General features: G+C 44.4%; 3 protein-coding genes across 3 annotated transcripts; 2 read left to right on the top strand and 1 right to left on the bottom strand.

The window, feature by feature from the left end:
- Window positions 1-3444: 3444 nt before the first annotated feature.
- pcyt2 (phosphate cytidylyltransferase 2, ethanolamine) lies at window positions 3445-22243 on the top strand. Its single transcript, XM_084195370.1, has 13 exons — window positions 3445-3731; window positions 9250-9338; window positions 9525-9573; window positions 9777-9889; window positions 10178-10329; window positions 10667-10708; window positions 11079-11217; window positions 11508-11590; window positions 12728-12805; window positions 13424-13489; window positions 18691-18756; window positions 18868-18956; window positions 19606-22243. The coding sequence occupies exons 1-13, from the start codon at window positions 3610-3612 to the stop codon at window positions 19766-19768; spliced, it is 1251 nt and encodes a 416-aa protein (XP_084051496.1). The 5' UTR covers window positions 3445-3609; the 3' UTR covers window positions 19769-22243.
- A 5537-nt stretch (window positions 22244-27780) lies between these two features.
- gnav1 (guanine nucleotide binding protein (G protein) alpha v1) lies at window positions 27781-65872 on the top strand. The gene is made up of 9 exons (XM_084195375.1): window positions 27781-28499; window positions 31329-31420; window positions 42149-42241; window positions 43580-43740; window positions 46312-46440; window positions 58501-58630; window positions 58794-58865; window positions 63356-63443; window positions 63988-65872. The coding sequence occupies exons 1-9, from the start codon at window positions 28364-28366 to the stop codon at window positions 64176-64178; spliced, it is 1092 nt and encodes a 363-aa protein (XP_084051501.1). The 5' UTR covers window positions 27781-28363; the 3' UTR covers window positions 64179-65872.
- Window positions 65873-66498: 626 nt separating this feature from the next.
- Window positions 66499-68146, bottom strand: npb (neuropeptide B). Its single transcript, XM_084195367.1, has 2 exons — window positions 67729-68146; window positions 66499-66997 (listed from the first exon to the last, which is right to left on the bottom strand). Exons 1-2 carry the CDS (start codon window positions 67996-67998, stop codon window positions 66869-66871), a joined length of 399 nt encoding a protein of 132 aa, XP_084051493.1. The 5' UTR covers window positions 67999-68146; the 3' UTR covers window positions 66499-66868.
- Between the last annotated feature and the right edge of the window lie 55649 nt (window positions 68147-123795).

Below are 123795 nucleotides of genomic sequence, written 5' to 3'. Positions count from 1 at the left end.
ACCCTGTGTTCAAAAACACTAAGCAGCACCACCTTGTTAAAAACTCCTGGGGAGAACCCTGCACCATGTTTACATAATGTTGTTTACTAAATGTTACTGTAACTTTTCTTGTTCCTGTCTTTTTTAATAGAAAGACGCTCCGGGGGAAGTTTCCCCTAGGTACAGATGTACAGATCTGGGATCAGCCTCCCCTCCACAATCATAACCTTATAATTTAGTGGGGGGAATGCAAAACTGACCCGGGATCAGCATTTAGGATTAACTTCACTATACACCTAGAAAGGCAATGATGCGCACGGAGTGATCATGATTACTACCATTATTACAATGCTGCAGTTTTACAATGTGAAGCCTCGTGGCAAGTCTCTACTTTGCAATATTTATAACCCTTGTGTTTCAGAGTTACTGTGAAGTCAACCAAAAGTCTGGCAGATGGCGATATTGAGTCGTTTCATCTTGCCGTCCAAAGGAAATGTATGCAGCCGTGTCCCCTGTGGACCGGTTCGTACATAAAACATTCTCCATTCAGGCTGCAAAGGCGCCGAGTTCCTCCTCCACTGGATTTAATGTTGAGAGGGAGGGAAAACATTTGGAAAATATGCATACTTTATTTATAATAACATGACACACCATTTTCCACCACCACGGTAGAGTAGTTAATGCTAGTCCCGGATGTTGTGTATTGCTGTTAGCCAATCAGGTTGCAGCAGTCTGTTCTTTTTTTTATTGTATTGGCTGATCGCATCTAACTAAGAGGTGCATACACCACAACCTACTGTACTCCCTTAACACATTGATACAAAAAGGGGAGAGACAAAAGATGGGGAGGAAAAGGGAAAAAATGCCCTACCAACTAACCCTACACCCATTACAACCTCACCACTATACCAACTAACCCTACACCCATTACAAACCTCACCACTATACCAACTAACCCTACACCCATTACAAACCTCACCACTATACCAACTAACCCTACACCCATTAAAACCTCACCACTATACCAACTAACCCTACACCCATTACAACCTCACCACTATACCAACTAACCCTACACCCATTACAACCCTCACCACTATACCAACTAACCCTACACCCATTACAAACTCACCACTATACCAACTAACCCTACACCCATTACAACCTCACCACTATACCAACTAACCCTACACCCATTACAACCTCACCACTATACCAACTAACCCTACACCCATTAAAACCTCACCACTATACCAACTAACCCTACACCCATTACAACCTCACCACTATACCAACTAACCCTACACCCATTACAACCCTCACCACTATACCAACTAACCCTACACCCATTAAAACCTCACCACTATACCAACTAACCCTACACCCATTACAACCCTCACCACTATACCAACTAACCCTACACCCATTACAAACCTCACCACTATACCAACTAACCCTACACCCATTACAACCTCACCACTATACCAACTAACCCTACACCCATTACAACCTCACCACTATACCAACTAACCCTACACCCATTACAACCTCACCACTATACCAACTAACCCTACACCCATTACAACCTCACCACTATACCAACTAACCCTACACCCATTACAACCTCACCACTATACCAACTAACCCTACACCCATTACAACCTCACCACTATACCAACTAACCCTACACCCATTACAACCCTCACCACTATACCAACTAACCCTACACCCATTACAACCCTCACCACTATACCAACTAACCCTACACCCATTAAAACCTCACCACTATACCAACTAACCCTACACCCATTACAACCTCACCACTATACCAACTAACCCTACACCCATTAAAACCTCACCACTATACCAACTAACTCTACTCCCATTAAAACCTCACCACTTTACCACTACAGCAACAGTCTGTTTGTTTCACCCCTAGTCTGATAGTTTTCAAAATAAAAGACCAGATTGACTGAACGCGATACGCAACATCTGGGATTAGCATTGGCCACTCTAACATGGTGGTTGAAAATGGTGTTTCATAAAGAAAGTACACACAGTTTCCGGGTTATTGTTTTTTCTGCCTTCTTGCCATTAAATCGAGTTAAAGGGGAAGTTTACCTAAAATCCCAAATTTCCCAAGTGATTTCATACATTGAAACTAGTTAGGTGGAGTTTGCCTTCTCCCCCTCTCTCTCCCTACAGTGTAGAACTGGAGAGCTGCAAAAATTAGTCATGTGACGTGTCTTTGTGCGTTGCTCCATTGTCAGTCAAAGAGCAATTGAGAAATATGTGAATTGTGGACAAATTATTCGTTTTATTGAAAGGGTACGGCCAATTTAACTATTTTAACCAAAAGTACGATCGGCTTTAAGTCAGGAAATGTTTTTTTCCACCTAAAACAATTGTGATTATTTTATATTATTATTTAATGTGGCCGACTGCAACAACAGGGAGAGAGGGGGAGAAGGCAAACTCCACCTAACTAATTTCAATGTATGGAATCACTTGGGAAGTTTGGGATTTTAGGTAAACTTCCCCTTTAAGGAGGAAATCTACAACTTTGCGGCCTGAATGGTTTTATGTATGAACCGAACCGGTCCATGGGGATATGAGTGTATAGCGGGGATATAATCATTTCACTGTAAAGTCTACACCTGTTGTATTGGCGTATGTGCCCAATAACATTTGATTTGATATGATATGAGTGTATAGATGACTGCATGCATTACCTTTGGACAATAAGATGAAACGACTCAATATCACCATCTGCCTGCCTTTGGGCTACTGTGACGTATACGTTGTCCACCCCTTGACTGTTTTTGTACTGTTACTATAATTTCAAAAAGTCCCATAGAATCTATTCAAACTTTGCATGCTGTATTTTTTTCTCTTTCAAACACATTGGTTGACAGGAAAGTGTTTTTTTTGTACTTTGTTTACACACTAATCGCGTAGTTTTATCGGAAATGTATAGAGTGCGTTCGTAAATTCGCTCTGGCTATCTACTCCGATTTCAGATCACTCTTCTGAGTGTGCCAGAGCGCAGAATAACTGATGACTTTACGAAAGCAACACCCATTGAATATGTCTGGTGTCAGTAAACGTCGGCAAAAAGCCTAATTAAATTGTTGCCAGCAGCACAGTTACAATCACCAACGATCTGGATAACATGAAGACAGCCTATCCAGCTCTGCTAGGGCGAGTAAAATGGTCAGAGTGAGGTGTTCTCTCATTTGTCTCTGGATGTAGCTAGCCAGTTAGCTTGGGCGCTTGAATGCGTTGTGAGGTCAGAAGGCTCGGATCAAGCCTATTCCGCGAAACGCTCTGAATTTACGGACACACCCATAATCTACGTTGTGCTGGTTTCCCCAATCACGCGATATGAGTGTTTATGCTGTCCCTAATCACGTGATATGAGTGTTTACGCAACCAGCATGGCCGCTACCTAAGAGGATTCATGGTACGATCATGACGCCGTTTTCACGCGAAAGGAGGCGTTGTCCCACCAGCGGCATCATTCTTCATTAAAGCCGGTGAATGAGATCGCCCAACCCGTCCTTTTAACTTGACGACATTATTTTATTATTGTGGGGTTTTAGCTCAGAGTTTTAATATTATTTTAACAAAATGATCAAGAACGGTCACCACACATCGAATGAGCCGGGGATAGAGAGCGGTGCTAAGCCGGGAGACTTGGCTTGCAGCCCAGAGAAGAGGAAGCGCTCTGTCCGGGTGTGGTGTGATGGGTGGTAAGTCGTGTAGCTACGCCTACTATCCAGCTAGCTATATTAGCTACAGGTACAAGGTTGCCTAGCTGCTAAAATGGTTTATTTCATTTTTGGTAGTCTGTTTTGCATAGTGACTTGTCTGAGTAAGTTAAGTGGCTAGGTAACGTCAGCTACACTAGTAACCAACTGTTAGCTCTAGCAACAATGTAACATTTTGGTCGATCAACTGTTGACTATAACCACTAAGCTAGATAACGTTATAACCGCACATCGTTACATTCAGCTTCAGCACAAGCCGGCTAACTAGGTATTTTTGCTACTTTGTAAACATGAATTTGAGTGTTGCTGCCTGGCCAAACAAAAGTGGCTACAAGCGTGATTATTTTGTGATTTCAATCACAAATACCCCTAAAGTCAGAGAACTACAGTACCTACTAGCTAGCTAAACTGTTTCAGTTGCCACGTTTCTGAGAGAGGGGCTGTTTAATGTGATCACAGCCTGCCAGAGTCGACCAACAGCCAGTAGGAACGGAATAATCTCAGCTAGACTGAAGTTTATGTGCACATGGTTTAGGTAGGATGTTACGTAACCTTAGCCGTCACTATGATGTATGGATATTGGAAATAGATTGGTAAAAGTTGGTACAGTGCAGTTGCTGACTTGCTGCTAGCTAACTAGTAGCCTGGTCCCAAATCGGGTTGTGCTTTTTCCTACTCCATTGCATTGTTATTGTCAAGCTAAACATGACAATTCCATGAGGAATTGGCAATGGAGCAGAAACAGACTAGCACCAGGCTAGTTTACTACAGCCATAGACAATATATAAGTTCTAGCTATATCTATGGCTACAGCCTTTCTCATCTATAGCTGGCCTACTGTGGTTGGCTGGCAACGGTTGGTAGGCAGGAAGAACGGTCATTCGTTGATTGATCTGAAATTCACTTTTTTTTAGCTACCTAGATATCAATATTGAAAGGTATACAAACCCAGAACAGACTAGCCCAAACTAAGACCTCTTATTACTGTTATAATAGCTAACTGTAAACATGATGACGAGCTCTGTGGGGCAAAGGATATACATGGCAACCCTACTGTATGTTGCAACACTTGTTTTGTTGTCAGAGGACAATGTGCAGAGTGACATAGCTAGCTACCCAACCCAGTTGGCAAGGAAGTAAGGTTACAAAGTCCACCCTTATCAGTTGACCATAGTGTCACATCTCCTAGTGTGCAACATGCTGGTTTACATTTACATTTTGGTAATTTATCAGATGATCTTATCAGGTTGATGTTTGTTTCCCCAAACAAAAAGTTGTTTACATTATTATTAGTCATTTAGCAGACGCTCTTATCCAGAGCGACATACAGGAGATATTAGGGCTAAGTGCCTTGCTCAAGGGCACATCGACAGATTTTTCACCTAGTCGGCTCGGGGATTAGAACCAGCGACCTTTCGGATACTGGCACAACGCTCTTAACCACTAAGCTACCTGCCACCCGTTTACTTTCAGCAGTAGCTTGGTATTAGTTAAAGTCTACACCTGTTTTATTTGGCGCATGTGACAAATACAATTTTATTTGACTAGTAGCTAATAAGCCTTTATTCAAGTTTGTAGAATACATGAATGCCTGATAAGGCTCCTTCCTGGGTGATGTTTCCCCTAGGTACAGATCTAGGGTCAGTGTCCCCTCCCCCAATCCTAACCTTAACCATTAGTGGGGAAAATGCCAAAATGACCCAAGATCAGCGTCTACTCTAGGGGCAACTTCTTCCTTACTCCCCTGATAAGGATGATGTAGAAGCTCTGTGATCGATGCTGCTGTCTGCCAGGTGGAAAATGACCTGCAGTGACCTTTATCTCCCTGTGGATTAGAGAGGAGACAGGAGAGACACACCCAGTAACTCATTGGCCAAGGTCAATAACATGCTCTGATGCCCTTGCTCTGGCTTGGTTCAAATACTTTACCTGGGCCATATTCATTAACTGAACTTTTCCAAAAAGAAATGCGCTTGTTTTAGTTTTGTTGCAAACCGCTACGGTGTGCACTAAATCAATAGGAAATACGACCCTGGCTTACTATCACTGATCCAACACGGCTGGATAGGTGAAAGTAAAGGATTCTACTACTTAGCTTTCACCTATTAACAGAAACCAGATCAGTGATTAGGCTATTTCAAAGAAGGGGGGAGGAGGAAGGAAGGATGCATTTTGAGAGTACTCAAACAGGGCTAGTCTCTCATTCCCGCCCATCCACACCACCTAGTACCTACAGCCTGCTCATCATGGGATGTGGCCAAACAGGGCTAGTCTCTCACTCCCGCCCATCCACACCACCTAGTACCTACAGCCTGCTCATCATGGGATGTGGCCAAACAGGGCTAGTCTCTCACTCCCGGCCATCCACACCACCTAGTACCTACAGCCTGCTCATCATGGGATGTGGCCAAACAGGGCTAGTCTCTCACTCCCGGCCATCCACACCACCTAGTACCTACAGCCTGCTCATCATGGGATGTGGCCAAACAGGGCTAGTCTCTCACTCCCGGCCATCCACACCACCTAGTACCTACAGCCTGCTCATCATGGGATGTGGCCAAACAGGGCTAGTCTCTCACTCCTGGCCATCCACACCACCTAGTACCTACAGCCTGCTCATCATGGGATGTGGCCAAACAGGGCTAGTCTCTCACTCCCGCCCATCCACACCACCTAGTACCTACAGCCTGCTCATCATGGGATGTGGCCAAAATGGCAGCCTATATTGTGAACTTCTTTTGACCAAGGGCACCACTTTTGGTCAGAGCCCTATAGTGCACTTACTGTAATACTATATAGCCTATATGGGTAGTGTCCCAAAGTGAACCCTATTTCCTTTATAGTGCACTACTTTTGCCCAGGGCCCATAAGGCTCTGCTTAAATGTAGTACACCATGTAAGGAATAGAGTACCATTAGGGACGTAGACATGGTCTTGCTGAGTTTACTTGAGGCGAGAGCCAACTGACCCCCACCTCACCCGTTCTCACCGTGTGACTGGTGCTGGTGGTGGCATAGCTATAAACATTGCTCTCTCACACACACACACACAGCAGGCACACACACACAGGCACTCTGCCCCTCGTGGACCCAGGCAGAAAGCTAGTTTGTTTTGACATGGCAGTCCAGAATAGTAGATATAAATAACTAACCAACATAGTGAACATATCGTCCAGTGACAGATACAGCATGAGGGTAGCAGAGGGGTCTTGTTGGGGTCTTTTTAGAGGGTAGCAGAGGGGTCTTTTAGGGGGGCAGAGAGAGAGCGAGAGATTCTACTTCGAGATCGAGAAAGAGGAAGAGATGGGCCTAGAGAGAGGGTGAGAAAGAGGAGAGATAGGCCTAGAGAGAGGGTGGGAAGAGGGAGAGATAGGCCTAGAGAGAGGAAGCGAGAGGGAGAGATAGGCCTAGAGAGAGGGAGAGAAAGAGGGAGAGATAGGCCTAGAGAGAGGGAGAGAAAGAGGGAGAGATAGGCCTAGAGAGAGGGAGAGAAAGAGGGAGAGATAGGCCTAGAGAGAGGGAGAGAAAGAGGGAGAGATGGGCATAGAGAGGGAGAGATAGGCCTAGAGAGGGAGAGATAGGCCGAGAGAGGGAGAGAAAGAGGGAGAGATAGGCCTAGAGAGAGGGAGAGCAGAGGGAGAGATAGGCATAGAGAGGGAGAGAGAGGGAGAGATAGGCCTAGAGAGGGAGAGATAGGCCTAGAGAGAGGGAGAGATAGGCCTAGAGGGAGAGAAAGAGGGAGAGATAGGCCTAGAGAGAGGGAGAGAAAGAGGGAGAGATAGGCCTAGAGAGGGAGAGAAAGAGGGAGAGATATGCCTAGAGAGGGAGAGAAAGAGGGAGAGATATGCCTAGAGAGAGGGCGAGAAAGAGGAGAGATATGCCTAGAGAGAGGGAGAGATAGGCCTAGAGAGAGGGTGAGAAAGAGGAGAGATATGCCTAGAGAGAGGGAGTACATAAAAATAAAACAGAAGCACTTAGTCTAGTTTGTTACAGAGTACTACGTCCCAAATGGCACCCTATTTCCTACAAGGCCTACATAGTGCACTCAGAATGATTTCTTTACATAGCGGAATGAACTAGTGGCTGTTTGTTCAAAACCCAGCAAGGTATGTGGACAGGACAGATCTGTCAGAGGTAGGCTCTCTGTACTATACTGCCAGTATAAAGGACAGATCTATCAGAGGTAGGCTCTCTGTACTATACTGCCAGTATAAAGGACAGATCTATCAGAGGTAGGCTCTCTGTACTATACTGCCAGTATAAAGGACAGATCTATCAGAGGTAGGCTCTCTGTACTATACTGCCAGTATAAAGGACAGATCTATCAGATGTAGGCTCTCTGTACTATACTGCCAGTATAAAGGACAGATCTATCAGAGGTAGGCTCTCTGTACTATACTGCCAGTATAAAGTAGAGTTGTTGGGAGTCTCCAGTTGATCTGCCTGTCTCCTCCAGGTCTAGGGATAGTGTGTGTGTCGTCTTGGTTACACCTCAGGGATAATTCCCATGGTAATCCTGGGGTTAATTACAGAGAGGAATCGGTAATCTCACACACACACACACACACACACACATTACAGAGAGAGGATGACTCCCATACTGCTAGATCCACACATTGTACTTTCCTAGGGCTGAATCCTAACTTGAGAAACGTAACTTGTTGTGTAAGGTGTAAATCATACCATGGCTGGTAGTCATGTGAAGGGAGGACAGAAGGAGGACGGAGCAGGCTGTAAGGTTGTGTGGGGTGATGGGTCTGCTGTGTGTAAGTGGAGAGGTTCCTCCATATCTATTCCATTAGAGGTGTCTACAGGCAGGCCAGGCATCTACCAGTGGATACAGATGGCAACTATCAAGTATAGGGCAGGCTACTACTCATAACATACACTAGCCCCTCCTTTAGACCAGCTCAGTTAGAGAGAGACACACACAGTGTGCGTATGTGTGTGTGTGTGTAGTTAATGACATCATGCCCTCTCTCCCTGTCCTGTAGTTATGACATCATGCCCTCTCTCCCTGTCCTGTAGTTATGACATCATGCCCTCTCTCCCTGTCCTGTAGTTATGACATCATGCCCTCTCTCCCTGTCCTGTAGTTATGACATCATGCTCTCTCTCCCTGTCCTGTAGTTATGACATCATGCTCTCTCTCCCTGTCCTGTAGTTATGACATCATGCCCTCTCTCCCTGTCCTGTAGTTATGACATCATGCCCTCTCTCCCTGTCCTGTAGTTATGACATCATGCTCTCTCTCCCTGTCCTGTAGTTATGACATCATGCCCTCTCTCCCTGTACTGTAGTTATGACATCATGCCCTCTCTCCCTGTCCTGTAGTTATGACATCATGCCCTCTCTCCCTGTCCTGTAGTTATGACATCATGCCCTCTCTCCCCGTCCTGTAGTTATGACATCATGCCCTCTCTCCCTGTCCCGTAGTTATGACATGCGCTCTCTCCCTGTCCTGTAGTTATGACATCATGCCCTCTCTTCCTGTCCTGTAGTTATGACATGGTGCACTATGGCCACTCCAACCAGCTGAGACAGGCTAAGGCCATGGGAGATTACCTCATCGTTGGCGTACACACGGATGGTGAGCACACACACACACACACACACACACACACACACACACACACACACACACACACACACACACACACACAGGTATTAATCACAAGTATCTCATTCTCTGCTGTTTCTTCACTTCTCTCTCTGTTTCCCTCTGGACAACAGAACAGTAATATACACTAATTTCCCTCCTCCTTCCTTCCTTCAGGAGAGATCTCGAAGCACAAGGGTCCTCCTGTCTTCACCCAGGCAGAGAGGTAGAACTGTAACTTTTTTATTCTGATATCTTTTGTTTATTGTTTTAGTTAGCATTTCCAATTGTTAATATTTAAATGTAAGTTGTACTCGCAGTTCAGCTTGTTGCTGACACTTGTACAAAGTTCTGTTGAAAAACAGTAAGAAAATCACTACATTTAGTTTTCATGTAAATGGGCAATAAAGTTATGTAATGGTGTTGTAGGTATAAGATGGTGCAGGCTATCAAGTGGGTGGATGAGATCGTAGAGGGTGCTCCCTATGTCACCACACTGGACACACTGGACAAATACAACAGTGACTTCTGCGTCCACGGAGGTAAGAGGGAGGGGGGAGGGAGGGTGGCGGGAGGAGATGGGGAGGTAAAGGGGAGGGGGAGGACTGATAGTCCGGGGGGGGGGGGGGTTATATAATATATATATATTTATTTTAAAGGAGAACAGAGACTCCTCCTCCTTCTATATTTCTCTCTTTATTTAGACAGTTCAGAATGTAAATTCCAGGCTATAGATGTAGAGCGGCAGAACAGTGTCGGGGGGGGGGGGGGGGGGGGATCTCATGTTGATGTCAGAAAACTAACTACAACATTGTCCTTGTTTACCTTAGATGACATCACTCTGACGGTGGACGGTAAGGACACGTATGCGGAGGTGAAGAGAGAGGGCCGGTACCGGGAGTGCAGACGCACCCAGGGGGTCTCAACCACAGACCTGGTGGGGCGCATGCTGCTCATGACTAAAGCCCACCACAGCAACATCGTGAGTACTACACAGACATGCAGCACACACACACACACACACACAGAGCACTCTGACCCTACAGTCACCTTAGTGTGTGTGTGTGTGTGTGAACCAGTGGAGGCTGCTGAGGGGAGGACGGCTCATAATAATGGCTGGAACGGAGCAAATGGTATGAAACACATGGAAACCATGGAAACCAGGCGTTTGATGTATTTTATAACGTTCCATTGATTCCGCTCCAGCCTTTACCACCAGCCCGTCCTCCCCAGTTACGGTGACACCAACCTCCTGTGGCTTTACACTGTTGTAATGGCAGAATTCACACAAGCAAAACTCTCCCTCTGTCGGTTTACAGGACAACTCAGACTACCAACAGCACACAGACAACTTTGGGAAGGTAAATATTACTATTCAAATATATTCTGAAGCGGAACTGGAGATGAAAAAACTATTTTTTGTTGTGGATTATTCTGAACACAAGGGGGCGCAATTACACTGCTCAATACAACCATGGTGTGCTGTACATCACAATGAAAATAGTACTGTAGTATATTCAGATGAAACGTTCAGAAAGTTGCAAATATAAATGTAAGTACGTTTTTTTGGAAACAAAATGTATCTTTGGAACAACCACGTGAGACTGCTTTCTGAGGAGTTACTTCCCCAGGCTTTCCAACAACTGTGAGAAGCCTGGTTTTCTGAAGCTAGGGTTTGGAGTATAACTGACCCTTCCTCTCTATCTCTCCTGCCCTCCATGTTCTTCCCAGGGTCCTAAGGGCCACAGTCCATGGACGGGAGTGTCCCAGTTCCTCCAGACGTCCCAGAAGATCATCCAGTTTGCCTCAGGACAGGAGCCCCAACCTGGGGACACCATCATCTACGTAGCCGGGGCCTTCGACCTCTTCCGTATCCTTATGTACCGCTGTGTCTGTGAGAGAGACAGAATCAAAGGGTGGTTGTTTGTCTGTGAGAGAGACACAGACAAAGGGTGGTTGTTTGTGTGTGAGAGAGACACAGACAAAGGGTGGTTGTTTGTGTGTGAGAGAGACACAGACAAAGGGTGGTTGTTTGTGTGTGAGAGAGACACAGACAAAGGGTGGTTGTTTGTGTGTTTGTCTGTGAGAGAGACACAGTCAAAGGGTGGTTGTCTCTCTCTCTCTCTGTGTGTTATTACCTTGACCACTCCTCTCCGTCAGACATTGGTCATGTTGACTTCCTGGAGACGGTCTACAAACAGGCTGAGAGGCCTTACGTCATCGTGGGACTGCACTTTGACCAGGTATGTACACACACTTAAACACACACGTTCAGCAAACGCCATCAGATTCTCTATGGAGAATGTGGTTTTATAACCCTGTAGACACGATGGGGGGGTGGTATGCATGCAAACCTGACTTTCCTACTGTTTCACTGGCCAGCTCACACACACACAGGCCCATGGTACGCACAGACACACACACACTGTTAAAGAGAAACATGTGGATCCAATTGACTGTACATTTTATGAAGGATTGATGTACAGGTCTAATAAAGCTACAGAGGGCCTCGCTGCTCGTGTTCCCCAATCTGTTTCACATTCCAATAAAACATGCTGCCATTGGTTGAGAGCCAGTATAAATACTCTGTCATTGGTCCTCAACTGTGGGGGGGGGGGGTTATCCTATTCCTTTTAGATACTGTTCTAAGGTCAGTTGTGATGGAATGCTGAAGGATCAATCCTAGCACGAGGAGACTGTGCTCAACACAGTCTTCAAGTAAAAAAGTCTGCTTGGAACCAAAAATAGATTAATAAATATATATATAATGGAAAAAGGGCCAAATCTTAAGCTTCACCATTAGTGGGGAACACAAAACTGACCTAAGATCAGTGTCTAGAGGCAACGTTAACCTACTTCACTTTGTAACCTCCCATAGACTTAGATAGACACCACTATTGGCCAAAAACATGGGCATTGAGGACTTTCACCATTTTGAAGTAGTCAACTGGGCTCACATTGTTCTATCCAGGTCATCAGGAGGGATCAGCCAATTAATTATACTCGTGAGCAAACACTCCATAACATCAGGTGGCAGTAAATCGGCAACCTTGGCTTTCTACCTGTTCAAACAACACACTCCAGGTGGCAGTATGCACCCTTTCAGTTTGTTTACCAACTCATAGAAGTAGTAGAAGAAGAAAATGGACCACTTCAAAATGGAGATGGCCTCAATGGCGCTGCCCCTGCTCTCACAGACGCCATAATGGGACAGATACAATGATGCGATGTCTATCGAAGTCTATGTAACCTCCGTTACCCCTGTTTCACATTGCAATAAAGCCTCCTGTCATTGGTCGAGAGCTAGTAAAATATCCTGACATTGGTCGAAAGCCAGTAACTAGCCTGTCCATTGGTTGTTGTGTTTTTCTGTCAACCAGGAAGTTAATCGCTACAAAGGGAAGAACTACCCAATCATGAACATCCACGAGAGAACCCTGAGTGTCCTGGCCTGCAGGGTGAGAACAGACACACGCTTCTTTGTAACCCCTTGGGCTCAGTAGTCACAGACTGTTAAAGCTATGTCCATACACACTGAAGGACGGTAGGCTCTCTCCTCCATTCAGCTCTCATCAGACCAGCTACAGAACAATGAGCCTCTGTCCTCCCGGTGTCTGTGTGTGTTCATCTCAAACCATATGTTTGTGTGTGATTGCATGCATATTTTAATGTGTGTGTGTGTCGACGTGTCCTGAGAATGTGTTTTATGAAGTCGTTATCCGAATCCAAAACAGCACTCGATTGCTCAAACCACACAAAGGGTATTTATACACAAACACACACACACAGGATTACGCAATTCCATAACCATTCAGCGTTAACACAAAGCCTGAAACTGTCTCCCTGTCCTGTGCCAGAGCTATAACTCAATGTCTAAGACACAGTGTTGATAGTCAGCCCTCGACCTAAACACAACCATTACACAACACTCACAACAACACACTCCGACCCCTCAACTTGCTCTGTTATTTTGTTTGTTTATTTATTTTCTATCATGTAACTTGGTTCTCTCTCTCCCTCTCTCCCTCTCTCTCACTCTCACACACACACACACACACACACCCCTCCTCCTCCAGTATGTATCAGAGGTGGTGATCGGGGCTCCCTACGCTGTGGGTAAAGATCTGCTGGACCACTTCAAGGTGAGACACACACACACACAGAGAGACAAACAGGAAGACCCAGACACATTGAAACAATGGTATTGTTTGACTGGGAGAAGAGACAGACATCTTTCCTAACATGCCTAGCTTCTCTTAGGGGGAAACATGTACAATGACCTGTAGTGTGTTTAAACGGACCTTTGTCCTGTGTGTATGGGACTGGGCATGGTTCCAGACTGGGGTGCTGTAGTAGTGACCAGCTGGTAGTGGATAGCAGACAGTCTACAGACTGGGGTGCTGTAGTAGTGACCGGCTGGTAGTGTATAGCAGACAGTCTACAGACTGGGGTGCTGTAGTAGTGACCAGCTGGTAGTGTATAGCAGACAGTCTACAGACTGGGGTGCTGTAGTAGTGACCGGCTGGTAGTGGATAGCAGACAGTCTACAGACTGGGGTGCTGTAGTAGGGACCGGCTGGTAGTGGATAGCAGACAGTCTACAGACTGGGGTGCTGTAGTAGTGACCGGCTGGTAGTGTATAGCAGACAGTCTACAGACTGGGGTGCTGTAGTAGTGACCAGCTGGTAGTGTATAGCAGACAGTCTACAGACTGGGGTGCTGTAGTAGTGACCGGCTGGTAGTGTATAGCAGACAGTCTACAGACTGGGGTGCTGTAGTAGTGACCGGCTGGTAGTGGATAGCAGACAGTCTACAGACTGGGGTGCTGTAGTAGTGACCGGCTGGTAGTGTATAGCAGACAGTCTACAGACTGGGGTGCTGTAGTAGTGACCGGCTGGTAGTGTATAGCAGACAGTCTACAGACTGGGGTGCTGTAGTAGTGACCGGCTGGTAGTGTATAGCAGACAGTCTACCAGTGGCGGCTCCTGAAAAAATTCTCAGGGGGGGCAATTTTTCTGACGATTTAGGTGACCTACACACATTTTTAAAAAGATATGTCCAGCAACAACATGAAGACAGGGGCAGCATATAAGTCAATACCAGAAGCATTTATCGACTGATCTCAAAAGTGTTGGCTTACAAAATCAAAATAAGTTATCACAGTAAAATTAATCAAGGGTGTTCTTTCACATTCCTCAACACTGCATAAACAATATGCATTTCCATAAACAAATTAAATATCAGCTGAAAATACAGCATCTTGGTATTTGTTCAGATTGCAGGATCAACAAGAGCTTTTACCACATTTTTTGCCTCATGGTTGAATTGGAAATATGTGCACCTGAGCATAATTCACAACAAGCAAGCAGGAGCTTTTGATAGAGGCTACTGAAAACATTGATGCAAGTTATTGGTAATAAGAAATTTTTATAGACTTCCATATTCTGCCCTCTTGTATAGATTTGTGAAAATGAACAGTGATAGACATTTCGCCTGAAAACAGAATTTGAAAGTAATTTCTAGAAAAGGTAAACACAGCTATCTGTATGGCTTTGTAAAAATGAACAACCATATTCTGGCCAATTGTATAGATTTGTAAATATGAACAACCATATTCTGGCCAATTGTATAGATTTGTAAAAATGAACATGAACAGATTTTTTATTTTTTTGAATGGCAGTACCTTTCAAACATGTCTGCTTGCAGTAAGGTAGCACTCACAAGGTGGCCAGAGAAAGAGAACCTTTCTTTGGTGTGATCCAGGATGGTGTTGCAGACCTCTTCAGACAGCCTCTGCTTCTCCTCTTCTCTCAAAGCTGTTCTGGGTCTTTTGGCTCCTGTTGCTTCTTGCAGCTGCTGTTGAGAGGAGTCCCTGAAGGCAAACAGACCAATGTGTTTGTTGGCTTTGTACAGTATTGTTGTCTATGTGAATGAACCCGTGAATGAATGAACCCGTCCGGATGGCTTCAAAACATTCTATGAGGTCGTCTCGATTCTCGTAGACAGTGTTCACGACTCTGCTGTTGCTAACCTCATCGTTGTGGCGGCGGACAGCTAGTGTCGTAGTAAATATATTCACTCTCCCCAAAGCAGACAATCTCAAACAGCTATCCATGTGGGTCTTTGACAGCTCATTTTTCTTAATCTTTTCTGAAAGATGGTGCATGTCGGTTACACCAGTCGCTGTCCAAGCGGTGCTGTCTGCCGTGCCGCCTTCAGGGTGAAAGAGTAGTTTCTTAGTTACGTTCATGGTTACGTTACGTTACGTATGACGAAAGCGCGTAAGTGCAAGCCCTCAGAAACCCATAGAGATTGTATTGAAAGCTCTGATATTTGAAAAAAATATATTTTACATTAGAGGCTATGAGAGACTTCTGGGCGATTTTCAACCTGACTGAAATCGCCCCAAAACGGGCGGGGACATTTGAAGCACGACTTTAGCCTGATTGGACATTTAGTGGCAGTCAGATCAGACGTCTAGATTAGAACACTGAACTACTGTTGCCGTGATATAATTGATTAGAAAAAAAATCCCTTCCTTTTCCCGTTTGGCAGTGCGTCACCCATATCGCCCTAATGAACACACCGCCCCTGCAGTCTACAGACTGGGGTGCTGTAGTAGTGACCGGCTGGTAGTGTATAGCAGACAGTCTACAGACTGGGGTGCTGTAGTAGTGACCGGCTGGTAGTGTATAGCAGACAGTCTACAGACTGGGGTGCTGTAGTAGTGACCGGCTGGTAGTGTATAGCAGACAGTCTACAGACTGGGGTGCTGTAGTAGTGACCGGCTGGTAGTGGATAGCAGACAGTCTACAGACTGGGGTGCTGTAGTAGTGACCGGCTGGTAGTGTATAGCAGACAGTCTACAGACTGGGGTGCTGTAGTAGTGACCGGCTGGTAGTGGATAGCAGACAGTCTACAGACTGGGGTGCTGTAGTAGTGACCGGCTGGTAGTGTATAGCAGACAGTCTACAGACTGGGGTGCTGTAGTAGTGACCGGCTGGTAGTGTATAGCAGACAGTCTACAGACTGGGGTGCTGTAGTAGTGACCGGCTGGTAGTGTATAGCAGACAGTCTACAGATGTCCCTTTCTCGCTAGCTCTCTCTCTCTCTCTCTCTCGTTAGTTCTCTCTCCCTCTGTCTCTCGTTAGTTCTCTCTCTGTCTCTCGCTAGATCTCTCTCTCTCTCTCTCTCTCTCTCTCTCTCTCTCGTTAGTTCTCTCTCCCTCTGTCTCTCGCTAGTTCTCTCTCTCGCTAGTTCTCTCTCTCGCTAGATCTTTCTCTCTCGCTAGTTCTCTCTCACTCTTGCTAGTTCTCTCTCTCTCTCTCGTTAGTTCTCTCTCTCTCTCGCTAGTTCTCTCTCCCTCTGTCTCTCGCTAGCTCTCTCCCTCCCTCTCTCACTAGCTCTCGCTCTCCCTCCCTCTCTCGCTAGTTCTCTCTCGCTAGTTCTCTCCCTCGCTAGTTCTCTCCCTCTCTCCCTCGCTAGTTCTCTACTTCAAAGCAAGTAAAGTAGATAATAAACAAAAGTGAAATAAACAATCAAAATTAACAGTAAACATTACACACAAAAGTTCCAAAAGAATAAAGACATTTCAAATGTCATAATATGTGCAAATAGTTAATGTACAAAAGGGAAAATAAATAAACATAAATATGGGTTGTATTTACAATGGTGTTTGTTCTTCACTGGTTGCCCTTTTCTTGTGGCAAAAAGTCACAAATCCTGCTGCTGTGATTGCACACTGTGGTATTTCACCCAATAAATATGGGAGTTTATCAAAATTGGGTTAGTTTTTGAATTCTTTGTGGGTCTGTGTAATCTGAGGGAAATATGTGTCTCTAATATGGTCATACATTTGGAAGGAAGTTAGGAAGTGCAGCTCAGTTTCCATCTCATTTTGTGGGCAGTGTGCACATAGCCTGTCTTCTCTTGAGAGCCAGGTCTGCCTACAGTGGCCTTTCTCAATAGCAAGGCTATGATCACTGAGTCTGTACATAGTCAAAGCTTTCCTTAATTTTGGGTCAGTCACAGTGGTCAGGTATTCTGCCACTGTGTACTCTCTGTTTAGGGCCAAATAGCATTCTAGTTTGCTCTGTTTTTTTGTTAATTCTTTCAAATGTTTCAAGTAATTATCTTTTTGTTTTCTCATGATTTGGTTGGGTCTAATTGTGTTGCTGTCCTGGGGCTCTGTGGGGTCTGTTTGTGTATGTGAACAGAGCCCCAGGACCAGCTTGCTTAGGGGACTCTTCTCCAGGATCATCTCTCTGTAGGTGATGGCTTTGTTATGGAAGGTTTGGGAATCGCTTCCTTTTAGGTGGTTGTAGAATTTAACGGCTCTTTTCTGGATTTTGATAATTAACGGGTTTTGGCCTAATTCTGCTCTGCATGCATTATTTGGTGTTTTACGTTGTACACTGAGGATATTTTTTGCAGAATTCTGCATGCAGAGTCTCAATTTGGTGTTTGTCCCATTTTGTGAATTCTTGGTTGGTGAGCGGACCCCAGACCTCACAACCATAAAGGGCAATGGGTTCTATAACTGATTCAAGTATTTTTAGCCAGATCCTAATTGGTATGTTGAATTTTATGTTCCTTTTGATGGCATAGAAGGCCCTTCTTGCCTTGTCTCTCAGATCGTTCACAGCTTTGTGGAAGTTACCTGTGGCGCTGATGTTTAGGCCGAGGTATGTATAGTTTTTTGTGTGCTCTAGGACAACGGTGTCTAGATGGAATTTGTATTTGTGGTCCTGGCAACTGGACCTGTTTTGGAACACCATTATTTTTTTGTCTTACTGAGATTTACTGTCAGGGCCCAGGTCTGACAGAATCTGTGCAGAAGATCTAGGTGCTGCTGTAGGCCCTCCTTGGTTGGGGACAGAAGCAGCAGATCATCAGCAAACAGTAGACATTTGACTTCAGATTCTAGTAGCGCTCTCCCTCTAGCTCCCTCTCTCACTTTTCCACTGTTTCCCTCCGTCTATGGTAGTTAATGGGAGCCTTGCAGGCCAGGGTTGAAGTTCCTGGTGAATAAGCCAAGGTGAACCAAGACACCATAAGGTGTACCATAGATATCTCCTTTCTTCTACTACAAATGTGGATGATCGTATATGTTATACCATAGATATTATTGATCTGTTATACCGTAGGAATGTATGATTAGGTTATACTATGTATAAGTATGATCATAAAGGTTATACCATAGATATTATTGATCATATCTTAAAATGGTCCATGTCACTTCCTGTTATACCATAGATATGTATGATCAATCGTGTAGGTTATACTATAGATATTATTGATCCTATTGACTATACTCTTATGATCAATGATGTCACTTCTTGTAGGTGGACCTGGTGTGTCATGGGAAGACGGAGGTGTTTCCTGACAAGGACACTTCAGACCCTTACGCTGTGAGTACTGACTGTGTGTGTGTGTGTTTGTCTGTGTGTTTTGCAGTATTCGTGAGTGATTTTCTGTATTTTTGTGTGATTGCATGTTATTGTGTGTGTGTGTCCCCCCAGGAGCCTAAGAAGAGAGATATCTTCCGTACAGTAGACAGTGGTAACTGTCTGACCACCGATGACATCGTCCAGAGAATCATCAAGAACAGGTAAGGGCCTCTCTCACACAGTAGCCTTGAACTGTCTGTCTGTCTGTCTGTCTGTCTGTCTGTCTGTCTGTCTGACCCATCTATCACTGTCTACCTTCTGTCTCCCCTCTACCCCTCATCTGGTTCTCTCCCCCTCATCTGGTCCTCTCCCCCTCATCTGGTCCTCTCTCCCTCATCTGGTCCTCTCGCCCTCATCTGGTCCTCTCCCCCTCTCATCTGGTCCTCTCCCCCTCTCATCTGGTCCTCTCCCCCTCTCATATGGTCCTCTCCCCCTCTCATCTGGTCCTCTCCCCCTCTCATCTGGTCCTCTCTCCCTCTCATCTGGTCCTCTCTCCCTCATCTGGTCCTCTCCCCCTCATCTGGTCCTCTCCCCCTCTCATCTGGTCCTCTCCCCCTCTCATCTGGTCCTCTCCCCCTCTCATCTGGTCCTCTCCCCCTCTCCTCTCCCCCTCTCATCTGGTCCTCTCCCCCTCATCTGGTCCTCTCCCCCTCATCTGGTCCTCTCCCCCTCATCTGGTTCTTTTTCATCCATCTCTCCCTCCTTGTTTATTTGGTATTTCATGGTTTTAAATCCTGTGAAGCTTCTTGTATTGCTACCTTGCACAAAACGCGCTACACAAATAAAGTTTGTTTGGTTCTCTCGCTCCAGGCTGCAGTTTGAGGCGAGGAACCAGAAGAAGGAGGCGAAGGAGATTGCGGTGTTTGAGGCGATGAAGCGCCAGGCAGAGGGAGAGCAGGCTGGGGACAAGGCCCAGGCAGCACAGCAACCAGATCAAACTAGTTCAAACCAGATCCAGCTGTCCCAAAACTGATCCTAACCCAGCGTTTCCCAAACTGGAGAAACTCTGAAATAACTTATTTTTTAAAAATAGCGCTTGGTTCATAGAACTGGGGTTGTCAGTAACCTCCGGTAGCTGCTTGATCCGGTTGTAATAATTAGAACAGTTTTTGTTTTCTTCCTACAAATGTGGCTATCTTTTGAACGGTTTAATCTACGGTTTCCCTCTACAATGCCCAGAAGCCTCAGAACAGAGTGGACAAGACCAGGAACTAAATCAGACTGGAGGAAAAATAACAAATGATGTTATTTTCTACACAGATCATACAACATTATTGTCTGATCTTTTGAACTTCCCAATACCTTTGACGCATTTGGCACTTCAAATCATACTTCCTTCAGATTGAAATACTGTCAAATGTTCATGTTCTGTCAGACTGATTTGTAGTAGACTGTCATAGCCCCAATTAAGAAAGCAAACATTGGCTGTTGATTTCATCACTTTTTGTCACGAGTGTCTGCCAGTTTTCACTCCCTTGGACCTGATGACTTAAGGTCAGTAATTAATCAGGAGCTCCCCTCACCTGGTTGTCTAGGTCTAAAAACCTGCAGACACTAGGCCCTCCGTGGCATGAGTTTGACACCCCTGTCCCAGCCGAACCGGTTCCACCTGACCCAAACCGGATCAGATCAAACTGCAGAACCAGATTTTAACAAAAACTCAAACCAAGACCCACCCCCCCTCACCAGCTAACGAGAACACAAAAATAACCCTCTCCCCCTGTCAGTGGAGGCTGCTGAGGGGAGGACAGCTCATAATAATGGCTGGAATGGAGTGAATTAAATCTTATCAAACATGCGAAAACAATGTGTTTGATACCAATTCCATTCCGGCCATTATTATGAGCCGTCCTCCCCTCAGCAGCCTCCACTGTCCCCTATACACACCCCCTCTCTCTCCTTCGTGGTTACCAGCTCACCTGAGAATCCTAACTGTCCTAGCTACCCACGCTGCTTATCACACGTTCAGGCAGAAAGGAAGAGAGAGGGAAGACACCAAGACTGAGTGTGACTGTGATGGAAAATAGAACGTTGAGAGACTTGAGAAGAAGAAAGGAGAAAAGTCTATGTAGTTGTGTGTCCTGTATATTTAGCAGTGCCTTCTAGTCTGACCTGATCCTAAGGGCTATGAATTTATTGACCCATGTAATGCGTCCCAAATGGTCCACACTTCCCTATAGGCCCTGGTCAAAAGGACTGCACTCTGTAGGGAATAGGCAGCCATTTGGGACGTAGACATTGATGTTTCCTCTTACTCCTGTGAACTATTTTTAGATCTGTTTTATACAGTTTCATGTACATAGAATGTCTCGGTCCCAAATGGCACCCTATTCCTGATATAGCGCACTACTTTGGACCAGGACCTCCATAGGGCCTTGGTCAAAAGTAGTGTGCTATATGTGTGTCCTGCGGTTACAGCCGCTGAGCCCAGCACACATACATACATGCCAGAGTTGACGTAGCTGCTCAGCCTGAAGTGTCCCCTCTTGCGCCGTGGAATAGTTGGCTTTTCTGTGGCGTGATCTGTAAGACGCTTCAGGAGGGCGGTCACGTGTGTTTGAGGCAGAGGTCTTGGGTTCCAGCATCGGTAGGAGCCAACTCATTTACATTTTACTCATTTAGCAGACGCTCTTATCCAGAGAGACTTACAGTTAGTGAGTGCATACATTTATTTTTCATACCCCCCGTGGGAATCGAACCCACAACCCTGGCGTTGCAAACGCCATGCTCTACCAACTGAGCTACATCCCTGCCGGCCATTCCCTCCCCTACCCTGGACGACGCTGGGCCAATTATGCGCCGCCCCATGCGTCTCCCGATCGCGGCCGGCTACGACAGAGCCTGGATTCGAACCAGGATCTCTAGTGACACAGTTAGCACTGCGATGCAGTGCCTTAGACCACTGCGCCACTCGGTGCACAACTCGGGAGGAAGCGGTACCCTTTAAGCAAGCAGCATGACGTTCTTTACATAGCTATGGGTTTGAATCCAGCACACTACCCTCCCTGTCTTTCCAACACTGTACTATCTCTTCAATAAATAAATAAATAGTGCACTACATAGGGAATAGGGTGCGCTCTGGTCAATTGCAGTGCACTATATAGGGAATAGGGTGCCATTTCAGACGCACCCTCTGTCTTGTATGTAACAATGATTCAGGACTCTGAATGTTTTCTTTTCTTGTTTTTAATGTGTTGGTTTGTGGGTAATTAATTTAAAACATTTTTAGAGACGTACGGACAATGAACTTGATGTTGTAGCACTTGTTGAATGGGGGAGTCAAGTGTGTGTGTATATGTGAGAGAGGCTGTGTTTGAGAGTGTGTGAGACTGGAAAAAAAGGTGCATGTATATTGTATGGCTCTACCCCTCTATAAGTTGCTCTGTAAATCTGTCAATTAATTATCCGGTGATGACAAGAAAATACAAATACTGTAACTACCCAATTATTTTCTGAGGTTGTGCCTTTTTGTTGTTGTCCAATAGTCCATAATGTCTGATATGAAGTCAACTGAAAAGGTTAACATTATTTACCTACTAAGCTGAAAAATAGTCTGATAGTAAAATTGTGTGTGAACACACATTTGCTTACCACTTATGTGATAGTCTAATGATAGTTTCAGAAGTAACTTTTCCTTTAATGGTCTTCACCCATCTGAAACTTAAAGGGGCAGTGCTGTCAAAATAAATAAAAGGATATTTCCACACTGAGGTAGAAATTATACTGAAATTATGATAATGTCATTTTTTTAGTGTAAGAGGTTTTTGGAGAAAAATTGTGGGAATTTCAGCCTAATCTAATTATTAGATTCAGGTGCGCTAGATTAGGGTTGTAGCGAAAACCTACAGGATGGTAGCTCTCCAGGAACCTGGTTGGAGAGCCCTGCTCTAGAGTCTACAAATACATAAAAATTGTTGCAATGCACAAAGAATGTCATCTGGTGACCCACCTGGACCACTGCCGCAACCCACAAGTGGGTCCCGACCCACAGTTTGAGAACCACTGGTCTTGAAGATCCTATCCGCCAACCAGGGCTGTGTATGTAAATATTTAAATCTGTATCAACACACACATGATCATCAGAGCATTCCAATGGCAAAAGGAGGCTCAGGGAAATAAATTATACAAAATTATATATATATATATATATATACACAGTGGGGGAAAAAAGTATTTAGTCAGCCACCAATTGTGCAAGTTCTCCCACTTAAAAAGATGAGAGGCCTGTAATTGTCATCATAGGTACACGTCAACTATGACAGACAAAATGAGAGAGAAAAATCCAGAAAATCACATTGTAGGATTTTTAATGAATTTATTTGCAAATTATGGTGGAAATTAAGTATTTGGTCAATAACAAAAGTTTCTCAATAGTTTGTTATATACCCTTTGTTGGCAATGACACAGGTCAAACGTTTTCTGTAAGTCTTCACAAGGTTTTCACACACTGTTGCTGGTATTTTGGCCCATTCCTCCATGCAGATCTCCTCTAGAGCAGTGATGTTTTGGGGCTGTCGCTGGGCAACACGGACTTTCAACTCCCTCCAAAGATTTTCTATGGGGTTGAGATCTGGAGACTGGCTAGGCCACTCCAGGACCTTGAAATGCTTCTTATGAAGCCACTCCTTCGTTGCCCGGGCAGTGTGTTTGGGATCATTGTCATGCTGAAAGACCCAGCCATGTTTCATCTTCAATGCCCTTGCTGATGGAAGGAGGTTTTCACTCAAAATCTCACGATACATGGCCCCATTCATTCTTTCCTTTACACGGATCAGTCGTCCTGGTCCCTTTGCAGAAAAACAGCCCCAAAGCATGATGTTTCCACCCCCGTGCTTCACAGTAGGTATGGTGTTCTTTGGATGCAACTATGCATTCTTTGTCCTCCAAACATGACGAGTTGAGTTTTTACCAAAAAGTTATATTTTGGTTTCATCTGACCATATGACATTCTCCCAATCCTCTTCTGGATCATCCAAATGCACTCTAGCAAACTTCAGACGGGCCTGGACATGTACTGGCTTAAGCAGGGGGACACATCTGGCACTGCAGGATTTGAGTCCCTGGCGGCGTAGTGTGTTACTGATGGTAGGCTTTGTTACTTTGGTCCCAGCTCTCTGCAGGTCATTCACTAGGTCCCCCCGTGTGGTTCTGGGATTTTTGCTCACCGTTCTTGTGATCATTTTGACCCCACGGGGTGATATCTTGCGTGGAGCCCCAGATCGAGGGAGATTATCAGTGGTCTTGTATGTCTTCCATTTCCTAATAATTGTTCCCACAGTTGATTTCTTCAAACCAAGCTGCTTACCTATTGCAGATTCAGTCTTTCCAGCCTGGTGCAGGTCTACAATTTTGTTTCTGGTGTCCTTTGACAGCTCTTTGGTCTTGGGCATAGTGGAGTTTGGAGTGTGACTGTTTGATGTTGTGGACAGGTGTCTTTTATACCGATAACAAGTTCAAACAGGTGCCATTAATACAGGTAACGAGTGGAGGACAGAGGAGCCTCTTAAATAAGAAGTTACAGTTCTGTGAGAGCCAGAAATCTTGCTTGTTTGTAGGTGACCAAATACTTATTTTCCACCATAATTTGCAAATAAATTCATTAAAAATCCTACAATGTGATTTTCTGGATTTTTTTTCCTCAATTTGTCTGTCATAGTTGACGTGTACCTATGATGAAAATTACAGGCCTCTCTCGTCTTTTTAAGTGGGAGAACTTGCACAATTGGTGGCTGACTAAATACTTTTTTTCCCCACTGTACATACACACACACACACACACACTCACATACAGCTCTGGAAAAAATTAAGAGACCACTGCAAAATTATCAGTTTCTCTGGTTTTACTATTTATAGGTATGTGTTTGGGTAAAAATAACATTTTTGTTTTATTCTATAAACTACTGACAACATTCTCCCAAATGCCAAATAAAAATAGTCATTTAGAGCATTTATTTGCAGAAAATGACAACTGGTCAAAATAACAAAAATGATAGTGTTGTCAGACCTCGAATAATGTAAAGAAAATAAGTTCATGTTCATTTTTAAACACAGTACTAATGTTTTAATTTAGGAAGAGTTCAGAAATCAATATTTGGTGGAATAACCCTGATTTTCAATCACAGCATTCATGCGTCTTGGCATGCTCTCCACCAGTCTTTCACATTGATGTTGGGTGACTTTATGCCACTCCTGGCGCAAAAATTCAAGCAGCTCTGCTTTGTTTGATGGCTTGTGACCATCCATCTTCCTCTTGATCACATTCCAGACGTTTTAAATGGGGTTCAGGTCTGGAGATTGGGCTGGCCATGACAGGGTCTTGATCTGGTGGTCCTCCATCCACACCTTGATTAACCTGGCTGTGTGGCATGGCACATTGTCCTGCTGGAAAAACCAATCCTCAGAGTTGGGGAACAATGTCAGAGCAAAAGGAAGCAAGTTTTCTTCCATGACAACCTTGTACATGGCTTGATTAATTCAAATCTGCCCGATTCCAGCCTTGCTGAAGCACCCCCAGATCATCACCGATCCTCCACCAAATGTCACAGTGGGTGCGAGACACTGTGGCTTGTAGGCCTCTCCAGGTCTCCGTCTAACCATTAGACGACCAGGTGTTGGGCAAAGCTGAAAATTGGACTCATCAGAGAAGATGACCTTACTCCAGTCCTCTACGGTCCAATCCTTATGGTCTTTTGCAAACCTCAGCCTGGCTCTTCTTTGCTTCTCATTGATGAAGGGCTTTTTTCTAGCTTTGCACGACTTCAGCCCTGCCCCTAGGAGCCTGTTTCAAACCGTCCTCGCCGTGCACTTCATCCCAGCTGCCGTTGGCCATTCTTTTTGTAGGTCACTTGATGTCATCCTGGGATTTATTTGCACTTTTCGCACCAAAGTACGTTAATCTCTAGGAGACAGAACGTGTCTGCAATCAATCCCAGAACAACAGCAATGGACCTTGTGAAGATGCTGGAGGAAACAGGTACAAAAGTATCTACAGTAAAATGAGTCCTATATCGACATAACCTGAAAGGCCGCTCAGCAAGGAAGAAGCCACTGCTCCAAAACCGCCATAAAAAAGCCAGACTACGTTTTGCAACTGCACATGGGGACAAAGATCTTACTTTTAGGAGAAATGTCCTCTGGTCTGATTAAACAAAAATAGAACTGTTTGGCCATAATGACCATCGTTATGATTGGAGGAAAAAGGGGGTACTTGCAAGCCGAAGAACACCATCCCAACCGTGAAGCATGGGGGTGGCAGCATCATGCTGTGGGGGTGCTTTGCTGCAGGAGGGACTGGTGCACTTCACAAAATAGATGGCATCATGAGGAAGGAAAATTATGTGGATATATTGAAGCAACATCTCAAGACATCAGCCAGGAAGTTAAAGCTTGTTCGCAAATGGGTCTTCCAAATGGACAATGACCAAAGTTGTGGCAAAATGGCAAAAAGTCAAGGTATTGGAGTGGCCATCACTAAGCCCTGACCTCAATCCTATAGAACATTTGTGGGCAGAACTGAAAAAGCGTGTGCGAGCAAGGAGGCCTACAAACCTGACTCAGTTACACCAGCTCTGTCAGGAGGAATGGGCCAAAATTCAACCAACTTATTGTGGGAAGCTTGTGGAAGGCTACCTGAAACGTTTGACCCAAGTTAAACAATTTAAAGACAATGCTACCATATACTAATTGAGTGTATGTAAACTTCTGACCCACTGGGAATGTAATGAAATAAATAAAAGCTGAAATAAATCACTCTCCTATTATTCTGACATTTCACATTCTTAAAATAAAGTGGTGATCCTAACTGACCTAAGACAGGGACTTTTTACTAGGATTAAATTTCAAGAATTGTGAAAAACTGAGTTTAAATGTATTTGGCTAAGGTGTATGTAAACTTCCGACTTCAACTGTATATACACACACATACATATATATATACACACAACCATTCAAAAGTTTGGGGTCACTTAGACATTTCCTTATTTTCGAAAGAAACAGCACAACAGTTTTCAGCTGTGCTAACATAATTGCAAAAGGGTTTTCAAATGATCAATTAGCCTTTTAAAATGATAAACTTGGATTAGCAAACACAATGTGCCATTGGAACACAGGATTGATGGTTGCTGATAATGGGCCTCTGTAAGCCTATGTAGATATTCTATTAGAAATCAGCCGTTTCCAGCTACAATAGCCATTTACAACATTAACAATGTCTACACTGTATTTCTGATCAATTTGATGTTATTTTAATGGACCAAAAAATTGCTTTTCTTTCGAAAACAAGGAAATGTCTAAGTGACCCCAAACTTTTGAACAGTAGTGTGTGTATATATATATATGAGTTTTCATAAAAAATAAAGTGATTTATTAGCCATACAGTGATGATTTTAAAATTAAAAAGACTGCATGGGGCTTTAAACTATACTATTTAGAAAGAGTTTTAAAAAAGAAAGCTGTCTGTGGCTTTTCATCAGAGCTCTGACGGGGTCAACTACATGTCTACATCCACTCAAATCATACCACCCATACCCAACTGATTAACAACCGTTTAGGTCAGCATGTCGCGCGGAAAAACCGGTAAACTAGACCGGTGGTTGATGGGGCTGTGTGCGGTCGCAGATTACGCTGAGCTGTCGAAATGAGGCCACCGCTCGAGTCTCTTGAATGAAAAAACAGTGAAACGTTCAACTCATTAGGAACACAAAGGGTAGCTAATCCTCGACCCACGCGCTTGGCAGGATTTGAGGCGCGACTCGCAAAAAAAGCGTTGGTGAGCGTGAAAGCTTATTGTTGGCGACAGTGACATATTCAAACCAATGATTATCATGGCAGTTTGCTAGTTTCATAGTAACGCACCTTGTGGATACAGTGGAAATGGCAGCACTCACTCAGGCGTCAATTTCTCCTGCCGAAACGTCACTTCCACGGGATTTCTGAAACTTTTCCAATGCTGAAATACCGTGGGAGTCTATGAGACCAGGCTGCGTGGGAGGGATCTCCCGTCCCAAGTTAACTAGGTGGGAACACTTTTCGGGAGTTGGGATTCAGTAGCCTACTATAGCTGCGCTCACTGGCCATCTATTTTATGAAAATGTTGTTTGTCTCTTGTGTCTAACACAACAAGGAAGTATTCACAATATACTTGTTGACTAGGTGGTTGTTTGGGAAGGTTGGGTAACGAGCCACCTTTTTGGCTAGTGAGTGGGTAAACGTTTTCATATTTTTCGATTGGATATCGCGGGCGATTCCGCATCATGTAACAACGTATGGACATGCGCTTCCTATGCGAACCGATTCAAGGACGTTTTTTCCTTGATTATCTGAATTTTGTCATAAAAAGGAATAGGACAGAACATTTGGCCATATTGTTGCAGACATTTGGCATAGAAAACCACACCAAAATGTGACACATCAAAAGAGGAAAAAGCTATCATCAAAACCAAATTGGATAAACATTCTCGAGTCAACTATCACAGTCAACCACGGTAACTGATCCCTAAAGTGGATCCCCCTTCCCCGGTATTATTCTAGCTCGTGCGTGTCCGGTGAACGGGGAGATGAGCAAGCCGAGATGGGACTGTGTCTCAGTTCAGAACAAGACCTAACAGAGGAGGGGAAGAAGGCGAAGATTCAGAGCGCTAAAATAGACCGGGACCTCTATGAATATGCCAAGAGGGAGATGAACGTGGTCAAAATACTAATGCTCGGTAAGTCTCTCTCTCTCTCAATTAAATTAAATTCAAAGGAATTTATTGGCATGGGGGAACATGTTTACATTGCCAAAGAAAGTGAAATAGATCAACAAAAGCGAAATAATCAAAAATGAAGAGTAAACATTAAACTCACAAGTTTCAAAGGATTAGATACATTTCAAATGTCACTCTCTCTACTCTCTCTCTGTGTGGTAGTAGTATTACTAATAGTTAGTGGACAATATTCCCCCTTTGGCAGAAGAGTATTTTGACGTTGTTCTGTATTGTGTAGCCGAGTTTTCTCTGGTCAGATCAACTGGTCATACTCCTGGCCCCAAGTTATGACAGTAGGCCTGCACAACGCCGTTGGAAGTTTAGCCTATGTCCATTAACTAAAAAGCCCCACACACTTCTAGCTCAAATGAGGCTATTGGTACAATAGTGAAGAGCTAAAAAGACCCATACTAGATCAAATGATTGGTTAAACAGAACACGGTGAGGAGCTTAAAGGGTGCAGGGCAGGCGTTTCCACACAATGGTCAAACATTCTTTCTGGTCAGTCACAGTGAATGAATCACAGTGCAGATAGAGGCCAATGTGGTTTGTGATCAGATTAACAAGAGTAAGATAAACACCCTGGGCCCGGTTGCATAAAACATCTTAAGTACATTTTCCCCATATCTTTTCCCTTAAAGTTTTTTGCACAAAACATTTTAAGGCAAATTTCCCCCTTACATTAAGTGAAAAAGTTAAGGTTGCCCCTGAGGTCCATTAAGTGCTTCATTCAGTATGGATATCAATGTCCATACTGAAGGTGAATGTTGCTTTCCTTTGCCCTGGTTTCAAAAGGAAAACTTCCACCAGCTAGCTAGGTAGCTGCACAATCCATGGCTACAAAGCTAGCTGGCTACATACTCTGTACCACAGGAGGTTGGTGGCACATTCATTGGGGAGGACGGGCTCGTGGTAATGGCTGGAGTGGAATGGTGTCAAACACATGGAGTGTTATATGCATACTACCGTGCTCCACGCTCTGAGTGCATTCTCTGAGAACGTTCTCTTGAGTACATTCTTGTGAGGACGAGAGTGTGGAGAACGCATAAAACATTAGATTTGAGCATTACTGACACTCTCCCAACTGTATTATCTCACGCTACACCACAAAGCAAACATTTAACTTCATAATTATCAGCTAGATATATGTGAATCGTAGTAATCTAGCTAGCCAGCTAGTTAAACAGGCAAAAAATGATCTAAAACTAATGTTATGCAAGGTAGATGTAAATGTTTCGTGGGCAGCTAGTTAGCTAGCTACCAATTATTCGTGGCTAGCTAGCTAGCCAGTCAGCCCTATTGACTTGATTATGGACTTACCCATTCACTGAACCTTCTTCCAGCCAGGACAATGTCAATAGAGACGAAACAAGATATACACAAAGCAAACATTTTAACTATAAGCTAGCTATATGTGAATTGTAATAATGTAGCTAACCAGATAGTTTAACAGGCAAAAATGACCTAAAACTAAAGTTCTGCAAGGTACAGTAATGTCAATTCTTCATGGCTATCTGGCTAGCCAACAGTACTAGTAGCTAGCCATTTAGCCCTATTGACTTATTATGGGCTTGCGATCTACAATATGTAGGCAGGTAAACATGCCAAAATTAACACAGCATGTATTTATTAACGTGACAAGATAAAATATTGTAGTCAGGCAACATATGAGATGTGAATAGGCAACATTTCATTCCGAAGTCGGAGTGTGTGTTCTCTCGCTTCAGCTCAAATAATGTCCGCCATTGATTTAAATACATTTTGCTTCATTTTTTACATGGTTGCGTCATATTTCTTTGCTTTCTGTTGAAGCTTGCATCGATGCATGCTTCAAAAGATGTACAAACTGAGTACCCATTCAAGAAAAGCCTTCCATGCTCCGTTTCGCATACTTTGATTTGGACTCATACTCCGACCCTTGCGTGCTCCAATTTGCGTGCTCGGAGCACGGTAGTATGCATTTTGAGAAACACCCAAGGTTTCTATGTGTTTGATGCCATTCCATTCACTCCGTTCCAGCCATTATTATGAGCCGTCCTCCCCTCAGCAGCCTCCACTGCTCTGTAGTTAGCTTGATGTGCTAGAAAGTCATAGAAACAAGTTGAGAAAAAAATAACTAAAATAAACGTGTTTTATTGTCTTCTGAATCTATTTGTTTCTCTGGTCTTGAATGTAGAAGTTCTATTTTGCGATCTCCCAAAATTAATGCGATCTCTTTGAAGACTTGTCAGTGAATCAGGTCGTCTCCATGGTAACCAGAGACACTTTCTGTTGTACATGCCTTCAAACTACTGTAAAAGCCTTAAATGATGCCCTTACCTAAGGAAATGTTTGAGTGGCTCTATGCAACACCCTTAAACAATTCCCTTAATTATGGGAAAATGATTCCTTAAGGGAAACACTTAATATGTTTTATGCTGTCTTGCCAACTCTCCTATCTATGGTCATTGTCCAATCACAGCACAAACTGATCTTGGACCCAAGCTACAACATAAAGGCATTGTCCTTGAACTTGTTGTAATACAATGTAAGAAACTCTCCATCTCTTTTTCTCTCTCAAGTCAATTCAAAGGGGCTTTATTGGCATGGGAAACATGTTTACGTTGCCAAAGCAACTGATATAAACAAAAGCGAGAAGACGCAAAACAACATCAACAAAAAACTATTAGAATTTAACAGTAAATATTGCACTCAAGGTTTCAAAAATACATTTCAAGTGTTATATTATCAGGTCTCTCTCTGTCTCTCTCTCTCTCTCTCTCCATCTCTTATACCCTCCGTCCCACTCAGGAGCAGCAGAGAGTGGGAAGAGTACTCTGGTCAAACAGATGAAGATCATCCACAGCCACGGCTTTACCAAGCTGGAGCTGACCAGCTTCAAGGTACACACCAAGAGCCCCACAGGTCATCTAAATACAGTAGGAGCCTGATCAAAACGCTCACACACACACCAAGAGCCCCACAGGTCATCTAAATACAGTAGGAGCCTGATCAAAACGCTCACACACACACCAAGAGCCCCACAGGTCATCTAAATACAGTAGGAGCCTGATCAAATTGCTTGAAAGCCATTGTGTGGACGTCTGTTGTCATATCTGCATAGATCAGGTGCTGGTTGCTACTCACTCTAATGGAACTGGCCAGGTGAGATGGATAGATGATCATATCACTCATTTGATAAGAAGTGGAATAAGAGAGAGAGGGGGTCAGAGAAAGAGTGAGAGAGGGAGGGGAAGAGAAGGTGAGTGAGGGGGTAGCGCCTAAAAGAGGAGAGATGGAGACAGAGAGAAGGGGGTGAAGTGATGTAGGGTTGGAGAGGAATGCAGTGGTTTGAGTCTGTCCATTCCTCTAAGGAGAATAAGGAATAGGCTGCCATTTGGGACGCATCCAATATGTGGGGCCTGTCGTCTTCTGGGGACGCACATCTGCACACACTCTTCCTGTGTGTGTGTCCTAAGGTTTCAGAATGGGGTTAAATAGAGGAATGTGGACAATACTGAGACACACCCCCTCACTGACTGGGGGAACCACCCACTCTCTCTCTCTCCCTCTACTCCCCCATTCTCTCTGTATCTCTCCCTCTACTCCCCCACTCTCTGTATCTCTCCCTCTACTCCCCCACTCTCTCTGTCTCTCTCTCTCTCTCTCTCTCTCTACTCACCCTCTCTCTCTCTACTCACCCTCTCTCTCTCTACTCCCCCTCTCTCTGTCTCTCCCCCACTCTCTCTGTCTCTCTCTCTCTCCCTCTCTCTCTGTCTCTCCCCCACTCTCTCTCCCTTTTTATATATATATATATATATATATATATATATATATATATTTTGGTCATTTAGCAGACGCTCTTATCCAGAGCGACTTACAGGAGCAATTAGGGTTAAGTGCCTTGCTCAAGGGCATATCGACAGATTTTTCACCTAGTCGGCTCAGGGATTAGAACCAGCGACCTTTTCGGTTACTGGCACAATACTCTTACCCACTAAGCTACCTGCCGCCCCTCCCCCTCCCTCTCTCTCTGTCTCTCCCTCTCTCTCTGTCTCTCTCTCCCCCTCTCTCTCTGTCTCTCCCCCACTCTCTCTCCCCCTCTCTCTCTGTCTCTCTCTACTCTCCCTCTCTCTCCCCCTCTCTCTCTGTCTCTCTCTACTCTCCCTCTCTCTCCCCCTCTCTCTCTTCTCCCTCTAACTTTCTTCCCATCCCTCTCTATTTTCCTTCTCACTTTGATTTTTACTCCTCTCTTCATCGCTCCCTTGCTCACCCCAATTCTCTACCTCTCTTTCTCCCCTCTTCACCCTTTCCCTCTTCTACTCTTTCTCCCCCTCCCTCCCTCCCTCCCCCTCTCTCCTTCCCTCACTCTGCCTTCTATATAATGTAGCAACATAATGAACACGTGTTGAGAGGAAACAACACTTGTTATCCCCCCACCCACCGGATAGACTCTGATATGCCAGATGAAGGTCCCGGGTGGTGATATGTGAAGGTGAAGGTTAGGCCATTTCCCTCCTCTTTCTCATAAAAGTCAGATTATCCAAGACTCACTCCACCATCACTGCCCCAATCAGTCCCCCTTTGATCTAAAGAGACACATTTGTAACATTAGCGCCATGGTAACCTTAGCGCCATGGTAACAGCACCATAGTAACATTAACACCATGGTAACATTAACACCCTCTCTTCCAGTGGAATAAATCACACGCTGCCTCACTGCCCTATCTATGCCCTTCCCTGAACCAACGAAAACAGAGACACACCCTGCTTTCTCTCTTACGCACACACACCCCGCCTTCCCCTCCCCTGTCCTGTCCTGTCCTGTCCTGACCATGCCCTGTACAGTTGATCTCTGCTCTAGGCCTGCTGCAGACTGGTAGAGACTATTTGATGAACCACACCAATTCTGTAGCAGGAATCATGCTTGCATCCCAAATGACATCATATTCCCTATATAGTGCACTACTTTTGACCAGAGCCCATAGGGCTATATAGGGAATAGGGTACCATTTGGGACGCACCCCTTTCTCTGTCCCATCGTTGGCTTGTGTTGTAGCCTGAAGTCCACGATTAGCTCCCTGGTTTTGTTGACGTTGAGGGAGAGGTTATTTTCCTGGCACCGCTCCGCCAGGGCCCTCACCTTCTCCCTGTAGGCTGCCTCGTTGTTGTTGCTTTCTTGAAGCAAGTGGGGACAACAGACTGGGATAGGGAGAGATTGAATATGTCCGTAAACACTCCAGCCAGCTGGTCTACACATGCTCTGAGGACGCGGCTTGGGAAGCTGTCTGGGCCAGCAGCCTTGCGAGGGTTAACACGCTTAAATGTCTTACTCACGTCGGCCACGGAGAACGAGAGCTCACAGTCCTCATGAGCGGCGGTGGCCAGCGTCGGTGGCACTGTGTTTTCCTCCAGGACCGAGTTTGGGAAACCCTGATCTACAGCACCCGGTGTCACAGGAAGGCTAAGAAGATCATCAACGACCTCAGCCACACAATCCATGACCTGTTTACCCAGCTACCATCTAGAAAGTGGAGACGGTACAGGTGCATCAAAGCTCCCGAGTGGCGCAGCAGTCTAAGGCACTGCATCTCAGTGCTAGAGGCGTCACTACAGACCCTGGTTAGATTCCAGGCTGTATCACAAGCCGGCCGTGATTGGGAGTCCCATAGGGCGGCGCACAATTGCCCCAGCGTCCTCCGGGTTTGGCCGGGGTAGGCCATCACTGTAAATAAGAATTTGTTCTTAACTGACTTGCCAAGTTAAATAAAGGTTAAATACAAATGAAATAAAAAGCTGGGACCGAGAGACTGAAAAACAGCTTCTATCTCCAGGTCATCAGACTGTTAAATAATCACCACTAACCGGCCTCTGCCCAGTACCCTGCCCTGAACTTAGTCACTATTACTAGCCGGCTACCACCCGGTACTCTACCCTGAACTAAGTCACTATTACTAGCCGGCTACCACCCGGTACTCTACCCTGAACTAAGTCACTATTACTAGCTGGCTACCACCCGGTACTCTACCCTGAACATAGTCACTATTACTAGCCGGCTACCACCCGGTACTCTACCCTGCACCTTAGTCACTATTACTAGCCGGCTACCACCCGGTACTCTACCCTGCACCTTAGAGACTGCCGCCCTATGTACACTACCAGTCAAAAGTTTGGACACACCTACTCATTCAAGGGTTTTTCTTTATTTTTACTATTTCCTACATTACAATTATAGACTGATCATTTCTTTGTCAGTGGGCAAATGTACAAAATCAGCAAGGGATCAAATACTTTTTCCTTCACTGTAGACTGACCAGGTAATCCAGGTCAAAGCTATGATCCCTTATTGATGTCACTTGTTAAAACCACTTCAAAACGTGTAGATGAAGGGGAGGAGACAGGTTAAAGAAGGATTTTTAAGCCTGGAGACAATTGAGCCATGAATTGTGCATGTGGTGCCATTCAGAGGGTGAATGGGCAAGACAAAATATTTAAGTGCCTTTGAACAGGGTATGGTAGTAGGTGCCAGGCGCACCGGTTTGAGTTAGTCAAGAATTGCAACGCTGCTGGGTTTTTCAAGCTCAACAGTTTCCCCTGTGTATCAAGAATGGTCCACCACTGTAGGACATCCAACCAACTTGACATAACTGTGGGAAGCATTGGAGTCAACATGGGCCAGCATCCCTGTGGAACGCTTTCAACACCTTGTAGTCCTTGCCCCGATGAATTGATGCTGTTCTGAGGGCAAAAGGGGGTGCAACTCAATATTAGGAAGGTGTTCCTAATGTTTTGTACACTCAGTGTATTTTTATATCCTGGACTCTGACATTGCTCGTTCTGATATTTCTTAATTCCTTTCTTTTAATTTTTTGGATTTGTGTGCATTGTTAGGTATTACTGCACTGTTGGAGCTAGAAACATAAGCATTTCGCTGCTCCTGCATTAACATCTGCAAAATATGTGTACGCAACCAATAAAATTGTATTTGATTTGGGATAGAGATACATAAAGAAGGCCCCTCTCTGTCTCATCCCTCCATTATTTGCTTCAGATCCCAGCCCTGGGGCTGTAGAGTGGTTTTACTCAGCAGAGAGCGTGAGGATAGAGTGAGATTTCTCTTTCATTCCACCAGCTATGTCAACAAGGATGGGGGCACTCAGAACTCTGGGGATGTCTTTATTGTCTGAGGATTCTAGAACTGTGTTGAAGATTCTAGAACAATGTTGAAAATTCTAGAACAGTGTTGGAAATTCTAGAACAGTGTTGAGAATTCTGTTGAGCAGAAAAGCTCTCAGCTTTAACACAACACTCTAGTAGTTAATGATTGAACGCCAGACCTCTGCCAGTTCAGCTACATTCCACATATTGTTTTTGTAACATTGTCCAGAAATACTAAGAGCGTGAAACATTTTTTTTATTCTTTTGTGTTTGAGAATGATAGAAAGGGTTATGTTGGATAGAACAATAGTTGACTATATCATGATTTTGGAATCACACACACACTGACACTGTTCTCACACAATATCAGCCTCTTGGAGCAAGAAGAGAATGTTGAAACCTGACTTCCAGGCAGTACATGGTAACCGCTAGCTACTACAACAATAAAAACACTCCCAGCTCTAAAGAGAAAAGAAGTTGGACAAACAATATGACACCCCTGCAATCTGTCCATCCAAGTCCCTTGGCAGGTTAGTAGGTGGTTTTGTATGTTTGTGTCCTTCATTATTACAGGGTAGGGTTGTTTTAGTGGCTGGGGATGTGGCAGTTTGAACCTGGTCGTTCTAGTGTTCCATCCATACAATTTGAATGTACAACTGAAGAACATCCAGTTTGGGGTCCAGACGTTGTCTTTTGGAAGCATTATTCTACCAGCGAGCAGATTAACTTGTTGTTCTACAGTATCCTCTCTGATAACGCCTGGGGCAAGTTTTTCATGAACGTGCACATACCACCCAAATAAACAATGTACACACCCCTACCATACATACAGCCTATTGACCTACTAAGTAAGGTGTGGTTGAATGAAGGTTTTGGTGGAAAATCTCTCTCTCTCACACACACACACACACACACACACACACACACACACACACACACACACACACTACCTAGGGATTAGTCCCTAAAACCTGTCTAGACCTGAGGCTGCTGTAGGAGTTAGGAGTGGGGAAGACTGAGGCTATGTCCCAAATGGCACCCTATTCCCTGTATAGTGCGCTATGGGCCCTGGTCAAAAATAGTGCACTATATAGGGAGTAGGGTGCCATTTTCTGATGCTAACTGAGGCCCTCAGTCTTTTCTGACGTGTTGCTTTTTGTTCCTCTTCAATCTTCATTGTTCTCTCACTTTTGCCCTCCTTTCCCCCTCTCTCCTTCTGTTTCTCTCCACCTCCATTTCTCTGGCCCACCCTCCTTACTCTCTCTATCTCTCCCGTGTGTGTGTGGGTTCCTGTATCTCGCCTCTGGGGGAGTAGTGACTGGGGCATTAGCTAAGCTGACAGCATACTGCTGAGGTGAATGAGAGTATCTGGAATTGTATCCCCCTTCCTACATGCATACAAACTATACAAAGGGGTGACGTAGCCCTCAGATATTGAGATCAGATTACTTGACAAACCCCTGGGGGTGCAGGCAGGGAGAGAGAGAGAGTATGTCTGTGTCCATTAGTCTATTAACATATTTTTATTTGAAGCGGGAAAGGAAAGAAGAGGGAAGTTAAATGACTAAAATGTAAATGGAAGTTGGAGGGGAGAAAAAAAAGAGATGGAGAAAGAACGAGATGGAGAGAGAGTGATGGAGAAAGAAAGAGATGGAGAGAGGGTGATGGAGAAAGAAAGAGATGGAGAGAGGGTGATGGAGAAAAAGTGGGATGGAGGGGGAGATGGAGAGAGGGAGACACAAGTTTTTTTTAAATACAACTTATCTGGGAAGCTCTGGTACGTCTGATCTGACTTCACACATACTCACACACACACACACACACACACACACACACACACACACACACACACACACACACGCTTCAAATAAAGCGTCTGGGAAACAAGGCCAGGAATGTGTTTATTTTGGATGGGGAGACGGGAGGGTAGAGGAAGGATCTGACCATCAGGCGGGGTGTGGGGGTGTGTGTTTATAATGATCTGAATACAACAGGACAGATCTCATCACTGTGTAAAGAGGCCTTTTTTGGCCTGCACACTGTGACACTTTTGAAGGGGAGGGATTTAACCAACACAGACGGTGAGGGTACAGGGGGAAGGTTTTAACCAACACAGACGGTGAGGGTACAGGGGGAAGGTTTTAACCAACACAGACGGTAAAAGTACAGGGGGAAGGTTTTAACCAACACAGACAGTGAGGGTACAGGGAGACGGTTTTAACCAACACAGACATTGTGTAATGTGTAGGTACAGACTCCCTTTCTTTGAGGTGAGAATTTCGAGCATGGTGCCAGTAAGACAGCAGCAGACCGTGTTGTTGTTTTTATCGCACTGCTTTGCTTTATCTTGGCCAGGTCGCAGTTGTAAATGAGAACTTGTTCTCAACTGGTTTACCTGGTTAAATAAAGGTGAAATAAAATAAAAATAAAATAAAAAAAAAGACCGGGGTCAGAGGTCACTAAGCCTAGCCACATGCTGCTTGTTAGGACCAGGGAAAGATTGGAGCCTCTTCTCATACTTTAGAAAAGCATATTCCCTCCCTCCCTTACTCTCTCTCTCTCAGAGAGAAATACAATGAGTCTCTGAGCTGCTTATTTTTCTGACACAAATCAATATGCAGGTGTCAGCAAAGATGAATATTGGAGAATGTGTTAATAAAGAATCATTACTCCCTGACATCTGACTGTCCTCAGCCCGGCTTAACACGATACTGATACTGAAGTTATGTGTCACTCTCACAGAGTTAGTTACAGTATTTCTTATCACACTGTAGGTACGCCTCACTGAGAAAGTCAAACCTCTCCAATAAACGTCAGAAAAGACAGACAGACAGAACGAAAGAGAGGAAGAAAGGTGGTCTAGACTGTGATTAAAATCGGGATGGAATGTAAGGCTTATCTCTTTCTGGCAGGGGAGAGAGAGAGAGAGGGAAAAGAGAAGGGAAGAGTGAGTGAGGGAGGGAAAAGAGAAGGGAAGAGATAGGGAGGGGGGAAAAGAGAAGGGGGGAGAGAGGGAGGGAGGGAAAAAAGAGGAGGGAGGGAGGGAGGGAAAAAGAGGAGGGGGGAAAAGAGAAGGGGGGAGGGAGGGAGGGAGGGAGGGAGGGAAAAAGAGGAGGGAGGGAGGGAAAAAGAGGAGGGGGGGAAAAGAGAAGGGGGAGAGAGGGAGGGGGGGAGAGGGAGGGGGGAAAGAGAAGGGGGGAGAGAGGGAGGGGGGAAAAGAGAAGGGGAGAGAGAGGGAGGGGGGGAGAGAGAGGGAGGGGGGGAAGAGAAGGGGAGAGAGGGAGGGGGGAAAAGAGAAGGGGAGATAGGGGGGAGGGAGGGGGAGAAAGAGAAGGGGGGAGAGGGAGGGGGGAAGGGGAGAAAGAGAAGGGGAGAAAGAGAAGGGGGGAGAGAGAGAGAGGGAGGGGGGAAAGAGAAGGGGAGAGAGAGAGGGGAGGGGGGGAAAGAGAAGGGGAGAGAGGAAGGGGAGGGAGGGGGGAGAAGGGGAGAGAGAGAGAGAGGGGAGGAGGGGAAAGAGAAGGGGGGAGAGAGGGAGGGGAGGGGGGGAAAGAGAAGGGGAGAGAGGGAGGGGAGAAAGAGGGGGAGGGAGGGGGGAGAAGGGGAGAGAGAGAGGGGAGGGGGGGAAAGAGAAGGGGAGAGAGGGAGGGGAGAAAGAGAAGGGTAGAGAGAGAGGGATGGGGGAGAGAGAGGGGAGGGGGGGAAAGAGAAGGGGGGAGAGAGAGGGGAGGGGGGAAAAGAGAAGGGGAGAGAGGGAGGGGGAGAAAGAGAAGGGGAGGGGGGAAAAGAGAAGGGGAGAGAGAGGGAGGGGAGAAAGAGAAGGGGAGAGAGAGAGGGAGGGGGGAAAAGCGAAGGGGGGAGAGAGAGGGAGGGGGGGAAAAGAGAAGGGGAGAGAGAGGGAGGGGGGGGAAAGAGGGGGGAAAGAGAAGGGGAGAGAGAGGGAGGGGGGAAAAGAGAAGGGGAGAGAGAGGGAGGGGGCAGAGAGAGGGAGGGGGGAAAGAGAAGGGGAGGGGGAGGGGGGAGAAGGGGAGAGAGAGAGGGAGGGGGGAAAAGAGAAGGGGAGAGAGAGAGAGAGGGAGGGGGAGAAAGAGAAGGGGAGGGGGGGAAAAGAGAAGGGGAGAGAGAGGGAGGGGAGAAAGAGAAGGGGAGAGAGAGAGGGAGGGGGAAAAGCGAAGGGGGGAGAGAGAGGGAGGGGGGAAAAGAGGGGGGAAAGAGAAGGGGAGAGAGAGGGAGGGGGGGAAAAGAGAAGGGGAGAGAGAGGGAGGGGGGAATGAGAAGGGGAGAGGGAGGGGGAGAGGGGGAGAGAGAGAGGGAGGGGGGAAAAGAGAAGGGGAGAGAGAGAGAGAGAGAGGGAGGGGGGGAAAAGAGAAGGGGAGAGAGAGAGAGAGAGAGGGAGGGGGGGAAAAGAGAAGGGGAGAGAGAGAGAGGGAGGGGGAAAAGAGAAGGGGAGGGAGGGGAGAAAGAGAAGGGGAGAGAGAGAGGGGAGAAAGAGAAGGGGGGGGAGAGAGAGAGGGAGGGGAGAAGGGGAGGGAGGGGAGAAAGAGAAGGGGAGAGAGAGAGGGGAGAGGGAGGGGGGGAAAAGAGAAGGGGAGAGAGAGAGAGGGAGGGGGAAAAGAGAAGGGGAGGGAGGGGAGAAAGAGAAGGGGAGAGAGAGAGGGGAGAAAGAGAAGGGGGGGGGAGAGAGAGAGGGAGGGGAGAAGGGGAGGGAGGGGAGAAAGAGAAGGGGAGAGAGAGAGGGGAGAGGGAGGGGGGAAGAGAAGGGGAGAGAGAGGGAGGGGGGAAAAGAGGGGGGAAAGAGAAGGGGAGAGAGAGGGAGGGGGGGAAAAGAGAAGGGGAGAGAGAGGGAGGGGGGAATGAGAAGGGGAGAGGGAGGGGGAGAGGGGGAGAGAGAGAGGGAGGGGGGAAAAGAGAAGGGGAGAGAGAGAGAGAGAGAGGGAGGGGGGGAAAAGAGAAGGGGAGAGAGAGAGAGAGAGAGGGAGGGGGGGAAAAGAGAAGGGGAGAGAGAGAGAGGGAGGGGGAAAAGAGAAGGGGAGGGAGGGGAGAAAGAGAAGGGGAGAGAGAGAGGGGAGAAAGAGAAGGGGGGGGAGAGAGAGAGGGAGGGGAGAAGGGGAGGGAGGGGAGAAAGAGAAGGGGAGAGAGAGAGGGGAGAGGGAGGGGGGGAAAAGAGAAGGGGAGAGAGAGAGAGGGAGGGGGAAAAGAGAAGGGGAGGGAGGGGAGAAAGAGAAGGGGAGAGAGAGAGGGGAGAAAGAGAAGGGGGGGGAGAGAGAGAGGGAGGGGAGAAGGGGAGGGAGGGGAGAAAGAGAAGGGGAGAGAGAGAGGGGAGAGGGAGGGGGGAAGAGAAGGGGAGAGAGAGGGAGGGGAGAAAGAGAAGGGGAGGGAGGGGAGAAAGAGAAGGGGAGAGAGAGAGGGGAGAAAGAGAAGGGGGGAGGGGGGAGAAGGGGAGAGAGAGGGGGGAAAGAGAACGGGAGAGGGAGGGGGGAAAAGAGAAGGGGGAGGGAGGGAAAAAGAGAAGGGAAGAGAGGGAGAGAGGGAGGGGAAAAGAGAAGGGAAGAGAGGGAGAGAGGGAGGGGAAAAGAGAAGGGACGAGAGAGGGAGGGGAAAAGAGAAGGGGAGAGAGTGAGGGGAAAAAGAGAAGGAAAGAGAGGGAGAGAGGGAGGGGAAAAGAGAAGGGGAGAGAGGGAGGGGGGTTAGAGACTAACAGAGATCCCCTAATCCCATTGAGTCACTCAGAGATTCAAACAGTTGAGTTTTCAGTTTAGTTACTGTCAGGGTTGGGGTCAATTCCATTTCAATTCCAGTTCATTCAGAAAGTAAACCAAATTCCAATTCCACATTTTCCTCATTAAAAAGCATTGAAGTGTACTACTTGAATTGACTGGAATTTAAATGGAATTGACCCCAACCTTGGATACAGTTGAGTTTTGTGTTTACTTGTATGACTTGTCTTCTGTTCGTCATCTTCAGACAGGTCTGTTATCTCCCCTTTAGCCTAAAGTCTGACTTGTCTTCTGTTCGTCATCTTCAGACAGGTCTGTTATCTCCCCTTTAGCCTAAAGTCTGACTTGTCTTCTGTTCGTCATCTTCAGACAGGTCTGTTATTTCCCCTTTAGCCTAAAGTCTGACTTGTCTTCTGTTCGTCATCTTCAGACAGGTCTGTTATCTCCCCTTTAGCCTAAAGTCTGACTTGAATGAACACCCCACTTTTTATTTATTTTAAGAGGTTATATAAAGGCTTTATGTATGGTGTTGTCACTGTTGCCATGTAATTCATGTCTGACCTTTTTGGTTATAAAGGCTACAGTTGTGTCCGAAATTGCACCGTTACCCATAGTGCACTAATAAGTAGTGTAATACATAGGGAAAAGGGTGCAATTTCAGACACATTCTATATGTACTTTTCCTGTGTGGTGTGAACACCGTTGCCACGGTAACTGGTGTCTTTGACCTCTGACCCCTGACCTGTTGACCCTGTACAGCCGGCGGTGCTGGACAACCTTCTGACCTCTATGAAGTTTGTCCTCCACGGGATGGGCATCCTCCGGATCAACCTGGCTAACAGCAAGAACAAGGTAGGGTTGGAGAGGGGAGAGAGAGTGTTTGTCCGTCTGTCTGTCTCTTCGTCAGTCTCTTGTCTATTGCTCTCACTGACTCTCACTGTATCTGTCCGTCCGTCTGACTTACTTTCTTTTTCTTTCTGTTTCTCTCTCTCGCTCTATTGCGCTCAGCCTCCACCTCATAGAAACACTGTACTTCACTTGATGGCTTTAGTGTGTGTGTGTGTGTGATTCCCACGGGGGGCCAGTATGAAAATGTATGCACTCACTAACTGTAAATCGCTCTGGATAAGAGCGTCTGCTAAATGACTAAAATGTAAATGTGTGTGTAATTTGTCCAGACGGACACTAGAGGGCAGCATCCCTACAGCAGACAGCAGTGTCTGTCACACACACACACACACACACACACACACACACACACACACACACACACACACACACACACACACACACACACACACACACACACAGAAGGCTGGCAGGTCCCAGTGGTCTGATTGGCTGCTGCTGCTCTCCATGTTTACTCAGCCCTGACACATTAGTCTGCTGGCAGCTCAGGACATTCCACACACACACACACACAGATACAGAGACTCGCGCACAGACACAGAGACTCACGCACAGACACAGAGACACACACGCACAGATACAGAGACACACACGCACAGATACAGAGACACACACGCACAGACACATAGACTCGCGCACAGACACAGACACAGAGACTCGCGCACAGACACAGAGACTCGCGCACAGACACAGAGACTCGCGCACAGACACAGAGACTCGCGCACAGACACAGAGACTCGCGCACAGACACAGAGACTCGCGCACAGACACAGAGGTACGGATGCAGATACACATGCACAAACACACTCTCGCTCTCTAGTTTTATTTAGTCACAGTTCAAATAGGCATTCAATAATAACCAGTTTAGTGACTGAGTTGTAGTGTAATTGCTTTATAATGACATACAGGGGTATGATCGGGAGAAGGTGTGTGTGTGTGTGTGTGTGCGTGCGAGGGTGAGCAATTGGGTGGGAGGTGTTATTGTCAGGTTCCATTCAATTTGAATAACTTTATTGCCAAAGGTAACAGAGCTCAAAGCATCACCACCCACACTAAGTCTGATGGCTCATAACTAGAGCTGTGATACTGTGATGAGGAATTGTGTTTTTATGGTCCGAGGTCACGCATTTCTACTGATAACCTTTCCTTTTTATTCATGATGTGTGAGAAAGAGATTTTGGGGTCTGCAGTGTATGTAGCTTCATGTCATGCCCACTCAGTACTGTTTCATGCAAGCTATATGTATGTACATGATACCATCTTTGTTGTCACCCCCCCCAGGTGCACGCCCACTCTGTGTTGTCCTGTGGGAGGTGTTTTGACGAGGATCAGGTGCTGTTTCCTTTCATAGGCCACGCCCTTTCCTGTCTGTGGGCTGACCAGGGGGTCCGAGAGGCCGCAGCCAGGGGTTACGAGTTTGAACTCAACGACTCTGCCCTGTAGTGAGTAAACTAATAACACACCTGTTAAAACACACACTGCCAGGGTGAGTACTGACCTGACTCACGTCTTACCTGAACACACCTGCACTGTACACCTGTACAACTCACCTATATTTTCACACTCCTTCTCTTTCTTCCTCTATTTCCTTCTCTTTCTCTCTATTCTCTCTTTCCATCTCTCTCTCCCTCTCCCTCCCCTCCCCTCCCCTCTCTCTCCTACACTCACACACTTGACTGTGGTTGAATCAGTGTGTGTTAAAGAGAGATCCAGGGGTCTAATTACCTAAGTGTGGAGGCCTGCTGGCCTGTGATTAGCCTTGTGGTGTGTGTCACTGACAATCAACACACACACACACACACCGTCACAAAGAATCCACCATGATCACCCTGAGAGAGACAAAGGAGAAAGAAGTAGAGCGAGAAAGAGAGAAGAGGTGGTCATTATGGATAAATCTATGTGACGGGGGTGAGTCTGAAGTAGAGAGAGAGAAAGAGAGAGGGCTAGACCACCCAGCCCAGCAGGAGGCTGTCATCTCTCTTCCTCTTCCCCCAGCATGAGGCCTCTGCTCTGGCTTTATCTACAGCGACAGGTCCCCTGGAGACCCACTGAGCACCAGCCGGACACCACAGCCTGGGAAATACACTTCGCACAAACACACACACACATACACAAACGCTTGCAAACACAGAAACACACACGCACAGAATGGCATCTTTGACATTCTAGCCCAGTCATTCCCTATCAGCTGCTTGGGCTGTAACACACACCTTGCAACCATCTATGACACACACACACACACACATACATACACACACATATACACACACACATATACACACATATACACACACACTAGTATAATCCATCTGTCAGATAAACCATAGCCTCATAGTACCATTAGTATTATGTAAAGCTCTAACTCTATCTGAAACCCATTAATCCACTAGTATGAATATTCAGTATGGAGATTAGTCTCATAGCATCTCCTGGGGGTTGGCTTATCACTGCACTCCACACCTGACAGCAGTGCTTCATTTGTAAATCGGGTGGTGCCGGAACAAAAAGTGAACGCGAGAGGGGGGGTGACCTGGGGAGTTCTGAGTTACCGGAACGCATGATAATAAAAAATAAAAAAATGTTTATAATAAAGCGCTGCATGCATATCATGGCATTTGTGTAGTGGCATAGAGCAGTAGAGTAGAGGCACTTACACACATTGGGAACATGTTTAGTAGCCTAAGGTCCGGGAAAAGTATTGCCTTTTATAAACGCAATTCAACGTCATTTTACATGAATGGAGACTTTGGTAGAATCTTTTTTAATACCACACAAATAATTGTCAGTGTCAAAGTAGCCTCCCATTTCAAACTGAGAATCAGAGATCAATAAAAACGACCTTGTCTTGAATCCATCAATAGCCTAGGTGTTTGGAGACACATATTGTAGGCTACAATGTGACGAGGAAATTATAGTCCTAAAAATGATTTCCAGTTTCACTGACTCACCCTGTGATGCGCAGCTCACTCACTGGTGATGGCCGATGCGCTCGTGCCAAAAGCCTCTCTCTCTCGCTCTCTTTTGTAAAACAGTATTTGGAAGTTGATCAAATATTTTGGTAGCCTACAGCGTAGTCTTCTCTTTTCAGCAGGAGACATTTGCTTTCCGACCCGTGTTTTCCCTCGATTGTATTTGAAATATTGCGAAAGGCCTGTTTAGTCTGCATGCTGTTGTTTCTCTGACAGATTTGCTGGGCGTTCCTGACTGTAGGCTATTCCTTGTTATTGGGCTACATTCCACAGCTATTGATCCTCTGTGGCTAAATTATAGGCCTTCTCATGGTGTAGTAGGCTATTCTGAATGATTTAATTTATTTCTGAACAGACAGCAGTAATTCTATGATTTTGGCAAATTTATTTCAATTTATTAAGGGTGCTGCCTGCAGCTTCTCCAGAACCCTTTGTGCAGCTATGATTCTATAAGGAAATAAATGATGAAGTGCATCGCTGGATAGATGAGTTGCAGGCTCAGGTCTATCAGAGCAGAGAGGGAGAGAGATCATAAAACATTTATCATTCTAGTTATGGAAGAGATACGCACTTCTCACACAGCCACTCGTTGGTCTCAAACATAGGTTACAATGTTGCACAAACAATAAATCCGGGTCGGCCCAACCCGAATCAACTTTTAGAATATTAGGCCCGGGCTGAAAATCAACATTTTCACATTACGTTTTTTTTTTGTGGGGGCAGGAGATTTAACGAAGAGGAACTAACTAACTCGAATGAACTATGATCGCTTTTATTATAATTTTTACATTGCAAAAAGTGTACATTATTTTTCATGCTTCGAGAGGTACCGGAATAAAACAGTCCAAAATGGAGAGGTGCAGGATCCGGCTCAAATTAAAGGGAAACGTGTGTTAACATTGCCAAAGCAAGTGAAGTAGATAGTAAACAAAAGTCAAATAAACAATAAAAATGAACAGTGAACATTACACTCTCTCTCTCTCAGCTTTCAGATATACAATGTTTAGATAAAATGATCTAATCTTTGTCTTCCTCCTCCTGTAGTTTCTTTGAGAACATGGGTCGTATCATCTCTCCAGACTACGTTCCCACGGAAACAGATGTCCTGAGGGTCAGACTGAGGACCACCGGGGTCATAGAGACACAGTTCAAAGTCAAACACCTGCTCTTCAGGTAAATAACACTATTGTGTGTCTTCTCTTGTTGTTGTTGAAAATAAAACTTTCCCCCAAACACGTAAGCCTACTATCAAGGCTTTAAATTAAAAATGTTCATTGTTAGCACTGGTGCTCCCATCTTAAGAAAGTTAGGAGCACCACATGAAATTTAGGAGCACCAGAATATATTTTTTCAATTGATTGAGCCTATATGAATTGTAGCTTCTTTTGAAGCACATGATGTGCCGTAGAAACTAGCATGTAATACTTTAAAGACATTTAGTTTATTATAAAAGCTAAAATGTGAATACCTGTCATTGTCATTACAAAGTCATTTGTGGAATATTAGGTTTTTACATTGTTTAAAAGCACCATTTTCCTATTGAGATACGTTACATTGAAAATTGTACACTGTCTCTTTGACTACATGCAAGAGATCTGTCATTCATCCATTCATTGCTATGATCATTGATCTGCTGAAGAAGATTTTCCTTTCTTTCTGTGCCCCCCAATGTTTGGATATCAGTGGAGGCTGGTGGGAGGAGCTATAGGAGGGTGGGCTCATTGTAATGGCTAGAATGGAATAAATGGAACAGAGTCAAACGTGGTTTCTATATGCTTGGTGTGTTTGATACAGTTCCATTAATTCCATTCCAGCCATTAGAATGAGTGGAAGGGGGAAAAAGTAAGGAACTTGTCCATCGGCCCTGCATTGAAGACCATGATTGGTTACATTTAGAAAGTTGTCAAAAATAGCTATGACAGGTTCTTGTATCTTTTCATCTATGGGACCATGTCACGTTATCACACACACACATACACACACACTTATTTTGTCATAGAGACTTATCTCTAACAGCCAATTGGCTAGTGCCAATCAGACAAACTTATATCTGATTGGTCTGTGGTTGAGCCAGCAGGAAGTCAATATGTCAATACCCTAACAGGCCTTATCAACACACAGTGGACTGGAGAATCTCATAACCGGGCACACACACACACATGCATATGGACACAGACACACACACACACACGGACAAACATACTAGGGATGTGACAAATGGAAAGAATGTTTTAACGCTTAAATTCCGTTAAAACAAAAACAAAAATCCATAAAATTCCATGTGAATTCACAATGCAGTGGCGCTGCTGCCAGCAACCTTTTGGGTCTCACGGTGCGTCCCTTTCAGATGGTTAAGAATTGCACCTGTACTACCATTACTGTACCTCAATTCCACCTCGCAAAGTTTGCATTTCCTTCTCATTTAACTTGTCAAAGTATTGCCATACAGGACTTCGCTGCTGTTGCTTGCCTTTCGCTGCCATTTCTCCAACCCTTAACAGAAATGACGAAGTGGTGTAGAGTTGAATCCAAAATAATTGATTCCTCGACTCCTTGCACGTCGACTCCCCTTTCCGAGTGTCGAGATAGCGGAATCGACTCCTAAGATTCAGTATTTTTGGAACGGAGGAGACTGATTACTTGCCAGTGTTTGTGTTCTCGGAAGTATGGCATCTTTCATTCAGAGCTAGCGAGGTAGCTGCATTGTGATTTAGAATTTTGTGTTGGTGAAAAACTGTTTTTCGGTTAGGGGATTTTTCTTAACGGTATAGAACGCAATTTCTTTTAAACGTTTCACACCCCTTAAACATACTCACTCACACACACATAGTCAACGCCTTGCCTTATCGTGAAATAGAGAGCCACCTGTTATAGTAAGTACAGCAATCAGAGAGACATCAAGAAGTGCCTGCGTGTTTTAGTTTGACCTCAATCATTGGTTTTATATAGAGCACGGCTTTTGATCCAAAATGGCACCGTATTCCCTATACAATGCACTGGTGAATAGGGTGCCATTTCTGACGCAGTCTCTGCAATTAAAGGTCGTCCCTCCAAGTGCCTGCTCATAAATATGGAATAATAGGGGATTGTGGGGGATTTTCCGCTGGCTGGTTTCCGTAGCGATTTGAATGGTAATGGTTCATCTTGGAGGAGCCATTAAGCTGAACTAAATGCAGAGAGAGAGCGAGAGAGTTTCCCCTTTCCACACCACTCCTCGGCTCATCCACCTCTGTTTTCAAGTGTTATCCTGTAAGCACCAATTGAGCTCCTCTCTCTCTAAACAACTTCTGACAGAACAGTGTGTAGCACAGGAGGGTGTGGAATCAGAGTTTCGAGGGCTTACGAAAGGAGTTCCCCAGGGCTCAATTGTAGTTCCGATCTTTTTTACACTGTATATAAAATCTCCTTCTGTATGCTGCTGACACATTTTTTAAATTTTCTGTCCCATCTAATTTTGAGAATGCTTTTCAGGATTTACAGTTGGCTTTTGATGCTGTTCAAAAGCAACTGTTCGAATTGAAACCTGTGCTTAATGCAAGGAAAACTACATTTATGGATTTCTCTTTTCTGAAAGTAGACAGATGGCATCACTTGCAGATTTTAAACTTTTAAAAGCCAGCAAATTGATAGGGTCACCTCCTATAATTATTTCGGGATTTGGTTAGAAGAAAACCTGCATTTTTAAACGACACATAGATAATTTGACCAAGAAACTGAAGTTGAGGTTGGGTTTTTATTTTAGGAACAAATCTTGTTTTTCAATGTCAGTCAGAAAGGATGTTGTTCAAAGCACATTTGAATCTGTGCTGATTACGGTGATATTGTGTATATACAGGCTATATACAGGCCTCAGAAAGTTCCTTAAACTCTGAACACAGTTTATAATGGTGCTTTAAGATTTATCACCGACGCTAGATCACTCATCCATCACTGTGATTTGTATGCCATGGTGCAATGGACCTCTCTCTCCACCAGGAGGCTAAAGCACTGGTACACTTTTGTGTACAAAGCATTAATAAGGCAACTCCCTTTGTATCTCTGTTCCTTACTGACCAGATCAGTCACTCAATACAGTCTTCGTTCAGTCGCTGCTGTCCTTGTCTGTTACTAAGGCTAGAACTGAGATGGGGAAACAATATTTTTCCCATAATGCCACTTCATCCTGGAACGTGCTTCAAAATATATTAAAGTAAGAGTAGTTAGTGTCCAAAGCCGGTTTTTAAGACTCTGACTACAATGTTTTTGAGAGCTGCAGTTGTTTTTAATCTTCAGATGTATTTGTAACTTGTGACACATCGTCTTTTTGTGTGTATTATTCTTTGTAAAATGTTATGTACATGCTGCTATTTCCCTGTTTTGCCTTCTTGCCAGGTCGCCCTCGCAAAAGAGGTTTCTAACAAATGGTGCTTACCTGGTTAAATAAAGGTAAAAAAACAAATAACCCTTCCAAGGGAGCTCCTCTGTCTAAACAACCCTTCCAAGGGAGCTCCTCTGTCTAAACAACTCTTCCAGTGGAGCTCCTCTCTCTAAACAACTCTTCCAATGGAGCCCCTCTCTCTCTCTAAACAACTCTTCCAGTGGAGCTCCTCTCTAAACAACTCTTCCAGTGGAGCTCCTCTCTCTAAACAACTCTTCCAATGGAGCTCCTTTCTCTCTCTAAATAACTCTTCCAATGGAGCTCCTTTCTCTCTCTAAATAACTCTTCCAATGGAGCTACTCTCTCTAAACAACTCTTCTAATGGAGTTCCTCTCACTAAACAACTCTTCCAATGGAGCTCCTCTGTCTCTAAATAACTCTTCCAATGGAGCTCCTCTGTCTCTAAACAACTCTTCCAATGGAGCTCCTCTGTCTCTACGCAACTCTTCCAATGGAGCTCCTCTGTCTCTACGCAACTCTTCCAATGGAGCTCCTCTGTCTCTAAACAACTCTTCCAATGGAGCTCCTCTCTCTCTCTCTAAACAACTCTTCCAATGGAGCTCCTCTCTCTCTCTCTAAACAACTCTTCCAATGGAGCTCCTCTGTCTCTATGCAACTCTTCCAACCACAATCTGCATCCCAAATGGGACCTTATTCCCTAAATAGTACACTACCTTTGACCAGAGTAGTGCACTATATAGGGAATAGGGTGCCATTTGGGATGCAACTAACACTCCAGTCTCCTAAAATACATTTTCATATGAATTATAATAACTAAGCATATTACCTCTGCATTTCAAATGAATTATGATAACTAACAATATTACCTCTGTATTTAAAATGGTAAACCATATTACCTGGGCTGTGGCGAGAGGCTTTTCATAAGGTGCCTCTGTTTTGCATCTTAACATTGTCACACTGCGTAGTGGGAACTGCATGTCAATATGATACAGACAGACCCTGTGTGTGTGTGTGTGTGTGTGTGTGTGTGTGTGTGTGTCTGTCACAAATTGGCGGAATATCTGTGTGATGGCCTCTGTCTAGGAGCAATACAATAGTTGATTTGGGTTACCAGAATCAACACCACACACACCACACACACACACACACACAATCAGCATGTAGGGTCATGGACACATGAAATTGAAAGCTGTCAATCAAACTGCAGTATGCACTACAGATGCTTTTTACTGCAGTTTGCACTACAGATGCTATTATTGACAAATTACCCATCACATAAAACACACACACCCCCCACTCTAGTCATAACTCCCTGTAGATGGGGGAACGGGGACAGAGGCCCCCCTTTTCAATTTCCTCAAAGACAATAACCCTCAGCACAACACAACACAACACGGCAGGACAGACAGACGGGGGGAAAAAGGTCATCTCTCCAAAGAAAATGATTTTTTTGGGTCCATTTCACCTTTTCTAAACTAGATACCTCCACTTCAGTATCTATCTGTGTCATCCACACTTACTGAGAGAGAGGTAGATGTGAGGAGAGGGAGAGGGAGAAGGAGAAGGAGAGGGAGAGGGAGAGGGAGAGGGAGAGGGAGAGGGAGAAGAGAGGAGAGGGAGAGGGAGAAGAGAGGAGAGGAGAGGGAGAGGAGAGGAGAGGGAGAACGGCAGAAAAACCCCAATATGACAGTTCTCTGGAATATCTTTTAAAATTTATGAGATCAGATTTTTCCTGTGTGTATTTCACACCCAATTTTACTTTGATGTATGTTTTCAAACACACTCAATTATTAATCAAGCCAAATGTTCATTATTTTAATAATTAAAACGAAAAACATTGGACCAGGGATGTCGAACCACATCTCTGGGCAAAGAGGCTCATCCTGATCTTTATATAGTGTGTGTGTGTGTGTTGTGTTTTGAAATATTCAACAGCCTTTAGATGTCAAATGGCTCATTACATACGTCCCCTGTAGGAGTGTATGTTTCAGCACCCATAGGTGTGTGTCTGTGTCATCTAGATGTAAAATAAAAAGTATTCTGAATGATTGAAGGCTGACAGGAAGTGGTTTCTGTTTGGGTCGGGGTCAGTCTCGCTCTCGTCTCCTCCTTCCTGGTCCTTCTTCTCCTCTACACACACGCTTTGCTTTTGTTATTTCTGTCACTATGACTACGGCTAAATCCCACAGCCATCGCAGGTAATGTCTGTGTGTGTGTGTGTGTGTTTATGCGCTGCGGGGGTTAAATGGTTAAGCAGTAAAAGGACCGGTGGATGAATGGGTCTGTCAGGGTCTCTAGTTGTCACCCATTGTCTGCCTCTCTATCGAAAAGACAGTTTTTCACAGGCTTTTTATGACCCGTAGTTGTTGACAGTGGGCGACATGGTGTTTTGTGTGCGTGCGCACGCAGTGGGCGGGGTTGTAATACCTGATGAGTTAGAAGGAAAAAGGAGGCGAGAGATGCTTCATTATAATATCAGTGTCATTCTCTATTCTCTCTCTCTCTCTCTCTCTCTCTCTCTCTCTCTCTCTCTCTCTCTCTCTCTCTCTCTCTCTCTCTCTCTCTCTCTCTCTCTCTCTCTCATTCTCTCTCTCTCTCTCTCATTCTCTCTCTCTCATTCTCTCTAAAGTTTGTGGTGAGGGACCCAGAGAGGGATGGAGAGAGAGATTTATTCCTGAACCTCCCCCCTCCACACACACACACCCTCTTCCTCAGTCAAGGTCACCGTAGGTCAAAGGAGGCGAGAGATGCTTCATTATAATATCAGTGTCATTCTCTATTCTCTCTCTCTCTCTCTCTCTCTCTCTCTCTCTCTCTCATTCTCTCTCTCTCTCTCTCTCTCATTCTCTCTCTCTCTCTCTCTCTCTCTCTCTCTCTCTCTCTCTCTCTCTCTCTCTCTCTCTCATTCTCTCTCTCATTCTCTCTCTCATTCTCTCTAAAGTTTGTGGTGAGGGACCCAGAGAGGGATGGAGAGAGAGATTTATTCCTGAACCTCCCCCCTCCACACACACACACCCTCTTCCTCAGTCAAGGTCACCGTAGGTCGCAGTTCATTAGCTAACCCCTAATTAACTATGTAATGAAAGACAGAACGGAACACTCATTTATCCTCCAATCACATCGTCTCCTCCGTCCGCCAGCCCTCGCCGCCCAGACGTCACGGGCCAGCTGAGTTAGTGCTCACACACACACACACACACACACACACACACACACACACACACACACACACTTCCTGCTTCCCATTGACCTGTGACCCCCCTCATTCCATCTCTAGAGAGATGAGATTGTCTGCATCCCAAATGGCACCCTATTCCCTATTCAGGTCCCATAGGGCTCTGGTGAGAAGTAGTACTATATAGTGAATAGGGTGCCATGGGGACGCGGCCTCTCTCCATTTCCCCTTGTCTTCATCAGAGCATCAGATAATTAACCGATACTGATGAATGACCAAGGAATTAACAAGTAAAGTGGGAGAGAGAGGAGGAGAGAGCAAAGAGGGGAAGATAAAGGAGGGGATCAGCTAGCATCATTTGTTAATTCACCCGTTTGTGATTTTGAGATGTAGTTGAAATTGTTGTGTAAAAAAAAAAAAGGGCCATTTGTAATTGAGAGTTGAGGGAAGTGATGGTCTGGTGCTTGTGTTGATATGAAAGGAGAGACAGAAATCAAAACAGACAAATAAAGAAAGGAAGGGAAAGAAAGAAAGAACAAATGACAAAGAAATAAAGAATTGTGTATAGTAGGACAGGTCTTTATGATATCCTACCTTTCAGATTACTGCCTTCCAAATGGCACCCTATTCCATACATAGTGAGGGAAAAAAGTATTTGATCCCCTGCTGATTTAGTACATTTGCCCACTGACAGAGACATGATCAATCTATAATTTTAATGGTAGGTTTGTTTGAACAGTGAGAGACAGAATAACAACAAAAAAATCCCTCTGCAAAACATGACTTAGTACTTGGTGGCAAAACTCTTGTTGGCAATCACAGAGGTCAGACGTTTCTTGTAGTTGGCCACCAGGTTTGCACACATCTCAGGAGGGATTTTGTCCCACTCCTCTTTGCAGATCTTCTTCAAGTCATTAAGGTTTCGAGGCTGACGTTTGGCAACTCGAACCTTCAGCTCCCTCCACAGATTTTCTATGGGATTAAGGTCTGGAGACTGGCTAGGCCACTCCAGGACCTTAATGTGCTTCTTCTTGAGCCACTCCTTTGTTGCCTTGGCTGTGTGTTTTGGGTCATTGTCATGCTGGAATACCCATCCATGACCCATTTTCAATGCCCTGGCTGAGGGAAGGAGGTTCTCACCCAAGATTTGACGGTACATGGCCCCGTCCATTGTCCCTTTGATGCGGTGAAGTTGTCCTGTCCCCTTAGCAGAAAAACACCCCCAAAGCATAATGTTTCCACCTCCATATTTGACGGTGGGGATGGTGTTCTTGGGGTCATAGGCAGCATTCCTCCTCCTCCAAACACGGCGAGTTGAGTTGATGGCAAAGAGCTCGATTTTGGTCTCATCTGATCACAACACTTTCACCCAGTTCTCCTCTGAATCATTCAGATGTTCACTGGCAAACTTCAGACGGGCCTGTATATGTGCTTTCTTGAGCAGGGGGACCTTGCGGGCGCTGCAGGATTTCAGTCCTTCACGGCGTAGTGTGTTACCAATTGTTTTCTTGGTGACTATGGTCCCAGCTGCCTTGAGATAATTTACAAGATCCTCCCGTGTAGTTCTGGGCTGATTCCTCACCGTTGTCATGATCATTGCAACTCCACGAGGTGAGATCTTGCATGGAGCCCCAGGCCGAGGGAGATTTGACAGTTATTTTGTGTTTCTTCCATTTGCGAATAATCGCACCAACTGTTTTCACCTTCTCACCAAGCTGCTTGGCGATGGTCTTGTAGCCCATTCCAGCCTTGTGTAGGTCTACAATCTTGTCCCTGACATCCTTGGAGAGCTCGTTGGTCTTGGCCATGGTGGAGAGTTTGGAATCTGATTGATTGATTGCTTCTGTGGACAGGTGTCTTTTATACAGGTAACCCTTTAAGAGTGTGCTCCTAATCTCAGCTCGTTACCTGTATAAAAGACACCTGGGAGCCAGAAATCTTTCTGATTGAGAGGGGGTCAAATACTTATTTCCCTCATTAAAATGCAAATCAATTTAAAACATTTTTGACATGCGTTTTTCTGGATTTTTCTAAAATTTTAGACAGATCATGTCTTTGTCAGTGGGCAAACGTACGAAATCAGCAGGGGATCAAATAATTCTTTCCCTCACTGTAGGACCCTAGTCAAAAGTAGTTTACTATATAGGAGATAGGGGTGACATTTGGAATGCAGAATGCGTCTCACTGTATCTGTCTATTGGCTTGGACTTCAATTATTTACTTCAGATAAAACCTCAAAACAAATAAACAATGAAGTCATTTAGCTACAGACCAATATCTAGAGGACATGCTGCTAAAATGTTCTACTAGATAATATGATATACTACACACACACCGAACACGGGGATAACACTAGCTGAACAGAGATGGAGAAAGGTGATGGACAAGGTTGTGTCCCATTTACCCATACTAAATAGTATGCACATTATGAGTGAATTCTACATGGACTGTAGCATATGAAGTTCATTGCAAATTAACACTTTTGAAGGTTTATTGCGAGTAAAAAGTGATATTTTAATCGTATTAATTGCAGTTGAGTGTGACTGTGTTCAACCGTTAACCCCTGGAGGGGAGAAGAAAGATATTATCAAATCAAATCACATTTTATTTGTCACATGCACCGAATACAACAGCTGTAGGTGGACCTTACTGTAAAATGCTTACTTACAAGCCCTTAACCAACAATGCAGTTCAAGAAATAGAGTTAAGAAAATATTTACTAAATAAACTAAAGTAAAAAAATAAAAAAATAAAGTAACACAATAAAATAACAATAATGAGGCTATATACAGGGGGCACTGGTACCGAGTCAATGTGCAGGGGTACAGGTTAGTTGAGGTAATTTGTACATATAGGTAGGGGTAAAGTGACAATGCATTGATAATAAACAGTGAGTAGCAGCAGTGTAAAAACAAAGGGGGGGTCAGTCAATGTAAATAGTCTGGGTGGCCATTTGATTAATTGTTCAGCAGTCTTATGGCTTGGGGGTAGAAGCTGTTAAGGAGCCTTTTGGTCCTAGACTTGGCGCTCCGGTACCGCTTGCTGGAGTCTTTGACAATTTTTTGGGCCTTCCTCTGACACCGCCTGGTATATACAGTACCAGTCAAAGGTTTGGACACACCTACTCATTCATTTTACATTTACATTTTAGTCATTTAGCAGACGCTCTTATCCAGAGCGACTTACATGAGCAATTAGGGTTAAGTGCCTTGCTCAGGGGCATATCGACAGATTTTTCACCTAGTCGGCTCCGGGATTAGAACCAGTGACCTTTCGGTTACTGGCACAACGCTCTCAACCACTAAGCTACCTGCCGCCCCATTCAAGGGTTTTTCTTTATTATTCTACAATGTAGAAAATAGTAAAAATAGTGAAGACATCAAAACTATGAAATAACACATATGGAATCATGTAGTAACCAAAAAAGTGTTAAACAAATCAAAATATATTTTATATTTGAGATTCTTCAAAGTAGCCACCCTTGATGACAGCTTTGCACACTCTTGGCAAAGGACACATTTCCACCGGTCTAATGTCCATTTGCTCGTGTTTCCTGGCCCAAGCAAGTCTCTTCTTCTTATTGGTGTCCTTTAGTAGTGGTTTCTGTCAAGTAATTCGACCATGAAGGCCTGATTCACACAGTCTCCTCTGAACTGTTGATATTGAGATGTCTGTTACTTGAACTCTGTGAAGCATTTATTTGGGCTGTAATTTCTGAGGCTGGTAACTCTAATGAACTTATCCTCTGCAGCAGAGGTAACTCTGGGACTTCCATTCCTGTGGCAGTCCTCATGGGAGCCAGTTTCATCATAGCTCTTGATGGTTTTTGCAACTGCACTTGAAGAAATATTCAAAGTTCTTGAAATTTTCCGGATTGACTGACCTTCATGTCTTAAAGTAATGATGGACTGTAATTTCTCTTTGCTTATTTGAGCTGTTCTTGCCATAGTATAGTCTTGGTCTTTTACCAAACACTTTTTTGGTTACTACATGATTCCATATGTGTTATTTCATAGTTTTGACGTCTTCACTATTATTCTACAATGTAGAAAATAGTAAAAATAAAGAAAAACCCTGGAATGAGTAGGTGTGTCCAAACTTTTGACTGGTACTGTAGGTCCTGGATGGCAGGAAGCATGGCCCCAGTGATGAACTGGGCCATACGCACTACCCTCTGTAGCGCCTTATGGTCAGATGCCGAGCAGTTGCCATACCAGGCGGTGATGCAACCGGTCAGGATGCTCTCGATGGTGCAGCTGTAGAACTGTTGGAGGATCTGGGGACCCATGCCAAATCGTTTCAGTCTCCTGAGGGGGAAAGGGTGTTGTTGTGCCCTCTTCACGACTGTCACGACATGATAGTTGGTTGGTGATGTGGACACCAAGAAACTTGAAACTCTTGACCCGCTCTACTACAGCCCCGTTGATGTTAATGGGGACGTGTTCGGCCCTCCTTTTCCTGTAGTCCACGATCAGCTCCTTTGTCTTGCTCACGTTGAGGGAGAGGTTGTTGTTTTGGTACCACACTGCCAGGTCTCTGACCCCCTCCCTATAGGCTGTTTCGTCATTGTCGGTGATCAGGCCTACTACTGTTGTGTCGTCAGCAAACTTAATGATGGTGTTGGAGTCGTGTTTGGCCACGCAGTCATGGGTGAACAGGGAATACAGGAGGGAACTAAGCACGCACACCTGAGGGGCCTCAGTATTGAGGATCAGCGTGGCAGATGTGTTGTTGCCTACCCTTACCACCTGGGGGCAGCCCGTCAGGAAGTCCAGGATCCAGTTGCAGAGGAAGGTGTTTAGTCCCAGGGTCCTTAGCTTAGTGATGAGCTTTGTGTGCACTATGGTGTTGAATGCTGAGCTGTAGTCAATGAACAGCATTCTCACATTGGTGTTCCTTTTGTCCAGGTGGGAAAGGGCAGTGTGGAGTGCGATTTGAGATTGCGTCATCTGTGGATCTGTTGAGGCGGTATGCGAATTGGAGTGGGTCTAGGGTTTCCGGGTTGATGGTGTTGACTAAATCCCCTATGAGATCCTTTCCTGTTATTTAATGACGTTGGCTTACGCTAAAATACTACAGAGGTTTCCATCATCTGGCTTATTCTAAGCCCCCTGTTGGTGTCCCAAATGGTACCCTATTCCCCATGTAGTGCACTACTTTTGACCAGAGCCCTATGGGCCCAGGTCAAAAAGAGTGCTCTAAATGGGGAATAGTGTGCCATTTGGGATGCAAGCTCTCTGTGGACCTCAAGGGGGTTTCTGTAGGACCCAACAGACAGTTCCCTCCTTTAGTCTGATTTAAATTAATTAACTTACTAATTGTTTTGTAGCTAATTGATAAACACACACACACACACACACACACACACACACACACACAATCTAAATAGTAGCAGGTGTCCTATTTTAACTTTTGCTGTGAACCTCCTGCTGGCAGCTAACTGTCATTATCACATGGATATAAAATGCACTCTAAACACATTGGCCAAACCACTACCACACTAAAAGCCTGTTTCAGTGAGGTGATGGCCATTCATTTTCACTGGCTGCCCATTTTCTCTGCCCCACATAATCAATGACTGATGTACAGATGTCTTTCTCTCTTTCTTTCGCTCTCTCGCTCACTTGCTCTCTCTTTCTTTTATTTTATTTATTTCTCGCTCCCCCTTCCCCCTCTCCAGGATGTATGATGTGGGGGGTCAGAGGACAGAGAGGAGGAAGTGGATTGGTTGTTTCGAGGACGTCAGGGCCGTCGTATTCGTTGTTTCTCTCAGTGGATACGACATGACCCTAGTAGAGGACCCATCTATGGTGAGACACACTCTATTGTTAACCCACCATCTTTAAATGTCATTTTCCTGATGAACAGAACACTATTACAATGTTACTATAGAAGGTCTGACCGTGACAGAAGGCCTTACAAACGCTGTGCTACTGATGTTACTCTTCTGTCTAATGATTTCCTCCCTTTCAGAACCGCCTACAGGAGAGTCTGAAACTCTTCTCTTCCATCTGCAACAACATCTTCTTCAGGAGTACCTCAATGGTAAGAGACAGTCTATATACTGGAGGACCTCAATGGTAAGAGACAGTCTATATACTGGAGGACCTCAATGGTAAGAGACAGTCTATATACTGGAGGACCTCAATGGTAAGAGACTGTCTATATACTGGAGGACCTCAATGATATACTGGAGGACCTCAATGATATACTGGAGGACCTCAATGGTAAGAGACAGTCTATATACTGGAGGACCTCAGTGGTAAGAGACAGTCTATATACTGGAGGACCTCACTGGTAAGAGACTGTCTATATACTGGAGGACCTCACTGGTAAGAGACAGTCTATATACTGGAGGACCTCAATGGTAAGAGACAGTCTATATACTGGAGGACCTCAATGATATACTGGAGGACCTCACTGGTAAGAGACACTCTATATACTGGAGGACCTCAATGGTAAGAGACAGTCTATATACTGGAGGACCTCAATGGTAAGAGACAGTCTATATACTGGAGGACCTCAATGGTAAGAGACTGTCTATATACTGGAGGACCTCAATGGTAAGAGACAGTCTATATACTGGAGGACCTCAGTGGTAAGAGACAGTCTATATACTGGAGGACCTCAATGGTAAGAGACAGTCTATATACTGGAGGACCTCAGTGGTAAGAGACAGTCTATATACTGGAGGACCTCAATGGTAAGAGACAGTCTATATACTGGAGGACCTCAGTGGTAAGAGACAGTCTATATACTGGAGGACCTCAATGGTAAGAGACAGTCTATATACTGGAGGACCTCAATGGTAAGAGACTGTCTATATACTGGAGGACCTCAATGGTAAGAGACAGTCTATATACTGGAGGACCTCACTGGTAAGAGACAGTCTATATACTGGAGGACCTCAATGGTAAGAGACAGTCTATATACTGGAGGACCTCAGTGGTAAGAGACAGTCTATATACTGGAGGACCTCAATGGTAAGAGACAGTCTATATACTGGAGGACCTCAGTGGTAAGAGACTGTCTATATACTAAAGCCCAATTAAAATGAAAAGCGTATTTTTACGCATGTGAACAAGGGTGTACAGGCTGGAATTAGAATGCACAGGAGTAAATGAGAGAGAACAGATGGGCCGCGAGTGTCAACGGCCTCTACGGTGTCATAAGTCTGAAAGAATGGTATTTTGTAAGAGATAATGTAACCAGCGATTAGAATAGAGCTAGCCCATTAGCCTGAGGCTAGTTCCCAGACTGGGCTAGTAGAAAATATGCCAAACTAGCTCGGCAGACAGGTGACATTTTTTTAAATTTTCAAATATTGCAGGGAACAGATTTTGCCATGATTTTTGACCATGGCTAGGAAAGTTCCATCCCATACATCCCTTTTCCATTGATAGTTCGAGCTCCTGGGTCGGGTCTAAACAGAGTTTGGTTGACATGGTGACATGGTTGTCCTCTTGCTAATGGACCGGATGGAGAAGACGTACTGTTACGCAGAGAGCGGTCCATGGGGAGGACAGAGTGGGAACGGATGAGTGAAGCAAACATGGAGGAAGGCTTTCTTCGTCTCCCTCCACCTCGTTCTCTCTCTTTCTCACTTGTCATTTATGTCACTCGTGGCTTCTGAGTGGACATGCCTCTGCAATGTCTTTGTCACCACACACCTACACACACGCACGCACGCCACACACCACACACACCACCGACCACAGCCTTTGTTCTAATAGATCCCTTGTCACTTGTAATTAAACAGCGAACAGTAATTTAGGTGTGCGTTCTGCTTGCTTCCAGCCCACACAAACACACACGCACACACCCGCCCTCATCACATTAAAGACACAGTGTAACGAGCTTGTTTAATGGGACCTCCTTTAGCATGTTTTTAATGCCCACTTAGTGTGTGTGTGTGTGTGTGTGTGTGTGAGAGACCGAGTAATTAATCTATCAGGGCGTGTCTGTGAGTCTGCTTACCTATAACCCTCCACCCACGTTTCCCCTGTGTTAATTACACACCTCACACACACACACATTCACACACACACATTCATTATTCTCTTCATTCAAATCAGTTCATCCATCATTATCTAGCCAGTTGTTGTTCTTTTAACCAAATTAACCAAAGCGAGGTGGAATGAGAACTCCTTATAGACTTTTAATTGGTCAACTAGTGAACCACTACAGTGAACCAAGTTGCGTCCCAAATGGCACCCTATTCCCTTCATATGGGCCCTGGTCAAAAGTAGTGCACTATATAGGGAATAGCATATCATTTGGGATGAACCCACTGAGTCAGAGTGTTGTGTACTGTGAAAGGGACAGGCAGTCAGGGAGAGTGTGTGTGTGTTGACTCACACCATAATACTTGCGACAGCTAGATCAATCAATCATTCTGTAGCCAAGGCTTCACTATATAATAATAATAATAATATAATATGCCATTTAGCAGACGCTTTTATCCAAAGCGACTTACAGTCATGCGTGCATACATTTTTTTTTTGTGTATGTGTGGTCCCGGGGATCGAACCCACTACCTTGGCGTTACAAGCGCCGTGCTCTACCAGCTGAGCTACAGAGGACCACTATGTAATTGATCTGAATTTGCCAGTGATCGCTCTCCCAATCACATCTACTGATTTGACCATTCATCAACTGACATTTACGGTTGATTGATGAATATTATAATTCTGCAGTTACAGTGGGGAGAACAAGTATTTGATACACTGCCGATTTCGCAGGTTTTCCTACTTACAAAGCATGTAGAGGTCTGTAATTTTTATCATAGGTACACTTCAACTGTGAGAGACGGAATCTAAAACAAAAATCCAGAAAATCACATTGTATTATTTTTAAGTAATTAATTTGCGTTTCATTGCATGACATAAGTATTTGATACATCAGAAAAGCAGAACTTAATATTTGGTACAGAAACCTTTGTTTGCAATTACAGAGATCATACATTTCCTGTAGGTCTTGACCAGGTTTGCACACACTGCAGCAGGGATTTTGGCCCACTCCTCCATACAGACCTTCTCCAGATCCTTCAGGTTTCGGGGCTGTCGCTGGGCAATACGGACTTTCAGCTCCCTCCAAAGATTTTCTATTGGGTTCAGGTCTGGAGACTGGCTAGGCCACTCCAGGACCTTGAGATGCTTCTTACGGAGCCACTCCTTAGTTGCCCTGGCTGTGTGTTTCGGGTCGTTGTCATACTGGAAGACCCAGCCACGACCCATCTTCAATGTTCTTACTGAGGGAAGGAGGTTGTTGGCCAAGATCTCGCGATACATGGCCCCATCCATCCTCCCCTCAATACGGTGCAGTCGTCCTGTCCCCTTTGCAAAAAAGCATCCCCAAAGAATGATGTTTCCTCCTCCATGCTTCATGGTTGGGATGGTGTTCTTGGGGTTGTACTCATCCTTCTTCTTCCTCCAAACACGGCGAGTGGAGTTTAGACCAAAAAGCTCTATTTTTGTCTCATCAGACCAGATGATCTTCTCCCATTCCTCCTCTGGATCATCCAGATGGTCATTAGCAAACTTCAGACGGGCCTGGACATGCGCTGGCTTGAGCAGGGGGACCTTGCGTGCGCTGCAGGATTTTAATCCATGATGGCGTAGTGTGTTACTAATGGTTTTCTTTGAGACTGTGGTCCCAGCTCTCTTCAGGTCATTGACCAGGTCCTGCCGTGTAGTTCTGGGCTGATCCCTCACCTTCCTCATGATCATTGATGCGCCACGAGGTGAGATCTTGCATGGAGCCCCAGACTGAGGGTGATTGACCGTCATCTTGAACTTCTTCCATTTTCTAATAATTGCGCCAACAGTTGTTGCCTTCTCACCAAGCTGCTTGCCTATTGTCCTGTAGCCCATCCCAGCCTTGTGCAGGTCTACAATTTTATCCCTGATGTCCTTACACAGCTCTCTGGTCTTGGCCATTGTGGAGAGGTTGGAGTCTGTTTGATTGAGTGTGTGGACAGGTGTCTTTTATACAGGTAACGAGTTCAAACAGGTGCAGTTAATACAGGTAATGAGTGGAGAACAGGAGGGCTTCTTAAAGAAAAACTAACAGGTCTGTGAGAGCCGGAATTCTTACTGGTTGGTATGTGATTAAATACTTATGTCATGCAATAAAATGCAAATTAATTACTTAAAAATCATACAATGTGATTTTCTGGATTTTTGTTTTAGATTCCGTCTCTCACAGTTGAAGTGTACCTATGATAAAAATTACAGACCTCTACATGCTTTGTAAGTAGGACAACCTGCAAAATAGGCAGTGTATCAAATACTTGTTCTCCCCACTGTATATCCATATGACATGGAAGTGGTATTTACAGGAAATGGTTTGTCACCAGTAGCCACAATATTATTCTTGATTGAATATTAATTGAACATCCTCCTTGTTGTTTATTTGTTTATCTGTGTATTTTTTTATTTGTTTACTTCTTTATTTATACCTGTGGTTATTTATTTGCATATAATTGCCAACCAGGGATGTCTGATATTGTTTATTTATTTGTTTATTCATTGCAGATCTTATTTATGAACAAGATCGATCTTTTTCAAGAGAAGATTTTACATTCGGGGCGACATCTGCGACTGTATGTGCCACAGTTCAAAGGTCAGTCACGCTGAGAAAACAAGAAAGGGTCCACACCCTAACACACACACAATACGTGCACCAATAGGTAAAACATATGTGACCAGACTGATAATGCTGTTGCAATCAATTGGTGTATAACAACTTATGGCCTTTGATGTTGTCATTGATAAAATAACAATATACAGGCTTGAGATAGGATGAAGCAATCTTGATGAAATGTTGTATTGTCATGAAATGTAACTAACTCTGAAAACAATATTGCCTTACACCTCTCTCTCTCTCTATATATATATATATATATATATATATATATATCTCTATCTCTGTGTCTGTCTGTGTGTCTCCGTGTCTGTCTGTCTCTGTCTCTCTCTCTCTCTCTGTGTCTCTGTGTCTCTCTCTGTGTCTCTGTGTCTCTCTCTCTGTGTCTCTGTGTCTCTCTCTGTGTCTCTGTGTCTCTCTCTCTCTGTCTCTGTGTCTCTCTCTGTGTCTCTGTGTGTCTCTCTCTCGCTCTCTCTCTGTGTCTCTGTCTCTCTGTGTCTCTGTCTCTCTGTCTCTCTCTCAGGTGCAGACTGTGACGTGGACACGGCAGCCCGATACATCGCCGGAATGTTTGTGTCTCTCAATGCCACGCCCAGCAAACTCATCTACCACCACTTCACCACTGCAACGGACACCTCCAACGTACAGATCGTCTTCCAGGTCGTCATGGACACCATCATCAAAGAGAACCTAGAGGCAGTCTCTCTGCTATGATTGATTCTAAGAGTTCCGATGGTACTGGTTGGTTTCTGGGGTGAAGTTTCCATTGGGACAGAGCTAGGCTCTGCTTCCCCTCACCCAATCATAACCTTAAAGGGTCAATCAGCATTTGCTACGTCCATTTTTGGACTTATAAATGAATGATATGTGCCCATTGATTCTTCAAGAATATAACTTATAAATGCCTCATGAGCTTAGTTCAAAATATAAGTTTGTTTTATGCCAACGTTTGTAAACAAATAGCCTCAACATGGTTAAAACTAGAATGTTGATATCATGGACGGACAGTCTTCGCATCCTTAGCTCTATCTATGCATTTGAGAGGTTACAATTCTCCAGCCCCATCCCTCAGCTTCTTACCAAAACGGGCGGGGAGGACACTTTATTGTTTCACCTGCTGATTGCCGCTTTAACCGTTAGGTGGGGAAATGCAAAACAGACCCAAGATCAGTGACTGTGCTACTTCACCCTACTCTGTTTTCCAGTTCCGGAAGAAGAACGTTTGGAAGTCAACTTCATAATGAAAGACCCCTCTGTTCAGTTCCACTGGAACTGTTTTGAATCCCCTCTAAAAACTTTATTGAGATGACTTTTTGGAACGATGTGGAGCTCCATTGGAGAACATTTCACTTCCCTCGCCTTGTTTTTGTGAACAATCATGGACTTTATGCTGCATATTTATTTGTTGTGTTATTGTTGTTGTTATGCAACCCTAATCAGAATATGAATAATACAACATCAACATTTTAATTCTTAACATAATTGTTATATTTCTTATTCATACCAGAGCTGCCTTAGCAGTTAATTGGAGGGACCCTGTAGATGGCAATGGTAGGCTTCCTCTCAGCTTTGGTTGCTCGGTTACAGTCATCTGGCTAAATGCTCACTCAGCTTAGTGTGTGTGTTAGTGTGTGTGTGTGTGTAGGCAGGCAGACAGTAGTGAGGATTTACCGTTGGTCCATTAGATGCGCGGGCAGAGCGGTGCTGCTTGTTGAGGTATGGAGTTATGGGTCACTCATCCATACAGACAGTGTGTGAGAGAGGTAAGGGGTTCACTCATGCGTACAGACAGAAGTAGTGTATTTTCCTCCCATCTATCAATGCCTAGCCCCACTCAGTGGCCCCCCTGGCTGTGCATCACACACTTCTTAATGGGACAGTGATCACAGAAAACAACTGGCTTTATTTAACTGCAGTAAATCTCATCACTCTTTTGTGTCTTGCTTTCTCTCTCTTTCTCTTCCTCTCTCAAACACCTCTTCCTTTCTTTCTCTCTCTCCTCTTTTTCTTTATTTACATGTTTTATTCTGTCATTCATTTGGGGATTTTTGTTTAAGTTGCCCAACATTGACAAGTTGGAAGACTATTGCTATCAAACTATTTCTAAGCATCTATGAGAAATACAATAATCTCCTTACCATTATGTGTATATATAAGAATCATTCCTAATTGTGCCTATTTTACGGCCTTTTTTGGGGTCTCAGAAATGTAACATTGTTTCAATATGTAGGCCTATGTAGTATTTAAATTCTGTTTTATATGCGTCTGTCATCTATTAACATTTTAATCTGGAGTTTTGGAGATTTGGACACAGAATTGGATTATAATTCAGTTGATCTTGTGAAGTAACTCTACCTTGGTGTCTTCAGATCAAGGCTATGACAATTAAATAATTATTTTACATGTTTCATAGTCGTTTGTTTACTGGACGTGTGGTCGTTTTTAGAAAGAAAATAAAGCAGATTAAAGCAATACTGCCCAAGGCGGTGTGGTATATGGCCAATAGACCACGGCTAAGGGCTGTTCTTAAGCACAACGCAACACGGAGTTCCTTGATACAGCCCTTAGCCGTGGTATATTGGCCATATACCACAAACCCTTGATGCGCCTTATTGCTATTATAAACTGGTTACCAACGTAATTAGAACAGTAAATAGTACTTTTTTTGTCATACCCATGGTATATGGTCTGATATACCATGGCTTTCAGCCAATCAGCATTCAGGGCTCTAACTACCCAGTTTATAATAGGCTATATAGTCCAACTGACTGCAGAAAAATGTGCTTAAGTAAAAAACATTTGGTCAGTATGAAAATACTTAAATACAATTGATTTCCGTTGTTGAGGCTTCGAAATAGGCTATATCCTACTGCACAAAAAAATATGAAACGAATATCTCCTTCATTTGTTTCCACAATTAATCTGTAGCTTAGGCTACTATCAGTCAAGCATAAATACAAATGCACACCAACCAAATTAGCAATATTTGTTCATTTTAATAAAATAAATAAAAGTACTTTGACAGGTTCTGCTCAGCAGGCAACGATTTATGAACATTTAATAATAGCCTACATTTGACAACGCAGGTAGCCTACAAGGGAGGGGTGCCGGGTGAGGGTCGGCATAGGGATATAGGGGAGTCGGGGGGTTGACAAAAAATAGCTTTGTAGCCTAGTTACAACTTTCTCTCACACACATTGCACTTTGGGTTTTTCGTTTTGTCTTTTTTGTTTGGTTTTACACAGCTAGTATTAAACAAACATTATTCACATCCGTTTTTTTATATAAATGATGAGAAAACATTCAATGTCATCATCAATCAACGGTCCTTCTTTTTCGCTCACGCTGCCTGCCTTCTTGCCCATCTACCTCGCGGAAAGTCCACTGTTGTTGTTTTGGGGGTCTCACGCCGCCAAGCAGTCCAGCGAGTCGAGGGAGAGGAACACGTCAGCCTTGCACTGGAACGTGGTCGTGCCGTCCCGCAGCAGCTCGCAGCTCTTCAGGTTGGGAGAGATGTCTTTCACACAGATAGCCTGAGAGATGGAGAAAGAGAGATTTAGAGAGAGAAACGGCTAGTTAAATAATGTTCGTTAATTAATTAGGGCAAATTAATACAGTAAGGTAGGCCTGTTTGGGAAAAATGTGCTGAAATGTAGAAAAATCTAATGGATGCAAATGTTCAAGAAATGAAAGTAGTTTTATTGTTACATTTAAATATAGACCGACTACTGAGACATGTTGTCTTGTCAAAGGTTGGTTTTAGTTCCGTTTTGTTTTTGTCACATTCAGGTTACTATTTATAGGCTATTATTCATGTAGGTCTAGCCTATAGTCTACAATGTATTTTATCGGGCATAAAGACTGCTAAAACGTTTTAATTTCTCTATGAAAGTAGGCAAGAAGGCAACATCTCTGTGATGTTGCTCGTGTCTCTGGTGCTAAAAGGACAGCGCCTTTTACGCAGGAGACTGACGTCTGGCGCGCTACTTCCTAGTCGATTCCAATTTATATAATCTCACTTTTTAAAGATGTTTAAACTTTTAAAAGTGACTACGGCACTTTGTTATAATGTAAATGTTTTGGGCAATGGCAAAATTTGTCAATGGCAATCAATTCACTTCATTAATTTGCGTGCAGGTAGAATCTAAGAAGAAATGTATTGTATTTTACAATATATAGGCCTAATAGTGTCTAACCTTCTCTCTTTGGGTATCATCTACCTTAGACTTTAATTCAACGATTTTACGTCCCAAATCACACTTACCATGTTTTTGAGCACGGGGGTCTGTCGGTTACCATCCGTCACCAAGTTATTCTCGGTGCCGGTGGTCTCCCCGCTGTCCATCACCGTTTCTTCTGACTCAGACCTCCGGATGTACGGGGACCTCCGGATCCCGGACAGCAGACCCGAGGCTCGGCCAACCGAGTGGTAGCTCGGTCCGGTGGACTGCTTGTACCACGCCTCGATAGGGTGGCACGAGATGAGCATGGAGATACCGACGCACACTACCGCGAATCTAACAGACCTCTCCATCTCGTGGCGCTTTTTATGCAGCTGGATGGAATGTTGGTTTGACGGTTAGTTGGTTCGGTTGTCGTTGGGATGTTTTTGGTTCTTCTGTTCTTGTCTTCTTATCTGGTGAGCTGTAGCCTACGTTACCAATATCAACTGACGTTTTTGTTGTCAGGATCTTCGGTTGGTTGGGTGTTCCCGAATGTTGTGGCGGTTTATATAGGCGCGCGGCGCGATCGTGACCTGTCGATTGGATCAGAAGGGTTGGATGATTCATGTTTTCGCACGCAGAGGAACAGTCCAATCCGGATTTATGCGTTATCTCTTTTCCCGTGTGTTTGAGGAGGTAGGGGGGAGGTTGACATAGTGACATCACACCGATCCTCATCATCTGATTCTTGAGAAAATTACGTTTATTGACACATGACTGGAATAAACGTCATGAATGGTCCAACTTCAGATGCTTTAACTTTAGAAAACTGAGAGAGAGAGAGAGACAGTCCACTGAGTGGATTCGTAAATGTGTTCAAGTGCTCGTAAATTATAGGCTATCCTAAGAAGCACACGTTTTCAGTTAGCTTGTTAGTTTATCCTTCGGTAGAACTCCGTACCTCCACAACAGTGTAAATACAATCCCAATGTTATAGAATCCATAGGGTGTTATCTATAACCACTTATATAACCAATGAATGGTGTGGCTGCTGAACAAGTTGAGGAGACTAAATTACTTGGTGTAAACTTAGATTGTAAACTGTCATGGTCAAAACATATAGATTCAATGGTTGTAAAGATGGGGAGAGGTCTGTCTGTAATAAAGAGATGCTCTGCTTTTATGACACAGCACTCCAAAAAGCAAGTCCTGCAGACTCTAGTTTACTCTTATCTTGATTATTGCCCAGTCGTGTGGTCGAGTGCTGCAAGGAAAGACCTAGTTAAGCTGCAGCTGGCCCAGAACAGAGCGGCACGTCTTGCTCTTCATTGTAATCAGAGGGCTCAATTTACACAGCTCTGACACACACTTACCCTACTAGACATGCCACCAGGGGTCTTTTCACAGTCCCCAAATCCAGAACAAATTCAAGAAAGCCTACAGTATTATATAGAGCCATTATTGAATGGAACTCCCATCTCATATTGCTCAAATGAAAAGCAACGCCTCTCCCCTATTTGACCTAGATAGTTTGTGTGTATGTATTGATATGTAGGCTACATATGCCATTTTTGTATTGCTATAGTTCTATCCTTGAGCTGTTCTTGTCTATTAATATTCTGTATTATGTCATGTTTTGTGTGGACCCCAGGAAGAGTAGCTGCTGCTTTCGCAACAGCTAATGGGGATCCTAATAAAATACCAAATACCACCTTGTCGTCCATACATGCACAAATGGGAAAATAACAATTACGCATAGGCTCCATTAACCTAGATAAACATTTTAACTTAAAAGTGCTCTTCAAAGGCGCCCTCCAACATCGGAGACCAGATCATCAATAATCTGACCATATAACACTAATGGAACTGAGTAGTCTATGATTTAAAACGAATCGGTAAATCAAATTGTCTGTGGTTCTTGTGACTCAGCCGGATCTGATGTTAGCCGACCTGTTGTGTGATCCACATGCAACAGGCTGATATAATATAGCCTAGAAACAATCCGATATATGGTTTAAATGATGGTATTGAAACTGTAAGTGCTGTCCTAGCTTTGCCTAGGGAAATAAAACACCTTTTCCAGTCTACTGTTAGGCATACGTAGCCTATCACACATGCGTTCTCATCATCAGAAATCATTTACACAAGCCATCTGCTGGGAACAACAAGGTCTCTAAATAAAACAGGATATTTCTGTTTTCTTACATTTCCGTTCATCCCATCCCCAAACATAAGTTTGATACCAAAGAGAAAGAGACTTTAAACGGTGATGCTCCAACTAGTTCGTTATTAATCTTTTCAATTTACCCTGTAAACAACATACAGATCTCTTTAGGTTTAGGCCTGCAGTATCTTGACTTGCTTTGCCTTAAAACTCTGCCTGTAAAATCTCGATCTCTCTCTCATTAGGTAATGAAAACGTCACATTGTTTTCTGTACTGGTGTTTTATAATAGCCAAATGAAAGAGCCAAATACTGTCAACGAGCAGTGAGTGAGCTTCATCTTCTATCATCACCTATGGGTTCAGGAGTGAAGACACCTTTTTGTATCAGCTTTGAAGAACTTAAATACAGATTACATTATTATGAAATAAAGAATAAACCGGAGATGCAAGAAAATACTTTATTTGACAAAATATATAAAATCCCAATAACATCTAGATGTTGTTAAACTGAAATCATACAAAACATACATTGTATGAATGATGGTCTTTAAAAGTCCAGTACATTTGCACTGAAGCTACACCACATTTGTTATTTCTTTTGGCCATAGATGATGGTCATCATAATCATAACCCAGAGTTCTCCCTGTTCAGGTCACGAGATGGTTCCTGGTCAAAACTCCTGGCCCTATAGTCATAACTCGTAACAGGCTGTGGTTCAATTTCAATCACGGTCAAGTTGCGGTCAGAGTCCGTCCGTGAACATTCTCAACATTCTCAATTCTCAACATTCAGCTGTGAATAAGGTGTATTATTAGATCGGAGCCGGTAGTAAAGTCATAATCATTGCAGTTCACTTGTGGTTCAGTGGCGTTCAAATAAAGCCAGTTGTGGCTGCACATCATGAACTGAGAAACAATCTGGCCACATACTCTTAAAGTGATACTTCGGGCTTTTGCAATGAACTAGTTTACATTGGCTCGCAAAACTACCTCTAACTTCCTTCATACTGGATGCAGAGACATACAAATTGTATCCATGAGTTCATCTGACTCCGAGGAAGTAGCACCCCTTAAATGACCACATGTACTCTTAAATGACCACATGTACTCTTAAATGACCACATGTACTCTTAAATGACCACATGTACTCTTAAATGGCCACATGTACTCTTAAATGACAACATGTACTCTTAACCTCTACCTGGTACAGCCAGAAAAGGATGTTGGTGGCTATTGCTGTCAAACACAGAGTCCGCTTAGGCTGCACCTTGATTAGAAGCTTTTATTAATATCACAAGTTTACAGCATAAGTTACAGACCCGCGGTGTCTGGAGAAGCACCGTCCCAAATTAATCTGAATGCCTCTGCCCGCTCTTTGTCTAGCTCCTACTTATAAACAATGGCAAAAATGGGTTGCTCCCTTTTTCATCCAATCACCGGTCTCCCCTGGGGCGTCACCCTCCAAACGGCTACATTTGAACTAAGATAAACATCCTCTGCTTCCATTAAGAAAGTCGTAATCTTTAATACACTACACAACGTCACCTGCTCTAAAGGAGAGTGGAGTCTCTTCCTGTGTGTCACACTGACCTGAGTATTGGGGATGGAATCATGAAATGCAAGACTGAAGGGGAAGCAACAATCTGCACAGCATCATGTCCAAATGGATGGACCTTCCAAGATGGCAGGACCGAGCAACCTTGTAGTGTTTCCACTCTACCCAGCCGCTGTGACAGACAGGGGCACGACTGACAGCTCTTGTAGGGATAACGAAGTCTGTAGGTAAACGTAAGGATGGATGCGGTCTCCATTCCTGTGGGATAATCAACACGGAATGCATCACGACCAATCATGCCGCCAAATGTGAGTGTGTGAGTCCTTGGATCGGGCATCCTAACTGGGGCTGCCACGACCAACCTCTACGTTGGGAGACCGCTAGAGGAGGACAATAATGTGAGCAGTATGTGAACAAGTCTTATTCTATACCAGTTAGAAAATAAGTTCATCTCTAAAGAAATCACGGGCAATCTCCTAGAATAAAAACTAGATTGTCCATTATAACAGTAATAACAATAGGAACAGGTTGACAATATGAAGACACCAAGAGGCTGAGGTGTCAGCTTGGTTTTGTATTTCATGTTTATTTTCTGTTCCTGGGGCCTGCCTGCTCATCTAAACTGGTCATGGTCAATTTGATATTTAATCTTTTTATTTGATTTATGAGTTGTGCCAATTTAGTAAGTCTCACATAAGTATGGACCAGTCCATCGTAATCTATCTCTCTAGCGTTCTGTGGATATAAGGTTTTACAATTCTATTAATTTACCAGATGATCTTATCCAGATTGACTTACAGTAGTGATTGGATACATTTTCACACCAAATCGAACCCACAGACCTAGCGTTGCAAACAACATTCTCTACCAACTGATTCACACAGGACCACAGGATCACATGGGATTCTTCATTGCCCCTCTCTAAATTGACTTTTATCTAGGACTAGCCATACAGGCTCAAAACCCCTTCAAAGTGGTAAGCCTTAGGTTAACCACTAATTTGAATAGAAGCTTCACCTATATATAAAATAGTGATAAAACATGGCAACTAAAATAATTGAAAAGTGTCCAATTATTTCATAAATGCCCATTTTGTTACAGATGCTGTCACATCCCCAGAAGGAGCAGCTGTTTGTATGGCTAGAGCACCAGCTATAAGGAAGGATCCATTGTCCACATTTGTATGTATGAATATGATTGGACAGTGCAGTTTGCTAAATCCTACCCGGTAACACATTGAACATTACCCAGTCGCAATGCACGTCTTCTATCAAGCAATTCACAAATAATGTAAAGAATTAAGCAATATATTTTCTACAGTTACGGGTAGATGGAAGGAGTTGAAGTGAAAACTTTCCTCCCGGACTTCAGTTTTAGCTACAGTAACTTCACATTGAGTTCAATGCTAGCCCTTGAGTACCAAACTTATTTCATGAGCAGGTGTCTGTCTCTGCAGGTACCTGTGGACCCCTGTGGTAGCAATAGATGAATGGAATGGTTCTGGAAAGGGTCCATCAGCGAATCTGTGCAGATCGGTAATTCAAACCATTTTCCAGGTGTACTGATGCATGTGTTCAGGTGACTTTTATACAAGCCATGCGTTTTTACTGATTCGTTATAATATTTTTTTCTGTTGTAGTGTATTAGGATTATGTCTTTGTTAATGGTTTTTAAGTGGAACTGAAAGAATGTTGTTTATGTTAGTTCAAAAGTAGCCAGTTGTAGGGTGACGCCCCAGGGGAGACTGGTGATTGGACAGCAGGGGGAGCAACCCATATTTTCACATTGTTTATAAGTATGGGCTAGACGAAGAAGAAAGCAGAGCGACTATTGCAATCTGAGGCGTCGCTCTCCGGGTGGGCATGTCACCTGTAACTCATGCTGAAAGCTTGTGATATGAATAAACTTATGATCAGAGGTTCAGTATGAGCGGACTCCTTTGTTTATCAGCAATGACTAGCAACATTTACTCGATACCACAAATGGCGTCACAAACAGGATGGACTGCATTTACTTCTTTGTTCCATTCATTCAGCCGCCAAGCTAACTCGTTCTGAAGTCATGGCCAGACAAGGGTGAGTTTTTTTCTCACAGCTTTGGAAGTTTGTTAGTTTGGATACTATTTGAGTGTACACTGGAGAAATGTACCGTTAGAACAAATGTGCGTTATGTTGCGTTATTGCTGAGAACTGGGGGTCTGGCAAATCATTTATAAATTTCTTTTTGCACTGGTAAACAGTGCAAAAGGGGGGAGAGCCTATAAATTGGCTATAGATATGTGTTGCTTGAATAGGAAGTCAAGAACAATCGGGGGCCAAGTATGTATACAAGTTAGGACATTGCAGGATTTGATAAGCCCTCGGAACAAACGGGGCGACCATAGGGTGGGCCATAAAATCCTGGTAACGCGTTAGGGGTTTCAGGTGTGTTCTGGGGACACGAGGTTTGGAATATAAATTCTATTGATGTTATATCTCAGCTGGTGGTTGACGAAGCATTTGTCTGGAGTAACCTCTCATAAAATATCCAGAACTCACGGCAGCCTAAAGTTATAAGGAAAAAGGAAAAAGTAATTAAAGACGCAATGTCGGGTGCATTGTTTTTATGCTACATGGTGCATACAGGCTAATGCTAAATGCTAATGCTAAATGCTAATGCTAATATGCTGCATGATAACATGTGACCGTAGAGGTCCACTGCGATGGGATAAAGCCTCTTAAATTATGTTTGTGTGTGTGTGGAATTCAGGTTCTGTTTTGTGAGCGCTGTTAAATGTTGTTGACTATGAGGGGAAAACGGAGGTACAGCAGGTCTGTTAAACTCCCTTCCACGGTGAAAAAGTATTTTTGAATGTATCGCGCATGCGTGGGATTTTACTAGACTGGGCTGCAGGGGGAGACAGAGAAATAGCCACAAACAAAGAGGAGAGATTTTAACACGAATCTTCTAGGTTTAAAGCGGCTGTTTGAAAATAAAACTATTTGTTCGGATGTAGTGAATTTATAAATTAGATATATGTTGACGGATTATAATAAATTAAATTAAATGACGGATAAATAAATAAAATAATGTTTTTTGAGCGATCTATAATTATTCCTGAGTTAAGTCTTAGAGCGAATGTAAACGAAGGAATATTGAATGCTGGAAGTAACTTAGTATTGCATTAACTACTAAAATCTGTGTCTCTGTTCTTTTGTCATATGAGAGGAGCAATAGGACGATACGACAGGAGAGAGAGAGAGAAAGAGAGGGGGTGCTGACGTACACGTCACGTGACGCGACAGAGGATCAAGTCAAAAAGGTTTTGGTACTGGTCTGGTTACAAAATCTTCCCCTACAGGATATTTGATGTTATGACAATTTCACATAGGCTTGGCAAATACTGATTCATAAAAAATTGCATTTTAGAGTCTCTGGCATCACTTGGATTTGATTGCAGTTGTGTTGGGAATCAAGGACTGACATTATTCTGTAAAATTAAGATAATTAGGTGCTTATAGAGCAAGGGGGTTTATGGGAATTGTAGTGTTGTAAGGTTAGAAGGCTTTGTTTTTGGGATTGCTGTGAAGTTGACTAACTTACATTTACTTTCCTGATGGGTTGTGGTAAGATAGCCACTAATTTATAAATTGGTAAGATAGGATATAGAAATAAAAAATTTGTTTTAATTATTCATAATTTTTAATTGATTTTTAATTGATTTTTAATTTGTTTAATTAAAAGTATTTTTTGAATAAAATTGAATTGAATTTTTTGATATTCATATTTTGGTTGATTGATTTAAAAAATCAATCAACCAAGGTTATTGATAATTAAAGGGGGGAAGCCATAGGCTATATAGTCTAAAATAAAATAAGTCACAATAAAGGAATATAAAGGAGTAGTTACAATGGGGAGAAAGGACAGCAAGGCTATGAAGGTGATTACACCTGTTGATATAGTACAAGATAGTAATCCTTTAATTAAAGTATTAGTATTGCTAGGTTATCCGGCAAATGAAACAAAAGTTGCCCTTCATTCTCAAACAAAAACTGATAAAATATTCCAGCGATAAGATAAATAAAGGTATAGAGAAAAGGCTAAAGGAAGAGAAGGCAACAGAAAAACTAATGGCAGAAGTTAGTACACCTTTCTCACACACGGAATCAGCAAAAAGACACCCACCTTACGAGAAGGAAGTAAAGCTTAGGGATGTTTATCCTCAGCTTCCAGTGATCCTCCAGCAGGGTGATTATTACATCAGAGATGAAGATGAACGAATAATAGAGAGAGGACAAGCAGAAACGACGATAAAGATGAATCCAAAACTCCAGAAGTAAGAAACAACCGAGATGTCTGGAAACTAAGAGAAGAATGAGGTTCGGAAAGATGAGGATGAAGATACAGAAGAGAAGAAAAACTGCTGAGAAAAGGATCCCAAGAATTGGAGGAGAAGAATACATTGAGGCCAAGAAGCTGAAGAAAAGTAAGAAGATGATGGAAGATGATATTGCGAGGACAGAACTTAGAATATAAGCTTTTGAAGAATACTGATATGTCAACAACAGGAAGAACAGGACGAAGAAACTCTCAAAAAACTCAATCATACAACTGGTGGAGAAGGAGAAGAGAAGCTTTGGTTATGAAGAATCAGAGTGAACCAAATCAACAATCACTGTTACAGCTTCAACTGAACAAGATCAAATGCAATTGTACCAGCCAAGGGGGGTACCAGGTGTTCCATATCCACAGCCAGTTTCTGGACAGACACAGAATTGGAGAGGAAGAGGACGAGAAGGCTTAGAAGGAGGAGGAAGATTTCAGCTACATTTCCAGCAACTTTCAGAAGACTGTTATAATTATGGACAGGTTGGTTACTTTACCTGTGAGTGCAATAAGTCAGGAGGAAACATCAGAGGGAATTTCAGAGGAAGATACAGAAGCCAGTCAAGATCATCTGGAGGACAGGTGAACCCCTACAGGGGTCCGGAGCAAGGATTCTAGAGGTGCCTAGAAGATACGAAGGGGGGTGTCAGCTGATAGCACCGATTAGAGAAGAAGAGAAAATATCTAACAATTGAAGTAAAAACAAAGGACTATGAGAAATGAGGTGATAGTGGAAAAGCTTTTATCTGTGTTCAGCCTAAAGAGGTTAAACATCTCACTATGTAAAATTAACTAATTAGGATAGGGATTTGAGGTAGTAAAACAGTTAATTACTCTTAAGGAACCAATTGAGCTCTGCTATAGAACTCAAAGAGAAATTAAAATAGACATACTAATATTAGAACATATACCTATTGCAGTGTTGGGAAGAGATGCATTGTTTAAATTGAATTGTACAATCAGATGTACACTAGACAACTGTCTGGTAGAGGATTTTAAAAAAGTAGGGTTTTTGGGAATCATATTTGCTTAAAAAGATAATATCATAGGAAGGATGATAATCTATTAGACTGCCTATTAGACAATCTGTCTGAAAAATAAAGTTAAAAGGGGTGACTGTTATTCTGGGTTACATTCTTACACCAAGAGATTTCAGGCTAGGCTAAAAGGTGTTTAGTCGTTTGCCAAGTCTGTGTGTAAAGAAGTCATCACATATTCTAAAATTGGTGGTAAAGGATTTTGTGAATAAATCAGTGGAAAAGGTTTTTAAAGGTTAGGAGAAAAGATTAGATTAAAAAAAGTTAGGAGAACTAGGTTGAAGGAACTCTAAGACAGTAAGCTAAGTTTCAAAGTTAGTAGTAAGAGAGAGGACATTTTAGAGTAGGAAGATCAAGGTAATTGTAGGTGTATTTTTATAATCAAAAGTTTGAAAGTTAGGGTTTAGAGTAGGAAGAGAGAGTGAATGTAAGTTACATTTACGTCATTTGACACTAGTGGTAATAGATGGAAGTACAAGTAAAGAGTTCAAAGCTTTGGGGAAACTAGATGAAGTAACAACAATGACATTAACACTTCAGTATATTAAAACAACAGTGAGAAGCAATTTAACTCTTTCAACATTGATAGTTATTAAAGCCATAAATATATCGCATTTGATTATAAGGGAACCAATAGCTCCAGCACCAATTTTAGAGGAAAAGACTGTTATTAGGGTTAGGATGGGGACGTTCCTCCCACATGGAGAGATAATTATGGAGAAGAAGTATTGTTATCAGGACCAGAAGTAGAAGCTGTTGCACCTAGTCAAAGGAAGTATAGTTTGTACAACGATATGAAGTGGAAGAGGGTTATGAGTGATTGTTCATTTAGTTTGCGTAATGTTACAGAGAAAGATCAGGGAGAATATATGTGTACTTATCTAGTGCAAGCATTAAAATTTGTTCCGGTTAAGAATTATTGGTTAAAAGGCTATGTAATTCGTAAAGTAACGCTGAAAATGGAAGATGTGAAATCTGTTGAAGCTTCCACAGTCACCGAAGGAGTTCAGGAGGAGTAGATTACAGTAGCCACTCCAACAGTAGATAATACACCGAGGATATCGGGAACTTTCCCACTAGAAGTAGTTAAGGGTGTTAATACATCAACTAAATCAACTACTTTAATGGTAACTTTGGAAGGGATTAATGATACGATGGCAATTGCAAATGTAGGAAGTATGACACCGACACCGACAACAACTTTTCTGAAATTGAAGGAGGTAGCAAGAGAGACTCAGGGGTTTATGATACGGATAGAGAGTCAAAATAGATTAATCTGAAATAGTGAAGGATACTATCATGGAGGTACAGGATGAGGTCTTTGATTTTAATGACAGACAAGGAGAGGTATCTGATCAGTACCGCTCGTTAGGGAAGAGATAAACTAAATGGATGGGTTTGATTCTTCTGTTGTGAAAATTAGAGATAGATTGGCAGGTAGGAATCTTTGGTTCCAGCACCTCATTCTGTAAGATCAGTGAGTAATCTTGAGGGTCCATGTCTGTTGAGAATTCCAGCACCAAACATTTTAGAGACGGTCGCTCGACCTCTATCAAGTATGTGTCAGTCTTGGCTATTGTATCAGCAACAATCAGTAACAGATAAAATAATATCGTTGTCAAAACATTTGTTTAAGACTAGGTTTAAGTGTTCTTGGTTAAATGAATTACCCTATGGGAATTTGTTAAATGGGAAGTAAAATCAGGTAACAGCGAACCCTGAAGCATTGGAGGTGAAACCATTGAGGGCTAAAAGTTGTTTTGTTCTAATAAAGGGGTATGTTTTTGGGAATATCAGATTGGGATGATTATATGATAACATTGGGTAAGCATGACCTTAAGGGTAGTAATGAGAAATATGTTACTTTTTATGTTCAAGTTAGTAAGAAGAGCAGGACTTTGATGGTTGAAAGATCAACCTTTGCCTGGCAATGTGACTATTGGGAATTTTAGAGATATATGGTGGGTTTGTGGTGATAAAGCGTATATATTCTTACCCTATGGATGGACAGGATGTTGTTACATGTCAACGTTGAAGCTTCCATATGAGGCTTTTACCATTAAAAGAGGGGTAGCACCGAACACAGATCAATCTGAAACTAGAGTTGAAAATAGGGTGAAAAGAGACATGGCGACATGTCATAGTCTTCAAGCCTATCATTGAAGGATAAATCTAAGGGAGAAGGGGGGACTTTTTCCATGGTATGGTGTAACATTTGGGAAGATCATATTGATAATATTAGTTATACTTTGAGTCCAGATAGTTCAGATATTATCACTAGGGTTATATATGCATTGAAGAATATAAGGGATGCATTTGGTAGATCTGAAGGAGCTGGATGGTCAGCGAAGACTTGGTTGCAAGATCAGTTAGGCCAGTAGGAGCAGTGATGAATTACATTTTAGTAGCAGCTTTGGTAGCACTGTGTGTGATGTTTGTAATATGTTACTGACCTTTGAGAAAGCTATGATATTGAGATAGGTTGGAGTAGTGATGCCTGGAGACAACACTCAGATGCCGTTGTTGACTGTTCCTGATCTGGATGAAGATGGACAAGGGGGTCTGGATGGAGTATTAATGGAGAAATATCCTTTTTGATTATTTGATCATTTTTCAAAAAAAAAAATCAATATTAGGGGGATTTTAGTATGATTGTATGAATCAAAGGGGGGAAGTGTGAATGTGAATGAATCGTATTATCCTATTTCATTATTCTATCATTTATATTGATTCATACATCATTTATATATCATTTTTATATTCTTAGTTGATATTGATGTTTAATTTGAAAGTGTTGTTTTGCAAAAGATACTGTTTGGTCTTTTCTTTTCTTCCAGAAGCATTTGGGGGAATATGTGGAGATTGAAATACTCAAACAAGGACAATATGAAGGGACAATATGAAAGGACAATGACTGGAGGAGATGAAACAAGGAGGGTGTGGAAAGATTCCGATTCCATCATCAACAATACATTGGAAGTCGAGACTACAGAGGAGATGAAGTGTAGTGGACTACATTCCAGTGTCTGCAATGAAATATAGACATATTTGCATGTGTAATACATAATTTGTGTCATAGTCTTAGGTATTGATTTTTGTAGAATGATATTTGATGTTATTGAATACATGTGGGGATCTTAGATGTTTTTGTTTATTTCGTTGATGCTTAGGGACAGGGAGTCTAGGCAGGGAGAGGTCCACTGTAGGGTCCAATGGGTTGACCAGCCTTAGAGTGGACATTTTTTGGATAGTATTTTGTTTGCAGGGGCTTACATGTGTATTTAATTGCATCATAGTTTCAAATGCATTTATAAAGAAATATGAAGTAATCGGGAGTACCTAGGTGGTTGCCTGGGGCAGAGGGACCGTGAGAGAATTTTACTGTCTTGATTGATGGATGGATATCTGGAACGAAGTTGCCAGACAGTTTTTCGCTCTCACACTCCATAAAGATTTGTTCATATTTCATAGTAATGTATTCACACTTCATAAACAGTTATTCATATTTCATAGAAAGGTATATACACTCTAGAGAATAATGTTTTTTTGGTTTAATGTTAAAGATACTTAATAAGATAAATTGTTACTTGTCATAATCCTATTCTGTTTGTTTTTGAGACTTTTAGTTAGTCTCGAAGGGGGGAAATGTAGTGTATTAGGATTATGTCTTTGTTAATGGTTTTTAAGTGGAACTGAAAGAATGTTGTTTATGTTAGTTCAAAAGTAGCCAGTTGTAGGGTGACGCCCCAGGGGAGACTGGTGATTGGACAGCAGGGGGAGCAACCCATATTTTCACATTGTTTTTAAGTATGGGCTAGACGAAGAAGAAAGCAGAGCGACTATTACAATAATAATATAATATAATATAATATGCCATTTAGCAGACGCTTTTATCCAAAGCGACTTACAGTCATGCGTGCATACATTTTTGTGTATGGGTGGTCCCGGGGATCGAACCCACTACCTTGGCGTTACAAGCGCCGTGCTCTACCAGTTGAGCTACAGAGGACCACCAATCTGAGGCGTCGCTCTCCGGGTGGGCATGTCACCTGTAACTCATGCTGAAAGCTTGTGATATGAATAAACTTATGATCAGAGGTTCAGTATGAGCGGACTCCTTTGTTTATCAGCAATGACGAGCAACATTTACTCGATACCACACTGTCCTCTAGTGACGCCAAAATAAATAATGGGTACATGTTTCTAACTCGACATGGCCCGATGTGTCACATTGCATACATTTATGAGAAGGGAGACAGGACTGGTGACTTCTACATTCTGAGAAGAAAAAAAACGTTTTTAAGTCAGCCTAAGTCAGCTTAATGATGATGGAAGTTTTGCTTGTTTCATGTCATTTTTCTGTAGTTGTGCTTTTCCTCACATTTAGTATTTAGTATTTTAGTATTTATTATGATCCCCATTAGCTGCTCCTCTTCCTGGGATCCAAACAGGGTTAAAGCAGTTACATCACAACAAAACACAACAACAGCCTACATCATAAATATAACAATACATCATACAATACATTATTACATCATTCATCTAATATTACACATTTACAATATAAAATCCACAATACCACAATTGTCACGCCCTGACGTATGGAACTCTTGTATGTTGAGTCAGGGTGTGTGAATCTATGTGATGTTTTCTATGTGTAGAATCTAGGTATTGGTTTTCTATGTTTGGCCGGCTGTGATTCCATATCAGAGACAGCTGTCGCTCGTTGTCTCTGATTGGGGATCATACTTAAGTAGCCTGTTTGCGTTCCGTTGTTGTGGGATCTTGTTCCGTGTTAGGCTCGTATGTGTTTAGCCTGAGGACTTCACGTTACGTTGTTTCTTGTTTTGTTTGATGTTTATTTGATTTAATAAACATGTTCGCATACCACGCTGCACTTTGGTCTGACCCGTCTCTCAACGTTCGTGACAACATACCATAACATTACAAAGTGTGTGTGTGTGTGTGTGTGTGTGTGTCACGCAAACACAAAACCCCTGATCTCATAGTGAAAACATTGGAAGGAGACCCATGAAATTATATAGTAGACTTTGTCGTAAGCAAATGTACAACGTACATTATTGAGGAGGATCAGTGACATCATGTCAGAATTGGAAAGCATTCTCATTTGCATAATACTGATTTATGTTTATGTTAGATCATGTACTCTCAAATCAACAAACTGTCATTTTTTCTTATGTCCTGTGTGCTACCAAGTGGTACAGGAACAGTGACTTCTATACGACAAAAGGCATGGGTTTAAATTAGTTTCAAGCTACAGTCTACAAAATATACAATGTACATAAGATCATTTCACATGTGTATTGAAGAGGATCAGTGACATCATTTTATAATTTAAATGCGTGCTCATTTGCATGATATTAATTATATCTATGTTCTATCATCATATTTACTCTCAAATCAACAAACTGCTATTTCTTCTTTGTTCAACCTATTTTAAAATAAACCCTATTAGCATTACCTCTGTCATTGTTTTACTTTGTTAAAATATCACTGCCTTGTAGGAGGCCACATTCACTGTTTGACAAAATGTAAGCGCGTGAGAACCAATGGAAGAAGATGAAAGTGTTTATTAACATTTTCTCATGGATAAACAAACACATGCCACTCATCACATTTTTTCAAAAAGTAAGAAACACATTTAGATAAGTGATTAAAAAGCATTATAGTATCATGCTTTGCAGTCTCAATATCAATTCCAAGTTAATGCCAAACTTTGAATCGAGTAACAGTGTAGCTGTATAGTCTTGTGCAGATTTTATTTGCTACAGTTTACTAGATATTGTCCCAAACCAACCATTTGGGAAACGCTGGGTGAAAGGAAACAAAGGTAGGCCTCACCATCCCCCTGCCTGCTCCCCCTGTCCCCAGGATAAAAGCATCCCATAAATGGCATATATTATTGTATTGTTATATATAATTATATCACTTATTTAAATATACAGGTCCAGATATACAAGGTTTTCTTGAAACTTGTCACGATCGTTATACGGAGTAGACAAAGGCGCAGCGTGATGAACGAACATGTTTATTTATCTTAAGTGATAAATACGGACAATCAACAAAACAACAAACGACTCGTGAAGTCCACGGTACAAACACAAAACCAACTGGAACAAGAACCCACAAACACAAAGGGAAAAACAGACAGTTTAAATATGGCTCCCAATCAGAGACAACCCGCCACAGCTGACACTCGTTGCCTCTGATTGGGAGTCACTCAGGCCAACATAGAAATAAACAAACTAGAACTCTCAACATAGAAATACAACACATAGAAATGAACACACCCTGGCTCAACATATAGAGTCCCAGAGCCAGGGTGTGACAGTACCCCCCCCTAAAGGCGCGGACTGCGACCGCGCCTCGACTAGAGCAAAACAGGGGAGGGCTGGGTGGGCATTCCTCCTCGGCGGCGGTTCTGGCTCCGGGCTTGCCCACCACCCTCCAATAATCCCCCCATAGCGCCCCTGGTCCGGTCTGGCCCCGCTGGCTGGAGCTGAACTGGACGTAGCAGGAGCGGTTAGCTTCAGCTCCGTTGTGGAGCAGTTGACCGGTACCTGATTAGGCACCGGTGACCCAGGCACGGGTTGTGCCGGACTGACGACGCGCACCCCTGGCTTGGTGCGTGAGGCAGGAACGGACCGGACCGGGCTGACGATGTGCACCCCTGGCTTGGTGCGTGGAGCAGCAACGGGCCGGACCGGGCTGACGATACGCACCCCTGGCTTGGTGCGTGGAGCAGGAACGGACCGGACCGGGCTGACGATACGCACCCCTGGCTTGGTGCGTAGAGCAGGAACGGGCCTTACCAGGCTGACGACTCGCACCCCTGGCTTGGTGCATGGAGCAGCAACGGGCCGGACCGGGCTGACGATGCGCACCCCTGGCTTGGTGCGTGGAGCCGGAACGGGCCTCACCGGACTGACGACTCGCACCCCTGGCTTGGTGCGTGGAGCCGGAACGGGCTTTACCAGGCTGACGACTCGCACCCCTGGCTTGGTGCGTGGAGCAGCAACGGGCTTTACCAGGCTGACGACTCGCACCCCTGGCTTGGTGCGAGTAGCAGGAACGGGCTGGACAGGCTGACGACTCGCATCCCTGGCTTGGTGCGAGTAGCAGGAACGGGCTGGACCAGGCTGACAACTCGCACCCCTGGATTGGTGCGAGTGGCAGGAACAGGCCGGGCCGGGCTGGCGACGCACACCGTAGGCTTGGTGCGAGTGGCAGGAACAGGCCGGGCCGGGCTGGCGACGCGCACCGTAGGCTTGGTGTGAGTGGCAGGAACAGGCCGGGCCGGGCTGGCGACGCGCACCGTAGGCTTGGTGCGAATGGCATGAACAGGCCGGGCCGGGCTGGCGACGCGCACCGTAGGCTTGGTGCGAGGGGCAGGAACAGGCCGGGCCGGGCCGGGCTGGCGACGCATACCGTAGGCTTGGTGTGAGTGGCAGGAACAGGCCGGGCCGGGCTGGCGACGCGCACCGTAGGCTTGGTGCGAGTGGCAGGAACAGGCCGGGCCGGGCTGGCGACGCGCACCGTAGGCTTGGTGCGAGGGGCAGGAACAGGCCGGGCTGGGCTGGCGACGCGCACCGTAGGCTTGGTGCGAGGTGCAGGAACAGGCCGGGCCAGACTGGCGACGCGCACCATTAACTCAGTGCGGGGAGCAGGAACGGGCCGGACCGGACTGGTGACGCACACCACTTGCTTGGTGTGAGGAGCGGGACTGGGTTTCGTCATAACCCTCCGCTCCCTCAGCTGCCTACCTAGTTCCTCTCGCCGTGCCTCTATTCTCACCTTCTCCCTTATCGCCTCCAGTAACTCTACCCTCTGCACCACTAACTCCTGCTCCCTCTGCGCCAATAGCCCCCTTAACCTGGTGGCATCCTCACCTAACCTCCTACTACGCCCTGTAGCTGCCTCCTGCTGCCCAGTCGCCCATGCCGTGTGCCCCCCCCTAATTTTTTTTTGGGGGTTGCCTCTCGTCCGTCCGACGACGACACTGTTGACGCCGTTGCTCCTCTCTCCGTCGCGCCTCTACCGTCTCACTCAATGGACGGCGATCCATCCCGGCCTGGATTTCCTTCCAAGTCCAGGACCCTTTCCCGTCCAATATCTCCTCCCATGTCCAGGCTGCCTGCTCCTGGACACGCTGCTTGGTCCTTTGATGGTGGGTTCTTCTGTCACGATCGTTATACGGAGTAGACCAAGGCGCAGCGTGATGAACGAACATGTTTATTTATCTTAAGTGATAAATACGGACAATCAACAAAACAACAAACGACTCGTGAAGTCCACGGTACAAAAACAAAACCAACTGGAACAAGAACCCACAAACACAAAGGGAAAAACAGACAGTTTAAATATGGCTCCCAATCAGAGACAACCAGCCACAGCTGACACGCGTTGCCTCTGATTGGGAGTCACTCAGGCCAACATAGAAATAAACAAACTAGAACTCCCAACATAGAAATACAACACATAGAAATGAACACACCCTGGCTCAACATATAGAGTCCCAGAGCCAGGGTGTGACAAAACTGCAGCTAGGCTAGGGGTCAATACAATTTAAATTCAGGAAAGAAACTGAAATTCCATATTTTCTTAATGCTTTTCAATAAGGAACAATTGGAATTGGAATCTTCCTCAATTGAAATGGAATTGACCTCAACCCTGAGTGCAACTTTTCAAAATGTCCATTGCTCCACCATATTATGAGTTTAAGGAAATGCACTTTGACCTAAAGGATGATCCTCTTCAGATCACAGGACGCTGCTGAGGGGAGAACGGCTCATAATAATGGGTTTGTTGTGTTCAGGTCTTCTTGGTTCTGGGTTTGTTGTGTTCAGGTCTTCTTGGTTCTGGGTTGTGGTGTTCAGGTCTACATTGATTGTTCTGAAGCTGTTTTATTCTCAGAACCCCAAATATAGGAGGATAAATGTTCAATCCTCTACGGTCCGTCAAGCTGTACAGCAGCCTAAAGATTGACCACCAGGTTCAATGATAGCTCCTATCCCCAAGCTGTGAGTCTAAACAGCAAGTGACTCACACACACACACACATAAACACACACACACACACACACACTCACACACGCATACACACGCATACACACACGGTTAGACTTTGACTGTAGCTTCAGCCTTCATTATTGTATGTATGGTGAGGTCACTTGTCAATAAGCATTTCAATGTATTTTTATATATATATGACAGAAAAACTTAACCTTGTCTTGAACATTGAACGTTGAATTAAGATCCGGGACCTTTCTGCAGAAATGCATCTTGGTATTACTGGCATAATCTACTCTACTGATACATTTTTAAACATGCAATTGAATAAACTGAACTCAACTAAACACATGAAACCACAGTCCACGGTCCGTATTCACAAAGTGAGAGTAGGAGTGCTGATCTGGGATCAGTTTTGCCTTTTAGATTATAATTATATGGAGGGGGGGAGACCTGATCCGAGATCAGCACTCCTTTTATTTTTTGATATTTTTTGGGGGGTGTAGATATGCTTTAATATTGCAGATAGATTGTGGCATCTATCAATGTAATTATCTGCATTATTTCCAATCCCCCATATATATATTTTTGTAAATATATATATTTATATTCTATATACAGTATATATATATTTTTTAATATATTATCCTTCTTTATTGTTTTCCCCTAACCCTGCCACCCCTCCCCTAATTGGAGTAAACTAATGGACAACAATACTTAGATCAACACTCCTACACTGAGACACTTAATGAATAAAGGCCCTGATGTAACAACCAAAACACAGGTCAAAACATAACAAAAAGTAAAGGATACTGTAAGTCTTACCCTGAAATATATGATATATGACTAAAAACATATAACAAAATCAATATTTCAAGATATCGTCAAGCTTACTGACAGAGTGAAGTCAAGGAGAGAGGTCTTGTACAGTGAGTCAACTTACTGTCAGTTAGTGTGAATTCTGTGGTTGATACATGCAAGATGACCAGACCAGCACATCAGAAAAGGGATGTTACTGTATTTCAATAGAAATTACGCAACAGACTGCATATCTATTTGCCTTTCTTCATTTGAGGAGTGGGCCTACATCTTTAAAATAAGCTAAATGTGTCACATTTCAAATGTGATATTTTGACTACACAGATAACTATTTTAGCAATGTGTTGACTATAGAGGGCTTGGTGCGGTTGCTAGGTGATTTGTGACGCAACTGCAAGCCCTCTATACTATTTAGAACGTTAACAATTTCTTAGAATGTGTTGCCTTGCCCTTCTGAGTTCTGTATATACAGGTCAAAGTTCCATGATGTCATTCAATTAGAACCCATTCCATTTAAACACTCATGACCATCACTCCTCATCAGCTGCATCAAAGTGCTACTGAAGGTTCCAGTGTTCTAGACTAGCGCTCCCCCTACTGGCATCTCAACATTACTGCAGCCTCCTAATAATAATGTCCTCTATAATGTTGGTCTAATAACAACATTACAAACTGGAAATACATTAGATAGAATGGTGAAACACAACACTGGCTACTTGACAAAGTCACATTTAAGCACACACACTGAGGTCTGTTGTAGTACAATATGCCACTGTTATATTCTGTTACACTGTTGGACTTTGTGTAAAGTAGAGGAGGCTGGTGGCCAAATATATAGGAGGACAGGCTCATTGTAATGTTGGCAGGAATAGAATGAATGGATACCGTTCCATTCATTCCACTCCAGCCATTAAAATGAGCCCGTCCTCCTATATCTCTGCCCACCAGCCTCCTCTGTTGTAGAGTACCGGTAATAGCCTTAGCTGGCAGAGGCATCAGTATCATAATCATCACCATAGTGATGCTGTATTGACTGTAGAGTCTAATGTAGCCTGTTATCCATATAGTCTAATGTAGCCTGTTGTCCATATATAGTCTAATGAAGCCTGTTGTCCATATAGTCTAATGTAGCCTGTTATCCATATATAGTCTAATGTAGCCTGTTATCCATATAGTCTAATGTAGCCTGTTATCCATATAGTCTAATGTAGCCTGTTATCCATATAGTCTAATGTAGCCTGTTGTCCATATAGTCTAATGTAGCCTGTTATCCATATAGTCTAATGTAGCCTGTTGTCCATATAGTCCAATGTAGCCTGTTGTCCATATATAGTCTAATGTAGCCTGTTATCCATATATAGTCTAATGTAGCCTGTTATCCATATATAGTCTAATGTAACCTGTTATCCATATATAGTCTAATGTAACCTGTTATCCATATAGTCTAATGTAGCCTGTTATCCATATATAGTCTAATGTAGCCTGTTATCCATATATAGTCTAATGTAACCTGTTATCCATTGTGACGTCACGAGAGGCTACACAGCTTTCAGCGGGGTTGCTCAAGTAGTGCAAGGAGACAAGGTTCAAACAAAACAAGGATTTTATTATAGGTCTTGGGAAATTAACGAAAATATAACAAAATTCTGTTCTCTTGTGGCTCTTTAAGGGTTAACAGTTCAGGGATGTCTCTTCCACATCCAAAATCATAATTCTCACTCGCTCAGATAACTTTTCCCCAGCCTTACTGTAGTCCACGTTGCAGCTAGTGGCCAACCCAGCAAAAAGTCCTTCCAAATGTCTCTCACGTATTTCCACAGGTGCATATATCCAAAGGTGAGTATTTCCCAAAGGTAAGTATCTCCAAATCCTTATATTCCTCCTGGAAGTGGACGTGCAGCACTCTTGTCCTCCAGAGAGCCCAGGTTGGAGACTGTGTTTCTTCACCCCCCACACACTCCCTCAGTGTGTCTCTTCCCTTCCCAAAACCTTCCGCTCATCAGCTCCTGATTTGTTTCAGCTGCGTGGGAAGATTGGCCATAGAGGGGTGGAGTTCCCGACCATACCAGCAGATGGAGCCATAGCTGTCTGGGTTTGCAGCCATCTCAGGGGGATGTACCGTCCCTCCAGGACACAGCCTCTCGTGACATCACACATCCCCCTCCTCGGGACCGACGTCCTCGTCGGGGTAAAGGCAGCGAAGAAGGCATCACGCCGGGAGAGGGCGTCCGCATTGCCGTGGTGCTTGCCAGCCCATACTGGCCTGTGAGAGGGGGAAGCTCTTGGGTGCCTGGGACGTCTTCTTCCCTGGAGAACGGAGCACTTTCCTGGGCTGCGTTCTCTTCTCCCGTATCCGGACCAGTCTCTGTGTCGGTCTGGGCACCTGCCATCCCTATCAGAGCCTCTCCGTTTCCGAGGTACTCGGGTTATCCTCTCCTGAGACTCTCTCCAGAGTGGGTAAAAGGCTGGGCAGTCTCGTCCAATTAGGACAGGGACGGGGAGGGAATCAACCACCCCCGCCGTCGTGTGTATGGTTCCCCGTGTGCTGGTCATTGTAAGTTCAGTAATGGGGTATTCTCTGGTGTCTCCATGGACACAGGAAACTGGGAGGACTTTCCCCGGGGTCAGACACGTTGGGCCCACCAAATCCTTACGCACCAGGGTGGCCCGGCTACCAGAATCCAGTAAGGCCTCCACATCATGGTGATTCACAGTTACCGGGCAGGTGGGGGGTCGATCTGGGCCGCCATCTACGACTCCCAAGAGCGAGGCAAAACGGTGTGTGGGTGCTGAGCTGGAGGACTCCGCAGTGGGCATAGGTTCATCGGCTGGTTTCCCACACTGCCAGGAGATATGTCCCATCTCCCCACACCGGTAACACTGTCGAGTTTCCCCCTCCTGGTGTACTCTTCTTGGACCCGCCTGGTTTCTGGCTCCCCCTGGAGCCGGGATAAGTCCTGACGTGGCTGGGTTCGAGACCTTGGGGTCCTTTGGACGGGTTCTTCCCATTTGTGGTGGGGCCGCACTCCTGGGGTCTTTTCGGGAAGCATTCAGCATCTCCGCTGTGGCCTGGTACTTTTCCACAGCTTCCACGGTCAGATCAGCCGTGGTCAAGGCCTGTTGACTGATGAACCGTTTTGCCTCATAAGGCAGGGCGCGTAGGTAACGATCCACCACAACGGCCTCCACCACCGCCGCTGCTGTATTCCTCTGCGGATCCAGCCATTTCCTTGCGATTCGGACAAGTTCATGCATCTGCGCCCGAGGAGGTTGGTCTGGTTGGAAGGTCCAGCTGTGAAAGCGCTGGGCCATACCAAACTTTGTGAGTCCATATCTGCTGAGGATCTCAGCCTTCAGGGCATCATAGTCAGTAACCTGGTCAGGGCCCAGGTCCCGGACAGCATTCAGCGATTCCCCGGTTAGAAAGGGGGCTAACAGACCAACCCACTGTTGCTTGGGCCAGGCTTCCCTAGTGGCCGTGGCCTCAAATGCATGCAGGTATGCCTCAATGTCATCGGTAGCTCCCATCTTAGATATAAAGTCACTTGCCTTTATTGGGCGGGTATTTTGGACAACCCTCTGTCTCTGCAACTGCAATTCCTCTGCCTTCAGAAGGTTGGCTTTCTTTTGCTCCTCCAAGAGAGCCACGTTTGCTTGCATCTGGGCTTGCTGGCCAGCAACAAGGGCTTTCAATATGTCCTCCATTTCAGTCGGCGGGGAGCCTACGGCCAACTTGGAAAACTGGGTGATCAAACCTTCGGTATCCTCCTCTGACATGCACTATTAACGCTTGAGTATGCCCGTATTCTCCACCATCTGTGACGTCACGAGAGGCTACACAGCTTTCAGCGGGGTTGCTCAAGTAGTGCAAGGAGACAAGGTTCAAACAAAACAAGGATTTTATTATAGGTCTTGGGAAATTAACGAAAATATAACAAAATTCTGTTCTCTTGTGGCTCTTTAAGGGTTAACAGTTCAGGGATGTCTCTTCCACATCCAAAATCATAATTCTCACTCGCTCAGATAACTTTTCCCCAGCCTTACTGTAGTCCACGTTGCAGCTAGTGGCCAACCCAGCAAAAAGTCCTTCCTAATGTCTCTCACGTATTTCCACAGGTGCATATATCCAAAGGTGAGTATTTCCCAAAGGTAAGTATCTCCAAATCCTTATATTCCTCCTGGAAGTGGACGTGCAGCACTCTTGTCCTCCAGAGAGCCCAGGTTGGAGACTGTGTTTCTTCACCCCCCACACACTCCCTCAGTGTGTCTCTTCCCTTCCCAAAACCTTCCGCTCATCAGCTCCTGATTTGTTTCAGCTGCGTGGGAAGATTGGCCATAGAGGGGTGGAGTTCCCGACCATACCAGCAGATGGAGCCATAGCTGTCTGGGTTTGCAGCCATCTCAGGGGGATGTACCGTCCCTCCAGGACACAGCCTCTCGTGACATCACACCATATATAGTCTAATGTAACCTGTTATCCATATAGTCTAATGTAACCTGTTATCCATATAGTCTAATGTAGCCTGTTATCCATATATAGTCTAATGTAGCCTGTTATCCATATATAGTCTAATGTAACCTGTTATCCATATATAGTCTAATGTAACCTGTTATCCATATAGTCTAATGTAGCCTGTTATCCATATATAGTCTAATGTAGCCTGTTATCCATATATAGTCTAATGTAGCCTGTTATCCATATATAGTCTAATGTAACCTGTTATCCATATAGTCTAATGTAGCCTGTTGTCCATATATAGTCTAATGTAGCCTGTTATCCATATATAGTCTAATGTAGCCTGTTATCTATATATAGTCTAATGTAGCCTGTTGTCCATATAGTCTAATGTAGCCTGTTATCTATATATAGTCTAATGTAGCCTGTTATCCATATATAGTCTAATGTAGCCTGTTATCTATATATAGTCTAATGTAGCCTGTTGTCCATATAGTCTAATGTAGCCTGTTATCCATATATAGTCTAATGTAGCCTGTTATCCATATAGTCTAATGTAGCCTGTTGTCCATATAGTCCAATTTAGCCTGTTGTCCATATATAGTCTAATGTAGCCTGTTATCCATATATAGTCTAATGTAGCCTGTTGTCCATATAGTCTAATGTAGCCTGTTATCCATATATAGTCTAATGTAGCCTGTTATCCATATAGTCTAATGTAGCCTGTTATCTATATATAGTCTAATGTAGCCTGTTATCCATATATAGTCTAATGTAACCTGTTATCCATATATAGTCTAATGTAACCTGTTATCCATATAGTCTAATGTAGCCTGTTATCCATATATAGTCTAATGTAGCCTGTTATCCATATATAGTCTAATGTAGCCTGTTATCCATATATAGTCTAATGTAACCTGTTATCCATATAGTCTAATGTAGCCTGTTGTCCATATATAGTCTAATGTAGCCTGTTATCCATATATAGTCTAATGTAGCCTGTTATCTATATATAGTCTAATGTAGCCTGTTGTCCATATAGTCTAATGTAGCCTGTTATCTATATATAGTCTAATGTAGCCTGTTATCCATATATAGTCTAATGTAGCCTGTTATCTATATATAGTCTAATGTAGCCTGTTGTCCATATAGTCTAATGTAGCCTGTTATCCATATATAGTCTAATGTAGCCTGTTATCCATATAGTCTAATGTAGCCTGTTGTCCATATAGTCCAATTTAGCCTGTTGTCCATATATAGTCTAATGTAGCCTGTTATCCATATATAGTCTAATGTAGCCTGTTGTCCATATAGTCTAATGTAGCCTGTTATCCATATATAGTCTAATGTAGCCTGTTATCCATATAGTCTAATGTAGCCTGTTATCTATATATAGTCTAATGTAGCCTGTTATCCATATATAGTCTAATGTAGCCTGTTATCCATATATAGTCTAATGTAGCCTGTTGTCCATATAGTCTAATGTAGCCTGTTATCCATATATAGTCTAATGTAGCCTGTTATCCATATAGTCTAATGTAGCCTGTTGTCCATATAGTCCAATTTAGCCTGTTGTCCATATATAGTCTAATGTAGCCTGTTATCCATATATAGTCTAATGTAGCCTGTTGTCCATATAGTCTAATGTAGCCTGTTATCCATATATAGTCTAATGTAGCCTGTTATCCATATAGTCTAATGTAGCCTGTTGTCCATATAGTCCAATGTAGCCTGTTGTCCATATATAGTGTAATGTAGCCTGTTATCCATATATAATGTAATGTAGCCTGTTATCCATATATAGTCTAATGTTGCCTGTTGTCCATCTATTGTCAAATGTAGCCTGTTATCTATATATAGTCTAATGTAGCCTGTTATCCATATATAGTCTAATGTAGCCTGTTATCCATATATTGTCTAATGTAGCCTGTTATCTTAGTTTTTGTCAGGCCCACAATCTGGAGGCCACGCACTACAAGCCTGTTTGAGCGGCCGAGACTGACAAATATCAGCACCACCAGCTAGCACCTCCACCCGAGGCTGTCCATCTGTGCCACAAGGGGCTGGTATTTAAGCAGCTTCTCTGCAAAGGCCTGCTCCATGTAGCCGTCAAATGAGAAGCCCACTTCCAAAATCAGCACCTCCCCCTGGCCCCCCACACATCAACAATATCTGGCGTATTTGGCACACAGGAAAACACATCATCATCAACCTCAAACCAGCTTCCCTTACACAAGAATGTTTATGCATGTGTGCTGTTGATGAGACTACTTGTCGCACCTCGCTGGCTATCAGGTCAACAAGGCGGTCTTGTCTAACAATGTACAAATCCCCCGCACACACACACACACACACACACACACACACACACACACACACACACACACACACACACACACACACATGGGCGCACACACACACACACACACTGCAGTGTTACAAAGTTTGTTTTATGTCTTTTCCACCCTGGTTAATCATCTCATCCCTATGTAGATCAACACTCCTACACTGAGACACTTTATGAATACTGGCCCTGATGTAACAACCAAAACACAGATCAAAACATAACAAGAAGTAAAATTATACATTACCGTCAAGTATATGACTTATGGCTAAAAACAAATAACCAAAAACTATATTTCAAGATATTGTCAAATGTACTTACAGCTTGAAGTGAAGGGGAGAGGTCTTGTACAGTGTGTCAACTAACTGGCAGTGTGTGGGAACTGCTAGTAAGTGTCAGTTCTGTGGTTGACACATATTTAAAGTAGTCAGGACACAAGTAGCTGATACAGAACTGTCCTCTCCTTCCTCTTTAAGACATTAACATGCATGACGACCAGAACAGCATGTCAGAGAAGGGAGGTTACTGTATTAGAGTGGGCCCCACATTTCTGAAATGGACAAAATGTCCCCCATTTCCACTTTTCTTTAATACAGAACCATGTTAACCCCCTAAGGTTGATGTCCATGACACGCGGAAATCAATTTAGCATAATCCAAAAATTGCCATACAAATCTGTCAGTTTATGGTAGAGATATCTGTTTTTTTTGCCTTTAATGCGTCTCAATCCACCGCGTCCACCTATTTCGCACTTCCACATCTATGGTGAAAGGTGACAGAGCTAGAGCAGTGTTTGTCAGACCATGAGACATCCCGAAAATTGGTCTTCTCATAACATTTTGCACTACGACCCCCTCAAGCGTCTTGGGACTCGTCTGAAGTCGGTACAGTCAATCTGTAGCATCCAAACAATTTGGTCTACACAATAATGTGTGGAAAGATGAGACTCTCACGAACATCTCTGTTGTTTTGCTCTAGGACGCCCACAGGCCACACAAGACAAAATTATGGAAGTATATACTGTTCAGAGCCAAAAATAAGGATGTAAAAAATAATGTAAAAAACAATTATTATATATTCTGATCTTTCTTATATCTCTCAGGTATAGGACAGACACTTCAGAATAAACTTCCTTTAGATTTGTTTGGGAGGACTATCTTTTATTCCATGTAGTGAACCTGTTATTCAATGCTTTTGTATGGGCTAATAGCAGTAAGGCCAACAATAATTGTTTATCAAATAATCGATGTATAAATTTTTTTGATACGTTAAGGTTTCTTAAAATTCTAAATAAAATAGCTAAATTATCCTTGGTATGACCTTCTTAAAAATAATCAATACAGGAGGCACTCTTTCCTCTGTTCTAAAAAATTATATCCTCTAGAAGAAACACTCATCACCATTGATGGGAGCCATCCTCGTGGGCCTGGGAGGGAGAGAGAGACACACACACACAAACAGTATGAAAACACAAGCACCTGCCTGCCTGTGCTCCTTCCGTCATTTGTCTGTCCTTTTGTACATTTCAAAAGTTGATATGAGTTGATTGGTAACACTTTAGAGTAACTCATAATTAATACATTATAAATGTTTATATATGTTTAGAAATTATAGTGGATGTTTTGACAGACAGACGGATGTCCTTACCCTGAGGAGGCGTATTGGGAGGCTGAGGAGGTGTTGAGGCCTATAGGGTTGGTCCTCTGAGGAGAGGGAGGGGTTCTCTGCATACAGCGGTCTGGGTACCTGATCACCAGCCTGGTGCTCTCCAGCTCCACCCCATGTACAGGAGGACAAACAGCAGGCATAGTCCAAATACATACAATGGAACCAATAGCATAGTCCAAATACATACAATGGAACCAATAGCATAGTCCCAAAAGTACAATGGAACCAATAACAACGTTTTTTTTTCTTTGCCGCCAGAAAGGAGTTGAATTGTTGTACTTTTCTCTCTGTGTTGGACAATGGTGATACTATTTATGAGCAAGCCTCAAGCTCTACACTGAAGGCTCTTGACTCTTTGTATCATGCAGAGACGTCTAACTCACCATTGTGATCTCTACAGTGCTGTCAGGTGGACATCAGTAGCAACTCGCAGGCTCAAACACTGTTACATTCTTATTCAGACCATTTAAGGATTCCCTGGAGGAGTTCAAAGGACAAATAGATTAACAGGTTGTTGAATCATGTATCTGTTTCTAGTTGTCACCCCATGTCACTAGTTTGCATTGTCTTGTGTAAGGAAGCCTGTTGTTTTACACCACACACACATGCCTACACACACACACACACACACACACACACACACTGTTTGTCTGCTGTTGTATTTGTGCTGTTGCCAGTGTCTTCTGTCTTTCTACCTTTAGTCATACTTATTTTTGCCCTCGTCCCCACAGGAGGCCTTTAGCCTTGCTGTCATTGTAAATAACAATTTGTTCCTAATTGACTTTCTTGGTTAAATAAAAGGTTAATTCTAATCTGACATATGGAATTGTTTTAAGATGGTCATACTATAGATCATTTAGCTGTTTGATTTTGCATCAATCAACTCAAGCGGGTTAAATAAATGTGTTCCTAAAAGTACAATGGAACCAATATGATAGTCCCAAAAGTACAACGGAACCAAAAGCATAGTCCGAAAAATACAATGGATGCAAAAGCATAGTCCCAAAAGTACCATGGAACCAATAGCATGGTCCCAAAAGTACAAAGGAACCAAAATTATAGTCCCAAAAGTAAAATGGATCCAATAGCATAGTCACAAAAGTATAATTGAACCAAAAGCATAGTCACAAAAGTACAATGGAACCAATAACATAGTCCCAAAAGTACAATACAATCAATAGCATAGTCACAAAAGTATAATGGAACCAATAGCATAGTCACAAAAGTATAATGGAACCAATAGCATAGTCACAAAATTATAATGGAATCAAAATTAAAATCACAAAAGTACAATGGAACCAATAGCACAGTCACAAAAGTACAAACTAAATAATTGAAAGCACATCTCACATAGTTGAAGGCATTTTGACAGCATTATGTTTCATCGCACCACTCACCTGGAGCCTCTCCAAGGCGAGAGCGGCCATGTTGGCATTCTTGAAGTTGATGAAGGCTCTCATGTAGAACACTGATACTCTCTATCTCCCCACACCTGCAGTACAGAACATAGAATTAGAATGTAGAACTCTGATACTCTCTATTTCCCCACATTTACAGTACAGAACATAGAATTAGAATGTAAAAGAATGATGATTCCCTTTCCATAAATGTCATTGGATTAGAATGGTGGACCGGCGGCCATTTTGTGTTAACCATTTCAAGTGTTAATGTTATGTTACTTGATGATTATCACACCACATCATGTAAGAAACAAAGAAAGTCACAGCAAGAGAAGCCTAAGCAGTGAACGTGGAGATAGATATATATAGAAATAGAGTTGTAGATACAGAACTAAAACAGATAGAAATGGGGCATGGTGTTCGTACGTTTTGAAGAGGTCCCATATGTGTTTCTCAGTGAGGTCCACGGTAACTTTCCCCACCCAGAGAGAGGGACAGGGGGACCTGAGGACGAGAGGAAAGGAGGGAGGGGACTATGGTCAGAACACATCCATTAAGATGTTAAAATGACAACAATTGCACTGGTGTTATCCAGACCTGGGTTTAAATAGTATTTTAAATCGTTCAAATATTTTGAGCGTTTGCTTGAGCCTGCCTGGAGTGCCAGATGTATGTTTTTTGCACTTTTGGGACTGTCCCGTTAGTTCCATTGTGCCAAACAAGCTCAATCTTTAAGTACAGCTAGTTCAAGTATATGAAATACACTATTTACACCCAGGTGTGGTTCCCACCCCTTCTGCCATTGTAGCCTTGTACAAGGCAAATAAACTGCTAAATTGCTAATGCTACCTGGGTAATGCTCTGAGGCTTACCCAGTGTTCCCAGACTGTTGCGTACATAGCGTGTCAGGGGGGTTGGGTGCTATGACAGTAGTAATACTCATTTCTGTTGTACTGATAAATAAAGAGCTATTCGAAGTGACTTTCATTTGGAAAATTCCTTGTGGATGATGTTGAATACATGTGCTATGACAGTTGTGGTGAATGATACTGCAACACTAATGAAGGGGTTATGACTGGTTTCATAAAGGTGTAATGTCTACCCCCTTCATATGATGTGGTCCTGAGGGAATATGTGACATTATTTTATCACGTTATCATCATGGCTGACCAAGGGCCTGTTGATGAGAACCATTATTATGAATGTTTGATTGCTGCATGCTATTTAGACATCATTTACAAGACAAGTCATTTATGTCAATCACCAGTAATACATAAAATATGCCTATGGTACACATTTCAGACTGATTAACTGAATAAGGAAAATGTGTTTGACAGTTTGACGTCTCAATGTGTTACTCAACGGTGTTGGTTTTGAAGAAGACAGCAAGAACAACCACAGGAAGAGAGGTTTCTTGTGTTGCAATCTTACCCTTTGCCGCCTGTGCCTTCACCAAACTCTGTCAAAACTGTTGTAACTGCAGGCTTACTCAGAATGTATGAAAATAGATCCATTTTGATCCAATAATGATCAACTAATGATCAAATGTTAACTGTCATTTTCTTGTTAAAACTCTGGATAAAATTGGACCATCCTTCAGACTCAGTCAAAATGGTATAGCCATGTGTCTCATGCCGGGTACATAATGGTACATAAAAACATTGATTTGGGTAATGTATTACATGAACGATTGAAGTTATATGTTATTCTTTAAAAAAGTTTTGCTCACCTGACAACATAATAACCACCGGAAAACGTATTACAGTGAACAAAAATATAAATGTCCCATGTTTCATGAGCTGAAATAAAAGATCCAAGAAATGTCCCATACGCACAAAAAGCTTATTTCGCTGAAATGTTGTGCCCAAATTTCTTTACGCATCTGGTGAACTGGTCAGGGTTCCATAGGCACAGGCAGAACAGCAAAAAACAACACAGGTCCTGATATCACAGCTAAAACACAGGCCCTGATGTAACAGCTAAAACACAGGCCCTAATGTAACAGCTAAAACACAGGCCCTGGTATCACAGCTAAAACACAGGCCCTGATGTAACAGCTAAAACACAGGCCCTAATATAACAGCTAAAACACAGGCCCTGATATAACAGCTAAAACACAGGCCCTAATATCACAGCTAAAACACAGGCCCTAATTTAACAGCTAAAACACAGGCCCTGATATCACAGCTAAAACACAGGCCCTGATATCACAGCTAAAACACAGGCCCTAATTTAACAGCTAAAACACAGGCCCTGATATAACAGCTAAAACACAGGCCCTGATATCACAGCTAAAACACAGGCCCTAATGTAACAGCTAAAACACAGGCCCTGATGGACATTCAGAGACTTGTCCCGAAGCCACTCCTGCGTTGTGTTGGCTTTGTGCTTAGGGTCGTTGTCCTGTTGGAAGGTGAACCTTCGCCCCAGTCTGAGGTCCTGAGCGCTCTGGAGCGGGTTTTCATCAAGAATCTCTCTGTACTTTGCTCCGTTCATCTTTCCCTCAATCCTGCCTAGTCTCCCTGTCCCTGCCGCTGAAAAACATGCCCACACCATGATGCTGCCACCACCATGCTTCACCGTAGGGATGGTGCCAGGTTTCCTCCAGACGTGACGCTTGGCATTCAGGCCAAAGAGTTCAATCTTAGTTTCATCAGACCAGAGAATCTTATTTCTCATGATCTGAGAGTCTTTCGGTGCCTTTTGGCAAACTCCAAGCGGGCTGTCATGTGCCTTTTACTGAGGAGTGGCTTCCGTCTGGCCACTCTACCATAAAGGCCTGATTGGTTGAGTGCTGCAGAGATGGTTGTCCTTCTGGAAGGTTCTCCCATCTCCACAGAGGAACTGTCAGAATGACCATCCGGTTCTTGGTAATCCATTTTAGAATAAGGCTATAACGTAACAAAATGTGGAAAAAGTCAAGGGGTCTGAATATTTTCCGAATGCACTGTAACCGCTAAATCACAGGCCCTGATATATAGCTAAAACACAGCTAAAAAAAACTAAATGTTAAAGGATACATTAAGACATACCCTCAAGTACATGATTAATGGGATTTTTTATTCATTTTTAATAACTATATTTCAAGATATCATCAAGAATACTTACAGATTGAAGGGGAGAGGTCTTGTACAGCAAACATGTATTCAAGTGCACACTTCGGGAAGGTTGAAGAATCAGGACGCAGTCAGAAAGGGCTGGGGCCAGGGGCCAGGGGCAGAGAGGAAGAGGTGAAGCTGAAATCTTTGCCAGGGGCCAGAGAACCGGGCGAAGGATTTACATTTTCCACAAAACTCTTTCATCAATGGGGAGAGGGGGGGAAGGGGTCATTGCAGGTCAGACCCTACAATGATCCCCTTTAGTGTCTACAACATGGTTATAGTAAAGGTGGTTGCCTGGGAAACGACCCCCTCAAGGTTCTAATGATGACATCATCTCCATCATCTGACATCAACGATGACATGTTTCAAAGCTCAGGCCGACGGAGAGAAGGGGGAAGGAAATCAGAGGAGCACTTCACACACTCATACTTTATGTCCAGTGTTCTGTCTGTGCTGTGTGTCAGAGGACTACAAAAGGGGTGACACCCCCAACACCCCCATTCTATCCAAGTCTCCTGTTCCCTTTTAAAGTAGGTACACGGTCCCTCCTCGTCTTCCTCAATCTTAATATTCATTATTCTGTTCTTCGTCCTCCACTTCCTCCTTCTGTAAGGGTGGTCAGAGTTGTCAGGGTGGTCAGGGTGGTTGGAGAGAGAGAGAGAGAGAGAGAGAGAGAGAGAGAGAGAGAGAGAGAGAGAGAGAGAGAGAGAGAGAGAGAGAGAGAGAGAGAGAGAGGGAGAGAGAGAGAAAGAGGGAGAGAGAGAGAGAGAGAGAGAGAGAGAGAGAGAGAGAGAGAGAGAGAGAGAGAGAGAGAGAGAGAGAGAGAGAGAGAGAGAGAGAGAGAGAGAGAGAGAGAGAGAGAGAGAGAGAGAGAGAGAGAGAAGAGAGAAACTTGAAAGTGAAAGTGTTCAATGGTGCTGCCCATGCTAAAACTGGCTTATGGGCACTAGAGTCCTCTATCTATCTCTATAGAGGACACATGAAAACACCTGCCCCCGCACGCCTGTGCTCCCGCCTGCACAATCCGGCATTTGTCTGTCATTTTCTCTGTGTCAAAAGTTATGATATGAGTTCATTGGTAAAACATCAGAATAACTCATTATTAACTCATTATAAATGCTTATATATGTTTATAAATGATAGTGGATGTTTTGACAGACAGACGGACGTCCTTACCCTGTGGAGGAGTATTGGGAGACTGAGGAAGTGTTGAGGCCTATAGGGTTGGTCCTCTGAGGAGAGGGAGGGGTTCTCTGCATCCAGCGGTCTGGGTACCTGATCACCAGCCTGATGCTCTCCAGCTCCCCCCCCCTGGACAGGAGGACAAACAGCAGGCAGTGTCTAAATACATACATTTCCATTTACATTTTAGTCATTTAGCAGACGCTCTTATCCAGAGCGACTTACAGTTAGTGAGTGCATACATTTTCATACATTGGAACCAATAGTTTTGTCCTAAAAGTACAATGGAAATCAATAGCATAGTCCCAAAAGTACAATGGAAACAATAGCATTGTCCTAAAAGTACAATGGAACCAATAGCATTGTCCTAAAAGTACAATGTAACCAATAGAATAGTCCCAAAAGTACAATGGAACCAATAGCATAGTCATAAAAGTACAATGTAACCAATAGAATAGTCCCAAAAGTACAATGGAACCAATAGCATAGTCCTAAAAGGTAGTGCAGCCTGTCTATACTATGCCCCCCGTGGTGGGGTCTGGTAGTGCAGCCTGTTTACACTAACCACCCTGTGGTGGGGTCTGGTAGTGCAGCCTGTCTATACTATGTCCCCTGTGGTGGGGTCTGGTAGTGCAGCCTGTCTATACTATTTCCCCTGTGGTGGGGTCTGGTAGTGCAGCCTGTCTATACTATGTCCCCTGTGGTGGGGTCTGGTAGTGCAGCCTGTCTATACTATGTCCCCTGTTGTGGGGTCTGGTAGTGCAGCCTGTCTATACTATGTCCCCTGTGGTGGGGTCTGGTAGTGCAGCCTGTCTATACTATGCCCAGATCCTACAGGGGAGGGAGGGAGAGAGCAGAGTTGTCAAACGTGATGGAGAGGTCTTTGAGCAGGCAGGCCTTCCCCGGGAAGAAGAGCAGCTCCGTCTTGTCGAGGTTGAGCTTGAGGTGGTGGGCCGACATCCAAGCTGAGATATCTGCCAGGCAGGCAGAGATGCGTGTCGACACCTGGGTGTCAGATGGGGGGGAAGGAGAAAAGTAGTTGAGTGTCATCTGCATAGTAATGATAGTAGTGACTATGTGAAGATATGATGGAGCTGAGTGACTTGGTGTATAGAGAGAAGAGGAGAGGGCCTTGAACCGAGCCCTCAGGGACATGTAGTGTAGTGATGGCCGAGTTGACTCATAACCCGCAGTCCCCGCGGTTATATCCGGTTATATCCGCGGGGCGGACGGGTTTAGGGTCATAAAATATTGTGTGGCTGAAGGGCAGGTTGGTGGTGGGCGGGTTGAATAAAGAAAGAAACAACACCTTAAAAAATCCATAAATGTATAATTGTTGTGCAATTTATACAGGCTACATTGAGGTTTTTCTTTCATTATTTGAGGCTGGTATTAGTGCATAAGCCTGAACTTTAGGGCTAAACTGGACACGCCCCAAATTTCCTACACATCCAATCATCTAATAATGCTTTTGGGAACGGGAAGAAAAAGTTACCTCAATCCACGCAGGCAAAAAGGACATTGTGGAAGTTTAATTCCATAAGACAAAAGCTGTGAAAGGAGAGTTGAAAATAAAGAGAAGGGAGGGCCAGAAAAGTACCCGGGGCTGCAGTTGCGCCTTAGCACTCATTGTTGAATTTGCGATTTACAACTTGTTGTGTAATGTTTATGTCCAATGGCCGATGAGCACTGATACGTTTTATGTATAATTTCTCTTCAAATGACTTGGATTGAAAAGGATTTGCCAGTAGATTGATGCATGATGATGACTGCTTGTCTAGCTTGCTAGCTAAGATTTTTGAAGTATGATGTTGACATGATCAGTCCAATCAAAGCTACGGTAGATATAACGTGATTTGACGTCATTTTGTCTGTGGCCAATGACCTTGGGCCTTCTTGGATGGGCACTTGTAATGTAACTCTATGTCAGCACTCAAAGGGCTTGAATTTTCAAGCTCTACCCGTGCATTTTGCGGTGACGTAGTGTCCCCATGAGTGACAGATCACTGAGCCAATCACGCCGCAACTAGAGAACATTACCAACCCCTACGCTCCGTATTTTCCGCTGGCTGCCCCACCACCACAGAAAGCACTGAGCTAGGCTGAAACACCTGCATTTTGGAGCTGCCTTACTCAAGAAAGCAAAGAAGAGACCATGTTTGTATGCAGCTTTAATAACTCAATGCTTTCTCTCTTTTTTACGTTGTTTGCAAACTGATATGTGACACGTATTAATGCCAAAATAACATGCAAAACAAGCAACAACAAAAAAAGCTAAACAGGTGGGGCACAAAACAGGTGGCGCTCTGCCCCAGCTGCCCTGAATGACGTGTCGCCACTGTGACACTCTGGCTCCATGGACTTTGATTATTGAGCCAGGGTTGTTCATTTTCATTGTTTGGGTGTATTTCTATGTTGGGTAGTCTAGTTGTTCATTTCTATGTTTGGTGATTGTTCTATGTTTAGTCATATGACTCCCAATCGGAGGTAACGAGTGTCAGCTGTCGGCTCGTTATCTCTGATTGGGAGCCATATTTATTCTGTGTGGTTTCTCCTTGGTTTGTGGGTTTTTGTTCCATGTTTCTGTCAGTGTTACAGAGGACTTCACTATCGTCATTTGTTGTTTTTCGTGGTTGCTTTATTAAATAAAGTCATCATGTTCACTCCACGCGCTGCGTATTGGTCCGCTTCTTCAGACGATCGTGACAGAAAAACCCACCATCAAAGGACCAAGCAGCGTGTCAAGCGGCAACAGGACCCAGCTCCAAAGGCTTCCTGGACATGGGAGGAGATTTTGGACGGAAAGGGGTCCTGGACTTGGGAGGAGATCCTGGATGGGATGGATCGCCGTCCATGGAGCGAGACGGTGGAGAGGCGACGGCGAGAGGAGCAACGGCGTCAGCAGGGCCATCGTCGGAAGGACGAGAGGCAACCCCAAAAAGTTTTTTGGGGGGGGCACATGGCTTGGACGACGGGGCTAACGGAGGCAGAGAAGGGGCGAATTCAAGAGGCAACCAGGTTACGGGGGTCACTGGCCAAAGTAGGGAGAGGAGATGTAGAGGCACGGCGTGAGAGACTGAGGTGTGTATCCAGTCCGGTCCGGCCCGTTCCAGTTCCCGGGGTAGAGCCAGTGGTGTGTGCCTCCAGTACGGTCCGGCCTGTTACGACCCCTCGCACCAAGGATACGGTGCGCTTCGCCAGCCCGGCCCGGCCTGTTCCGGCCACTCGCACCAGGGATACGGTGCGCTTCGCCAGCCCAGCCCGGCCTGTTCCGGCCACTCGCACCAGGGATACGGTGCGCTTCGCCAGCCCAGCCCGGCCTGTTCCGGCCACTCGCACCAGGGATACGGTGCGCTTCGCCAGCCCAGCCCGGCCTGTTCCGGCCACTCGCACCAGGGATACGGTGCGCTTCGCCAGCCCGGCCCGGCCTGTTCCGGCCACTCGCACCAGGGATACGGTGCGCGTCGCCAGCCCTTTCCCACCAGTGCCTACACCACGCCCCAAGCCTCCTGTGTGTCTCCCGAGTCCTGTGCGTCCTGTTGCTGCTCTCCGCACTAGGCTTAATGTGAGTCCCCAGGGTCCAGCATGCCCTGTTCCGGCTCTCCGCACTAGCCCTTATGTGCGTTCCCAGGGTCCAGCATGCCCTGTTGCTTCTCCCCGCACTAGCCCTGAGATGCGTGTCCTCAGCCCGGTACCTCCAGTTCCGGCACCACGCATCAGGCCTACGGTGCGTCCCCAGGGCCAAGCATGCCCTGTTGCTGCTTCCCGCACTAGCCCTGAGATGCGTGTCCTCAGCCCGGTACCTCCAGTTCCGGCACCACGCATCAGGCCTACGGTGCGTCCCCAGGGTCCAGCATGCCCTGTTGCTTCTCCCCGCACTAGCCCTGAGATGCGTGTCCTCAGCCCGGTACCTCCTGTTCCGGCACCACGCACCAGGCCTACGATGCGCCTCAGACGGCCAGAGTCTGCCGTCTGCCCAACGGGGCCTGAACTGTCCGTCTGCCCAACGGGGCCTGAACTGTCCGTCTGCCCAACGCCGTCTGAACTGCCCGTCTGCCCAACGGCGCCTGAACTGCCCGTCTGCCCAACGCCGTCTGAACTGTCCGTCTGCCAAGCGCCGCAGGAACTGCCCGTCTGTACTGAGCCTGCAAAGCCGCCCGTCTGCCATGAGCCTTCAGAGCCGTCCGCCAGACAGGAGCAGCCAGAGCCTTCCGCCAGACAGGATCAGCCAGAGCCTTCCGCCAGACAGGAGCAGCCAGAGCCTTCCGCCAGACAGGATCAGCCAGAGCCTTCCGCCAGACAGGATCAGCCAGAGCCTTCCGCCAGACAGGATCAGCCAGAGCCTTCCGCCAGACAGGATCAGCCAGAGCCTTCCGCCAGACAGGATCAGCCAGAGCCTTCCGCCAGACAGGATCAGCCAGAGCCTTCTGCCAGACAGGATCAGCCAGAGCCTTCTGCCAGACAGGATCAGCCAGAGCCTTCCGCCAGCCAGGATCCGCCAGAGCCGTCCAGCCAGGATCCGCCAGAGCCGTCCAGCCAGGATCCGCCAGAGCCAGCCAGCCAGGATCCGCCATTCAGTCCGGTGCTGCCCCTCAGGCCGGTGCTGCCCCTTAGTCAGGTACTGTCCCTTAGTCCGTTGCTGCCCCTTAGTCCGGTGCTGCCCCTTAGTCCGGTGCCGCCCCTTAATCCAGTGGGGTTTAGTTGGGGGGTGGTCAGGTGGAGGGGGCTACGGAAGCGGATAGTGACTAAGGTGGGGTGGGGACCACGACCTGGGCCAGAGCCGCCACCATGGACAGACGCCCACCCAGACCCTCCCCTAGACTGTATGCTGGTGCGCCCGGAGTTCGCACCTTTAGGGGGGGGTACTGTGACACTCTGGCTCCATGGACTTTGATTATTGAGCCAGGGTTGTTCATTTTCATTGTTTGGGTGTATTTCTATGTTGGGTAGTCTAGTTGTTCATTTCTATGTTTGGTGATTGTTCTATGTTTAGTCATATGACTCCCAATCGGAGGTAACGAGTGTCAGCTGTCGGCTCGTTATCTCTGATTGGGAGCCATATTTATTCTGTGTGGTTTCTCCTTGGTTTGTGGGTTTTTGTTCCATGTTTCTGTCAGTGTTACAGAGGACTTCACTATCGTCATTTGTTGTTTTTCGTGGTTGCTTTATTAAATAAAGTCATCATGTTCACTCCACGCGCTGCGTATTGGTCCGCTTCTTCAGACGATCGTGACAGCCACTGCATGTATTTAGAAATTATAGACAAGTTGACTAACAAATAGCCTACCAAAATGTCAGAAATTATAAGCAGAAACATGTCTAAATCCTGCACCCCCTGTCAACAAATCATTCTGCCGTCTTTGACTGTAGCCTATAGTACACTTTCTATATTTGCGGGTTAGGGTTGGGTGAGGACCTCAGATTTTCACTTTATCACATATAGTCGGGCGGTTGTTGATGGGTTATTAGCAATTGCGGACAGGTGCAGTTAACAAACAGCTGACCAGCACATGTAAGTGTTGATCTGTTCAATGGTGCCATCATGGGTCCAATAGGCAGAAATACAAGAAACAACAGCAGAGTGGAAATAGTTATGAATCAATGTATTAATAGTTCAGCAAATAATCAATGTATTTATTATCTTAAACTTTGAGCTTATTTACAACATGATGCTTATACTGTATTGAGACTAAACCAAACTGTAAAAACTGCAAAGGTAAACATGTACTTAATATATCTAAAATAGGTAATAATGAAAAATGTGATGATAAAACAAGTGATATCATGACACTGAACAATATGGTATTACATAATAATAAAATAAGAATTAATATAAAATATGCAATAACGTCTGACAACAATACAAAGTAAATCATTATTAAACACATCAGGAGAAACCTGGTCAAAGAGCTAAAAATATTAAAAAGCTGTTATCAATATTATCCATTAGTCGCTGAGAAATGTAGGCCTATTTATGTCACACTATATATACAAAAGTATGTGGACACTCTCTATAGTCAAACATTGGCAGTAGAATGGCCTTACTGAAGAGCTCAGTGACTATCAACGTAGCATCTTCATAGGATGCCATCTTTCCAAAAAGTATGTTAATCAAATTTCAGCTAGATGTGCCTCGGTCAACTGTAAGTGCTGTTATTTTGAAGTGGAAATGTCTAGAAGTAACAACTGCTCAGCCACGAAGTGGTAGGCCACACAAGCTCACAGAACGGGACCGAGTGAAAATAACCAACACTCTCTATCGAGTTCAGCCGTACACAAACCTAAGATCACCATGCGCATTGCCAAGCGTCTGATGGAGTGGTGTAAAGCTCGCCACCATTGGACTCTGGAGCAGCGGAAATGCGTTCTCTGGAGTGATGAATCACACGTCACTATCTGGTAGTCCGACGGACGAATCTGGTTTTGGCGGATGCCAGGAGAATGCTACCTTCCCCAATGCATAGTGCCAACTGTAACGTTTGGTGGAAGAAGAATATTGGTCTGGGGCTGTTTTTCATGATTCGGGTTAGAACCCTTAGTTCCAGTGAAGGGAAATCTTAACACTACAGCATACAATGACATTCTAGACGATTCTGTGCTTCCAACTTTGTGGCAACAGTTTGGGGAAGGCCCTTTCCTGTTTCAGCATGACAATGCCCCCGTGCACAAAGCGAGGTCCATACAGAAATGGTTAGTCGAGATCGGTGTGGAAGAACTTGACTAGCCTGCACAGAGCCCTGACCTCAATATGGAGTTGGTCCCCCCCTTTGATTTTTGAATGAGATTTTCGAAGAGCAGGTGTCCACATACCTTTGGTCATTCTTCTTATCTCTATGGTACGTCACATGACCTTTGTAGTATGGGTCATCAATCAGACTCACAGGATTCCCCTCAGCATAATTTTTTGTGAACCAGAAGGTTGTTGTGACTTTATGACCTCTGGGATATGTGTAAGAGCAGGACAGCTTCACTGTTGACCCCTTCAAGGTGTATGTCACACTCCAGCCATTCTGACCCAGTACCACTGAAACACAGTCATACGTCAAAAGGACATTAAAGTCAGCTCAAACATGTAATGCTGCAACAGTGCTGCTGACACAAACACACTTGTTTTGCTGTTCATTCACAAGCACTTTGTCCTACACTGAGCTGTGTTCAGATTGAAACCACAAACACCTTTAACGTGTGAGGTGTGAAGAACAGCTCTAAATATAAACAAGGAAGTGAACAATGAACATCAGACGAACATTCAGAAACACTCTATGCTGAATTGTTTAATAGTATTTTATAAATGTCTATAGATTGAATAAAAAATATGTGAAGTGTATTAGTAAAAAGATAAGAATGAGACCATACCTGCTACAGACCAGAGAAAGACCACCAACACACTTCCTGCTGTTCTCAAGGTTGTATCTCCCACCCTGCAGTCTTAGACACATAAAGATAGACAACTAAAGCACACGTTTTAACTGGGGTGAATAACGTGATATGTACATTTAGGGGTGAACAATTGCTTATTGTATAGATATGTTGTACCATAAAACACATTTCCCCTGATTGTTTTAAACGTGTTTCATACCATCTAGGGACCATAACTATAACATTGAGACCTGGAGGTTTGTATCTGGAATTGTTTGTTGATTAAAAAGTGTGTACTGAAAATGGGTTCTCATGACGTGTGTACTGAAACTATACTATGTAAAACTATATGACCACATTGTGTTATTATAGCCTTTATTTGCCTTTTTCATTTATGATTATGGCGAAGACGTAGCTGGGGGCAATTCATAATCATCTGATTCTAACTTGAATACCTACGTTGTGTACTTTATAGCCAGACAGTAAACGGGGCACTTGCCTGAACAGATGATCCTGTGTGTTTGTATCAGTCCTGCAAAGGAGCGACAGTCAAGAATAGAGGAGTTACATCTGGTCCACACTTTGATTGAAGCTTCACACACACAAATAGTTCCCGCAAAACACCAGTCTCAATGTCAACAGTGAAGAGGCGACTCCGGGATGCTGACCAAGGCAGAGTTGCAAAGAAAAAGTTCAGTGTCTGTGTTCTTTTGCCCATCTTAATCTTTTATTTTTATTGGCCAGTCTGAGATATGTATTTTTCTTTGCAACTCTGCCTAGGTCAGCATCCCGGAGTCGCCTCTTCACTGTTGATGTTGAGACTGGTGTTTTGCGGGTACTATTTAATGAAGATGCCAGTTGAGGACCTGTGAGGCATCTGTTTCTCAAACTAGACACTCATGTATTTGTCCTCTTGCTCAGTTGTGCACCGGGGCCTCCCACTCCTCTTTCTATTCTGGTTAGAGCCAGTTTGCGCTGTTCTGTGAAGGGAGTAGTACACAGCGTTGTACGAGATCTTCAGTTTCTTGGCAATTTCTGGCATAGAATAGCCTTCATTTCTCAGAACAAGAATAGACTGACGAGTTTCAGAAGAAATGTATTTGTTTCTGGCCATTTTGAGCCTGTAATCGAACCCACAATTGCTGATGCACCACATACTCCACTAGTCTCAAGAAGGCCAGTTGTATTGCTTCTTTAATCAGCACAACAGTATTCAGCTGTGCTAATATAATTGCAAAAGGGTTTTCTAATGATCAATTAGCCATTTAAAATGATAAACTTGGATTAGCAAACACAACGTGCCATTGAAACACAGGACTGATGGTAGCTGATAATGGGCCTCTGTACGCCTATGTAGATCTTCCATTAAAAATCAGCCATTTCCAGCTACAATAGCCATTTAAAACATTAACAATGTGTACACTCTATTTCTGATCAATTTGATGTTATTTTAATGGACAAAAAAATTGCTTTTCTTTCAAAACCAAGGAAATGTATAAGTGACCCCAAACTTTTGAACGGTAGTGTACATTCAGTAAGCTTGCTCTGATTTGTCATCCTGAGGGTCCCAGAGATCAAATGTAGCATAGTTTTGTTTGATAAAATCAATTTTTATATTCAAATGTAGGAACTGGGTTCAACAGTTTGACCCCCTGCTGTCTCTGGCTAGATGTGTGAAGGTTAGTGTATTTTCTGTAAGGAAGCTAATGATCAATCATGTATGACATTTCTGGGAGTGTGTAAACATATATTTTTTATTACCATAGCATTTTTGTATGTTCTCTACAGTTATGTACTTGAAAATGTACAAATTGACCAATTCGGAACATTTGGGAAAACTCTTAGCGAAATATTGTGTTGGCCTTTCTCTTGCATTTCAAAGATGATGCAAAAAATTATACATTTCTAATGTGTTATATTCTCCTCCATTCATTTCAAATTTCCACAAATGTCAAAGTGTTTCTTTTCAAATGGTATCAAGAATATGCATGTCCTTGCTTCAGGTCCTGAGCTAAAGGCAGTTAGATTTGGGTATGTCATTTTCTGCGAAAATTGAAACAAAGTGTCCGATCTTTTTAAACTAGGGTCATTTCAGTGAATAGAAATAATAATTCTGAGGTTAATGAGACAACTCAGTTAACACTGCCTCTGTGTGTGTGTAATCAACTCGTCATCAATATTTGATTATTTGAATCAGCTGTGTAGTGCTAGGGCAAAAACCAAAATGTGCCCCCTTTGGGGACCCCAGGATCGAGTTTAGGAAATGATAGCCTAGCCACTCATGGTTATGTGGTATAATGGTGCCATCATGTGTCCAATATGCAGAAATACAAGACACTTTGATCTTATTTACAACATGATGCTTATACTGTATTGACACTGAACCACAATGTAAAAAACTGCAAATGGTTAAATGTATGTAATGTACTGATGATTTTATAAAAAACAAGCAATATCATGACACTGAACAATATAGTATTAGGTAATATAACATATACAATGCTGAATGATGTCTGACAGCAATACAAAGTAAATCATCATTAACCACATCAGGAGCAACTTGGCCCAAGAGCTAAAAAGATATTATCCATATTAGTTGCTGAGGAAAGTAGGACTATTGATGTCATAAAAAATCTGTAAAAGGCAAAATCCCATAGAAAAAGATCAGAAATATAATCTTAAACTATAGATTGGTCCACAAGAAAAGTAGGCTATTTATATCATCAAAAATATGGAAATGGTAAAAAAAAAGCAGAAACATAACCCATCCCCATGTATCACCAATATACATAATTATCATTGTAAGAAAAACACAAATCTATTCCAGCATTTACTCAAAAGTTAAAGTTCATGGTCTGGAAAACGTTCTAGATATGATAGCAAGAGAATAGCGGTGTAAGGCCTAGCTTTGGCTTGGAACCGTAGCTCTTCAGTCCAGGATCTGTGGTGGTTCTCTTCAGTCCAGATTCTGTGGTGGTTCTCTTCAGTCCAGGTTGTGTGGTGCTTCTCTTCAGTCCAGGTTGTGTGGTGGTTGTCTTCAGTGGGAGAGTCCCCTCACATTCTGAAAGAAGACATACTGAATTAGCATTCCCTCTAACATTGTTATGGACACACACACACACTTACTGCCAGGGTGTCGTACTCTGGTGACTTGTCCTCATGTTCAGAGCTGTGTACGTGTCACTGTTAGAGTCAGGATGGACACTCTGAGACAGAGAGAGAGAGAGAGAGAGAGAGAGAGAGAGAGAGAGAGAGAGAGAGAGAGAGAGAGAGAGAGAGAGAGAGAGAGAGAGAGAGAGAGAGAGAGAGAGAGAGAGAGAGAGAGAGAGAGAGAGAGAGAGAGAGAGAGAGAGAGAGAGAGAGAGAGAGAGGTAACAGTGAAAATGGTATGAAAGAGACTGTCGTGACACAGTAAATGAATGTTGGCAGGTGTGAAGGTGGAGGTGTAACTCAGATTTTCCCAAACTTGGGGCTGGGCCACCCCCTTGGTGCACGTTTAGTTTTTTGCCCTAGCCCTACACAGCTGATTCAAATAATCAAAGCTTGACGATGAGGGGGGGGCATGACTTATTTTGGGAAATCCTGGTGTAACTGATGGAATGACCTGTGTGTCTCCTGTGGCTTCACTTCCTCCTCTGAATCTCCTGTAAAAGAGATCAAGAGGAACAGAGTGAGTTATGCTCTCTACTGACCTCTACTGGAAGTTAATATAATAATATGCCATTTACATGGGTGGTCGAACCCACTACCCTGGCGTTACAAGCGACATGCTCTACAATGAATGAATGAATTAATGAATGAATTAAGTTAATAACAAATCAGAATGCTAAGGTATAATAATCATAAAAATATGAATTTTTACTTACCTGAGCCACATGAAGCCAGAGAGACAGAGGATGAGAACCAGAACAACAACTATGATTCCTACAGCTGCAGTCATAACTGAGGTTTGTTTCCTATGCTCTGGATCGACGTGTACGACAGCGTGTTCCTGTTCTCACCAATATCCAGCAACTTTACACAGCCATTGAAGAGGAGTGCGACAACATTCCACAGGCAACAATCAACAGCCTGACCAACTCTATGCGAAGGAGATGTGTCGCGTTGCATTAGGCAAATGGTGGTCACACCAGATAGATACTTACTGGTTTTCTGATCCACACCCCTATCTTTAAAAAAAAATGTATCTGTGACTAACAGATGCATGTCTGTATTCCCAGTCATGTGAAATCCATAGATTATGGCCTAATTTATTAATTTAAATTGACTGATTTCCTTATATATATTTCTTATATGAACTGTAACTCAGTAACATCTTTGAAATGATTGAATGCTGTGTTTATATTATTGTTGAGTATAAATCCACTGTGACACACACACACACACACACACACACACAGACACACACACACAGACACACACACACACTATCGTCCCTATTTAGGTTGACTTATTTCACCAATCTCCCTGTAATCTGTTGGAAACCCACCAGTAACACAGCACCTTCAGGCCGCTCAGATATGTGGTGATATGTGGGCTCTATTTTAAGCATTATTTATTATTTTTGGTGAATTCAAACACATATGCCTAACCTAAGCATGCTACTTCACATATCAACAGTAGTGAACATTTGCTGCAGAAATATTAACTGTTTTTATTAATTGATCATAGTATAGCTTTTGCTATATTGAAATGTTCATTAGGCCTACTGGACGGATTTCTCCATAGAGGTGTCTGTTAGGGTGGGGACTCCAGGTAGCTGCCACTCCAGCGGGAGCATGGCCAGGTTCCTAGCCAGGGAGAACTGGGAGAGGGAGCTCTACCCGGAGGAAGAGGGGGGTTAGGTTGAGGTCAGAGGGGAAACTGCCTGGATGTGTGAATCTCTGTCTGTCCGTATAGTAAGTCAGGTTTCAGTAACTTACGTGGGCACGTGGTAGAGTCGGAGAGTCAGGTCTTATGTATATTTCCTCCACATGGGTCTTCACTTGCCGGGGTGTCCTTTGATTTGCCTGCATAAGACAATTGCAATACCCAATGATAAAACATTATGGGAAAGATCTTTTGCTCACGATAAAATATGATACAGCATGTTTGCTTGTCTCACAGAGTTCGGTCTTTGTCTCAAATGAGTTCCCTTGTCTGTTTCTGGTGTTGTACTTCTGGGTTTGTGGTCTTGAGATGATTTCAATAGCTGGACTTCAGTCCAGTCTTTCTCCCTCCCTACCTTTCCAATACTCTTGTCCTTGACCTTTTTGGTTGTAACATCTCCTCCAGACCAGTCTGAGCCTGTTTAGACATTTTGATTTTGAAGACACATCTTTCCAAGTGGAGCAATATCATTCTATATCTAATCAACAGACAACCCATAACACTCACCAGTATCAGATGCAGTATCTTCGTCCTGGTCCTTTTTACTCTGTCTGTACTGAGAGGCACGAGTTTTCTTCAGCTTGACTTTCCCTCCACAGCAGAAGAGAGTGAACAGCTGCAGGGCCACCACACCTGGATAGATGCTCTGCTTCTTCTCTTTCTGCTGGGTCTCCTTTGCTTTCTCCACAGGGGAGACCTCAGGGTCACAATCAGTACATCAGTTAAAAATCTACTGATATTTCAAACTACAATATCAATAGCCAATGAGCTCTAGTGTGTTTCCATGGCAAAATGTTACCCAATAATAACTAGGGTTAGTGCTAACCGAGATCCTTGAGACATCCCTACCCTAAACCCTAACCTTACACTAACTCTAACCTTAACCATTTGAATTTCAACTTCAATGGGGGTAAGGTCAGAGTTGGGACGTTCCATGGATTCCGTTAAGACTTTTTAACTAGTAGGGCCTACCCCATCCGAAGGGGCATTGTGACATTATCACATTTGTCAAACAGTATCAAATTCAACACAATATACTGTGTTTTCCTTATTGTGGTCATTATGAATTATCAAATGCATTGGCAAATCCTCATTGATAAGCAGGTTTGGATGTCTTACCGAGTTAGATCTTTGTTTATTGTCTTTTTCTGTTTCCGGTGTCATTCTGCGTTTGTGTTCCTGAGATTTACATTTTAGTCATTTAGCAGACGCTCTTATCCAGAGCGACTTACAGTTAGTGAATACATATATTATTTATTTTTTTATACTGGCACCCCGTGGGAATCGAACCCACAACCCTTGTGTTGCAAACGCCATGCTCTATCAACTGAGCTACATCCCTGCTGGCCATTCCCTCCCCTACCCTGGACGACGCTGGGCCAATTGTGCGCCGCCCATGAGTCTCCCGGTCGCGGCCGGCTGCGACAGAGCCTGGATTCGAACCAGGATCTCTAGTGGCACAGTTAGCACTGCGATGCAGTGCCTTAGACCACTGCGCCACTCAGGAGATTTCTAAACTTCAATCCAAACTTTCTCGCTCCGAACCTTTCCTTTACTCTTGTCCATGATCCTTTTCACATCACCTGCAGAACAGTCAGAGCCTGTAAGTGAAACATTTCCAAGACACATTATGTTTTTTTCCCCAAGTGAAGCCTAAATAATTGTACTATGTAGCAGCACTAGTCAATGGACACCTCCTCACACTCACCAGTATCAGAGTCATTATTGTTGTTCGTATCGTGTATCGTTGTTGCCTTTCTCCCCTCACCACTCTGGGAGGGATCAAATGGTGTCTTCTTCATCCTGATGCAGCTCAGCAGTGTAGACAGCTGAAGAAAGGTCAGGGCTGGAGGGATGCTCTTCTCCTTGGGTTTATTTTTATGTTTATGGATCTCCTTTCGTTGCTCCCAAGGAGAGACCAGAGTGACAGGGTCACTAAGTGTCTGACCCATAACACGCTAGGGTAGTGTACTGTTGTAATCAATCAAATCAGTTATAGGTTGAGAGATGTAGCTAACACGCTCTACCTGAGCTTGTCTAACAATTTTAATGTGGTCTGGGATTATGTTAGAAGTGTGTTTCCTTGGCAACATGTTACCTCATAATGTTCCCTAGTGCTCCATCCCTGGTAAAGTGGCATTGTGACATCATCAAGTTATTTACCTATCCACATATCCACCCAGAACACTGGAGCAGCCTATTACTATAGACCTAGTCTGCCTTTATGTCTGTATGTCTGTCTGTCTGTACAGATATAGGATCTTAATTTGATCACTCTTTTGTTGCTGAGATTTGTACTGCAGAGCAAGAAATGCAAACTTGTATTGTATTACAAAAGGCTTCTAAAGTTTGTAATTTCCATTTTAAAATGTCAGACTTGATTTGCCCAAACATAAAATGTATCAACCCCTACAAAAAATGTCCATTCATTATAATCCACATCATAATTCACATTTCCTGTTGCTGCAGAATTATTTTCCTGCTGTAGCAAACTGGCTCAAATTAAGATCCTACATCTGTATGTCTGTCTCTCTCTTTCCTTCTCTCTCCATCTCTCTCTCTGCCTGTACTCATATTCAACCTCTGCCTTCACCCTATTGCAGCACTTTGTTTTCTCATCTATTGCCTGCCTGCATCATGTTGCAAGGAGAGGGTGGCTGAGCACAGGTCAGTCACTCCACATTGAGTATGATTATACAGTTGATTATCAAGTGCCACACTCAACATATTACTACTGTTGGCAATCAGAATACATACTTGTTGTAGTCCAATAGTCTACTCAGTGAATACATGCAGGCCAGTGGGCAAGAGTCATGGCAACACATCTATATTCACACCTCCTCTATGTCTGCACTATTAAAAGCAGATCGCCGCCACATGTAGCATAAGAGATAGGAAGCCTCCCTGGCTCAGCGCCTGTTAGTGTCAGATTTGAAGAGCTACATGTCAGCCTGATAATTACTCTGTGTCATCCGCTGAGGCAATTAGTGATAAAAGCTCACACAACGTGATAGGCTAACACCTCTGTAGGTACCTGGATGGATCACAGTAGCTTATCCACTTCACTCAGACCACTAATGATAGGTTTGCAGATATGCACGCACACACGCACAAACACAAACACACACCACATGCACTCACTCACACACACACACACACACACACACACACACACACACACAGGCACACACGTCACACTCACACACTAATGGTTGGTGTAGGTGGACTGCGGGACCATGGGTCGTAGGTGTTAACCAGATGAGAGGCGACTGCAGGACCATGGGTCGTGGTTGTTAACCAGACGAGAGGCGACTGCAGGACCATGGGTCGTGGTTGTTAACCAGACAAGAGGCGATGGCAGGACCATGGGTCGTGGTTGTTAACCAGACGAGAGGCGACTATAGAACCATGGGTCATGGTTGTTAACCAGACAAGAGGCGACGGCAGGACCATGGGTCGTGAATGTTAACCAGACAAGAGGCGACGGCAGGCTGGCTGTCATAAAGGCGCTCAGAGAGACCTGTGACACTGCGCATACTAATGACAACTGAATTATTCATCTGTAGCGCGGCAACATCCAACAGCAGCGCAGCTAGCTAACGGCCTGGTTTATATCAGTCAGGGATGAGAGGCCTTATCTACATCACAGCAACTCTAACCAACGGCCTAAGTGATGCTATATGCTAGACAGAGGAGAAAAGAGGGATCATAGACAACAGAAAATAAACAGACTGCAGCTAGCTGAATGTAATGGGGAGCAGAGGCTTTTTCTATAGTGCAGTAGCAACAGTATATGTCTGTTGAGAGCACTAGTGGTAGGGGTGATTTACACTCTCTCTTTATGATGGTCCATGTCAATGCCCTGCTTAGCATTGATATAACGATACAGAAAAAAGCATGGAAGAAAATTACATTTACATTGGCCTCCCTAGCTGGGATGAGATAACAAAGATATGATCACTGTGTGGCTGGTACTCTAATTTATTGATGTTGTGTGAGGAAGAAAGTGGTGCTCTCTCCATATGACATATAGCACACACACACACACACACACACACACACACACACACACACACACACACACACACACACACACACACACACAAACACACACACAGAAAGACAGTTTATCTGTCCATGTCGTCTGGTGGTCGACTCCATAGAGATCCTATTAAATTACAAAAGGGTTTATGTCATAAACCCTCACAGTTATAGAAGGGGGTGATACATTTTTACATTTACATTTTAGTCATTTAGCAGACGCTCTTATCCAGAGCGACTTACAGGAGCAATTAGGGTTAAGTGCCTTGCTCAAGGGCACATTTACATCATTTAGCAGACGCTCTTATCCAGAGCGACTACAAATTGGTGCATTCACCCTATAGCCAGTGGGATAACCACTTTACAATTATACTTTTTTTTTATTAATTTTTTTTTTTGGGGGGGGGGGGGGGGGGGTGATAAAGGCAGGTATTTTCGTCAGGAGAAATCCAAACCAGTCTAATTGGAATGGATGGCAGTAGAGGCATCGGTGATGCATTTCCTGTTTTTACTTCTGCAAGAAAAGAAAAGAAAGGTATGATAAATATCAGAAGTTGTGTAATAGAAATATTGTAACCCCAAAATATTGACGTATAATTATAAATACAGTTTATACAGGTTTATACACATTTTCGGTCTAAATAGCCTCTAAAATATATGTAAACAGACCGTAAATGTCAACATTTGTATTTTCTTAGAAAGCTGTGAGTCTTATTATATTATACAATATCAGTACTTGTTGCATTTAAAACTTGTCTAAATCCTATCATCAACTGATTTCAGCAAGTGTATGCTGTGGATTGACTGCATTGTTTAAATGGAATATTGGCATATTGGTGTCACGATCGTCTATAAAGGGAGCAGACCAATACGCAGCGCGTTGAGTGAACATGATGACTTTAATAAAGAAAGCACGTAACTACAAAACAAAAGACGATAGTGAAGTCCAACAGTGACAAAATACTGAACCTGGAACAAAAACCCACAACTCCCACAGGAAAACATACAGATAAATATGGCTCCCAATCAGAGATAACGAGCCGACAGCTGACACTCGTTACCTCCGATTGGGAGTCATTGACCAAACCTAGAAATAAACGTGACAGAAATGCAAACATAGAAAATCACCCAAAACCCAACAAAACACAATACACCCTGGCTCAAATACAAAAGTCCTGGAGCCAGAGTGTCACAGTACCCCCCCCTAAAGGTGCGAACTCCGGGCGCACCAGCATACAGTCTAGGGGAGGGTCTGGGTGGGCGTCTGTCCACGGTGGCGGTTCTGGCCCTGGTCGTGGTCCCCACCCCACCTTAGTCACTACCCGCCTCCGTAGCCTCCTCCACATGACCACCCCCCAACTAAACCCCACTGGATTAAGGGGCGGCACCGGACTAAAGGGCAGCACCGGACTAAGGGGCAGCACCGGACTAAGGGGCAGTACCGGACTAAGGGGCAGCACCAGGATAAGGGGCAGCACCGGGCTAAGGGACAGCACCGGACTCAATGGCGGATCCTGGCTGGCTGGCTCTGGCGGATCCTGGCTGGACGGCTCTGGCGGATCCTGGCTGGACGGCTCATGGCTGGCTGAAGGATCTGGCTGCTCATGGCTGGCTGACGGATCTGGCTGCTCATGGCTGGCCGACGGATCTGGCTGCTCATGGCTGGCCGAAGGATCTGGCTGCTCATGGCTGGCCGAAGGATCTGGCTGCTCATGGCTGGCTGAAGGATCTGGCTGCTCATGGCTGGCTGACGGATCTGGCTGCTCATGGCCGGCTGACGGATCTGGCTGCTCATGGCTGGCGGAAGGCTCTGGCTGATCCTGTCTGGCGGAAGGCTCTGGCTGATCCTGTCTGGCAGAAGGCTCTGGCTGATCCTGTCTGGCAGAAGGCTCTGGCTGATCCTGTCTGGCGGAAGGCTCTGGCTGATCCTGTCTGGCAGATGGCTCTGGCTGATCCTGTCTGGCAGAAGGCTCTGGCTGATCCTGTCTGGCGGAAGGCTCTGGCTGATCCTGTCTGGCGGAAGCCTCTGGCTGATCCTGTCTGGCAGAAGGCTCTGGCTGATCCTGTCTGGCGGAAGGCTCTAGCGGCTCCGGTCTGGCGGACGGCTCTGAAGGCTCATGGCAGACGGGCGGCTTATGCAGCGCTTGGCAGACGGACAGTTCAGACGGCGTTGGGCAGACAGGCAGTTCAGGCGCTGTTGGGCAGACGGGCAGTTCAGGCGCCGTTGGGCAGACGGGCAGTTCAGGCGCCGTTGGGCAGACGGGCAGTTCAGGCGCCGTTGGGCAGACGGGCAGTTCAGGCGCCGTTGGGCAGACGGGCAGTTCAGGCGCCGTTGGGCAGACGGCAGACTCTGGCCGGCCGAGACGCACTATAGGCCTGGTGCGTGGTGCCGGAACTGGTGGTCCCGGGCTGAGGACACGCATCTCAGGGCTAGTGCGGGGAGAAGGAACAGGGCATGCTGGACCCTGGGGACGCACATAAGGCCTAGTGCGTGGTGCCGGAACTGGTGGTCCCGGGCTGAGGACACGCATCTCAGGGCTAGTGCGGGGAGCAGCAACAGGCCGGACCGGGCTGGTGACGCGCACCGTAGGTTTGGTGCGAGTGGCAGGAACAGGCCGGGTCGGGCTGGCGACGCGCACCGTAGGCTTGGTGCGGGTGGCAGGAACAGGCCGGGCTGGGCTGGCGACGCACACCGTAGACTTGGTGCGGGTGGCAGGAACAGGCCGGACCGGGCTGGCGACGCACACCGTAGACTTGGTGCGGGTGGCAGGAACAGGCCGGACCGGGCTGGCGACGCGCACCGTAGGTTTGGTGCGAGTGGCAGGAACAGGCCGGGTCGGGCTGGCGACGCACACCGTAGACTTGGTGCGGGTGGCAGGAACAGGCCGGACCGGGCTGGCGACGCGCACCGTAGGTTTGGTGCGAGTGGCAGGAACAGGCCGGGTCGGGCTGGCGACGCACACCGTAGACTTGGTGCGGGTGGCAGGAACAGGCCGGACCGGGCTGGCGACGCGCACCGTAGACTTGGTGCGGGTGGCAGGAACAGGCCGGACCGGGCTGGCGACGCACACCGTGGGCCTGATGCGTGGAGTAGGAACAGGCCGGTCCGTACTGGGAACACACACCACTGGCTTTAACTGGGGATCAGGAACGGGCCGGACCGGACTGGTAACACACATCAGTCTCTCACGCCGTGCCGCAACAACTTCCCTTCCTCTACTCGCCAATGGCTCCCGTAATCCGATAGCCTTCTCTCCACGTCTCTCTGTGGCAGCCTCCTGCTGCCCAGCCGCCCAAGCCATGTGCCCCCCCCAAAAAACTTTTTGGGGTTGCCTCTCGTCCCTCCGACGATGGCCCTGCCGACGCCGTTGTTCCTCTCTCCGTCGCCTCTCCACTGTCTCGCTCCATGGACGGCGATCCATCCCCTCCAGGATTTCCTCCCAAGTCCAGGACCCTTTTCCGTCCAAAATCTCCTCCCATGTCCAGACCTTTGGAGCTGGGTCCTGTTGCCGCTTGACACGCTGCTTGGTCCTCTTATGGTGGGTTTTTCTGTCACGATCGTCTATAAAGGGAGCAGACCAATACGCAGCGCGTTGAGTGAACATGATGACTTTAATAAAGAAAGCACGTAACTACAAAACAAAAGACGATAGTGAAGTCCAACAGTGACAAAATACTGAACCTGGAACAAAAACCCACAACTCCCACAGGAAAACATACAGATAAATATGGCTCCCAATCAGAGATAACGAGCCGACAGCTGACACTCGTTACCTCCGATTGGGAGTCATTGACCAAACCTAGAAATAAACGTGACAGAAATGCAAACATAGAAAATCACCCAAAACCCAACAAAACACAATACACCCTGGCTCAAATACAAAAGTCCTGGAGCCAGAGTGTCACAATTGGCACAATTTGAAAAATTTATGGAATCATGCCTCTAAAACTGGCTGGCTATAGCTAGCAAACATACAATGCAGATAATCTCCAAATCCATTGTTTTACACAATATCTTATCACAGCACTGCAAACCATGTTTGACCAAGTCCCTGACCAAAATGGCTGATGCTTTAGACCATCAGAAGAAGGTTCATATCCATTCTAGTATTCTAATTCCTAATTCTATTTCCAAAGCATCCTGTAGGCTTCATAGAAATGGGAAATTGCCCTGCTTATAGTGAACGTTGCATCATCACCATCATCTAAATGGTGTCACGCCTCATCTTCTAAAGTGTCCCATATGTAGGGAGAGAATGTATAGGCTGATGACCAGTGGTGAAAGAAGTACCCCGTTGTCATACTTGAGTAAAAGTAAAGATACCTTAATAGAAAATTACTCAAGTAAAAGTGAAAGTTACACAGTAAAATACTACTTGAGTAAAATTCTAAAAGTATTTGGTTTAAATATACTTAAGTACCAAAAGAACAGCGCCGGATTGTAGCGCCGGATTGTAGAACAGCGCCGGAAGAAGATGGCTGCCGTTTTACAGCCCTCTAACCAATTGTACTATTATGTGTGTTTTTCCGCGTTATTTGTAATTTATTTTGTACATAATGTTTCTGCCATCGTCTCTTATAACCAAAGAGAGCTTCTGGATATCAGGACAGCGATTACTCACCTCGCGTTGGACGAACACTTTTTCTTCAACGAGGCGTTCGCGAAGGATATTCTACAGACTCCCGACAAGGCCCAGATCCCCGTCATTCGCGTGAGGAAGAGACGGAGATATCGTGGACGTAGGTCGGGGTGCCTTGTAAGGATCCGACGGCGAACGAGTAAACTGCCTCTCCCATCAATCCTATTAGCCAACGTTCAAGCTTTGGAGAATAAAATGGACGATTTAAGATTACGGTTATCCTACCAACGGGACATTAAAAACTGTAATATCTTATGTTTCACGGAGTCGTGGCTGAACGACGACAATGATAACATTCAGCTAGCAGGCTATACGCTACATCGGCAGGACAGAACGGCAGACTCGGGTAAGACGAGGGGTGGCGGTCTCTGTATATTTGTAAACAACAGCTGGTGCACCAAATCAAATACTAAGGAAGTCTCAAGGTTTTGCTCGCCTGAGGTAGAGTATCTTATGATAAGCTGCAGACCACACTATTTACCAAGAGAGTTTTCATCTATATTTTTCATAGCTGTCTATTTACCACCACAAACCAATGCTGGCATTAAGATTGCACTGAATGAGTTGTACAAGGCCATTAATCAACAGGAAAACGCTCATCCAGATGCAGCGCTCCTAGTAGCAGGGGACTTTAATGCAGGGAAACTTAAATCCGTTCTACCTAATTTCTACCAGCATGTTAAATGTGCAACCAGAGGGGAAAAAACTCTAGACCACCTTTACTCCACACACAGAGACGCATACAAAGCTCTCCCTCGCCCTCCATTTGGCAAATCTGACCATAACTCTATCCTCCTGATTCCTGCTTATAAGCAAAAACTGAAGCAGGAAGCACCAGTGATTCGGCTAATAAAAAAGTGGTCAGATGACGCAGATGCTAAGCTACAGGACTGTTTTGCTAGCACAGACTGGAACATGTTCCGGGATTCTTCAGACAACATTGAGGAGTACACCACATCAGTCACTGGCTTCATCAATAAGTGCATCGATGATGTCGTCCCCACAGTGACCGTACGTACATACCCCAACCAGAAGCCATGGATTACAGGAAACATCCGCACTGAGCTAAAGGGTAGAGCTGCCGCTTTCAAGGAACGGGACTCTAACCCGGACGCTTATAAGAAATCCCGCTATGACCTCCGACGAACCATCAAACAGGCAAAGAGTCAATACAGGTCTAAGATTGAATCATACTACACTGGCTCTGACGCTCGTCGGATGTGGCAGGGCTTGAAAACTATTACAGACTACAAAGGGAAGCACAGCCGCGAGCTGCCCAGTGACACAAGCCTACCAGACGAGCTAAACCACTTCTATGCTCGCTTCGAGGCAAGCAACACTGAAGCATGCATGAGAGCACCAGCTGTTCCGGACGACTATGTGATCACGCTCTCCGTAGCCGATGTGAGTAAGACTTTTAAGCAGGTCAACATTCACAAGGCCGCAGGGCCAGACGGATTACCAGGACGTGTACTCCGAGCATGTGCTGACCAACTGGCAAGTGTCTTCACTGACATTTTCAACATGTCCCTGACTGAGTCTGTAATACCAACATGTTTCAAGCAGACCACCATAGTCCCCGTGCCCAAGAACTCTAAGATAACCTGCCTAAATGACTACCGACCCGTGGCACTGACGTCTGTAGCCATGAAGTGCTTTGAAAGACTGGTCATGGCTCACATCAACAGCATAATCCCAGAAACCCTAGACCCACTCCAATTTGCATACCGCCCCAACAGATCCACAGATGATGCAATCTCTATCGCACTCCACACTGCCCTTTCCCACCTGGACAAGAGGAACACCTACGTGAGAATGCTATTCATTGACTACAGCTCAGCATTCAACACCATAGTGCCCTCAAAGCTCATCACTAAGCTAAGGATCCTGGGACTAAACACCTCCCTCTGCAACTGGATCCTGGACTTCCTGACGGGCCGCCCCCAGGTGGTAAGGGTAGGTAACAACACATCTGCCACACTGATCCTCAACACGGGGGCCCCTCAGGGGTGCGTGCTCAGTCCCCTCCTGTACTCTCTGTTCACCCATGACTGCATGGCCAGGCACGACTCCAACACCATCATTAAGTTTGCCGACGACACAACAGTGGTAGGCCTGATCACCGACAACGATGAGACA

This window comes from Coregonus lavaretus (assembly GCF_964263955.1).
Source record: "Coregonus lavaretus genome assembly, contig: HAP1_SCAFFOLD_666, whole genome shotgun sequence".
NCBI classification, from domain to species: Eukaryota; Metazoa; Chordata; class Actinopteri; order Salmoniformes; family Salmonidae; genus Coregonus; species Coregonus lavaretus.
Note: the sequence above shows the minus strand (reverse complement) of the source record. Positions and strands in the feature narration are given on the sequence as shown.

What these genes read in the sequence shown, in the direction of transcription:
- gnav1 (XM_084195375.1), top strand. Translation starts at nt 28,364, where the DNA reads ATGGGACTGTGTCTCAGTTCAGAACAAGACCTAACAGAGGAGGGGAAG. An exon ending in TGGAGCTGACCAGCTTCAAG is followed by an intron (nt 31,421 to 42,148) that starts GTACACACCAAG and finishes GACCCTGTACAG; the next exon opens with CCGGCGGTGCTGGACAACCT. An exon ending in TAGTAGAGGACCCATCTATG is followed by an intron (nt 58,631 to 58,793) that starts GTGAGACACACT and finishes CCTCCCTTTCAG; the next exon opens with AACCGCCTACAGGAGAGTCT.
- npb (XM_084195367.1), bottom strand. Translation starts at nt 67,998, where the DNA reads ATGGAGAGGTCTGTTAGATTCGCGGTAGTGTGCGTCGGTATCTCCATG. An exon ending in CCCCCGTGCTCAAAAACATG is followed by an intron (nt 66,998 to 67,728) that starts GTAAGTGTGATT and finishes TCCATCTCTCAG; the next exon opens with GCTATCTGTGTGAAAGACAT.
- pcyt2 (XM_084195370.1), top strand. Translation starts at nt 3,610, where the DNA reads ATGATCAAGAACGGTCACCACACATCGAATGAGCCGGGGATAGAGAGC. An exon ending in ACACAGACAACTTTGGGAAG is followed by an intron (nt 10,709 to 11,078) that starts GTAAATATTACT and finishes TGTTCTTCCCAG; the next exon opens with GGTCCTAAGGGCCACAGTCC. An exon ending in TGGGACTGCACTTTGACCAG is followed by an intron (nt 11,591 to 12,727) that starts GTATGTACACAC and finishes TCTGTCAACCAG; the next exon opens with GAAGTTAATCGCTACAAAGG.